Genomic DNA, 144179 nt, shown 5'->3' with positions numbered 1-144179 from the left:
CATGAAAAGATGCTCATCATCACTAATCATCAGGGAAATGCAAATCAAACCCACAATGAGATATCACCCCACACCTGTCAGAATCATCAAAAAAATAAAGAACACAAATAACAAATGTTGGTGTGGATGTGGAGAAAAGGAAACCCTGGTACACTGTTGGTGGGGATGTAGATTGGTATAGCCACTATGGAAAACAGTATGGAGGTTTCTCAAAAGACTAAAAACAGAGCTACCATACGACCCAGCAATTTCACTTCAGGGTGTATATCTGAAAAAAAATGAAAACACTAAGTCAAAAATATACATGCACCCCAATGTTCATAGCAGGATTATTTACAGTTGTGAAGATATGGAAGCAACCTAAATGTCCATCAACAGATGAATGAATAAATAATATATGGTATACATATACAATGGAATACTACTCAACCATAAAAAAGAAAGAAAATTTGCCATTTGCAGCAACATGGATGGACTTGGAGGGCATTATGCTAAGTGAAATAAGTCAGAGAAAGACAAATACTGTATGATATCACTTATGTGTGGAATCTAAAATATACAACAAACTACTGAATATAACAAAAAAGAAACAGACTCACAGATATAGAGAACACACTGGTGGTTACCAGTGAGGAGAAGGAAGAGGGGAGGGGCAATATAGGAGAAGGGGATTACAAGGTACAAACTACTATGTATAAAATAAGCTACTAGGATATATTGTACAACATGGGGAATATAGTCAATATTTTATAAGAACTATAAATGGAGTATAACATTTAAAAATTGTGAATCACTATAATGTACACATGTAATTTATATAATATTGTACATCAACTATACTTCAATTTAAAGAAAAAGAAATGTTAAAGAGAATTTCTCTAAACTGAAAAGAAATTGCACAAATTAACAAGAAAACATACAAAAGCAAAATCTCACTGCAAAATGTAAATACATAGTAAAGGTAGTAGAACTATCACTTATAAAGCAAGTATGAAGGTTAAAAGGCAAAAGTTTTAAAATTAACTAAAGTTACAATAATAAGTTAGGGAATACATAAAATAAAAAGATGTCAAATGTGACATCAAAAATATAAAACGTGGGGGTGTGGATTAAAAATGTAAAGTTTTGGAAGTGTTCAAACTTAAGTTGCTATCAACTCAAAACAAATCATTATACATATAGGGTGTTATATGTGAACCTCACAGTAACCACAAAGCAAAAGCTTATAGTAAATACAAAAAAGAAAATGAGAAAGGAATCTAAACATAATGCTAAAGAAAGTCATCAAACCACAAGGAAAGAAAGAAAGAGAAGAAGGAAACAGAGAGGAACTATGAAAACAGCCAGAAAATAATTAACAAAATGGCATTAAGTACATACTATCAATAATTACTTTAAATGTAAATGGAGTAGATTATGCAATCAACAGACATAGAGTGGCTGAATAGATTAAAAAAAACAGGACTCATTTATATGCTGCCTACAAGAGACTCACTTCAAGTTTAGAACATACACAGCCTGAAAGTGAAGGATTGAGGAAAGATATTTCATGCAAATGAAAACAAAAAGAAACTGGTATAGCTATACTCATAGTTGACAAAATAGACTTTAAAACAAAGAATGTAATAAAAAAAAAAAAGAAGGGCATTACATAATGATAAAGGAGTCAATCCAGGAAGAAGATATAATATTTATAAATGTATATGCACCCAACAGAGGAGCACCAAAATATAAAGAGCAAATGTTAACAGACTTAAAGGGAGAAATGAAAAGCAATACAATAATAGTAGGGGACTTTAACAACGCATGTGCATCAATGTATAGAAAATTCAGACAGAACATCAATAAGAAAATATCAGCCTTAAATGACATATTAACTCTAATAGACTTAACAGATATATATATAGAGAGAACGTTACATCCAAAAACTGCAGAATACACATTTTTTTCAAATGTACATGGAACATTTCCAGTGTAAATCACATGTTACACCACAAAACAAGTCTCAATAAATTCAAAAAGATTGAAATCATATCAAGCATCTTCTCCCACTATAAAGAAGTGAAAAAACTAGAAATCGATTACAAGAAGAAAACTGGAAAAAACACAAAATTAAACAACATGCTACTGAACAACCAATAGGTCATTGATCAAAAAATACCTAGAGACAAGTGAAAACAGAAGTAAACATACCAAAATCTATGGGATACAGCGATAGCGGTTCTAAGAGAGAAGTTCACAGCAATACAGCCTACCTTGAGAAACAAGAAAAGCATCAAATAAAATTTAGATTTTCATCTTACAAAAACTAGGAAAAGAAGAACAAGTGAAGCCCAAAGTTAGTAGAAGGGAGGAAATAATAAAGATAAGAGTGGAAATAAATGAAATAGAGACTAAAAAGACAATAGAAAAGAACAATGAAACTAAGAGCAGGTTCTTTGAAAGGATAAACAAAACTGACAAAATTTTAGCTAGACAAGTCAAGGAAAAAGAGTGATGCCTCAAATAAACAGAATCGGTAATGAAAGAGAAGTTACAAATGATACCACAGAAATACAAAAGATCATAAGAGACTATTATCAACAAATATATGACAACAAATTGGGCAACCTAAACGAAATGGATACATTCCTAGAAATTACAACCTACCAAGGAAATCATGAAGAAATATAAAATTTAAACAGACCAATAACAAATAAGGAGATTGAAGCAGTAATTTAAAAACTCCCAACTAGCTAAAGTCTAGGACCAAACAGTTTTACTGGTGAATTATACCAAACATTCACAAAAGATTTAATAACTGTCCTTCTCAAACTCTTCCAAAAAAATTGAAGATGAAGGGACACTTCCAAACTCATTTTATGAGGACAACATTATCCTGATACCAAAATCAGAAAAGAATACCACAAAAAAGAAAATTATAGGCCAATATCCTTGATGAGTATAGATTCAAAAATCCTCAACAAAATATTAGCAAACCAAATTCAACAATATATTAAAACGATCATACACCATGATTAAGTGGAATTTATTTCAGTGATGCAAGGATGCTTCAACATCCACAAATCAATCAATCAGCGAGATACACGACATTAACTAAATGAAGGATAAAAATCATATGATCATCTCAATAGATGCAAAAAAAAAAGCATGTGACAAAATTCAACATCCATTTGTGACAAAAACTTTCAACAAAGTGGGTACAAAGGAAAAGTACCCCAACATAATAAAAGTAATATATGAAAATCTCACAGTTAACATCATACTCAATAGTGAAAACCTGAAAGCTTTTCCTCTGAGATCAAGAACATGACAAGGATGCCCAATTTTGCCACTTTTATCCAACACAGTATTGGACATAGCCACAGCAATTAGGCATCCAAATCAAAAAAGGAAGAAGTAATACTCTCACTATTTGCAGATGACATGATAATATATAGAGAGAGCCCTAAAGACTGTACCAAAAAAAAAAAAAAAAAACTGTTAGAACTAATAAATTACTTTAGTAAAGTTGCAGGACACAAAATGAATATACATAAATCTGTAGTATTTCTATACACAAATAACAAACTTTCAGAAATAAAAATTAAGAAAGCAATCCCATTTACAATTGCATCAAAAATCATAAAATACCTAAGAATAAATTTAACCAAGGAGGTAAAAAACCTATACACAGAAAACTACAAGACATTGATGAAAGAAATTGAAGACAACATAAATAAATGGAAGGTAGTCTGTCCTCATGGATCAGAATAAACAATCTTGTTAAAATGTCTGTACTTCCCAAAGCAATATATAGATTAAATACAATTTCTATCAAAATTCCAATGCCATTTTTCACAGAACTAGAACAAATAATTCTAAAATTTATCTGGAATCACAAAAGATCCCAAATAGCCAGAGCAATTTTGAGAAAGAACAAAGCTGGATGTATCAAACTCTCTGATTTCAAACTATACTACAAACCTATAGTAATTAAACAATATAAAATATTTTAAAAAAGACACACAGATAAATGGAACAGAATTGAGAGTCGAGAAATAAACCCACGCATATACAAACAATTAACTTATGACAAAAGAGCCAATAATATATAATGGTGAAAGGACAGTCTCTTCAATAAATGGTGTTGGCAAAACTGGACAGCCACATGCTAAAGAATGAAACTAACCACTTTTTTACACCATACACCAATATTAACTCAAAATGGATTAAAGACTAGAATATAAGACCTGAAACCATAAAATTCCTAGAAGAAAATATAGACATTAAGCTCCTTGATACCTCTCTTAGCGATATTTTTGTAGATCTGACTCCAAAGGCAAGGGAAACTAAAGCAAAAATAAATGAATGAGACTACATCAAACTAAAAATTTTCTTGCACAGCAAAGGAAAACATCATGAAAGTGAAAAGCCAACCTACTGAACGGGAGAACATATTTGTAAATGATTTCTGACAAGGGGTTAATATCCAAAATATATGAAGAACTCATGTACTCAACAACAAAAATACAAACAATAAAATCCAAAAATGGACAGAGGATCTGAACAGATATTTTTACAAAGAAAACATACAGATGGCCAACAGGCACACGAAAAGATGTTCAACATCACTCATTATTATGGAAATGCAAGTCCATAATGAGACAACCATAATGAGATATCACCTCACAGCGTTAGAATGGCTATTATCAAAAATACAAGAAATCACAAGTGTTGGAAAGGATGTGGAGAAAAGGGAAGACCCTACACTGTGGGAATGTAAAATGGTGCACCACTATAGAAAACAGTATGAAGATTCTTTTAAAAAATAAGAATAGAACTACCACATAATCTAGCTATTCCACTTCTGAATATTTACCTGAAAAATACAAAAACAAAACCAATTGGAAAAGATACATGCACTCCTATGATTATTGCAGCATTATTTACAAAAGCCAAAGTAAAGAAACAACCTAAGTGTCAATCGATGGATGAGTGTATAAAGAAGATGTGGTAAATAAATAAATAAATAAATAATCCATGGAACACTACTAAGCCACAAAAGAGAGTAAAATCGCACTGCCATTTGGGTGGGCAAAATGGGTGAAGGGGGTCAATTTTATGGTGATGAATGGTTAACTAGACTTCTGGTGGTAGTCACTTCGTAGTGTTTACAGATGTCGAATTATAATGTTGTACACCTGAAACTTATTTAAAGTTATATAATAATTTTACCTCAATAAAATATTTTTAATTAAAAAAGTGAACATGAAACAAAAAGCAAAAATGTGTCCCCTCAAACAAAAGACAAGGACAATATATCTTAATTGTGTCTGCCACAGGCAAAATACATTACTTCTCCCAAATGTTCTACTTCTCCCAATACTAACTTCTTCCCCAAAATGAGTTAAACATGACAAAAAAGAAATATTGTCATGTAACAGATATATAATTGGTTATCTACATGTGCAAAGAGATGGACATTTTGAGTTCCCTAATGTGTGTGTTCCCATCTGAAGCTGAACAAGGTGAAACTCTGCCTTATTGTTTCAACTCTCATACTGTAAACAAGTGTCCATTTCATGATCTGCTCAGTATCATGTTTTCACACTTGGGGGTTTTTCCTTGATAATTTTGCTATTTAAAATGGCCCCCAAGCACAGTGTTCAAGTGCTGTTTACTGTTCCTAAGTGTAAGAAGGCTGTGATGTGCCTTATAGTGTGTTAGATAAGCTCTGTTTTGTCATGAATTATAGTGCTGTTGGCCATGAATTCAATATTAATGAATAAACAATGTATATTAAATGAGGCGTCTTTAACAGAAACACACTCAAAACAAGGTTTGTACTAATCAGATGATGGATATATTGTGACTGGAGGCTCACAGGAACCTAACCCTATGTTTCTCCTGGGGGCAATGGCTCAGAATTGACTAATTCAGTGCTCACACCAACATAATATTATAGACTATAACTACTGTAAATAATGAGGACATACATATGACAAAGGTACTTTTTTATAATATATTTAATTTGAAAATAATTTCTTCCAGGCTGTGATTATCTTTCCATGTTCTTATCAATGTCTTTCAAAGAACAAAATGTCTTCATTTTTATAAAGTCCAATTTACATTTTTTTAATTTTATGGATTATGTTTTTGGTGTCTTATCTAAGAAATCTTTGCCTAACCTAATTTCACTTTCTCCTCTGTTTAGTTTAGAAGTTTAACAAGTTTTGGTTTTATGCTTAGATCTATGATCAATTTGGAGTAAATTTTTGCATACAGTTCAAGGTATTAATCAAAGTTCACTACATGTGGATATATATTTGCTGAAACAATATTTTTTTGGAAAAGACTATCCTTTCTCCATGGAATTGCCTTTGCAACTTTGTCACACATCATTTGACCATATAAATGCAGGTCTATTTTTGGACTCTATTCTGTTCCTCTAATGTATTTGTCTAACTTAATTCTATCCTGTTTGTTGTAACTTACTAAGTCTTGAAGTCAGGTGATATAAGCACTCCAACTTTTTTTTTTTTACAAAGGTCATTTTGTTATTCTAGATCCTTTGCCTTTCTATAGGCATTTTAGGATCTGCTTATCAATTTCTAGGGGAAAAAAATGCCTGCTGGCAGTTTGATTGGAATTGAGTTGAATCTGTAGATCAATTTGCATAGAATTGACATATTAACTATACCCATGTTATCCTATCCATTAACATGGTACATCTCTCTATTTATGTCACCTTTCATTTATCCAGCAATATTTTGTAGTTTTCAGGATAAAATTCTTTCATATCTTTTGCCACATGTACCCCTAAGAATTTCCTGGTTATCATGCCATCTCAAATGCTGCTGCATTTTTTTGAATATTTTGATATCCAGTTACTCATTGTCTATGTATTAATCTTTTATCCTGGAACTGTGCTAAAATCACTTTTCAATTTTCAATATAAATTAGTGTCAAAGGAGGAATTCTAAACGATAACAATATGCAAAAATTCAGAGTGACTACAATGTGCACATTGAAGCAGCACAAATGCAGTGTCTTGACAATACACACATTGTCAGAGGATGAGAAAAGACAGTGAGTTTACAAAGAGATTTGTTAACAAAATACAAACAGAAACATATCTTCATATGATGGCTGAATACATGATGAAGTGAGTCATGTGATGATTGAGTGCAACAATTTTGTTTCCAAATTGTGATAGTTCATTAATAGTTATTAATGAACAAATTAACCCAGATTGTATATTCAAGTCAAAATCAATAATATCCACCTTCAAACACTGATTTATTTACATGATAAGCTTTTTTTGTCAATCAAAATCTAGCTCTTGCAAACTTAGAAAGAGAGGAATGTCAGACAAGAGGTAGTAAAATCTCAGAAGGAGCTACCTTCAATAGTGCTACCAAAAGACATAAAATCAGACAGAAAAGGAGGAATTGGAGAGGGACAGCAAGACAGAGATACAGAAAGATAGAAAAAGTTCTACTCTGACTAATTGATTTTGCGGGGCAAGGGCAGGATCAAAGCTTCCAATATATTAAGCCTGAAGTAATAATGGTCCCTGAGTTATATACATATTTTTCCAGGTCACCTATTATCACATAGTTTCACAGAATCATCACCTGTAAGAAGGGAGGAATCTATTTTCCAATCACCTCTATGAGAGGAAAATATATAATCCCCTACTATTCAACCTTTATTTGTGGCTTTACTAGCCAAAATAGCATTTGACGTGATTTGAACTTGAGCATTTTACAATATAGACAAGAGGAGAATACAGTTCTAGGATTTCCCTAGGCAATCTGGATACAAATCAACTAAGTCATTTTTTAAAGTTAATTAAAAATAAAGAGCACAGAAAATCCACAAGATGAAAGACATCACTTAAAATCGGTTAGGGCTACAGAACAATAAAATAAGATGGACTGAATAATTTTCTGTATTTAGGAACATCATTTTTTCTTTATAGACATATATTTTATTGTTCTTCCCACTTTTAAAAAGTTCAAGGTTTTGTTTTTTATGTGAATTTTAAACTTGTTTATATGCTTATTTATTTAATAGAAATCTGATCAATTCTATACATGTAAATAGTTGTACACTCCAGTTTCTTTCCTTCAAATTTAGAATCAGTCCTTATATATTCAGATATTATTCTTCAGCATGGTAGGTAGGATACAGTTTTATAAACTAAATTAGAACTTCTTGATCCTTGTTGCATACCAAATCTCTAAGTGCCTTTCAAAATATGCTCATGTCCAGGTCTCATTCTTGATCAATTGGTACAAAATATCTGGGGGAAGAATTTGGACATAGGTATTTTGGAAAAAAATTTTGAGTTGATTTTTATGTGCAATGATTAATGTAAATCTTCAAGGCCATCATCATCCATGATAAAATACTTGTTGGCTTATGCATAGCCTTATATCTTGGGTTAAATAACAGATATGAGGAAGGTTGCCTCAACAGGTGTCCTATAATGAAATCCGGATACTGCTAGGAAAATAGTAGAACGCAGAGACCTGACGTGATGAAAACTGGGAGGATATGTCTGAGAATCTTGAACCCAGGATTCTCTTTTTTAACCTTGTGGAATACTTTTCCACTTGCTAGAGGAGAATAGCCTCCTGTCTCCTAGAAAATAAGTAAAGACCGCACATGAGTTGAATACCTTACCAAAAGATGCTTGTTATTTTCTTAAACCACCCTAGCTCCCTTCAGAGCTTCCAGGCAATATTTAGCATTACAGCAGAGCAGGGAAATCATTTCCCTACTAGGGGGAAAAAAACAGTTTAGTCAACAAATTATTGCATGTCTTGGTTAATATATATACAGTCAGAAACTAGGAGGAAATGAGAAAATAATAAGACTGAGTAGTGGAGACTTTATAGACATGGTAATACTCTTTTATATCTCAGAATTTAACCTGAAGTTAAGCTTAATACAATGTGAGAAAGGCTTCTTCAAGCTTAAAGATGATGGTAATGTGCAGTAAATGACACGAGATGGTAGATCTGCCTTGGCAGAGAATTGAGGAAGGTGTCAGAAGAGTCAAGACGGTGGGTAAATTAAAATAAATGTGTTACACAAGAACAGAAAATCCACCATGGGACCATGATCCCCAGAAGGGTCCAAAATGTGTTTCCTTCACTAAGGCAGTAAAGAGCACACCAGTGAAAGGGGCATGGTCATCGCTGAGAAACCCAGTGCAGCTTGTCTTTTCATACTAGGGTTGACAGTTGATGATATTGCCACATTATTCGGTCCTTAATGTGAATAAAGATGATAGATTCTTGGAATAGTCAGAGGCCCAGTGTAAGAGGCATGTAAATATCAGAGGCAACATGGCTATAATTACCATAACAGGAAACAAAGCCAGAATAGTACTTTGGCTGAAGACTTCTTTGGTATTTACTAATAAAACATCATGTTCCTAGATGTGAGATAGATGGGAAGCAGAATACAATATTTCACGATTTATATAACAAAGAAAATCAAGAGTTGGCAAGCAAAAGTTTGATGTTATCCAAATAAAATATGAAAACCATTCACCTAGCTTCCAGATCTGTCACTTCTCATACTCAGTGCTCATCAATTGAAAGGAGTCTAGAGTGTCTTGAGAAAGGATTCTGTAAAGCTGTGGCAAATATAAACAATAGCATGTTCAGTTTTTATTTTCAAAGGGACTGGTAGTAATTGCATGCAGGAGAAGAAGAATACCAAGATCTTTTGAGTTCTACTGAATACAATAGACTGACTGATAGTAAGAGAACTGAAATGTCATTATAGTCTTCAAGTTAGAGTGTGGCTTATGGAGACAGATAATAAATGGAATTCTGACCTTACAATATTACTAATTGGTCTGTGGACCTATACTGTGGGCATTTTTCTGGTTCCTGGATTCAAAATTGGGAGAGATATACTTACTGGATGACATATACCTCAGGTTAGTCCTCAGGTATGGTACTAGAAATGGTCAAAGGGAAGTCCATAGAACTTCCCCTTGCTCAGGAAAAATATTGTCACAAACTATATGGTATCCAGATGGAATTGCAGACATCATATACTGAAATTCTAAAGATTTATAGGTTTCTGGGGTAGTGATCCCCTTCATATGCTCTTTCAATACAACTGTACCTCTGCTGCAAAATGAGCTGGACTGAGGAGATTGACAATAGCCCACCATAAACTTGATCATGAGGTAGCTCTAATCACAGATGTTGAGTGGATATGTCATTGTTTTCGGAACAAAACAACACAGTCTCTGATACTTGATATGTGACCAATAATCTGGTGAATGTGCTCTGTTTAATCCCCATGAACAACAACAACAAAAATAATCAAAGAAGTTTGCATTTACCTTCACATGGGAAGGAGAGCAGTATACATTCACTGACCACCGCAAAGCCGTGTGGACTTATCTGCTCTTGTGCTCAGTATACTCTCAAAGACATTAATTATCTCGGTATGTTACACCTGTTATTAGACTTTAAAGCACTTAGTTCCTTTAATAAGATAAAAAAATTTTAATGATTTTTTAGCCCAACTGCTGTCCTTTAAGAATTTACAACATAAAGCATACGTATTTCTACAAAGACAAATGAATAAGAGAGCATAACTCTATCTTCTAAGCAAAACCCTACTCAACATTTCCTCATTGTCTTACTCATTACCACCCTAGCCCAAACCACTTTCCTCTCTTGCCCAGATGAATAAAATACCTCCAACTGGGCTTCCCTGGTGGCGCAGTGGTTGAGAATCTGCCTGCTAATGCAGGGGACACGGGTTCCAGCCCTGGTCTGGGAAGATCCCACATGCCGCGGAGCGACTAGGCCCGTGAGCCACAATTGCTGAGCCTGCGCGTCTGGAGCCTGTGCTCCGCAACAAGAGAGGCCGCGATAGTGAGAGGCCCGCGCACCGCAATGAAGTGTGGCCCCCGCTTGCCGCAACTAGAGAAAGCCCTCGCACAGAAACGAAGACCCAACACAGCCATAAATAAATAAATAATTTAAAAAAAAAAAAGAGTTCCTTTAAAAAAAAAAAAAAACCTCCAACTAATCTAAACATTTGAAGTCAAACCTTCAGACAGGTGCCAGAGTGATCTTTGCAAAAGGAAAATTAAAATACACCATTTGGGACTTCCCTGGTGGTGCAGTGGTTAAGAATCCGCCTGCCAATGGAGGGGACACGAGTTCGAGCCCTGGTCCGGGAAGATCCCACATGCCGCACGGAGCAACTAAGCCCGTGCGTCACAACTACTGAGCCTGCACTCTAGAGCCCGTGAGCCACAACTACTGAGTCCGCAAGCCTAGAGCCCGTGCTCCGCAACGAGAAGCCACTGCAATGAGAAGCCTGCTCATTGCAACGAAGAGTAGCCCCACTTGCCACAACGAGAGAAAGCCCACGTGCAGCAACGAAGACACAATGCAGCCAAAATAAATAAATATAAATAAATAAATAAAATAAAATACAGCATTCATCTACTCAAAACCTTCAATCATTCTCCATCCTCCTTAGAATAAAATTTAAATAATTCACCATGGTCCTGATGTCCACCTTCACTGAACTCTTCTACTATTTGCTACTTCTCTAACTTATCTCCTACTACTCTCTCCTGATTTAGCCTTCTTTAGCCACGTCCTTCATTCTTTCAAAAATGAACCAAACTTGTTCCAATCTCAGGGGTATTGCGCTTACTGTTCTCCTTGCCTGGAAACTTTTGCCCTAGATTTTTCATGACTTATTCAATTATTTTTTTCAGGCCCCTGTTCATATGTCATCTCCACAAATAGACCCTTCCTGGCCCTATCTATATTATCCACAGCCTTTTCTCATCATATATTCCATCGCTTTTTATCCTCTTACCCTGCTGTTGAAGTGATATTATATTATATATTTGTTTATTTTTTAAAAATCTAATCCACCTTCTAGAATATGAGTTCCATGAAGGTATGAAGGTATTGTTGATTTTGCGGTTCATCACTGTATCTCTAGGGCCCAGGGTAATGCCTAGAGCAAAGTAGGTGCTCAATAAACATTTGTTGAATAAATTAAAGAATTAAGGTTATTCTGTAACAAAGTGAACACAGTAGACTTAAAAACTTACATAGGCTCATATTCAACATAAACTTAGACAAAAATAAACATGATCCATTTATGTTTCACGTGATATTTTGTTCTTGTCTACAAAAAATCCTTTGGCTAGTATGATGATTAGGATTTCAGGATGGAAGATACCCCTTTTCCCTTCTGAGTTCCTTGTTTAGGAGGAAAAATACAAGAATCATCGATGTAACTTGGACCAAAGCATGAGTCATTAAAGACTTGAATGAGCATTCTAAAATTTCTAACCTAGGACTCTGAGAAAAACTACATTGGAGAATATGGCTTGGTTAAGAGGCTAAGGTGGAGTTCTCATACCTACAGCTCTGACTCTATGTGTTGAGACCCACATTCCTAGGTGTTTTATTTATTTATTTATTTATTTATTTATTTATTTATTTGGCTGTGCCGGGTCTTAGTTGCGGCACTTGGGATCTTCATTGCCACGTGCAGGATCTTTAGTTGCATCGTGTGGGATCTTTAGTTGTGGCGTGCAGGATCTTTAGTTGCATCATGCAGGAATCATTTAGTTGCGGCATGCGGAATCTAGTTTCCTGACGAGGGATCAAACCCAGGCCTCCTGCATTGGGAGTGTGGAGTCTTAACCCCTGGACCACCAGGGAAGTCCCCCTAATTGTTTTTAAATGATGATTGTGTTGGTAGAGCAAAGTCCATACACACACCTCACGTACCCAATAACCAGCATATTGAAGGAGACTGTCGGTTTCTGCCAAAGTAAGCCATGTCAATTTCAAACATTTCATTCTCTCTTCAAACATGTAACATACCCCAACTCCAAACTTACTTTCAGAAGATAACTTCACTTTCTAATTTATAGAGAAATAGAATCCATATGACAGAAACTCTCTCAAAATCTTTTACCAGATCTGTAACTTTCCCCATATCTATATACATTTTCTACACCTACCTCCTTCTTAAAGTAGACAAGGTGTTCCTTCTCAAGTAAATGACTCAGGTTGTGATTTGAATCTCTCTCCATTTGGTTTCCCAAAGAGACTTACTTCATCATTTAACTGGTCTGTGTTTTATGTAATATTTTCAGTCATTTCTGTTAGATCTTTCCCAAATCCAATATGTTCAATTCTATTCAATATTTAAAAAAATAAATAAATAAACTATTTTATTCACATATTCCTTCTTACAAACTCCATTCCATCTTTTTTTTCCTCCTTAACAGTCAAGCTCCTAAACAATTAACTTTATTCACTGTCTCTATTTCCTTCTCCTTATTCCTCCACACACATACTGTAATCTGGTTTAAACCCCTTTCCCTCCAGCAAAGGAGATCTTGTTAAAGGAACTGAACCCTATAGACTTCTGTCAGTCCTAAATCTCAGAAAACTCACCACTGGTTTTCCTCTCTCTTCTGCTTACAGCAGCCATCTTTTATTTTTCTTCTGTAATACCAGTTCTCTTGATTTTTCTCCATTCTGGATATTTCTTCTTCATCTTCTTTTCAGGCTCATCTTTCTTTACCAAATCAATAAATATTGCAGCTTCTCAGGTCTCAGTCCTAGGCCATCATCTCATGCTCCAGTCTTTCTCCCATATGATTTCAGCCACCCTCATGATTTCAATTGTCCTGTTTAGTGATAACTCCGAAATGTATACCTCTAGCACAGATTTGTTCTCTAAGTTCCATATACCTATATCCAGCTGCTTATTCAACACCTCCACTCAGGTAAGATGCTTAACTAAACATGTTCAAAACCAAAGCCATAACATTTTTAGCCCCCAGATCAAATCCACTACTACAGTTTTCTTTCAGCAAATCACCATAACTACTCTTCAGCAAGCCAAATATCTAGCAGTGCATCTCAGTCTATCTCATTCCCCGTAGAAGTCTGGTCAATTTTACCTCCAAATTACTCTCAAATCTGTACTCATCTATTTCCACTGCTTTTACCCTAATTGAAGTCACCCACACACCTCTCACCCAGAAAACTGCAGAAACCTCTTAACTCATCTCCCCACATCCACTTTTGCCTCCTTTCAATTTGTTTTTCATGTTGCACCCAAGCGATCTTTTCAAAATAAAAACCTAACCATGTTTCTCATTACTAAAACCTGTTTTCAAAGACTTCCTCTTACTCTTAGGGTAAAAATCAAAGTACTTAACATCCCCTCTACCTACTTCTCTAACCTCATCTTGTGCCTATAAGCCCCTTACCATTTATGTTTCAAAACATTGGGCTTTCCACTTTTCAAGTGCACCTTTATCCCTCTTGTTTCACAGATATTTCCTCCCACTTCACCCAGTCAGCTTCAACTCATCCTTCTTACCTTATTTCACTTGTCCCTTCTCAGGAAAGCCTACTCTGATACTAGCACCCTATGTTAGGCATAGTATATGGTAAGCACTCAATAAATATTTGTTGAATAAATATATAAATAATACATAGATATACCAGATAACAGGAAACAAGACTATCTGCCAAACCTGAGGCAGAAATGAAAGAAAAAAAGCAAGGTGACATTTCCTGAAAACGCTTAGGTACAAGGATCCCGCCACTAAGTCAACAGTTCAAAAAAAATCAATCTCGGACCAATTACATACCGCTCTCTCAGAGAGGATTAAGTATGCACTTGGAGCTAGGTGCTAAATTTTTGCAGTTTCCTTCTTTTTTAGGATGAGGTAAATTTTTGAGTGGAATGTACATTCTTCTCTTTAATAATAATTATTATGATGATAATTCTCATCTGTTGGGGTGTTCTTGCCTGAAAGTTACCCCCAAAACCCAACTAAAATAGTCTAAAATGTAGAAAGAATTATTTCACAAAGCAAAAATTAGGGAATTTTCACAGTTAATATAGTGGTTTTGAAATATCATCAAGCCCTGGAATTGTTCTATCTTTCATTCGGTCCTATTCAGGGAGTTAGCTTTTTGCCTCATGAGACGGCACCAGGAAAAACAAGATATATATATTTATATAATAATATTAAAGGTTGAAAAAAGAAAACTCTTGCTTTTTGCTCTTACTTAAGGAGCAAGAAAGAACTTTTCAAGAAATCCTTCCACCACTCAGAAGACAACCCCCTAAGGCTTACTGATCAAAATCATGTCACAAGTCCATTGCTGAACCAATCTCTAGAGAGAGAACAGAATAATTACAATTGGTTAGGACTAATAGAGCTTCACTCCTAGGGCTGGAGAAAGGTCCTGAAGCACATGGCCTGCTGTCAACTGAGCAAAATGAACACTCTTTTATCCAGGAAGGGGGAGATTGACAGCGAACTCTGCCTGCCACCCTGTCATTTAGTGAGAAACCCCTATGAACCCATTATTCTACTGTATTTAATGTGCATCTTTTATAATCCTAACAATAACCCAACAAGACTGGTATGATTTTTACAGATGAAGATATTGAGACTCAAAGGTTGAGCTCTAGTACACTAGGTTATATAATTAATGATGTGGGCAAGATTTAAATGCAGGCCTGACTGACTTAAAAATCTGTTGTAAGGAATAGCACGATGATGATTACTCACATGTCTGCTGAAAGCATATTATCTACACATTGAGATTCCAATAATAAAATTCTAATTGCTGTTCACTAAAATATTCAATTTCAAATACTCCATGTTTACTATTCAATAATCAATGTCTCCTAAAGTTTCTGACACAAAGATAGGTGCTCATAAATATATGTTAAATTTTTATATTAGACATATAACACTAGGTTGTTTACTTTAAAACTTAGGCAAATTACTTAACCTCTCTGTGTCTTAGTGTCCTTATCTATAAAAAGGTTTAATAATAGTAGCTTCCAGTTCATAGGTTTATTGTGAAAAATAAAGGAGCCTGGTACAGAGTAAGCGCTCAATGTACATTAACTAATATCATTCCCAATTCAAAACTGATGCCTAATCAGTATTAAGAACATTAGACAATAGAAAAAAACAATTAAAGCAAAATAAAATCAGAATTACCTCTTTTTTTTTTTTACTTTGATGACTTTTCAAATGTGTTCTTTGAGATATGTAACCAATTTTTATTTATAACAACCTTTTATAGGTTTAATATAATAGTCACATTTAAATGGCCCATAGTCTTTTTCCAGGTTTATTGAGATATTATTGACATATAGCGTAAGCAAATTTAAGATGTGAAATGTGATTTGATGCATGTATATATGGCAAAATGATTACCACAATAAGGTTAACACCTCTATCCCCTCACATAATTACCATTTTTTTTGCGTGTGTATGTGTGTGTGTGGTGATAACATTTAAGTTCTACTCTCTTAAGTTTCAAGTATATAATACAGTACTGTTCATTATAGTCACCATGTTGTAATTAGATCTCCAGAAATAACTGGAAGTTTGTACCCTTCCACCACCATCTTTCCATTTCCACCCTACACCAAGCCACTAGCAACCACTATTCTACCCTCTATTTATTTGTGATTTCCACCTTTTAGATTCTGCATATAAGTGATATCATACAGTATTTGTCTTTCTCTGTCTTATTTCAGTTCCCATAATACCCTCAAGGTCCATCCATGATGTCACAAAAAGCAGGACTTCCTTCTTTTTGATGGCTGAATGATATTCACATTTTCTCTATCCTTTTAGATGACATGTAGGTAGTTTCCCTATCTTGGCTATTGTGAATAATAATGTTGCACTGAACATGGGGTTGCAGACGTCTCTTCAAGACAGTGTTTTCATTTCCTTCAGCTATATGCCCAGAAGTGGAATTGGTGGACTCTACGGCAGGAGTCAGCCTGGTGCTGGGCAGCCAGCTCTGGGGCTCAGGGTAATGTCTGGCACTCACTTCACTCTTCTTCTCTCTGGATGGTATCTCTCTCCTCGCTGGCTGCTGGGGCTTGGGAGAGAGGTAACGTGAGTCGTGAAGCTATCTTTCCTACCATCTTCATTGTATCCTTTCATATTTCTGTGCTTCACCCAGGTGCTGTAATCCCTTGCCTGGAATCCTTGGCTCTTGTGAAGGTATTTTCTTGAGCAGATAGTTACTCAAACTGATGTTTCTGGCAGGGGAGAGGGGAACTTTGGAGGGATGGGCACAGGTAAATGAGTGGTAGAAATTCCTACCCCACCAGTTTTTAGTCTACACTTTTAAATAGTCCTCGTTTTGAAAGCTGAGAACTAAGGTAGCAGCTAGAACACAAACTACTTCCCACTGCCTAACCAAACTCTAACACTTTATTCAATTCAAGATATATTCAATTTCAAAAGCTTTTTTTTTTAATATGACAAGGATTTTGAAGTGAGATCTTGCTTTTCATCAAGCTTGTCTCTTCACCATGAAGTTTTGGCTTATTCATTCTAACTCCATATTCTTTTTAGTCTCGGTTTTCAACCTGTGAGTTTGTCTTACTTTATCCAATTCTGAGTGGGCAATAACCTGCTTTATCAGGTTTACTGAATTGAAAAATCAATAAAATACACAGTGGTAAATCTTCCCAGACAGGATAAATTCATAAACCACCATAGACTCTCTGCCCTATGAGACAGCCCCAGCACAGGTCAGTAATAAGAACCACTTATACCTGAATGCAATAAAAACATTTTCACTGACCCTACAGAGCTCAAGGCCCTTCTATTTCTTCCACTATAAGTGAGGGTAAAAACCCGAGTCAGATAAGTTCATAGGAATTGAGAATTTCAACACATCTTAGAAATCATTAATTCCAGCCCTTTCATTTCATAGATAAGTAAACAGTATCCAAGAAATTAAGCCACTTGTTCAGTTCTGCCAAATAATTAGTGATAGAAATGGAATCAGACTACAAGTCTCTCAGTTTCCGGGCAAGCACGTTTTACTTTTTCTGGGTTTCCTCTCCACAAAAACCTCTTTTACAATAAATAAATAAATAACAAATTTGGGTTTTTTTAAACATATTTGCTTGTGTGTTTTTTCTTGACTTGTATATATATTTTTCATACATTCACAACAATTCCCTCACCAGTGATAAAAAGCTTCACTTGCCATGGAATTATCTTATTAATTGCTCTTCAAATAACTCCTCTAAAATGGCTTTAAAGCCATTTCTGCTATTAGAAGGTGTATACCTCTGACTATAAAATAGGATTTTTATTCATTTATTTGACATTATTGAGAACCTACTCTATGCTACATACTGCAATTGGTGCTTGGTGTTCAGACAAAAACAGAGAAGTAGTGTTCACCCTTATAGTAATGCAGGTCAAGTGAGGGAAACAGATAGATACTAAAATGATTATCATAAAAGTAAATACACGTAATAAAGAGTCTGACTCCATTTTTGATGTCTGATTGCTGGCAGCTTTCAAGACGATCACTTCCTCTTCCCTTTATGTCCCACATCTGGGCAAGCAGATACGAAAGCTCCAGTATTTCCTCCTTTCTTTGATGCCAGTGTGTGTGTGTATATATATACATATATATATACATATATATGAACCAGTGAAAAATATATACATATATACATGTATATGACTCTATAGAGGCATCTATATTATTTATAAGTATTTATATAGTATAAAAATGAAAAGTGTCAAAAAGAGAAATGGATTTAATTTTTAGCAACCACTCAATTATTCCAGAATATTTACTGAGTACCTTTTATGTGCTAGAGACAGTACTAGATATTTGCAATTAAACAATAAACAAGACAGATGTTGCCCCTACCCTTACACCCATTCCCACACATTTTCCCCAGATTTCCACTTGTATAAATTAGAAAACTCAAGTAGTTCTTTTGGAGTGTAGCTACCTTTTCGTGGGTCACACTCTACCTCACCACTAAGGGCCTGTTGGGACTCAAGTCTGGTTATAGGTCTAGAAGCAAAGAGGAATGGTGAGGGTGAGTTTGAGAAGAATCAGCATTGTCTTGGATGGCAACTGCCTCAGGGAGGCCATTACGTTCCCTCAGGCAATGCAGAATTAATCCCCTCAGACAGAGGTGGAAAGCTGCAAACCACTGGGGGAGGGATGCCCCTTGCCATTGAGGGTGGGGAGACCTCTCCCACTGGCACGGAAGACTAATCATAATTTAGGGCTCAGCTTCACGAGGGTCTTCCCACAGATCCCCAACACAACTTGAAGAATCCCATTTTTTCCCAATCAATGTCCTAACTTTAACAGTAGATGCCTTAGGAGGCTGGGAGCTCAACTTGAATTTCAGCAATTTCAGCCCTGTGGTTGTAGGAGATAAGGGTGTCCTTCAGCGCACTCATGGAAGCTCTTAGGTCATTTCTGTGGCTTGAGTTGGGAAGTCAAATACCTGAACTCAGTCTTTTGTTTCACCACTTTGTCCAGTGGCATTAGTAGCAACCAACTAATGTCACTATATTACTTAGTTTTCCAAAATGCTCAAAAGTATCATATATGGAGTTACTTAGCTCCTTGCTTCTTATAAGTGGTTGATTAGGAGTAACCAAAGCAGATATTTTGCATATCCCTAAACAATTCAAGCCAAGGACTCTCAGTGCTCTCTACTACTGGAGATAGAGTCATTAGCATCTAATCAGATTAGAGAGCCAATATATCATACTATTACTGAATGTCTTACTCTTTGTGGGTATATTAGATTCCTCCATGTGTCTTCAAAAGATTCTTAATTATAACAGAGTCAATAAAATTTTGCAAACCTATTTCACAAGGTCATCAGGAAGTATTTATTTAGTTATTTATTTATTTGGGGCTGTGTTGGGTCTTCGTTGCTGCGTGCGGGCTTTCTCTAGTTGCAGCGAGCGGGGGCTACACTTTGTTGTGGTGCGCGGTCTTCTCATTGCAGTAGCTTCTCTTTGTTGTGGATCACGGGCTCTAGGTGCGCGGGCTTCAGTAGTTTTGACACGTGGGCTCAGTAGTTGTGGCTCACGGGCTCTAGAGCGCAGGCTCAGTAGTTGTGGTGCACGGGCTTAGTTGCTCCATGCGGCATGTGGGATCTTCCCGGACCAGGGCTTGAACCCGTGTCCCTTGCATTGGCAGGCGGATTCTTAACCACTGCGCCACCAGGGAAGCCCCAAGAAGTATTTAAATTACAGTAAAACTATAGACAATCAAAGGGCATGATAAGAAGTTTGATAAAAATGTTAAACTCTGTTTTCTTTTGAATCAACAAAGATTTGTACAATTGTTTGTTGTATTGTTTACTTTGCTGGTCCAGTGAATTTGGCAGAGAAACAGTAAACAAGAGATTTTTATTCATCTATTTATCAAGACAGTAATGAACTCCCTTATTGCTTCAGGATGTAAAGCACGTTTCCTGTGAAGGATTCATTAACAAACACATGTATACTTTTCTTCTCTATTGACAAGCTTTTAAACTTAAAGTAAGAATTGTCCTCTAAGATTTATATTTTGATTGACAAAGAAAAATAAGCTAGTTCAGGTTAAAATTTAAACTTATTTTCAATGATCTTAAGGTCAGCACATATCCATATCCATCTAAATGATACTGTGCTTGTCCATTAGGATAAGTAGGAATAAAATATAATATCATATGCAAATATTCACAATTAAATCATATATATTTTATATAGATGAGCACAGTTTGAAACAGCATAATAAAGGAAAGATAGATAAAAGATGGTAAAAATTATTTGTCTACAATAATACTATGAGTTTTATTTTCCATTAATTGTTTCATGTTGAGTAGGAAAGTGTTTTAAAGTTTTCAAGTTTGTTAAAAAAGCAAGTCAATATAAGAAAACAATCTTAATGTAAACCCCAGATGGCAATACAGATAATAAAAATATAAATAAGAATATAAACAAAGTATAACATAAACCTCATAAAAATTTAACATCATACAAATTTATCATATAGAGTCTGTTCTGTACCAAAAAATTTCAATGATTGGAAATTGAATAAACATGAATTTGAATCCATCAGGACATATAGTTAAACATCCCTTGGGCAGAACAATAAACTTTTCTTAACTTTATTTATTTTCATCATCCATACAGTGATATTAATCACTCCAACCTTAAAAGATTGGTGATTAAAATACATAATATATATCAAACACCTGATTGATAGTAGTCGCCTAACAGGCACGGTTCCTTTTCATTAATGAGGATACAGCATGACTCAAATATTTTAACGTAGAGAGTCCATTCTCTCTTGTATTCATAGTCATTCATTCTTTTTATCATCCATTCATGTACTTATTTATTTATTCACAGGTGTTTATAGAGTGCCTATTATGTGTCAAGTCCTGTTAAAGACACTGTGGAACCCAGCAGTGTAGAAATGCATTCAATATAAAATTTGTTGACATATCCTAACATGCCCTAAAATCACATTGTGGTAACCCTCTAGAACTAGAAAAGAGGAGGAAAAAGAATAAAATTATTCAGATGAATATAAGATTTTAATAAATGAGATTCATATAATATGCTTTTTAAAAATATTTGTCTCCAAAAGATATCAAAGCTCTTTAAAATATAATAACATAGTACAAATAATTTTATTGGTGTGGAAAATGCATAATATCAGCTGAAAATATTAGGGAAACTACAGAGGCAACATAACCTCATATATTTTCATATATTTCTGTATAAAATTTAGTATAGATTCAGCCACAAATTGTAGAAACCTCAACTCAAACTATCTTAAATGATAAGGAAATTAATTACTTTACATAAGAGGAAATCCAGAAATATGGCAGCCTTCTAATTTGATTGACATATTGGATTAACAATGCGATCGAAGAATGTAGTTATTTCCATTTTTTGATTCTGTCATTCAGCCAGTTTTTATCTGTTGACTGTCAGCAGACCTCTGCACTACCTTTGTACTCCACTCTGTGTTGCAGGGGACTGGAGGCCTCAAACTACATTTCTAAGGTACCTATGTCAATTGGAGCCCCTGATGGGAGATTGTAAAATGGGAAGAGAAGGAAATTTATGTGTTTTCTGATGTTGCTTTTTGTTGTAGCAACATCTGTGAGTGTGCTTTGAAGACAACTGACCAGTGCAGAGAATTCCAGGCTTTATTGGCATTTGTGGGGTTTTCAGCAGTGAGGTCAATGGCACAGGCTCTTGTGTTACTGCTCTGTGGCATTAGCACTGCCTTCAGCAAATGGCTGGGAGGTGTAGGGTCGAGGGCTTCAGCCAAAGGGTGAGAGCAGCATTCTGATATGCGTTCCCACTTTCTTCTTCCTTTTGCTCCTCCAGCCTTGCTCTTTCTTTCTTTGCTATTCCAGTCTTTCCAATGACTTGCTAATTAATTTCCTGCATTAAATCCTCCTCTGTTTGAACACCTTGAGTCACTTCCGTTTTCCTGACTGGACTCTGATTCACAGAGCCAGCTTCAGGGATGACTTTGTCCTTAGGCTGCAGCAAGATGACAAGAGCAGTTCCAGGCATCACTCTGGATATGACAATCTTCACAGTTAAAAAAAAAGGCTCTTCCTGCAGCTCTCTTAGGATCTTAGGAGTGAGGACCTTTTTCCTAGAATATTCATACCAGATGGCCCTTCATGACACACTGGACTGGACTGAGTCTCAAGCTGTGTGAGAGTAAATTATGTTACATATAACAGACCCAAAATAAATAATATGTCTCTAGAGGCAGATTTTTTTCTCTCTCTCACTTAAGCATTCAGATGTGGACACTTCAAGACTAGTACAGTGGCTCTGATGTTGTACAAGACAGACTAGTTCAGCTTCTTACTTCACTGTGCCTAGGATGTGACTCTGATCGTCATAATCTGAGATGACACTCCAGCCTTCATAACCATATTGCACCAGGAGAGAGGAAGTGGAGAGGAAAGAGCATCGTCCTCACTTTAAGGACACATCCCAGAACTTGCACAAGTCATTTCTGCTTATGCGCTATTGGCCAGAACATAGGAAAAGATCTTTATTATGAGTATATTTGTGCCTGGGTAAAAATGGGGAATTCTATTAAGGTATAAGAAGAGAAGAGATATTGTGGGAAAACTATTAGTCTCAGCCAATCTTCCTCTTTAGCCATTCAAATATCAATATGCATCCTTCTTTCTACCAAAAAGAACATTTTCAGGGCTTCCCGGATGGCGCAGTGGTTGAGAGTCTGACTGCCAATGCAGGGGACACGGGTTCGAGCCTTGGTCTGGGAGGATCCCACATGCCGCGGAGCAACTGGGCCCGTGAGCCACAATTACTGAGGCTGCGCGTCTGGAGCCTGTGCTCCGCAGCAAGAGAGGCCACGATAGTGAGAGGCCCGCGCACCACGATGAAGAGTGGCCCCCGCTTGCCACAACTAGAGAACGCCCTCGCACAGAAACGAAGACCGAACACAGCCATAAATAAAATAAATAAATAAACATAGAACAAAACCTGTTTAAAAAAAAAAAAAGAAAAAAACATTTTCACTCTTTTCCTGAGAGAAACAAGCACCAAGCCCTATGACAGTAGTGTATTCACCAAGAAATCCAGGATCCCTTCGTGATTCAGTCATCTCCACAAAGTGCAAATGTAACTCCTCACGGCCAGTAATCTGTAAACTAAAGCTATCTGCTGCCAAAACAAATAATGCACAGTAAAAGTTCACATTTGGAAAAGTTCCACAGTAATTTTAACACTGCTGGGCAGTGATAACAAACATGCTCTTCTCTGTAAGTAGAATCAATTCCTTCATTGACTCCTTTCTCTGCAAAGAACTTTTTGTTCATTATCCTCCGTAGTCCTACTTGACATGAACTTTAAAGAGAAGGGTATCCTAGAGACTTTCATGGGCCATTTCCTGCTGGTGCAAGTTTAGGGACCAGACAGTATTTCAAGTCAGGCTTGGGGATTCTTTGTGAAACAAGCCCATCAAAAACTCGGTAGAGTTGAGGTTTGTTTCCTGCCAGCCCCATGTGTGAGTTACCACTGCCAAAGTTTTCATCTAGTTATAACTATTCAGCCTCACAGCTGTGGTTGTGCACTGACTGATCTCTGTGTGGTGCTCATTCCATCCTATCTCAGCTCTCGGGGAGCCCTCTCAGGGTACGGGTTTGGGTGGTGTTTTAGATGAGGTCGCCCTTATACTTAACACAGAGCCCACAAGATTCTTCTGTGTGCCAGTAGTTTATTTGGGAGGTCTGTTGGCAAGGAGCAGACATGAGGGGTTGGAGACTGAACAGGGGAGAAAAGAAAGTGGTTTCACTAGAGGCAAGGCCGATGACTGGTTTTATGTGTGACTTTCTAAAGAACCTCATGAAATGATTCTCAAAACTTTTCAGTCTGAGGAGACATGGAGAAGCATTCAACAACTGGCTCACATCTCCTATTAGTTCAAGGTCACCCAAATTTCCCCAAGTTGTAAGGCTGAAGGGGCTGCCGCTGGGGTCTCATGCCAAAGAGTTAGAAAAGCCCTGGGGCAGGAAAAGAAAAATACCCTATACATTCTTTGAGGTAGGGTACTGTCAGGCAAAGAGAGTTAAAGCCTGCACAGGATTTTTCACTATAGCTTTGGCTATAGTCCGAGGTGAAGTTGAGAGGAGGTAAGGCGAAGTATAGGAGATGACTGGGCACGTGGGAATGTATTGTCCTTAATCTAGTCTTTGACGCTGGAGTGGCTTCCACTGTCTAAAATATAATAAAATATAAAGAAAGATGCTTGAAAGAGACTTGCGGGCACAGTCAAATCTCCTGCAATGGCTGCTGTTTTGCAGCCATGTCTTGTCACCACTTCCATTTCAAGCAGAGAAACAGTTGGATTTTTCTACCCTGCATGGTCCTAATTTACCATAGTCTCAATCAGTTTAGATTACAGGCCACAGGAAATAGCACCTCCATTATTAAAGCAACATTTCCTTTCATCTCTGTTTGCAGGTTGGCTAACTCTAGCCTGAGTTCATCTCTCTTCTAAAGACTATACTGATAGCAGCAAGAAACAGCATTCTGAAATTTCCTTCCATATAGGAAATGCAGGTTAAGCCGGTCCATGGCTGCCCTTCAAAATATGGGTAGCAATAGTTTTACCAAGAACGTTGCCTCAGCACAGCAAATCTTACCAACTGTCCAGGAGACCGCACAGGTTACGCAGAGCAGGATCGCCGGGTAAAGAGAAGAGGTCTTAACGTCTGGAAGAGGAAGAATGTCCAGTATACGAGACTCAGATAAAATGATTAGTGAGGCCAGAGGAAAACTAGGAATGGGGGTTGTATCAAAGCAAGTGCTTCAAGGAGGGAGTGATTGTGTCCAATGCTCATAAGAGGTTGTAAATTAAGTACTGAGAACTATTGGGCACAGACGAACATGAGGGATAGTGATGGGAAATACTTCTTCTGAAAATAGGTGCCTAGACTTCATGTTTTTCAGAGAATTTCCATCTTTCCCATAGAAACTTTCTACACAGTATCCTTAAAAATAGAAAAAAAAGGAGCCCTTGCTTTTTAGCATAAAGGGGATGATTTGGAACAAACAGCACTAACTGACAAGATTAGTGAAAAAATAGGTCAATCCTCAACCCTAATGGCCTTATTTACTTAAAATATAATTTCAAAAGTTTCATATATTTAAAATAAAACTATTGTTTACTGAAGCGTTTTGAAAAATAAATATGTGCAAATAATGGGAAAGAGCATCAACTTCTAACTGTTAAAATTATAAAATCATTAATGTAATCTAAATAAATGTCACAAGAACCTTGTCAATACTCAGAAAATAGGAGTTTTAGTAATAAGTAATTTTGACAACTTCATGAAGAAAGTCAATGAGTCATCATGATCCTAAATTCTAATTTTCTAATATTCCTCTAAGTTCTCAACCGTATTGTGATATGCACAATCATTTATTTCACTTCAATTAAAAATGACTATCACCACTCAGTATTTGGAAAGGAAGGAGAAATATGTCACTACAGGGAGCCTAATCAAAGAAGTATAGATAAGATTTCTTGTTGATGTTATATACATATATAACTGTACATTACATTCAAAAATTACATATATAATAACAAATTATGGCAGACTTTGAACTGGACCTTTAAATGAGTATGATTTAGACAGTAGAGCTTCCCTACCAAATGCAAATAAGTCACTTGAACTCTCTTTTTTGTAAAGGACAGACCAATTCTTCCAAGGGGAAATCTTGAACTCATTAGATATGTGATATTCATTATAATTAGTTTCATTTAACACCACAAAAAGGACTTGATCAAAGGCTATTTTACTCTCTTCTTCCTCACTGGATGATTAGATAGGTTCATTTTTAAATGGAAGGTATACTCTAGATATTTAAATGTAGGGCATCTCTTCCTTTCAAATCTCAGAAAGAAAGGTGTGCTTCAGTTTCCCTACAGAAAGCTCTAGTATCTTGCCCCTCTTTTGAAAGAGGAACTAATCCTTCTTTCTCTATTCTTCTTTGTCTTCTTCCCTTCATCAGCAATGAGCCTCTTTGTCATTTTTGTCAGCCCAAAGAATAATTTTTCTCTTTCCAGGCCATTCAAATATTGTACACTACAAAGTAAATGGAAATAGCTTTATTTATAAAAATAAAACAGCTATGGCATTAGTTCTTAAAGAGTATAAAATTTTGATCCCTCATTCCAACAAAAAGTCGTCTTAGCATTTAGGGTTCAATGAGAGGCAATAAACAAAAATGTTTTGGTGACTCATTTGACATCTTTACTAATAGGTTTTAATTCATAATGGTGAATATCAGACATATTTGTGTTAGGCAATTAAAATTAAATTATATCTAGACATATTTTAAATTACCATATTAACATTAACAATTAATCTTAGAACTCATCTTGAAGGTAAAAGGTACTTTTATACTTCATAATGAAAAAATCAATAAAATGTGACTTTATGCAGAGAAAATGTAATTATAATACCAATTAATGTTAACTGGTCACTTTTTTATTGAAGTATAGTTGACATACAATATTATGTTAGTTTCAAGTGTTCAACATAGTGATCCAACCTCTAAATACATTTGAATTGGTCACCATGATAAGTCTAGTAACCATATATCACCATACAAAATTATTACAGTATTATTGACTATATTCCTTATGTGGTATATTGCATCCCCATGACATTTATTTTATAACTGGAAATTTGTACCACTTAATCCCCTTCATCTATTTCTCCCAATCCCCTATCCCCCTTCCCCTCTAGTAATCACCGGTTTGTTCTCTGTATCTACAAGTTTGTTTCTGTTTTGTTTTCTTTGTTTTATTTTTTAGATTTCACATATAAGTGAAATCATACAGTATTTGTTCTTCTCTGTCTGACTTATTTCACTTAGCACACCTAGTACTCTAGGTCAATCCATGTTGTTGCAAGTGAAGATATTTCATTCTTTTTTATGACTAAGTAATATTTCATTATATATATGTGTATATATATACCACATCTTCTTTATCCATTCATCTAGTTATGGACACTAGTTTCTTCCATATCTTGGCTATTATAAGTAATGCTCCAATGAACAGAGGGGTGCATACATCCTGTCTTATTAATGTTTTTGTTTTCTTTGGATAGATACCCAGAAGTTGAATTGTTGGATCATATGGTAATTCTATTTTTAACTTTTGGGGGAACCTCTGTACTGTTTTCCATAGTGGCTGCACCAATTTACATTCCCACTAACAGTGCACAAGGGTTCCCTTTCCTTCACATTCTTTTCAACACGTGTTACTTGTTGTCTTTTTGATGATACCCATTCTGACAGGTGTAAGGTGATATTTCATTGTGGTTTTGATTTGCATTTCCCAGATGATTAGTGATATTGAGCATCTTTTCATGTGTCTTTTGGTCATTTGTATGTATTCCCAAAGCAATGTAACCCCTATCAAAATACCAATGGTATTTTTCACAGAATTAGAACAAATAATCCTAAAATTTGTATAGAATCATCCAAACAAACAAACAAAAAACCTCCAATAGCCAAAGCTATATTGAGAAAGAAAAACAAAGCTGGTGGTATCACATGCACTGATCTCAGACTATACTACAAAGTTATAGTAATCAAAACAGTATGGTATTAGCATAACAACAGACACATAGGTCAATGGAATAGAATAGAGAGCCCAGAAATAAACCCACAGTTATGTGATCAATTAATCTACGACAAAGGAGGCAAGTACATACAATGAAAAAAAGACAGCCTCTTTAATAAATGGTGTTGGAAAAACTGGACAACTACTTGCAAAAGAATGAAACTGAATTATTTCCTTATACCATACATAAAAATAAATTTAAAATGGATTAAAGACTCACATTTAAGACCTGAAACCATAAAACCCCTAGGAAAAATACATTGGTATCGGCCTTAGCAATATTTTTGGGGGGGTCTATGTCCTCAGGCAAGGCCAACAAAAGTAAAATTAAACAAGTGTGATTATAGCAAACTGAAAAGCTTTTGCAGAGAGGAGAAAACCATCACAAAATGAAAAGGTAACTTACTGAATGGAAGATTTTTGCAAATGATATATCTGATAAGGGGTTAATATCCAAATTAACTAAAGAAATCATACAATTTAATATCAAAAACCCCCAAATATTCCAATTTAAAAATGGGCAGAGAACCTGAACTGGTCACTTTTTAAAGTGTTTGATACAGTATTTAGATGCATTCTTTTTTCATTAGCCTTGAATATCAATACTCTTAACATCTCCATTTATAAATGAAGAAATTAAGGAATGGAGAGATAAATGACTTGTCTAAGGTACAAAGCTTATAAAAAACAAGATTATATTAAACCAGACCTCTGATTCAGATTCCTATACTTTAATCATTATGGCATACTGAAGAAGATTAGAGACAGAATTTGACATTGAAAGCTTAGATTCCAGTTTCTAATGAGACTTCTTCACCATGCCTTTATGCCTAAGGGAAAAAATCTGGTCTGTACTGCCATTAATGATAATACTACTTTAGAGAAATGTTCTGGAGGGAAAGGATATTATTCAATTTTATTAAAAAAAAAATTTTGTTTTTGGTTTGACTTTGTGTCTTAATTTTCTCATGCTAGGATGGGAGGGCAAACAAAGCCTAAACTAACAATACCAAATGTACGTGTGTGTGTGTGAGTGTGTATGTACTTATAAGTATGAAAATACAACTTACAAGAAAAGGCAAGGCCAGAATCCATAAGGCTAAAGATTTTGACTTTATCTTAGATGCAAGAGAAAGCAATTAAATGAAAAGATAGTTTCATTTAAAAGATAGTTATGTAGATACTAGGCTGTTCAAGTAGAACAAAGGAGAAATGGTAGTGGCTAAGATGGTGGAAATGAAGATAAAGAGAAACATTATTTATGTGATGAGAGAGAGAGAGAGAGAGAGAGAGAAAGATGAGATTCCAGAGGACCTAATGATGCAGTCTATGCAGAAAGTGAAGAAAAGTAAGGAATTGAGGATCATTCCCAGGTTTTTGCATTGAGTTAGTTATTGTGTGAATCATGGCGCCATTCACTGAGGAAGAAAAGATTTGCAGGATGGAACAGTTTGGAAGAAGGAATAATTGAAGTTTCATTTTAGACATCTTAATTGTAGAGACGTCAAGCAGTGTTCCTCAAATTTCTCCAATGAAAAGAATCACCTGGGGATCTTATTGCACATATGGATTATCACCTTTTCTGCTAGAAATTCTGGTTCGGTAGTCTGAGTTGAACACAAAGTACTGGATTTTCTCACACTGCAGAAGAAAAAAACCACACTGAAGGAGGTGGGAAAGAGCTAACTTAAGTCACTTTGGAGAACAGTATTTTAATATACTGTAATTAACCATGCACAATATATGCTGAAAGGCTAAAGACAAAAAGAAATGTACACAAATATTGAACTTGTTAGTAAATTTATTTTTCACACGTGTACAGGTTAATGATTTTTAAATATTTTATGTGTATTCCAGAATTGAGCAAATGAATAAATAGACTGCAAATAATGAGAATCAGGTTTCTAATTGTTAAAGAAAAGAGTCACAAATAAGGAAAGGGTAAGGGAGGCTAGAATAAACCCTGTGGTGTTGGATTGGAATCAAGGTATCAATTTGAATTCATATATCAATTTGAAGTTATATATATATGTAGGTAGATAGATAGATGATAGATAATGTGTGTGTGCACACGTGTGTGTGTATGTATACACACACACACACAGATAGATAATATGAAAATAGAGATATTTGTATATTTGTATGTATTGGTATATATATTTTTAGCTCTCTCTGCTGAAAATGCAATGAGGTAGCTTGGATAGCAATGGGTCCACCTCATACCAAGATTCTGGTTTCTGAATACCATTATTAATGCAAGGAACAAGAACTCCATGGAGAAATGACTGATTCAAGGCTGAGACAGAGGAAAGTAAAAGATGGGTCTGGAGCATTTTGTGGTGCCAGAAAGTAAGATATTACTCCAAAAATTGTATGGCCATGTAGGAAAAATATAGGAGACAGCTTGAAGGAAAACCAATGACCAAATACAGAACACTTTGAGAAACAAAATAATTAATGATAGTAATAAATTTTAACCCATAGAATAAAATAAATATCCACAAGTTCACACTGATATATGTATATATATAAACAAATAACCAGATAAATACATAAATGAAGGAGAAGAACAGCTCTTTCTTATAGTCAAATTATAGTTAATAAATGTAGAGGGAATGATGGGAACAGAAAATGAACAATCATCAAACACCACAGTAATTGGTGGAGCCAAAAATTATTGATGGTTGCTAAAATTAGTATGGGAAAATTAAACAAGAAGCAGAATATTTGAACAATCTCAAATAATTACAAAGGGAAAAATAGTAGTTTTGCAGCTATCATTATAACTAAGTCATCAAAGTTAGCATCACCAGTAGTGAGACATACAGATTTTTTTGTAACTCTAATATGTACTGAAAATGGCATAACATCTCTCCTGAAGTGTTCTTGTCAAGAAATACATATCCTCAGTCTAACCATGAGAAAATATCAAACAAACCTATTTGAGAAAAATTCTACAAAATGACTGGCTAGGATTTTCCATTAGTTCAAGGTCATAAAAGACAAAAAAAGACTGAAGAACTATCCTAGATTAGAGAAGAATGGGGAGATAAGACAAGCAAATGCAATAAGGGATCCTAGATTTGAATCTGGACCACAAGACAATAGGCAATATTTGAATACGAGTCTATAAATCGTTAGTAGCATTGTGACAATGTAAACTTTCTGGTTTCAATAATTATACTCTAGTAATATAAAATGTTGACATTTGGGGAAGCTGAGTAAAGGGTATATGGGAACTCATACTGCTATGTTTGAAGTTTTTTGATAAATAAGATTTGATAACACAGTTTTATAAAAACTTAGTTTGGGCATTTCTGAACCTCTTTTTTGTTTCCTTATGGAAGAAAGCTGCTTGTTTAGGGTTAATACTAATTCAGTGGGGGTAAGATTTACACAGGACCAACCCTAACATTCATAGTGTGTGGCACAGGAAACAACTTTGAATGGCCATTTCAAGGAACAATATACTTAAGTGTATACAATGAGTAAAATGGACGAACTACACAAATTTATGAGTTGAAAAACCATAGAATCATAGAATTTTCTCACTGTAAAAGGCTCTTACTTTTCCAACTGCTTAACTTCAACCTCTGTTAAAGCACTTCAGTAACAGGGAGTTCTTGAGTTTAAAATGCAGTCGGTCCATTTTATAGTTGAAAGGTTCTACTTGTCAAAATCCTTTTATTAACCTAAGCCTGTCTACTTGGTCTAAAATCTTCAGTGTGGGACAGTCTAATCCCTTTTTCATAGGACAACTCCTAAAATAGTTTAGAGCGACCACCTACTTCTCTCCTGGTCTTGCTTCATCTCATCTATTCCCAGTTCCTTCAGTTACTTCTTATATAACAATATTTTAGATTCCAGACACTTTACTGAATTCATCACTTTCTTCAGTATAACTCATTTGCTGAATGTGATACTTTAAGCCTAAAAGGATTTGTTTACTGTTTTCTGTAAAGAATTAAAACATAAAATGTCCAATCAACCAATAATTCTTCACCTAACATGATTCATATACACCAATTGATAAGGAAAATTTAAAAATTCAAATTACTTCATTCTTAAAGAGTGATCATAGTATATACTTATTTATAATGTGCAGGAAATATGAATTTTCTTTCTGTGCCTCTATAACATTGCCCTCTTGCAGGGTACAGAGGATACTCCATTGATGTTGCCTAATGATGTGTATGTGATATCCTGATATTTACTAAGAAGTTAGACATTCAAGAGGATTTTTTGTTCCCAACAGACATACATATATGAATCTTTATTCTCTATTTTTTGTTTGTTTCTCACTTTTATTATTCATCTATTGGCACTTAAGTGCATTCACCAAACTGCATCATAAACATCAAAGCAGATTACTTCACTTTACCCTTTATGAGATTATTATACTTATCAACCAATATTTGAGCCCTTAATATGGGCAAATCATCTTAGCCTGTTAAGCACAGAGGTACAGAGCATGGAGTTGAAAGGGCACACATCAAGATTTGAACAAATTACTTAATCTCTCTAAGTCTTCATTTCTGTATGTGAAAAATGAGAATAATTACAATGATTGAACTCATAAGGTGGATGGTAGAAAACATCTAGGTGCTACATGTAAAGAGCTTGTTTGACTACCTGGCAAAAATATCCATTCTTTATTAACATGATGGTGATGATGATGATGGTGATGATGATGATGATGAAGCTACCAGCAGGTGCCCTTATTAGGTCAGTAAGAATGGTGAATAAGCCACAAGATCATGTCTGTGAACATTTGCGTTCTAAGGCTACACTGCCTTTGCCTTCCCAACTCCGGCTCCACTCCTCATTTGTTTAAACATCTCCCAAGATAGCTCAGGTCTTCTCCTCTCTGAAGCTATTCTGAACTACTCTTCTAGAATGAACTTAAAATACATTGCTTGCACTTATATTAATTTATATCAAGTACAAACTTCTGCAGTGGAATGTATTACGCTTTACTGCAATTTTTGTCTCTATATCAACTTGCAACTCTTTTGAGGAAAGAAACTGGGTCTTATTCCTAGAAACTAAAACAGTGCCAAGCACATAAGTCATAAATGTCTAGTTCAGCACATTGAAGTTATTTTTTCTAGAATGTTAGGGAAAACACTTAAGGGAAAGTCAGATTCATTGTTGTTCACACAGTCCTAAGAATGGATTTTCTCATAACTTGTATAATTCTGTACGACGCAAGTGAAGATTAATCAATGGCAGGTTTTCCTTTATTTATATTTATATAGTCTTAAACTAATTTAAGAAAAGCCATCTCATCCTTCTGAGTTAAGTTACAAACATTAAGCATTGTAATATTTAAGTAAGAGTGAGACTAGCTTTCTTCACAATTCTGTGTTCTCATATTTTAAAAGGATATCAAAATTTAAACTTTTTTGACTATCATCTTCTTCCAGATTCAGTTAAAGTGTGGTTCTTAACATAATCCCAAGTTTTGAAGCTAATGGAAGAAGGTTAAACATCTAGTGATTTCAACCTCTTTTGGTCAGCCTCAACATTTCTTCAAAAATAATTCCCATTGACCACAATATCTACACTTTCAGTCTATTTTTCCCTAATAAACACAAGCAAAAATTCATGGTGACAGTTCCAGATTCATCCATGAGGGGGCAAACATGTCTCATACACACAATGAAGGGAAAACTAGTAATAAACTAGTTACACTGGGAAAAAAATGGACATGGTGTCAATAGCAAGATTTGGCCCATATTAGAAAGAAAACAGTGATACATATCTGTTTGAAGATAAAATGTTTGTTTAATTTTTACATTTTACTCCTATTTTCAATGCCAGAGGAAGAACACCTGAAGGATGGAGCTAGGTGTAATAGTCAAAAAAATGTCTCTTTAGAGAAAAGCAAAGCACTTGGAAACATTGCAAGCTCTGTTAAACTTATTTGTAGTCTAACAACTTTAAAATTAAAAGTAGTCTTGTAAAATGCATTTCTGAAAGACTTTATCAAAAATGCATACCTCACCTCAGATAATGTCACTGAATTAAGGATCAAGAAATTACAGACAGGAATTCAGCTGAAAGAAACATGGAGAATTCCTGTGTAACAGGGTGAAATGTGGAGGTTCTAGCTGTGTTTGCTCTTACCATACCATTATCAGTCAAGATTTTCAGTTTTGTGTTCCAACATACAGTTAAAATCAAGTGCAGTGCTCAAGGAGTAATTCCTCAGTTCTCTGCTTACCCTGATTAGAGCCCATGGTCTGTCATTAGAATCACTCTTGCATAGGCACTGTGAAGTCCCTTGGCCCTCACTCTCAGTCATATTGGCGGTACAAAATGCCAGCCCTAGTGAAACAGAACTTATGCCGATTCAGCATCTGGGCCAAACAACTAAACATGGCTGGAGAAAAAAACGAGCAACCTTTCTAATTTGCCTCATTTAAATTCATAATCATTTTACCCCATGTGAACACTTAGTACTTACTAGAAAACTGATCACTTACTCAATTCTCTTTTCTTCTGTCCTACAGAACAATTTCATAACTCCTCTTTCTTTACATCTATAACATGTCTTCCTCTAAATTCTCAGCTGCTTCCTATTTCACTGAGAATACAGGAGAGATCAAAACAGAATATCCGTGAACTCCAAACACCAAGTCTACCATCCTACCTGGATCTATCTGAAACCCCATGTTCTGTCTTCCTTCTTCCTTTGGCAGAAGAAATGTTTGTCCTCTGTTCTAAGGCCGAACCCTCTACTCTGCACTGGATACCTCCCCTCTTGCCTAATCAGGGATTTCTCTTCTACTGTGTCTCCTCTTCCCTGTATCTTCCATTATTTGCTCTCTACCAGATGCTCTCATTATCATGCAAAGATCTAATACCTCCCATCTTAAAGGGAAAATTTCTTCCCATATCCAATTCTAATCTTTGCCCCATTGCTCTGCTCCTCTTTATAGCAAAACTACTCAAAAAATATAGCTCTACTTAATGTTTCATTCCTTTATCTCCCGCTTACCTATTTTTGTCCTCGCCACTACATAGAAACTATTCTTCTTAAGGTTATTAGTGGTATCTATTATATGTTGCCAAGTCCTATATTAAATTATCAGTTCTCATCTTAATCTACTAGTAGGATTAATAATAACTCCTTCTTCCTTCTAACACCTACCACTTGGCTCATGAGACAATTCCTCTTATCTCCCTGCTCACTTCTTATACCCTTTGCCAAATCCTCTAGATAATGGAGTGTCTCCTGGCTCAGTCCTTCAATGTCATGTATTCTCTGCCTACACCTACTTATAAAGTGATTTCATCTTTAAATCTAAAGACTTTAAATACCATGATGATTTACTGATTTTCATCTACAGCCATGATAATCTCTTGCTGCTGAATTTCAGACTAGTATATCCAGTTGTCTACTTCACATGTCCACATATGCCATCACAAATTCAGTATGTCCAAAAACAAATTCTTAATCCTCTAAAGTTCTCTCTTGACCATTGCCTAAAAGACCCTAAGTGATTTTTCGCTAACCTAGCTTTCTAACCATATCTTCTAACAATTTCCCCTTTGATCATTTCACTACAAACAAACTAACCTCCTAGTCTCTGGAACACATAAAGTATAAGCCCAACCACCTGCATACACCAAGCCTCTTTTTCAGTGTATTCATACCGTTTGCTCCCACGCTTGTTTCAAATCTCTGCTCAAATGTCCCCTGACCACCCTATATACTTGCCCTAAAGCTTGCATCATTACGCTGCTCCTTCATGGTCCTTCCACTAACTAACATGCTATATTTATGTATTTATGGTGGTCTCCTTCCACTGGAACATAAGATCCATAAAGAAGAGATTTATTTGTTCATTCCTAGAGCCTAGTGCTCTAGTGCCTAGAACAGCAGCACATATTAGACACTCCATCAATATCTACTGAATGAATGAACATCAACTTGCCTGATGACCAAACACAGTTCATTGAAACTTACTTTTTAATCACATTTAAATTTCCTCTTCTTATTAGCTTAAATTTGATTTGAAAAGTTGAATATTCATTTTTATAAAAAATGAATAATTATAGAGACATAATTCTTTATAAATACTATTTAATAATCTATTCATTACAATACAAAAGTTTTCTTCAAAGTATACCTTTCTCCAGAAGGGATTTTTTGGTTTTCTTAGATTCTTTAAAAACTTAAGGTTAAAAAATTTAAAGAGCAATGCCTAAGTACATTGTTTTATTTCATGACTTTCACATGATGATTTTTTTTAAAAAGGGTTTATTTGAGAATTACTTACACCACACTATTGAATGTATCATATGCCATTTACCAAGCATCTCACTTAAGTAAACATACATTTTGCAATTAAATCTAGAGTTCCAATTATAGAATACTACCTATATTATATAGATCTGGTATTATATGTCAACTCCTTACCAGTAAAAACAAGGTGAATTCTTAGCGATGTCTAAAGAAACAGTTACTATTCTGTTTGTAGTCATTTCCCTTCTTCCATTTTCCTATTTCTGTTACAGATATTCAATATGAAATATCAATCTTCATATGAATGATCATTTTCTTGTACTCTTGTATCTGTGCTTTCATATTAATGCAGGAAATTTTTAGTCCAGCTATAATTACTTGAATGCAATTCTATTTCTATTACTATAGCTTTGCCATCCCTGGACTACATTTGTGCATATTTTACATGATATACTTTCTGGCCTCATTGAAAGGGTAGATGTTTGTCATAAAATTTTAAGATTTCTGTAGAGTATGATTAATCAACCTAAGCTGAGCAGCTACCACTCACACATACACACACACACACACACACACACACACAGGTACTATTATTATAGAAATTCTCTTCCTACCCTTTCTCATAAGTCAAAATTATGTAAAACAATATTGATTGTCATGCAGTAAGTGCCCAATTCTTTCCTAGTAAACTAAGTTCAGCTTTAGGCAGACCCCTATGTAGTGAAGAGGGCAGGAGACCTGGCAGTCAGTGGATGACAGATGCCTGGGCCAAATCACCCTGACAACTCCTCTCCATAATAAATCTGAGAAGCTAATCTCTGCTAAATTGTTAATGACTGCTAATCAGATACTGGATACATGGTTACCCCTCTTGATAGTATATTGACATTTAAATGAGTCCTTTCTGGAAGGACTCCTTAACCCAAAGGAGTGGTTTTAATGCTGACAGCTTCAGGCACCCAGGGTCTCTGGCTCAGGTTTTCATATTGTCCTTTGCAGAGACCCATGATATCATTAGGCCATTTGATCTCTAATTCCAGAATATCACAAAGGAATTACGGCAGACCTCAAAGTCATGATCCGAAGATAGTTTTTTAAAAAAGGGTTGTTCAATGAAAAGTCATAGATTAAAAAACTGATCTATTTCACCTCACCCTAGCCACTATTCATTAAATTAAATTATCTGGCATACTGGTGTATGTCAAGTTCCAAGCAGATAGATTCAAACCCTACATGTTGATGTAAGACATTTCTCATTTCATTTTTTTTCTTTCTATTTCCCCTATGTCTCTCACCATGGTATATAATCTGAAGCAATTAATTCCTGCCATTTAATATCTTTAATTTTTGTTTTTTCCCAGCACCATCAACACTGATTGTCTTCTATGAGTAAAACGCACCTGGCAAGAATACTTTCATGGATGAAGGAGACTGAATTATCATGAGAAGCTATCTATACCTCCAGTGAGTCTGGCTTCACAGAGTGAAAACTCTACAAGGAAGGACAATCCAATATGTTATGTAACTGTCCCAAATCGCCACACTTAATCCCCACTGTCTCAAACAAATTGAAAGAAAAGATTAAACATCTACTTTCACTATTAAGGACAAGTCTATGTAATAGTCATTGTTCTCCTTATTTCAAAAATGAAACAAAGTCAGGCTGTGAATGGAAGGATCCAACCCCCAGTCTGTTCAACTACAAAACCCCTGACCTTCAGGGTCATATCTGTCTTCTTCTCATCCTCCATCAACCTTACATGGACCTTTACCTCCAACACTGATACCTAGCAAATCCTTCCACTAAATTATAAATTATTAACCATAAGGTTTAGCATGTTCTCTCTTCCAAGGTATTTAGAACTTTAAAGGAGAAAGAAGCCTGCCCAAGTGGATGAAGCTAACATTTATCAAGCATGAGCTCCCAACATATGCACCAGACAATTTCACATCATCTCATTATAAACTGACAATAATCTTTGTGAGGTTGAGATCCTAACCTTCTTTTTACTGTGGATCCCTTTGACAATATGGAGCAGCCCATTTAAATAGTCTTAAAATAACACTTTTAAATTCATAAAATATATAGAATTTCAAAAGAAACTAGTTACTATTTTTTAAATGCAGTCATTAGAATATTTTAAAAACCAAATTTGTGATATAGAAACTAATGGGTATTTAAACTCATTAAATAACAAGATATAACAGAGACTCTATTAACTACTATACTTAAAAATAGTGACGTTGGGGAGATGGGTTAACAATTCTGATACATGTGTACTGAAATTGAACAATTAAGTAAATAGATGGTGGATGGTGGTAGCCACATTTCTCAATATTGAAGTATGAATTTACAGATAAACGAGAGGAGAGAGCTAAAATAAGCTCAGCGTTAATGGATTACAGTTGCAGACATCAGTATACATTCAGCTCAATATAGATATAGATAGTTATATATAGAAATATTTACTGATATGTGTATATACATGGGTTAGTATACATATATATTTCTTTGTTCTCTCAGTTAAGAGAGCCTAATCAAATAATACCCCATTAGCAACAGCACATCTAGAGCCCAGATCTTGGTTTCTATTACTACTCTCCAATAAAAGGAATCAGGGCTCCTCAGAGAAATGACTGATTCTAGGACTGGGGCAGGAAATACACAAAATGAGCCTGGAGCATCTTGTGGTACCAGAAAGTCAGGAAGTGTTAAACACACACACAAGCATGCATGCTAAACACATATATACACAGATACACACACACACACAAACTCACACACCCCAAAGGGAGTATGTCAAAGAAGCATAGGCACCAAAAGAAAAAGCTCCCAATGGCCAAAGCTGGAACAATTCAAACAACAAAATAAAGTAGTATTGGATTATAACCCAAAGGATGAAATAGATATCCATGAGTCTATACTGATACAAATAAATATCAATAATTGAATAAATTAATATTTAGGTGAAAATAGACAAATCTGTGCAGAAGAATTCCAAATGCTTTATGTACATACTCTGTCCTCAAGGAGGTAGAGCATAACTCTCCACTCTTTGGGTTTGTGCTTCACATAGTGACTTCCTTCCGACAAGTGTAGTGTGGAAGGGGTGGAGGAGTAACTTTACAGTGGAGAAATCTGAGACACTACCTCAGCCAGGTTATCAAGGTCAACATCAACAGTCAAATCACGTTGATAGTATGTACCCTTGACATGATGTTATAAAAAAAGGCACTTTATCTGGTTGTCCTCCCAATAAACCACAATCCCAGTCTTACCATGAGAAAAGCATTGGACGGATTACATTAGTGAGGTATGCTACAAAACACTGGATCACTGCTCCTCAAAACTGTCAAGGTTATCAAAAACAAGAAAAGCCTGAGAAACTACCACAGCCCAGAGGAGCCTAAGGGGGCTTGATAACTAAATGTAATGTGGTGTCCTGGATGGAAACCTGAAACGGAATTAAGGACACTAGGCGAAAGCCAAGGAAATCTGAATAAAGTACACTCTGATTAATATTATTGTATTAATATTGGCTCATTAATTGTAAAAACATTACCACACTAGTGTACGGTGTCAATAATAGAGGAAATTGGGAATGAGATATATAAGAACTCTGTATTATTCCCTTAATTTTTCTGTATATCTAAAACCATTCTAAAATATATAGTCTATTAGATAAAACAGAAAAGGTAATGATGATTTGATTGTAACATCAGAGTAGTGATACTTTGAGATATATATATAAAAACTGCCTTAGGAAATTGTCTGTGACATCGGCTGGTGATATAGTCACAGGTACTCCTAATATTATTGTGGTTTGTTGTCTGCATTTAGATTTAAAGGAAATGCTAAATACTAAATTCCAGTTAGAGGTTAGTGAAATTAAAGATGTAATATTCCCATCCAGATTCCACATACACTTTGATACATATTAAGAATCCCCTGCTCTTTGGTGAGGTCTAATTTTATGAAAGTGAAACTCAGAGAGATGAATTAGGTTGTTCCAGCATTCAAAAAGCCCGCATTCTAGGGTCAAGAATTCTTGCTGAGTCTTGTTGAAACTGTTTGCTACACTACCTCCTAATTTTGGAACTGCTAAACAGAGAGTTTGGAACTGCTAAACTAGATTAAAAGTACTGCCTTGGCCTTGTGCAATTATACTGTTTAGGTTGCTGGACAAAACCAAGGATAAAACTGGCCTGGACCTAGTGATGGGTAATTCCAAAAGCAAGCTGAATGTGAGAAGTTCACTCACAGAGAACCCTAAGTGTCAAAGAGCCTCTCTACTTGGGAATGGCTCAACCCTGGGAAAATAAACCCTGGTTCAGCTGTAAAGAGGGCACATCCTTGGCCTTTTTTCCCCCTTAAGTCCGGAAACTGATGATCTGGTCAGCTTAGGAGAGGGAGGGAGGGAAGGAGGGAGGGAGGAAGATGAGATAGAGAGAGAAACCTGTTAATAGCTGGTGCCAATTTAAAGAGAGAAGGAAAGGGCTTATTATATACGTATATGCTAATATTATTCCTAAAGCCAATTCTGATAAATCCTTCGGGAAAGAAAGAGATGCAGCCATCTGTTAATGTGGCTTCAGCTTCTTTGTTTCCAAATGTTACAGCTGTCACCAGACCAGCCATTCCACTTGGGGCGGGGCCAGGGGGTCAGAGGGGGAACATCTGTCCACTAAGGACACCACTAAACAGCAACAAAATCTTGGGGCGACCCCTCTCTCTTTCCTCAAGTGCTTTCGCTAGCCGGTCCTACTTCCCCACTCCTTTGGGAGTTTCCTGTTCCATTACGTAGGCAAGAGGGCGAGAGGTCCCAGCTTTCATAATTGTGAGTGGTTTGGCTGGGTGTGTACGTGCGAGTAACTGTGTGTGTGTGTGTGTGTGTGTGTGTGTGTGTGCGCGCGCGCGTGTTGGGGGAAAGTGGAGCTTGCTACAAGGGGCTTAGAAAAACTAGTCGCCAATTTAAAATATTTTCGGAGTGTTTGAATGATATCTTAAAAGCTAATCCCACTCTCAAATTCAGCGAAATGAACAATACAGATAAGGAAGATGAAGAGGGTGGAAAACCCACACAGCGGAATGGAGCTGTCCATGCCGCGGGAGTGACAGGGGAGCGCTCAGAGGAAAGGCGCTCTGCAGAGAAAGCCATTCTGGCTCTTCTCTCTCGGTCCACCAGCCGGCGACGCTTCTTCTGTAAAAGCATTCCTAGAAAATAACCCTAACACCGGGAAGGGTAGCGATCGTTGAGCGCAGTTTCCAGGAGCCGGTCCCCGCAGCCGGGAGAGGTCCCTCTCCCCCCGCGGCTGGCGCGGAATGTGGCGATCCGGCCCGGGGCGGGGGATGACTTCATGCGGCCGGAGCTCGGCGGCGGGAGCAGCTGCTGCAGCTGGCAGGTGGGGTGGGGGCCGGCCGAGCTGACCACGCACAGACCCGGCGCGGCGGCACTGCGGCCCCGGGGCAGCCGGCGCCGGGGACATGCGCTGATTCGATCCCTCCGGAGAAGGTAAGCAGCCCGGCTATTATTAGCCTCGGCCACACTGCGCTGTGCTTTCTGCTTGGTTAGTAATGGGGTTTGTAATACAGAGGGAAGAAGGGGAATATCCCTGCCGCCTTCCGCAATGGGAAAAGGAGCAACAACTGGAATTGAAATGTTAATCAGCCAAGTGCTTGAGATTATTGGAGGAGCGGTGTTACTGGGCAAACAAAGAAGGCGGTCAGCCTCTGTAATCTTAAAATAATCAACCATTGCTATGCCACACTCGCTTAGATATTGAAGAGGATTCAAAATGTAAAATAATTTGAGTTGCACTTTTACGTTGCTTCCTTCAACCTTCGCTTGGTTAATTTCTGGTTCGCGAGCAGCAGGTTCTTGTCAGCAGCCTGGAGAAGTAATAGGAAATCTTCCCTCTCCTTTTGCCTTCCTCAGTCTTCTCCCTCTCCAGTTATCAGAATGGGTCTGCACATTTCAACGTCAAACACCCACTTCAATACTGAACCTTTAGAAAGAATCTCAAATTAGAGGAGAAACTTACCTCCTGGAGTTCAGCTTGGGTTGAACAGCACTTGTCCCCACTTCTCTCTTCATTTACCATCTTCTCTTGTCAATCATTTCATTGATTTTTCCCCCCCCCGGGGTTGCTGTGCCCATTCACAAGCCAGCTCTTGTCAGCTCCTATTCACCACCTCTGTTCCATGACTGATTTTTCAAGGACCCAGAAAGGGCATTGCCTTATACCACGTTTGGACTATTATCTGTGTCCTTCCCCAAAATGCATGGCATGAAAAATCCTTTAAGCCCAGTACCAACATGGTTTCCGATAACTCCCTTCATTGTAGTCACTGCAGCTACCAGATGGGTTTCGAGGACAGCAGAATCTGTTGGGGTGTGAGAAAGAGGGCTATACCTACATATTTTGCTCCATGTGCATAAGAATAGGTGGAAGTAGAAATGCAAATGTCAGTCTATCCCGTTTTTCTTGAAGCTTTTTTAGTCCGGCTAGGTTGAGACACCCAGCTGGGTAGGGTATGGGGCAAGTCCTCTTGCAAAAGCAAGCAGTGTGTTTGTCCTAGGATTCCCCCAATAACCTCAAAAGAGTTTCCAGAGAGGCTTTTCCCACAGGCAATCAGAAAGCCAGGGGAGGTGTCCAAGGTAAACCTCAGGTTATTTGGGCATCCTCAAGTTAGTCTCCCCTTTTAGGGGTTCTGACCTAGGATTTCCCCACAAACGCCTTGCTGCTGAGCTCAAGTGCCCATTCTTGTTGCCCACCTAGGGATGTACATTTGAATGATATTCTGTGAAATGGTGAAGATGGCTATGGTGGGGATTGCAAATGTGCCACTTCACCAACAGAGAACAGTTGCAATAAGCCAGACTGTGTGGTGTCTGTGTGTCAATATTCCATTTAAAAAGAGATTTGTTATCTTTAAATCTGAAATTAAAGAGACAGTTTGACTCAAAAGGCCATGGATTTTATTTTAACAAATTAAAATAGGAGATCAATGAAAAAGAGGGCCAGAATTTATAGCTAAAATAATTTACCTCCACTTACCTTCTTTTTTAAATATTGCTTTTAGACCAAGATACTGGTTCTGAAAAATCATGTTACTTCTATTATATATAATTATTGATTTTCTGATTACAAATTCTCTATTTATAAATACACTTTGGAAAGATTTGAGTTGGTTTCTTTGTCTCTATCTTCAGTATATGAGGCAGAAGGAGTGGAGGGGGGTGGGCAAATCCCACTCCAAATGGCCCACTCCGAGAACTGTTCCCTGGACCATGCAAACCTTTGGACCGAAATTTTTTTGGCTTCTTGTTATTATTATCTTTAACTGTGGTTTGGGTTTGAAATATTAAATTTTCAAGATTCTAAAATTTTGACTCAGGCACACCAACTAGAAGAGAGAACAAAGAACAAGAATAGCAAAACTATTTTACCACCTTTCTTACCTAATTGTAAAATATTTAATTATATGAATAATGATTCTGAATAATAAGTGAAAAACATATGAAAGTAATAATTCATTTTTAAGAAAGTAGCCCAAGGTTTATGAAATACAGCTTAGTGCAATTGATCTTAAGTACAGTAAAAATTTCTGTAATTTTAAAAGGTTTTTATGTTGAGTATTAGTACATGAAAATATGCTAATGATGGTTAGAAATTGAAATGTCTATTACTTGGTTTCTGAAGAAACTGAATTCTTTGGCAAGAAATGGGTCAGGATTAGGGGACTGGAGCTGCCAAAGCTGGCATCATACCTGCCAGTGATTTTATAGGTGAGATGAATGCATTAAGTTATGGATTAGGGCTGGAGAAACCTTTTGGGGAAGAAAGAAAACAAGATAGAAATATAATTTGTTATTTTAGTGCAACTAAGATAATTAAATTTAAGGTATTTCAGAATTTGGACTTCATTATATTTAAACAATTTCTGAGGAAAGTTTCTAAATTCAAAGCCCTAGGTAGAAATAGTTGTATGATTTCCTAACCAAAACTGATTTATGACTCTATTTCCTTTCTTAAAAACGTTTCCCAGAGAAAGGAAAAATTAATTGCCCGGTGTTAAGGAGGAGGAATACCAAATAGAAGGATGTACACTATTAGATGCTAAATGAACTGTAGGAACTCTTTCGTAGACTTGAGAAGATAGAATTGAAATCAATCTGTTGCTTTCCAATCACGTAAAAAAAACATTTAGTCTGGTGGGTGGTCAGTGTTATCAGTAATTTAAGACTTGAGTACAGATTTAGGATTCAAAGTTGCCCTCTCCTTACAAAAGGCATTTTCTGGTGTTGCATTACTGCCATTAGCTACAACTGAAATAGACTTATCCTGAGATTTTGAAAAACGGAAAAAGAAATAGTAGGATTAATAAGGCTTTACCTCCACTGAGAATGGGTAGAAAAAGTGCTATTTTGAAAGTTATCAATGGCCTCTTAATTGCCAGATTTCTGCGCTGTTTCAACCTGTTCTTTATGTCTTTGTTTTTAAGTTCTCTTCTAAGTTCTTTTTTTAAAATTTTACTGCTTAGTGTTTTATTCACTAAAATAGCATTTTTAATTGAAGTATAGTTGATATATAATATTATATGTTACAGGTGTAAAATATAGTGACTCAATTTTTAAAGGTTATACTCCATTTATAGTTATTATAAAATATTGGCTATATTTTCTGTGCTATGCAATATATCCTTATAGCTCATTTTATAATAATAGTTTGTACCTCCTAATCTCCTATCCCTATATTGTTCTTTTTTTAAATCAAATACTTGTGTTTAAAAGTATTATTGGGCTTCCCTGGTGGCGCAGTGGTTGAGAATCTGCCTGCCAATGCAGGGGACATGGGTTCGAGCGCTGGTCTGGGAAGATCCCACATGCCACGGAGCAACTGGGCCCGTGAGCCACAATTACTGAGCCTGCGCATCTGGAGCCTGTGCTCCGCAATGGAAGAGGCCGCAATAGTGAGAGGCCCGCGCACCGCGATGAAGAGTGGCCCCCGCTTGCCACAACTAGAGAAAGCCCTCGCACAGAAACTAAGACCCAACACAGCCATAAATAAATAAATAAATAAATAAATAAATAAATAAATAAAATTAAAAAAAAAAAACTTGATTCCTTTATAAAAGTATTATTAATAAGTAATATATAAAGAGATATCTCTGTATCTAGTTTCTCACTAATCCCCTTAAATTACCTCATGACCCGCCTAGAACAAGTGATATTTATTTCTAGTTTCTGCCGCATGATATCACGACTGTATGTCTTCATTTGTTCCTTTCACTCACCCTGCTACACGTTGAAACCTTGCTCACACCATACACTGCCTCTTCCATGAACCCTTCCCCATACCCACCTTCCTTCTCATTTCAGATGTGTTTCTCCCTTGTCTAAATTCCTATGGCACTTTCTATTTTGGTCTATCCTTTAGTTTGAACATGATTTGCTGTTCTAAAGTAACCCTAGAGAGCAGAGTCTTTGACTAACAACTTTTTATTACCTGCAACTCATAATACAGTGCCTAGCTATGTATATGCAAAGTAGATGTTCAGCAATTTGATTTTAGTGAAGAAATTAGTTATTATTTTCCAGGGGTATATATCCACCTACTCTAATATCCAAGTTAGGCTCTAAATAATGTGTGCAAGTACATTTTAGTTTAAAGTCCCTATATAATAATATAGTGAAAGTACATTCAAATAGTTATATTCAACAAAAGTTATTGTGAGCTTACATGCCCTTAAATGGATATTGGCTCATCCATATCAAAAAGCATAGTAAGCATTACAAAACAAAACTTTAAAGAAGACGTTGTACCAGCTTTCAGTATGCTTTCATTCTATTGAAAACAAGTAAGCAGGGGACGGTGTCTTGCATAAATAAGTACTAGTTTTAAAGCACTCTGCTAGGTACTTTCATCTATGGTATATAATTTCATCCTTCTACTATATGCTAATTTTACACTGAGACTCAGAGATGTTACGTAAATGGCAGAGATTCTTTCCACATTAACATGCTATTCTTTGAAGTGTTAATGAGTGAAGGAAAACTATAAAAACATAATCAGAGTAGTTTAAAATTGTTTTGTGATCAGGCTTTCCAGTGCTTTTTAAACTTTTGGCTCTTAACATCCCCTTTAATAATTCAATAAAGGCTATGCATCCACTCCCCAAGTACATACACAACACACACACATAGAATTTTGCCTATAATTGCAGGTGTTTACGGACCTAATAAAGCCCTCCTTTGCAAATGCTTTAAGGACGTCTACTCTGGGCTCACTTTTTTTTTTTGCTTGTTCTATGCTTAATATTTATTTTTGTACCTGTTAAAATTAAACAAATTGTTATCTGTTATAGATTGAGATATAAACCTAAGCAGCTTCGTACTTTACAACTTTTCTTTTTGCAATTTTGTATTCTGTCCTCTCTCACACAAACATACAAATTTATATAAATGAGATCAAATAATACTTTTTTGTGATGAGAATGCTTAGAATTTATTCGTAGCGATTTTCCTATATATCACACGTCAGTGTTAGTTATAGTCAACATGTTGTACATTATGTCCATAGTATGTATTTATCTTACAATTGGAAGCTTGTACCTTTTACCATCTTCCTCCAATTTCCCCTCCCCTGACCCTCTGTCTCCTGTAACCACAGGTCTGATCTCTTTTTCTATGATTTTTTTTTTTTTTTTTTTTAGGTTCCACATATAAGTGAGATCATATAGTGTTTTTCTTTCTCTGACTTATTTAACTTAGCATAAAGCCTTCAAGGTCCATTTCTGTTGTCTCAAATGGTAGGATTTCTTTGTTTTCTTATAGATGAATAATATTTCAGTGTGTGTGTGTGTGTATATACATATGATATGTATATATCTATCTATATATAAAACAACCTCTTTACCCATTTGCCCATCAATGGGCACTTAGGTTGTTTCCATGTCTTGGCTATTATAAATAATGCTGCTATGAACATGGGGGTGCAGATATGTTTTTGAGTTAGTGTTTTCATTTTCTTTGGATATATTCCCAGAAGTGGAGTTGCTAGATATATGTAGTTCTAGTCTTAATTTTTGAGGATCCTCCATACTGTTTTCCATACTGGCTTTACCAATTTACAAACCCACCAACAGCACAAGGGTTCCCTTTTCTCCACATCCTCACCAGCATTTGTTACCTCTTGACTTTTTGAGGATGACTGTTCTAACAGGTGTGAGGTAATATCTCACTGTGGTTTTAATGTGCATTTCCCTAATGACTAGTGGTATTGAGCATCTTTTCATGTACCTGTTGGCTTTTTGTGTGTCTTCTTTGGAGAAATGTCTATTCAGGTCCTTTGCTCATTTTTTAATTGGGTAATATTTTTTTTTTTGCTATTGATTTGTATGGATTTTTAATTTATTTTGGATATTAACCCTTATCAGATATATGGTTTACAAATATTTTTTTCCCATTCTATAGGTTGTCTTTTCAATCACTTTGTTGATTTGTTTTTTGTTTTTGTTTTTACTTTTCTTTGCTGTGCAGAAGCTTTTTAGTTTGATGTAGTTCCATTTTATTTTTTATTTTGTCATTTGTGTTATCAGTGTCATATCCAAAAAGTCATTACCAAACCCATGTAATGAGCTTTATTCCTATGTTTTCTTCTGGCAGGCAGTTGCATAGTTTCAGGTCTTACATTTGAGTCTTTAATCCAATTCAAGTTAATTTTGTGAGTGGTATAAGATATTGGTCCAATTTCATTCTTTTACATGTGAATATCCAATTATCCCAGGGTTCCCTTGTATGTAACTTCTCAAAGAGAGAAAAGATCTCTTGCTGGTGTTAAAATTCTTTCTTTGTTTTTGACTTTTGATGATTTAATTGCAATGTGTCTCAGTGTAGCCCTATTTGAGTTCAACATATTTGGGGTCGTTTGGGCTTCATGGATCTGGATGTCCATTTCTCATCCCAGGTTTGGGAAGGTTTCATCCATTATTGCTTTAAATATACTTTTTTCCCCTTTCTCTCTCTCTTTTCTTCTTTTGGAATTCCCATAACATGAACATTGTTTACTTTATTGTGTCCCATAATTTCCATAGGCTTTCTTCACTCTTTTTTATTCTTTTCCTTTTTGTTCCTTTCACTGGGTAATTTCTAATGTCCTATCCTCCAGTTGGCTGATTCTTTCTTCTGCATGGTCAAATCTACCTTTGAAACTTTCTATTGAATTCTTCAGTTCAGTTATTGTATTTTTAAAATCTAGTGTTCCTGTTTTCTTGATGTTGCTATTTCCTTGTCAAACTTCTTGTCTTGTTCATGCATTGTTTTCCTAATTTCACTTAGTTGTCTGTGCTTTCTTGTAGTTCACTAAACTTCCTTAGGAGGATTATTCTGAATTCTTTGACAGTTCATAGATCTTCGTTTTTTTAAGGTCAGTTATTGGAGTTTTATTACTTTCCTTTGGTGGTATCATATTTGCCTAATTTTTGTCATCCTTGATTCCTTACATTGGTATCTGCATATTTGAGTAATTGGGCTCTTCCTCCAGACTTTACTGGGTATTATATTCAGTAGTAGTAGTAGATGGGGCTATGAATTAGTTTCCTGGCAGAGAATCAGGACAGGGCCCAGAGCCTGTATAGTTCATTGTTTGGGAACCCAAATCATGCCAGAGTGTGCACTTAATTCCCTGGTCAGGTGAGGACACTAGTTTTGCCCTGCAGATGGGGGAGGCCACAGGCTGTGCTCTCTGTTCAAGTGCCACTGTATCTAGGGCTGTTTAATGGGCTGTACAGCTTCCCATGTTCTCTGGTTAGGTTCCCCAGTTGGACATGCTGAAGGCTGTATTCAGTGATGAGTAGGGCTATAAATTAGATTTCCTGCCTGGGTGCAGCAGCAGAAGCAGCTCTAAAGCCAGTAAAGCTCTTTGTTGTCTTAACTCAAGCTTATCCACACCCCAAGTTCTGTGGCTGAACAAGGCCACTGGCTTTGCTTTGCAGACTATCAGCTCTGCCTACCCTTCTCTAGGCTTGAGCACTGCTGGGCCGCACAGTTTCTAGGAGTTGTCACCAATCCTTCTAGTCAGATGGGCCAGGAAGACACTCTCCACAGCAGATGGGATGGGGCTAGTCCCAGTTCCTTTGCCTGGGTGGGATGAGGAGGGGCCACTCCAGGCTACTCTTAATTTCTCAAACAGCCTCCCCAGTTGGGAGGAGCTGGAGCTACTCTCAGCCTTGGATATGAATTAATCTCCCTGCCTGTACATAGTACAGGATCCCTCCACACCTGGTACTGGCTCTGCTTTGGGGCTAATGAGCTCTGGCTGCCTGCCTCTTGGCTGGAGCACAACTGGGCCAAATAGCTTCCAGGATTTATTGCCAGCCCTTTTGGTCAGATGGCCAGAAGACACTCTCCACAGTGGGTGAGCTGTGACTCTGCTCTTTCCCTGGGTATGGGCAAACCAGGCTCAAGGGCCAGATGCATATCGGGTGGATCTGTACCCTGCTGAGTTCCCTGGTTGTAGTGCCCCGCCAACCTGGATCTGTAGATAAGCAAAGATGCCAGTTGTGATCACTACTTGGGCACTGCAGGTATGAATTCCATCTGTCAAAATCCATGTGCTGGCTGTTGTATGCCCCTTCCCCCTTCATCACAGTCCAACTTTCAGTGGTCAAACCCTGCAGATTCCCCTGCAATCCCAGTAGAGCAGATTAGAGCATTGGCTCCCACAAAGCAACCCCAATGCTAGTGGTGGTGCTTGCTGTCCCCCAGTTCTCTTCTCCTACTGGAGGAACCAGAGGTTCAGGGGAGACCTCACCCATGGTGCTCCACTGGCCTGGGGGAGGGGCAATGAGGTCAACGTTTAGTTGCTTCTCTCACCCTTCTAATGTAGTCTGTCTTGGTCTCTGTGGTGCACGGGGGTGCTTCAGCCTCACCTCCATGTTCTAGGATTTTCTCAAATAGTGTCCTGTTTCCAAATAATTGTTAGTTGTTCCTCCTGGAGGGGGGGGCAGGGGCAGAGCCAGGAACGACCTTGGTGATGTCACCCCACTCTGGGCTTACTTTGACAATATGTGTGTCCTTTATAGCCCAGACATTTCTGGTACTTGAAATGAGGTTCTCCTTTTATTGTTCTCCCTGCTTTAGGACCTAAAATGGGAGCTCTTCATTAGCACTGGCACAAAGGCAGCTGAGCTGACTAGGAAGCAAGTGCCAAGGAGAATAGTGAGTCAAATAACCTTGATTCATGGAAAAGGAATCCCAGAAGGAGCTCTAAACGTTACACATTCCAAATGATTTATTCAGGGTATTCCAATCAAAACCATTTTTACAAAAAAGAAACAGTTCTCAGACTTAGAGTACTATACTGCCAAGTATGTAGAAGAACATTGCCAGCAGTTGAGTGGTGTGGTCTACTTTGAAATATATTCAGTTTTCTTAGGATGGACATATGTCTACTTCAAAGTTACTATTTCTTTCTAATAATGCTGTCTACAGTAATATATTTGCTTTTGCCAAGTTAAGAAAACAATGACATCCCTCCCAGTTCTAAAACAGTTACCAGCATAAAAATACATTAAAATTTTTAGCTGATACTTAAGGAAACCAGTACTAGCTAGCATTCCTACTGATGCTAGTATTCAAAGAGAGGCGGGACAAAACCATTAATCTAGAAAAAACCGGGTTGGAAAGATGGAGAGAAAGAACTCAAGAGGACTACTTAAGCTGTTGCTTTCTTTACATGTCCCCAAATATGATAATAACCATATAAGCTCCTAAAATAAGTGCAATTTTATGCAAACTTCATAATACGCCTAGTATGAGGTAAATTTTTACTTTATTTTATAGTATACTTTTATTTTTTATTTTGGTAAAATGTCCCATAACGTAAAATTTACCATTTTAACCATTTTTAAGTGTATCATTTATTGGTATTAAGTACATTCACAATGTTGAGCAACCATTACCATTATCCACTTTAAGATCTTTCTTATTATCCCAAACAGAAACTGTACTCACTAAACAATAACCCCTTATTTCTCCCCTCCCCTCAGCCTCTGGTTAACTCTATTCTATTTTCTGGGTTTATAATTTGCCTATTCTAACTACCTCATATAATTGGAATCATACAATATTTGTCCTTTTGTGTCTGGCTTCTTTCACTTAACATAATGTTTTCAAAGTGCATCCATGTTATAGCATGTATCAGAATTTCATTCCTTTTTAAAGCCATACAATGTATAGTGATTTTTAGTTGCAAAACACTTTTAGTACATTGTGTTTCTATTATATTAATGATATCTAGCATATATCACTACCATATTACCTTTAGTAGATGCCCAGTAACGTGTACTATGAGTGAGCCACAACTTCATTCAGTCAAAACCCATTGATAAACATTTATTAAGTTCCAAACAGTTTTATGATTTCAAGAAATGTGGTAATGGACATAGAGGTTCATGTCTTTATGTGCTGGAGCTTTTACTTTTGATGGAAGAATTCTTAGAGTGGCATGGAATGGTATTGTTGGGTCAGAGATTATGCAGAAACATTTATAATTTGAATATATACATTGACTATTAAAAACCATAAACTTCTTCAACAGATAGTATTCCTGTATTTTACGTTACCATTTATGACTATCTTAAAAATGAATGCAAGTAATATAAGGGAATCCATTTAATGTGATTTGAGCAAGGAAACATTCTCACTTTTTTCATTTCTAGTTCATGGAAGAAAATTCCTATACACAGGTATTGAAGTATTTCAAGTCTCTGGATCACACATTTCATCATTTCAAAAATATTACAGAGTACATCACGGATGTCAGTCAAGTCTTGTAACAACAGTGTAGAAAACTAGTAACATTTATAGCTAGTTTTTTTTAAAGCTTCAGCAATGGATCATTTCTATCCAGCCTAATCTGAAATTTTAATTAGATTAATTTTTAAAATAAAAAAGATTAATTTTTAATCTAAAACTATTTTTAGTTCATATTTATGTACCTGCATTATGGTAAATCTTTTATTTTTTGGGGTTTTTTTCTTAGTTTCTCTTTAGAGTATCTTTTACAATTTATTTTGAAACAGAATAATTAAAGCCCAAAGATGAGAGTGTCTCATTTAAGCTAAACTAAAGAATGCTGGAATAGCTGAAGTATGAACACAATTGGCAAAACTTTTCACTACCCTCCTTAGAAGAAGACTGCTTTGATTTGCATTGTCCAAGAAAGGAGAAACAGATAACTTGCTGGGGATTGCATCCTGCTTTACTTAAATTAGACATTAACAGGCTAAAAGGGCAAGGATGAAGCAACATGTTTATAACATATTTTTGAAAAGCTACTTAAAGGTGAAGGGTTGCAAGAACACAGACAGACACACCCTAGACATTTCACAACAATATTTTAAGGTATGCCTTTTCTTTGGTTGATAGGTATGGAGGGACCTATTAATAAACATTTCTCCTATTTACTTTTGTCTTTATTGCTGTCTGATCAAACCCTCATTAAAAAACAGACATAAAACAAATAAGCGTTCTGACTTTTGCCTGAATAAGCAACAACAAGCTCACATCTTAAACAATGGACTGCAATGGCTATGAGACTGAGGATCCTTGGTCATTGCAACAGTAGCAGAAACACAACCTGCTTTGTTCCTTCTGTTGTATACTGCAGAATCTGAGTAAATAGAGAGAAGTCAGTGATACCTTTAGTGCCATTTCTTACACTCCTCTCCATGATCTTTCACACTCAGGTTCTCTGGTAATCGCAATGTAGTGAAAAACAACCAGGATGCTAATACCCTCTATCCATTCACAAAACTTAATGCTTCTGAGACTTGCAGAAATAATGTTGAATCTGAATTGGTGGTACCCAATAGAGTCACTAAGAATAATCCGTCAGACTCACCAAATCCAAATTCAGATTTAAAGGCCATCAAAATTTAAAGATTACGAAGATTTTCAGATTTCAATATTTGTTATATACGGTCATATGTAAAAATTTAGAAAAGTAAAATTATATGTATAGGTTTCTAATTATAAGCTATATTCACTGGAGAATTAATGCATTTTTAAAAGGATTCATTATGAAAAGATTACATTAGCACTTTTTTTAAACCACTACCCTCAAAAATTGTGACAAAGCATTGTTCATCCAAGTTTATCTCTCCTCTCAAGGAAGTGAGTTGTTCTTGGGGAAATAGCTTTCATCTAATTTGTGCTTTCCTGCAGTGGATCAAGCTGAAATGAAATGGGGATGACATTCTTAACTATTATTACACGCCCACATTTACCAGAATTACCTAATGATCAGTACCGAAGAGTTTTATAATAAATAAATATGTATGTACTGAGAGTCTCCACTGATAAAAGTTAGTTGAGACATGGCTGGTGATCCCATAGAAGAGATATCTAGATTATATTTCTTACATCATCTCCATATTAGAAAGCAATCCAGGATTGCAAAGCAAGGCATGAGACAGTAGCATTTGGTGTATTTTATAAATGTTTAGATTTCTAGGGAGCTTATTGGTATTATATATTATGGTAAGCACTCAAATGTAAACTGTTACTTTAAAATAGTAAAATATCAAGAACGTAAAAATTTCTGCAACTTAAATGGTCATTTTGGTATTTGGCTTTATTATAGGCATTTGCAAGATATTTATTAAACAACCAAATGAACAAATACCATTTAATTTTGAAAACTGCCTTCCTAATACAAAAGAATTGGTATTCTACACAAGTTCCTTATGATTATTTTTGTAGGTGTGGTGGGAATGAATTATGGATGGCACTACCCTTTCTCCTGTTTCTTGTCTGAGGTTTTGGCAAGGTGGAAATTAGAGGTGATGGACCTTAAAGTTTGACCAGTTCAAGACATTCAACCAAGCACAGTCCATTTACCCAGGACAAGAAAACATATGACATTACTCTTCTTTTTTCAACCACAATGGATTTGGACTTTTAGAAAATTCAAAATGCAAGATACAGATTTTATTTATTTATTTATTTAAGTTATTTATTTATTTATTTATTTCTGGTGGCGTCGGGTCTTCGTTGCTGTGCATGGGCTTTGTCTAGTTGCGGGGAGCAGGGGTTACTCTTCGTTGTGGCACATGGGCTTCTCATTGCGGTGGCTTCTCTTGTTGCAGAGCACGGTCTCTAGGGCACGCCGGCTTCAGTAGTTGTGGTGCAAGGGCTCAGTAATTGTGGCTCACGGGCTCTAGAGCACAGGCTCAGTAGTTGTGGCACATGGGCTTAGTTGCTTTGCGGCATGTGGGATCTTCCCAGACCAGGGTTCGAACCCGTGTCCCCTGCATTGGCAGGCGGATTCTTAACCACTGCGCCACCAGGGAAGTCCAAGATACAGATTTTAATAAGAAAATATTAGTCAACAGTTCTCTTTTCTCCATGTCTTTTTCTATCTCATTGATTGTGAAGAATACAGTCATAGAGAAAGCAAACTCTACATCAATTGAAAATGTTTTCCACCTGCATGCATGTTATAGTGGATGTGTAACATCTTCACAGGGTTTGTGAAATCACTATTTCACCACAAAAATTAAATATGACACTAAAATGATCTGACACTAATTAGTCCACTGAAAAAGGGGAGGAGGATTGGCATCTTGGTTATCGTTTAGAAGAAAAAAAAATCATTAACCTGTTAGGCAAAATACTTGTCTTTAAATTATCCCTTAATAAATATAATAGAGGGCTTCCCTGGTGGTGCAGTGGTTAAGAATCAGCGTGCCAATGCAGGGGACACGGGTTCAAGCCCTGGTCCAGGAAGATCCCACATACTGCAGAGCAACTAAGCCCGTGCGCCACAACGACCAAGCCCGCACCCTAGAGCCTACGAGCCACAACTACTGAACCCCGCGCGCCTAGAGCCTGTGCTCTGCAACAAAAGAAGCCACCGCAATAAGAAGCCTACGCACTACAACAAAGAGTAGCCCCCGCTCGCCGCAACAGGAAAAAGCCTGCACACAGCAACGAAGACCCAATGTAGCCCAAAAAAATAAATAAATAAATATATTTAAAATAAATAAATATAATAGAAAATGAAATAAAATGGCAGTACAGTGTTATGAAAGGAAAGCAATTGGGTTGATCTCAAAGTGAGTGAGTATAAAAATCAATGTTTTTTGTTTAGTTTGTTAATAATTTTATTCTTAGAGCTCTCAGGCAGCTAGCTTTTGGTCATTTTTAAGATCAGTCAAAAAGTTCTAAACATTATTTTTAAGGTATGCTGATCACTAGGCCCTCCTCCCCTCCTTTCTCTCTTTCTTTTAATTTTTAAATTTATTTTAGAGAGTTTTGGCTACCATTTATGTTCTAATCACGTTTTTCAGGAAGTGAATTTGAACTTTGAACCTCACCTAGTTTGAATCCTACCTCTATTGTTTTCTATCTCTATGACTTAGGGTAAGTTAGTTAACCACTGTGAATTGTTTCTGGATATTTAAAACAGGAAAATCACAGGGTTGTTGTGAAGATTAAAGAACATAACATAAAAGGGAACTTATTGCAGTGTTTGAAACATAGTAAGGGTTAGTAAATATTTCCAATTTTTATCTTTCTAATTCTCGTGAGCAGTTTACAATGAGATCTCATTACCACAGATTTTCCCTAAAATTAGGAACCTTTTCCTACCCCTCCATTTTAAACCAAACCTTGAAATGACTGAACCTCATAGGAAGATGTCTCAATGCAGGTAACCCCAGTAGCAGGAGAGGTTGAAGCTACCACAATGCAAACTTGTCAGGCTCTGATCTGGCAGTAGCTGTGGGAATTAGACTTAGCTTCTATTTTTAACTCTGCAAGGAGGTGATTGGATGACCTGGGAAAACTCAGTTGGCATCTTATTTTCTTTCTGAATTTCTTTCTGTATCTTATTTTCTTTCTGAATTTTACCATTTGTCTAATCAGTCTTTTCACTGACTCATTATTAGAAATGATATCAAGGTTGTTGAATAAGGGTGTTGATTTCAGAAGTAATGTTATAGAAAATGCGAATTGTTCCCTTTCTTAAAAGCAATAGCTGACAATTTTATTTTTTTCTGATACAGTGTTGAAGTTCCTGGGAGAGGGCAACTTTAATTTATAAAGGGTTGTTAACATTCACTTCCTCTAACAAAAGCCTTTAAAGGTAATAATACTAATTATCTGCCTTGTACCCCAATCTTTTTTTTTTTTTTAATATGTAACTGTTGAAGTTTTTTAATGTTAATCAATATCATTAAGTTGTCCAAAAAGGAAAATTAATCTGTTACTCCATTGTACATCATATACAAAGGAATCTTCTTGGTATATGATATCTTTCTATTTTACTGAATCTCAATGAATTTAGAGAGTACATGTAAGAATTTTAATATTCAGAGTCTTATTCATAAATGTGCGCTACTGAGTAGATTCAATCACTAGCAACACCTTTAAACTGAAATCAAAAATAGAGCCTCAATTAACGTGAAAACTTTAGTACCAGAAACACCTGCCTATAAAAACTGCACTGTTAGTACACAGACAAGCTTTAGTATGATAACAATTTTGTTGGCCTTAAAAAGCACATAATTTTACATTTTTTTCTTATTTGACTTTTTATCATTATGTGGACCATTTAGGTTTAAGGAAACAAGTACAAAAACTGCCTAAAGCCTTCCATTTAATATGTAAGCCATAGTTGTCCACAAGAGAGAATTTTGTGGTGATCAACAACTCTAGCCAAATCGGCAATAATTTATTTCAGTTGGTAGAGTCTAATCATGTGTACCTAACTATGTTCTTTTAAGTAAAAAGTGTAAAACGTTTTCAGTAGTAAGTTTGTCCTGAATTTCCAAATCAATTTTTTAAATCCCTATTTGAATACTGAATTCATTAGCTATTCACCAAAGGCTTGAGGCATAGATTTTGGGCATAGTCTGCTTCTAAGATGAGATGTAGCAAACAGTGTAAATTCCTGTTTTAAATATACATGTGCATACACGTATACACATATATTATACAAAAATTTATTTACAGACATTCCCCGACTTACAATGGTTCGACTTAACGATTTTTCAACTTTACCATGGTGCGAAAGTGATACTCATTTAGTAGAAACTATACTTTGAGTTTTTTCAAAGTATACTTTGAATTTATAGTAGAAACTGTACTTTTCCCAGGCTACTGATATGCAGCATGATGCTTTCTTGTGATGCTGGGCAGCAGCAGCAAGCCACTCCTCCCAGTCAGCCACTCGATCACAACGGACACACTTACAACCGTTCTGTTTTTCACTTTCAGTACAGTATTCAATAAAACAAATGAGATATTCAACAGATTATTATAAAATAGGCTTTGTGTTAGATGATTTTGCCCAACTTTAGGCTAATGTGAGTGTTCTGAGCACATTTAAGTTAGGCTAGGCTAAACTATGACGGTTGGTAGGTTGAGTGTAGTATAAGCATTTACAATTTATGATATTTTCAGTTGATGATAGGTTTATCAGGATGCAATGCCATAGTAAGTTAAGGAAGATCTGTATTTTATGTGTATTATATATATTAATTATATTTAGCCAATTATGTGTGTAAATATATATATGCATATATATGCATGTATATATATCTGTTTTCATGAACATTTGCCTTCTATTTCAAATATTTGATTATTTATTTTTTATTTTTATTTTTTTATTTGATTATATTTAAAATAAACAGACAAGTTCTTGGAGAAGCATTTGAAGCATCTTTTTTTCCAGAGTCAAGTTTTGCAAAGAAAACTTATTTTTTCACTAGCTGTTTATTTTTCAATAGTTAAAAAAATATTTTTAAAATTTCAAAGTGATTCTTTAATATATGAATACGAATATGTATTTACTTCAGGCGCTATATATGTTATTTATACATATGTGTATTTATGTATATTTAAATGTTTTTAAACCTGATCTTACTGGGTTATAACTACTATCCAATTATGTGAGAATAGTGATATTGTTGCCTTTCAGCTTGGAACATGCTTCTGTTTCATTTGATTATATTTTATCCATTAAGTGCTCTGGCCTTCCATCAGCTCTTTTGCTTTGAGGAATACATTTTATAGTGCATTAGAAATATTCTTCTATATTTCATGCCATAATTTTCCAGTGTCACACAAAATCCTAATTTGGAATGTTCTGACTTGAATAGTGTTTCAGAATAGAGACTTGCCCCTTTTGGAATCATCAGATCTGTTGGTTAGGTACAGTATTTCTTATTTTTTCTGTTGGAGAAAGGGAGGAACGAAACTGCACTATGGAACTTTCCAGTTTTTTTTTTTTTTCTTACTCTTATACCTAAAAAATGCACTCTTCTAGTAAAACTAGAAACATGAGAGTGGCAGTTACATAGTTCCAAATTAGGACAACCTAATATACTGTAATTTTTTAAAGTAAGAGAATAACCCAGGTAGTATAGTATTAACTAGATTTTTAAAAATAGCCATCTGTTGATTAATAATTCTATTTTTCTTCCATTCTTAGTTTCATAACATTTTTACACAAAGGTTTATATTAACAAATGCCATCAGTTGTATTGTTGGTTTCCTCCTGCTTTCTATCTGATTAGTTCTATAATTTAAAAATGCTTAAAGTCCAGACTTCTCAACTAGAAAACATAAGCACAGTAAAAGCAGTGTTTTTAAAATTAATTCTGGAATATATTTGTCTTGATGGTAAAGACATATAAGATTACAGATGTGTATATGTTTGGATGCTTTATAAATAAAAGTAATATGATTAATCATGTATTAATTTATACTACCAGAAATTCCCTCTAAATCCTTTCTAGGACACAAATATTTATGACATTTCTATATTGTTCTCATTTTATTATTTTAATGAAGTATTATACAGGTAGTATTTCATAAAAACACTGCATCAATTGTAATACTAGTTAAGGAATTTTAATTTGGTATGTAAATATACTAACTTCTGTTGAAATTGCTATAGCTTAGGGTCAAAATTAATTTGAAGGTTATTAGTGTTATTATTCTGGTTTTTATTAGCTGCTGTCTCAAATTAATCATAAAGACAAATATATCCCTGGCTTAGAGTTTCTGCACTATTAATGACATACCGAGATGTCTCTTGGGTATCAGTAAATGATATATTTTAGAGCATAACTTATGAAATGACTTGCCGGTTGGCAGACCACCTTTGACAATAAAATATATTTGATAGTCTACCTTTGCAAATTCATTGTACCACACAAATGTGATCTTGGTAATTGACATATGACTATTTAGCTTCAATCATTCTCCATAATATTCCTATTACCAATTATTAACAGAATAAAGGGGAGATAACAATTCTATAGTATTTATTCAGATTTTTATTTAAACTCAGGTATAATCTATATTTCTATAGTGCTTTTTTTATCTAACACTTCACTTAAGTAGAAGGAAGTGTTCTAGAGGTTTGTTATCAGCTTTTAAATGAAGTAATCTTTAACTATCTTTTATTTAAAAATACTAAAAAAAGTTTCATGTTCTTTAATTAAATATAAATATTGGAATTGTCTATGAAACTTTTGAAATGGTCAATCACATAAAAACAGGGATATCCTTTAAAGCAGGGGTCCCCACCCACCCACCCTGTTGGTGGAAAAATTGTCTTCCATGAAACCGGTCCCTAGTTCCAAAACAGTTGGGGATCACTGCTTTAAAGCATATGAATTTCTAATATATTTATTTAGGTTATATATGCTGAACTTTTTTTTACATATAGCTCATAGGTAACCTTCACTATTAAGTATTTTATGATGCATAGAATCGGAAACAATACAGAAACTAACAAATTAAAATTGTTTTTTGTAAAATGTCAAGTGAGAAGAGAAGAATGTTAAATAATAAATACAGCATATTCACAACTTGGTTTTGAATATCACACACATAGAGAAAAAAGACCCAAAGAAAATTTAAAAATTATTTAACAATGGTTAACTCAAGAAATAAGAGAGTCAGGGTGACCTTTACTTCCTCCTGTTCTCATTCTGTATTTCCAAATTCATTGCAATATGTATGTATTACTTTTAGAACTGTTTAAGAAGAAATGTGCCAGTTTGGATAATTTTTTTTTAACATCTAAACATTGCCGAGTGTTGTTAAAATGTTCAGTTTTTATGTAGCTTTCTGGAAGATCTAGCTGGCCATAAAAAACTGAATATATTAGAGGAGGGGGAGTTTTCCCTCATCTTGAAATAATAATGATAAATAATATTTTTAAAGCATTAAATAATTTTCAAAGCATTTTTATATACATTTTCTCTGCAGACCATCCTAACTCTCTAGAGTTGGTAGAAAATGGATTATACTCATTTTGCCCAGGGTGGGGGGTTGGAGGGTGGGAATTGAAATCCATGAACTTTAGCAAATTGCCCATTTAAGCTGTGCACAGTTATTAAGTGGCAGGGCCAGAATTCTAACCTGTTTCATGCCATGGCCAATCTAGTGCTTTCCTCTATGCTGTAGGAACTGGACATATTTAAGAGGTAAGCACAAAAATGGAAATAGGTCTGAATCTTGCTCTAGTTACAAATCTGCCTATAGACCTCACTGGAGCCTGAACCAGGAAAATCTATATGAAGTTCTTTCTTCAACCCAAAGAAATGGCCATGTTAAATAATTCCTAGGTTTAATTTAAAAAAATCTATACTGTCTTTTTTCACCATATTCCAGTTTGTGTATCTTGTGTCTATCAACTTCTCCAAAGAACCATGTTTCCTACCTAAAGGACTGCATTGCTTAATAAACAAATATTGACAATTCTGATGCTAACCTGAATTAAATAATATACCAATCATTTATGAGATCTGCCTTAGTATTTTTACGCTCCTGAAATATCATCTCTATAACCTGCTTTTTAAAATAGTCTGACACCTACCGAGTACTCTTTCACTTCTTACAAGAAATCAAGAAAAAGAAAGCATTTGTGTTTTTAATTTTAGTGAAGGGTTCTTGATTTAAGAATTAGTCATTTACTGTCATTTGAATTTCAAGTGTGCCTCAAGTACTTGAGGTCCTTTCTGTATGACTTCTCCAGAGTTTTCACATATATATCATCATTAATTTCATCTTTCACTTGGGATTAGTAAAAGAAAAGTTTTATTTACTACTATTTCTTAGTTTTCTTCATTTCAAATATTCAGTGCCTTGTCAAAAATAATATTATAGTCTTATACTGTTCATTGATAACAGATAATGCCAAGAAATTGTGATTCTGGTTTTCAGTTAAAAAAACAAAATGAGAAACTAAAGAAATAATTACTATAACAATTTTTTTCTCCATTTAGCTAATCAGATATTCACATCAGTGAGTGTTAGACTTTGAGACTATGAATCCCAATACTAAATGTTTTATATATTCAGAGAAGTGGAAAATAATAATTATTATGCTTCCTCTGTGCTAAATACTGTTTTAAAACCAATTGGAATCCCCCCTCACAACAATCCTAAGAGGTAGGTACTCTTATCACCTATTTTACAGATGGACAAACTGAGGCACAGAATGATTAAATGATTCATGGTCACACAGCTAGTAAGGCGCAGATACAGTATTTAAAATCAAGTCTGTTTTTGTGACAGTCCACATTCCCAACCCCTGTAATGAAAGGGTGTGATCCCTACTATTTGCTATATACCCATTTACTTGCTTTGTGGAAAGAAAGAGATTGAGGGAAGAGGAGGGAAAGGAATGGAGGGAAAGAGGAAAAGAAGGCGGAATGGAGGGAGGCAGTAGAATTGTCAAAATTCTGCCAGCTTATTGATACTGTGTGTTATTTCTTATAATAAGTTTGAAATTAAGGACTTGTAGAGATTTACATAGAAAAAATAATTTTAAATTTCCTTAAGGGAAGTCTCTGGTAATATTATCAGATGGAGACAGCAAGTGAATTTCTGTTTAATTCTGTTCATAATTAAAATGCTATAGCAGGCTCATATTTGGAACAAACAGAGTTCTGGTAATTCTCATAGTAATAATTCTACATTTTCTTAAATTTGGTATCATTTTTTTCACCTTCAACACTCTCAGCTTATTTAATTTTAGTACCTACTCTTTTTCAAAAGTCCATAAATTTTAGTTAGGCTTAAATCATAGGAAAATTGAAGAAAGTTTAGAGCCTGTAACAGAAGGAAACCACCCCCTTCCCACCCCGAGCCCAGCTCTGTCCATTTCTATCAGAGCTACTCCACCAAGAAAGAGGAATTATTCTGATTGGTCAGATATATGACACATTCTATTACATAGGGTGACTGTGTTTGTTTAGAGGTACACAGCAACAGTTCCCACATTTCTTCTTGTGCGTTGCCTGGTCCTGTGAAAGCAGGTAAGTGGAGTGAAGATCCTCAAAACCTAGACCTCAGTCTCTTGTTTCTGTTCCATTCCATTCACCGGGGTGAGCTTAATCCAGCAGAAGAGTGAGCTCTTCTGTGTTTCGCTGGATGTTTCCATGCAGATGAGTCAAGTTCCATTTTGAGCCTGGAAAATCTTGCATGCTTTCTCATCAACTTCTTCCTTTTCTGAGTATGTACTCAGAAAATGGTAACATGCCCCCAGTAAGCCTTTACCACAGCTCTGACTCAGGGTTATTAGGAAGTAATTCCAAATCTCAGACATGTTCTGTATTTTAATCAACAGATAATTTGTACTTATAGTTAACATTTACTCTGGATTATTCACGTGTTCTTATGCAGTTGGAACCTATTTCTGTCTTCATGTGCTTAAAGCTAGGATGAGTATGGATTTTAATCAAGATAATTTAGAAATTTTATTAAGTGTTTCTTATGTGGCAGGCACTGTTCTAGGTACTGGTGATAGAGTGTTAAACAGAGTGGTTACAATCCCCACTCTAAGAAAGGGTACTTAACATTAAAATTCAAATAGGAAAGATGTACAGAAATCATACGCAAAAAAACAAGAGTCAGTTTAATATGCATGGTTGGCATTTTGGGGATAGAAGAAATCTAACACAAGGAGTTTTACAAGACTGATGATATATAGTCACTTCAGTTGAACTTTGTTTTATTTAAAACAAGCAACTATTTTTCAAACCAAGTAAAAAAATTATTGACAGTAATTGTACAACTTTATAGCTCCTTATTTAGTAAAGAGAGGGTGCTTTGACTTATGATATGAGGCAATTTCAGTATTTTGATAAACTAACCTTCAGCATTTTAGAAATTAAGCTTTTTCATTGATGGAAATTCTAATATTTGCCCATCAGTTTTATTTCATGCCTCCGAAATTAGATTAAATTTTCCAATTTTAAATGAAAAACTGGCATATTATCTGTTGACACTACAGTTCCAAGTTTTATCATAAGAAAAGGTGGGTGAGAGGAATCCCCAGCTCAAAATCCTTTCCAAATTTGAATTCTGAAAGTCTTTTTTTGATTGATTAGTAGATGTTGGTATCACATTATTTGCAATGAAAGAGGACATTGTCAAGTTGTTATTAGCATTCATTGCAGCACCGGCTTCTGAGAATGTAGTAGTTTTTTTTAAACCACGTTTTCTCCTCTTGATCCATGACTCCAACTCTAAAAATATCTTGACTCATTCATACATCATACATTCAAGAAATAATTACTGATCGCATATACTATTCCAGATACCAAGCTGGTCACTAGGGGGTCAAAATGACTAAGGCACAGGCTTGGCTGTCAAGGAGACCCCAATGTAGTGAACCTTTGCTTCTTATTCTTCAAGTGGCATTGATCCTGTGTAATCAGAAGTAATAGAGAATTAAGTAGCATTCATATTGTAATTAAATGTAGATTGAGCCAGATGATTTTCAAAAATCAGGTTTAATCAGAGATAGGGCAAGAATGTTCTTTGGGATTTTTCCTTGATGAGCATTGTTAACTATCCTTGAGATGCAATAATAGAAGTCAATGAGTAATTTATCAATTTGGTTTCCTTTGGGAACCAAGATGAAGGACGTTATCTCCTTTAGTCATTGACTTTCTACAGAGATAGCGAAGGCGCTTCAACTTTCCCAGACAAGAAATCACCAGTAAACAGCAGTGATGGTAGATGTGGGTTATTTACTACCATGGGGTTGAGAATATTAGTGAGCTGCATTTTGACCACTTGTCAAACATTTTGACATCTTGGAACAGAAAGTGTTATTTAAATATAAAAAGCATTTTCTGTTGAATTGCTGTTAGTCATCCCTATGAGGAAATGACCTGTTAAGTAATAGATCGGGAATAAGATTGATTTCTGCTAAAGAGTCCTTAAAGTAGCTACATGTTTCAATTTGTGGGGTTTTTTCAACCATTTTTAAGTTACCACAGTAAAAACCCCATATAAAAAGCTATCTGAATTTACTTTCCAGCATTCTTTCCTGGGCTTTCTCTATCTTTCCCCCCCTCCCTCTCTCTCAGATCAGAAGGAGAGCAATGGGTCTCAAGCTTTAGCGAGAATCAGAAGGCTTGTCAAAACAATGATTTCTGGAGCCTCAGCTGGGAATTTGCATTTCTAACAAGTTTCTAGGAGAAACTTCTGCTGCTGTTACATATTTGATGAACCACTGCTCAAGTAAAAGGAATGGGAATTTAGGAAGTAGAAAGATCGAGAGCTATGAAAAGCTGAAGTCAGCCTCTGATCTTCTTCACCAAGCTGCCCAAGCTATTGGGAAGATAATCACTACTGCCCCAGGGAAGCATATTGAAAGTCACACCGATTAGAATGGGCATCATCAGAAAATCTACAAGCAACAAATACTGGAGAGGGTGTGGAGAAAAAGGAACCCTCTTGCACTGTTGGTGGGAATGTAAATTGATACAGCCACTATGGAGAACAGTATGGAGCTTCCTTAAAAAAATAAAAATAGAATTACCATATGACTCAGCAATCCCATTACTGGCACATACCCAGAGAAAACCATAATTCAAAAAGACACATGCACCCCAATGTTCATTGCAGCACTATTTACAATAGCCAGGTCATGGAAGCAACCTAAGTGCCCATTGACAGACGAATGGATAAAAAAAACATAGTACATATATACAATGGAATATTACTCAGCCATAAAATGGAATGAAATTGGGTCATTTGTAGAGATGTGGATGGATCTGGAGACTGTCATACAGAGTGAAGTAAGTCAGAAAGAGAAAAACAAATATCGTATATTAACACATATATATAGAATCTAGAAAAATGGTACAGATGAACCAGTTTGCAAGGCAGAAATAGAGACATAGATGTAGAGAACAAACGTATGGACACCAAGGGGGGAAAGTGGGGCAGGGGTGGTAGTGGTGGGATGAATTGGGAGATTGGGATTGACATGTATACACTAATATGTATAAAATAGATAACTAATAAGAACCTGCTGTATAAATAAATTAATTAATTTAATTTAATTTAATTTAAAAAAATGTAATTGGCACTCCTCTGAGTAAGTGATTGGCCGAGGGCATCATGTAGAACACTCTTCACTGTCCTACTCTTAAGCCCAGGTTTGCAGTGAATGAATCATTTAACCTCTCTTTGCTCCAGTCTTTCTCAGATTCAAAATAGTAATGGTAATTTCCCTTCCCTCTTGTTAAAAAACAAAACAAAACAAAAAATACACAAATCCTGATGGTGCTTTCCCTGTGTGGAAAATTCTTTGGATTTATCCATCTATTACTCTGATGTAGTAAAGAAGAAATTTAGCAAAATTTCTCTCTGTCCATAAAGATTTTAGGCTTTTAAGCTTAACTCTTTAGCAAAAACTACCAAATGCCTATTCTCCACTGCCTGGGGCTAGACATTTCCTTGACTGTCTAAGAGGTGGGGAGCCACAAGGGAACAAGTACTTAAACAGACTCTAAAAAGCCCTATCTATTCTGCACCCCCTTCACCACCACCAGCTCTCCAGTTTATCCACTGCTCTTCTCACTCTTTCCACACCAGGAACACCAGCCTCTTTGCTTGTACTTTCAACACTCAACGTTCTCCCATCCCAAGGCCCTTGCATTTACGATTTCATCTTCTGGAAATGTTCTAGAAAAGTAATCCATACACATATAAATAGAATATGATACCAGAGGTTATGATAATAGATAGGATATGACTACCTTCAAGTCTCTGGTCAAATGTCACCACATCAGTGAGACCTTGATCATCCTATAAAAAACAACTGTTGTGCATGCCCATGCAGGTGCACACATTAACCTACACATGCTCTATTCCATCTCTGATATATTTTTTTCCATATGTTTGTCCCCATCTGCCAAACAATATATCAATATTTTGGTATTGGTTTATTTTCTATCTCTTCCCTCGGTAGAATGCAAATTCCGTGCAGGTAGAGTCATGGTTTTTTCACTGCAGAACCTACAACAATCATTGGCACATAAGAGTCACTCAGTAAATATTTCTAGAGTGAAAAAAAGAAAGGTGATATATCCTTACCTTAGATTATCCACTGCAAATTTTGGTATCTTTTGCATTACTTGCTCAAATGATCTTATACTCCAGTCATACTTACCTATTGGCAGTTCTTTAGAACCACCATTGCTCTTTATGCCCTCTTGCCTTTTTTAAAATTTAATTTTATTTTTTTAACATCTTTATTGGAGTATAATTGCTTTACAATGGTGTGTTAGTTTCTGCTTTATAACAAAGTGAATCAGGCATACATATACATATATCCCCATATCTCCTCCCTCTTGCGTCTCCCTCCCACCCTCCCTATCCCACCCTCTAGGTGGTCACAGGACATATATACACTCACTACCAAATGTGAAATAGATAGCTAGTGGGAAGCAGCCACATAGCACAGGGAGATCAGCTTGGTGCTTTGTGCCCTCTTGCTTTTTAAATCTTGCTGTAGCCTCTGCCTAGAATGTTCATTTCTGAAACTTTTTTGTTGTCTTTCACACTTCTACATTTCCTTCAAAACACAAATCAGATGTCCTGTTCTTCAAAAATATTTCATGATAAACTCGTTCTTTCTCTGTGTCCTCCTTCCCACCCTGGCACCCTGTCCTGGCACTTATCTACTCATTATGTTATACTATTCTGTCCAGTTGAAACTCCTCCCAGCTTTACCAGAGACCACTTGAAAGCAGGGACTGCTTCTGACATCAAAAGAAAAATGCCCCAATGCCTGGCATATGACAGCTACTCATAAATGATCAATAAATGAACAACAATCCACCTTATTCTTTTTTCTTATCATAAGAAGCTATTCTTCATTGCTTTAAACTTCTAAAATTGCCCTGAGGGATATAATAGTAATGAGTGTTCCTGAAAATCAAGAGAATGGGCACTTATGATAAGTAGCTTGAAGATCAGCCAAGTAAAAACTGGAATAGCTCTCAAACAAGGAAAGGGAGTGAGGCATTCAAGCTCCTTTAGGAGTAGCAAGTAGCAGTGATGCTGGTGTTCACACTGCCATGAAGAAAACCACTGCCATGTGAGGCTCCTAACACGAGTAAATATGTAGTATCTCTGAGGTATGTGATAGTATGTGATAGTAGATCATGATAAAACTCTTCAGCAACCTTGTTTCTGGATTTTACCTCATCCAGCATCACTTGGTGTATGTTGAGGTAATGCACAAATTTTACTAGGTAATTAGTCTAGCAATTATTCCTCTAGGGTAGAAAGATGCTATCATCTTACTCCAATCGTGTTGCTATAACAAAATACCACCAACTGGGTAGATTATAACAACAGCAATTATTGCTCACAGTTCTGGAGGCTGGGAAGTCCAAGACTGAGGTGCTAGCATGTTTGCCTTCTGGTGAGGACCTTCTTCCTGGTTCATAAGCTGGCACCAACTCCCTGTGTCCTCACATGGTAGAAAGGGCAGGGGATCTCTCTGGAGCCTCTTTTATAAGGCACTAATTTCATTCATGATGGTTCCACTGTTACAACTCAAGAACTTCCCAAAGGTCCACCTACTAATACTATCACATTGGGCATTAGGGTTTCAACATAGGAATTTCAACATAGGAATTCAACATATAAAACATTCAGACCATAGCAGATACTTGGGAGTCGAAGCTTGTTCTAAACTTTATAGCTGGGAAGACTGTGTGAAGGTAGTATGTGTGGCTGAGTCATGCATGTTTGAAGATGATAAAAAACCCATCCCAGCAGAAAAATCCTACACACAACTGAGAAACCACTGGGCATTGTGAATGACTGTATGCCTTGGCAGAAAGATGTTACAGCTGTTCCTCCTCATATCTGTGAGTGAATTATGCATGATATTGCAAGAGGACTTTTTAAATATGAGCAATTTGGAGCAAAAATGACAGAAAAGAGAAGTGCAAAGAAACAAGGTGAGTGAGTATTGAAAGGCAGAAGTGGTATATTGGTAGGCCTGGAAATCAACTGTGAGTAATTTAAATTCATTAAATGTAGCATAGAAAATGTACAAGAAAAGGTTGACGGGATCAAATTAACAGGCAAAAGAAACAATTTTCTCAACAGTAACATTTTTGCTGTATCAAAGTAGAAAGCAGTCCATAAGAGATTGAGAAAATGAGTATATTTCCTCATTCCTTTGTCATGTGACAAAGGAATAAAAGAATTCCTTTGTCACATGACTAGATCTAAGGTGAAAATTAGAACTTTATCTCAATATAAGGAGGCAGTCATTCTTAGGAAGTAACATTTAAATTGAACAAGAAAAAGGAGATCAGAGGCATGAACCAAGAGATAAGAACTTGCCTCACTTATTCGTAAACAATGGGGCCCAACTGTCGAACAATAATCAGTATCGAGGCTGCAGAGAACAAAGTTTTATTTGGGGTCTTAATAATTGCAATCCTGGAGACACAGATTCAGGTAAAACCCAAAGATGTTCTGTGGAAGAGAAAGAGTCAGGGACTTATAAAGATAAAAGGTACAAGGTTGTTAAAGCTGTCTGGCAGGAATTATGATTGACTCTGACGCAGGAAAGGAAATATTTGTCCTTAAGGGATTCTCTGTCACAAGTTATTTTAGGGTAAGGGTCCGATAAGTATCTTGAGTTTCTGGAACGTGGGCAGATGCTCTGGATGCCTGCGTCAAAGCAATAGGTGGTCAAAGTTCAGATTCCATCTCGGCTGAGATGTGCCTAAGTCACATTTACTCAGCGGCTTCCTCAGAGGCTCCATTTGAGAGATCTCTCCCTACCAATACTGACTCCATTTCTATTTTCCTTTCACACAACTTACCTTCACCCCTCAGATCTGTTGGGAACTGATAAGCATATTCTCACCATAGTACTTGTTGTCACTCACTTGCATTAAAGTGTACCATATCCAACATCAATAACTGATTATTGAGCTTTGTTATATTTTTCTCAAATTCAGAATTATTTATTTTAAAGCATCAGTAAGCAAACTATGGCCTACAGGTCAAATCTATTCTTGGGCTAAGAATGGTTATTACATTTTGAAAAGGTTGTAAGAAAAGAAAAGGAAAAAAGGAAAAAAAGAAAGAATATGTGTTAGAGACCTATGTAGCTCATAAAGACAAAAATATTTATTACCTGGAGGGCTTAAATTTAAGGGGATAAAGTTGATATTCACATTCATTATATATATATGAATATAATAAATATATAATTAATAACAACTGAATATAATAAATATATATAATGAATGCGAAGCTTTATATATACACAGTTAATTATAAGAGAACAATTTTGTCTTACACATTGTAGGATTTCACACCCTAAAGGGTGGGTTTCTAGATAAGAGAAAGAGAAGATATATATTTACCAGTTCATAGTTCATTGAGGACAAGAAGGAAGAGGATTGAGGCAAGTTCACTTCATTTTTGCAATTACAACATTACAGAGGAAAATGAAGTAAAAAATGTGAAACAGAAGCCTGATTGTGGAAGATGCATGAAGGGAATGAATAAGGCAATGAAAGGGTATAAACTACTTTGAGAACTCTGATACCAGGAGAAAAGTGGAAAGTAGTAATGTATGTCCCTGCAGGTATTTGTAGATTGTCTTACACTCTGAGATTTCTCTGCTGCTGCCCCTCCCCTAAACAAGTGTCAGAGAGGATTGGAGCTCTATCTTCACAGCTTTTGCTGACTTTTCAAGAGAAACATTGTACAGATAGACCCACAAACATACTTAAATATATATATCCACAGCTCTGTTGGATGTGTAGTATTTAGCTTCTTCGGTCTGTGTGTGAAACACTTCTAACATGCTTCCCCTACTCCAATGCCCACAGGGCCACCAGTTTTCAACCTGTTTTCTCTGTCCTGTTAAACACACCTCTTTTTCTAGAAGCTGAATGGGAAGGAGGAGCCCCCTTTCAGTCGTTATCTTCCTCAAAACTGTTCATTCTAAACGAATTCTCATATTTCCCTTCTGAATCTATCTACCATCTCCCTGTATGTCCAAACTCCTCCTGATAGACAAATTTATTGAGCACTTAAATGTATACCAATTATTGTTTGTCAGTGGCATTTAACTCTCACAAATATTATCCACATTACACAGTTAAATACTGAGACTTAGAGAAAGTAAGAAACTTGCCAAAAGTTGCACACTTAACAAGTGACATGTCTAGGATTCAGGCACAAAAGATTTGAGCCCAGAGGCCATGCTCTTAACCATGAAGTTAAACCCTCTAGGAAGAAGTTAACACCTGTTCAAGGGAAATGGAGGGTCTGATACTAGCTCCCTTATTTATACCAGCCGCCAGAGGGGAAAGTTTAACAGAAAAGTGTTCCCATTTAATTTTTCTATTTCTTTAACCATTGAATTAAACAATAACACATCCTTCTTAAATGTAATCTCTCTTTGATTCAAGCTTTCTGATTATTTCAGAAACTTCAGTGAATAGTTTAGATCTTCATAACATTTTTCTTTAATTTCAGAACTTTGTGAGAAGGATAATGCTATTTTCTTTTAAGTGATTAGATAATTTGGTAATTTTCTATGCTAAAAAGTATACTTATAGATATCTATATCTATCTTTATACTATACTATATATAAAATTCTATGTATTTAATGTGTACTTTTGTTAAAGCATTGTAAAATAACAACTGAATTGTACTCAAATTAATACATCATTTTTCTCAACATTGACTTAATGTGCACTATAGTTCATATTTTTTTCTGATTAGTTCAGAATTATCAAATTAGAGAATTATCATTTTGAGACTGGTTTTTACTAACTCTAACTTCCTTGTTCCTAATGAATAAACTAAGCTTTATTTATCCTTAATAGTTTCTGACCTCTTCACTTCAATTGAAATCTGGATTGTTTCAAATGATTCCCCTGCCATCTCCACCACAAATTTAGCTTTCTCTTTCTCTAGGATAAGAAGAGCCAGCCTGCTTCTTACATTTATGCCACTTTCTGATTATTAGTCTATAATCTCTGTATTCCCCTAATTTTAATTTACTGTTAGGAAGTAAAGTTGGCCCTCTCTATTCAAACCACTCCTGTATCCTCCAGAACCAGTGCCCACTTATACTTTCCTGAACGAGGTCAACTACAGTTCACCAAGCTTACCATTTTTTAATTTTAATTAATTAATTTAAAAAATTAATTTTATTGAAGTATAGTTGATTTACAGTGTGTTAGTTTTAGGTGTACAGCAAAGTGTTTCAGTTATACATATACATATATCTATTCTTTTTCAGATTCTTTGCTCATATAGGTTCTCATAGACCAAGCTTACCATTTTTATAGTTTCATTGCCTGTCTTCATCTATGCCATGACCTCATTTCTCATTCACATCTCAAAATTAAACTTTCAGAACTCTATTGCAACAACGATCAGTGGTCTAATGAACATGTATAAGATGACCAGAAGTTGAAGTATTGTAAGCATTAGTAATATAAAAGTCCAACTACTGTCTGTTCTGCAAATGAATATATGTTTAATACTAAAATTTGTAGTTTCACCATGGTAGTGTGAGTCTTTCCCAAATTTATTACATTCCTATTATATGCCAAGCACTGACTTACTCTTTGATTTCATTTTTCCCCCAATTTTGTTTTCCAAACACAGAATGACAACTTGGTGAAAAAAATCCTGCGGTACATACCAAATACCAAGATGTGCATCCTCTGCCCATCCTCATTTCTGTATTCCCACTCATCCCATCATAATTAGATTCTGCCACTTTTCTCCTCAGCCCTTATAATAGTCTCATGTCTACTCACTTCCCATCTCTTCCCCATCTTTTAATCTCAAATACAGTTCATACATACAGAACATCACCTGAATGATGTTCATAACTGATGGCTGCTTGCTTTCTTAAGAACGCTTAAAAGATGCAGTGTTGGAAGAGAAAGCTGTCACCACCTGCTGACTTGTGCCCAAAGTCTCAGAGGCTGAAACTTCTGCTTTCATAAATGGGGAGGCCCAGCACAGAAGTGAAATGAAGAAGTGCCATAAAAGAGCTTATGAGCCTTTTAAAGACTTCCCGGGAAATATACACACACACGTACATGTACACAGGATGTTCAGTGTGATTTCAGAGAAATTCTCAGAGACCTCATATGTCTTGAACACTGGGTAAGATCTCTGCTTCCAGACATTCTAAAATATACTCTTGACTAATGCAACCCAGAGAGCTGTGTACTTGGACCAAATTACTTATATCCCTTATAGTATTATTTCTGGCAAATTACCCCATCCGTTTTTGGCTTGCATAACAGACAATTACAAGAATTTCTTTTCTATCTATTGGTAGAGGTCCTCTTCCATCACATCCTTTACACAAAGACTATATAAATGCACATAATGTCTTACATATTATTTCATAGGGTTAACAGACACTTGGTGTCCAATGTACAATAACATGGACTATGGGCTAACAATGTTCTATAAAGAATAAAGTAGTTCTTTGTAAACTAGACTGTTTATATATTTCATACACACTCTGTTTCCCAGTTATTCTCTCTTATCATTTAATAAATTCTTTTGATGTCTTTTCTATATCATTTGTACTAAAGTGAAACAAAGCAAGATGTTTTTGATTGCTCCATACCTGCACAAAAGTGTTAGAATGGAAGCCTAGAGGCTGCTATGGTGGTAGCAGTCATAATGAAAATGAGAGACCCCTAAATGGACGTGGTTTTCCTGCTTCAGTTACCTGGAGATTGTTTTCCAGTGCTGACACCAGGATGCTCTGAATTTTGCTTTAGTGAAACGAATTAGTGTTTCCTCTACAATTTTAATTATAATTTTGTTTCCTCTAAAATTGCTATGTAATTTCATTGACCATTGAATTAATACAAAGTGAACTCCTTGGCCTGGCCCTCCAGGCACTTCAACTGTTCTAACCTATCACTGCAGCTCCATCACCTCCCCTTCTCCTACACATGGGCCTGTGCTGCCATCAAACTGCACAAACCTCTCTTCTCTCAAGTGCTGGGGAGTTTTATAATCTCTGTGTCACTTTTCATTCTGCTGATTATGTCAGGCATTGGATTTTCTTAGATGCGATGCATATTAAATCTACTTTACATGTATAACATGCTTATATAGTTAATAAATTTGACAAAAAAATTATTAAATGATACCTAATGATGACTACATTATAAAATCATATATATATATATATATATATGCTTTTTCATATATATTCATGTCTTTCAACACTATTGCAACAACGATCAGTGGTCTAATGAACTTGTGTAAGATGACCAGAATACATGATATTTAATGGATACAATCTATATTTAATTTAATCAGATCCCTATTACTAGCTATTTGTCTTCAACAAGCCATAGTCACACACCAGCTCTCCCAGCTCTCGTGCTACTCCCTTTGATCTACTGGTTAGAATGAAGGCTAATTACAGTCACCAGATTAGGATCCATTCTACATTCTCATAATACTTAAAATATGCTTGCTTTATGTTTTCCAGGCCATTGCATGTGGTACTATCTTTGCCTGGAGTTCTCTCCTTCCTCCGTACTTCTACTTGCCACCACTTCCCCATGTAATGACCCGATTTGGAGAAGACTTGTTTCTGCCCCTCTTATGGGTTCCCTTAGTACCCTATTCTAAGTTCTATTAATTCACACTGCATTGTAACTCCCTGTTCATTGTCTTACTTCATCATTGTGTCCCCAATGCCTATACAGCACCTAACGTTTGGAAAGTACTCAAATAAATGAAAGTTGGTGACATTGAAATACATGTATAACTGGTTTAGAAGAGTTAAATGATAATTGTTATTGAAAGTCATAAAGATACTTACGCCTTTGAACCAGTAATCCAGGAGTCAAAAATTCAAATGCTATCAGGGTCAAGCAAGTAATCTAAATGTGCAGTGTTGGCCTGGGGGAAGACAATGGGGAATACAGGTTACTGTACTTGCCTCACCTAAACACATTCAGATTTACACTTTATAAATACTGTCGATACAAGCCAAACAAACCATAACCCCTGGCTCATTCTAAAGAAACAATTCTGTAGAAGAAAAAAAATTCATAATAATGTTATTTGTGAATCTGTCTGTAATAAGGAAAAAAATGATGACAAATAGCTAGTAATAGGGATCTGATTAAATTAAATATAGATTATATCCATTAAATATCATGTATTCTTTAACATTAAAATAATCCCCCAATTGTAATATATGAAAAATGCTTTCGTTATTGGAACTAGTGAAGGAATAACACAAAACCCTATGTTTGCTGTAATTGCAACCATGTAAAAATGTACATCCTTGTTTTTAAAAAAAAAGGATTATGCAAAATGAAGATAAGTATGTTAGAGTGCTCAAAATAGAAATGATGTTTTTAAAGTTCAGCATTTAATAATGCCATCATTTTTCCAATCCCAGTCTCTGGAGAAAACTTTGGCAATATCTCTTGGAGTCTTAGAAGATGATATCTAGCAAGCAGAACCAGGTTACTTTGGGTAAAAGCTGAAGAATATGAATTGTGGGCTGAGCTACAAATAACATTGTCATAGCAACCTCCAAAGATTTCATAGAAAAGGCATGGCTTGGATTTCTCTTTTTTTTTTTTTTAAGGAAAATGACTAACAAGATCCCTTTTGAAACAGTTCCGATATAGTGAGGGATAAGATACAATAAGTTTGATAAAGAGTTTTGTTGAGAAATTGGGATAAACTGGCATAACCTTGAGATCAGAAGTGAGATTCCCTAGTGTAGCCTTAGCACATTATTTTGTGTGTGTGTATTGATTAGTTTTCAGTGACCTAACACTTATGTGATGCCAATCTGCCTTCCCTGCAGATAATAATTATTTATTTAATAATAAAATATTAAGAATAATATAATAATTCTATAATGATAATAATGGTTATTGTAAGTAAAAAAGTTCAATTCTCCTTGTTAAGAGACATTTAATATATTTCTCTGACTCTTTATAAAGGCTTGATTATCTGTTTTCAGGGTTCTTCTGTGATACTATATATAACCTCCTGGAAACAGAGGACTGTGGAAATACTGATAGTATCAATGGAAATCATTGTAACTTCTTCCTTGGAAAGGGCATATTCCATCAGTCTCATTGCCTCATTTGTTAAGCTGAATCGCCATCCTAAGTGACAGATCTTTTCAGTGTCCAAACTTCCTGCAAGGATTTATGTATTAACCCCATTCTGTTTGAGTTTAGATCAGGAGTGTCCCTTAGGTTATTTTATGAACCCAGGTTTCCTGTAGTTTGCAAAAGCTGGCCCAGCCCACTGGCAGAAAATCTGCTTCTGATAGCATAGTCCTGTGGTAACAACTTTGGTATCTTGCACAAATAAGCAGCCTTGATATAGGTCCATGTGGTTATGGAGGAAGACATTGTCAGTAATTACTTTTATGGGGGAAATTCTACTTAGCAATTTTTTTTCCAGTTTGAGGTAAACATGTAAATCTGGGCTTATCATAAATAGCAATATATCCAAAATATCATTCTCATACTACACACAAATTTTTGACTCTAGCTTTCTGTGTAACATTAAAAAAACAAACAAACAAAAAAGCATAGTCAAATCACCTATTACCTCAAAATAAGGAGCTGTGTGGCAGCATCAGGAAGCATAATGAGTTAAGCCAGAATTAACAAGTAGCAGGGCTGAGTGTGAAACCCCTGCAGTTCAGGCCTTATCATTGAAAGTGGCACCTGATTGCCCTTACAAGTAATACCTGTTCACTCAGTTCTTGAAACAATCAAATATATACCATAAATATCATGGTTCTGCTAACCTCTTTTGTATGTTTTCTGAAGCCACTGGTAGAACTAACCTTTTTAACCATCTGCTGAGGACAGAAGTCACGTTTTAAGTCAAATGGAACTTTGACTTCTATTTCCATTTCTAAACCTTTGACCACAAAATTAAACCTCAGATTCTTAAAGAAGAATTCAGTCTTCTGTGTAAATGGGATCTGTCCACTTGTTCATTCAACATTTACTGAGCTGCTGCTTCATGTAGACTGTACAAGTGGGTTAAAAAATGTTTGAGGAGATTACTGTCTCATTAGCCATCCAACTAATCATCACTCATGCTGAAGTTTTGAATCAGAAAAAAAAAAAAAGAGTTGAACCAATATTTGTTAAATTTTGCACACAAATAGCCCTAGGGAGCACAGAAGGGAAGACTTTTTCCATTGAAAAAATGTATGACTGGGGCTTCCCTGGTGGCGCAGTGGTTGAGATCTGCCTGCCAATGCGGGGGACACGGGTTCGAGCCCTGGTCTGGGAAGATCCCACATGCTGCGGAGCGGCTAGGCCCGTGAGCCACAACTACTGAGCCTGCGCGTCTGGAGCCTGTGCTCCGCAACGGGAGAGGCCGCGACAGTGAGAGGCCCGCGCACCGCGATGAAGAGTGGCCCCCGCTCGCCGCAACTGGAGAAAGCCCCCGCACAGAAACGAAGACCCAACACAGCCAAAAATAAATAAATAAATAAATTAAAAAAAAAAAATGTATGACTTTTCTGAATAAATTAATATATATCTTAATCATCTATGCTTCAAATGAGGAAAAAATTAATTTAACAGAATCATTGTGTAAAACCCCTACTGCTTTGAATCATATGAAAAGTTGCTAATTTGAGGCTTTCAAATTTCAAGTCATAAGATAAGTTGAGCAATTAATAACCTTGAAATTTAGGAAAGTGACTGACATGGACTAGCCAGAACGTTTTTTACAGTAATTTGATTTATAACTCTGCCCTAATCACTCTTAAAAATCAGCTAGACAGTAAAAAGTTCTCTACCTTCAAACCTCTTGATGAAGTTTTGCAGATTAATCTGAATGGGTTTAAAATGTGATGAAAGGATGGAGAGCATCTAAATTTAGTTTCTCTGGATAGCCACATGCAAAAGAATGAGACTAGACCACTATCTTATACCATACATAGATATCAACTCAAAATGTATTAGAGACTCCAATGTAAGACCTGAAACAATAAAACTCCTAGAAGAAAACATAGGCAGTATTCGCTTTGACTTTGGTTTTAGCAATATCTTTCTGCATATGTCTCCTCAGGCAAGGAGACAAAAGCGTAACTAAACACACTAAAAAGCTTCTGTACAACAAAGGAAACATCAACAAAATGAAAACCTACCAAATGGGAGAAGATATCTGCAAATCATGTATCTAATATCCAAAATATATAAAGAATTCATACAACTCAACAACAAAAAAGCTCACAATACAATTAAAAAATGAGCAGAGAAATTGAATAGATATTTTTCCAAAGAAGGTATATAGATGGCCAACAAGCACGTGAAAAATGTTCAACATCACTAATTATCTGGGAAATGTAAATCAAAACCACAGGGAGATATCACTTCACACCCATTAGAATGGCTATTATCAAAAAGACAAGAAATATCAAGTGTTGGAGAGGAAGTGAAGAAAAGGGAACCCTTGTGCACATTTGGTGGGAATGTAAATTAGTGCAGCCACTATGGTAAATGACATGGAGATTCCTCAAAAAATTAAGAATAGAACTATCATATGATCTAGCTATTCCACTTGTGGGTATTTATCCAAAGAATACAAAAACACTAATCTGAAAAGATATATGCACCCCTGTGTTCATCACAGCATTATTTAGAATAGACAAGATATGGAGACAACCTAAGTGTCCACTGATGGATGAATGGATAAAGAAGATACACACACACTTACAATGGAATAATAGCCATAAAAAGATGAAATCTTGGCATTTGGGACAACATGGATGGACCTTGTGGGTATTATGTTAAGTGAAATAAATCAGATGGAGAAAGACCAATACCATATGATTTAACTTATATGTGGCATATAAAAACAAGCAAAACAAAACGAATGAACAAACCAAACTGAAACAAACAAATAGATACAGAGAACAGAGTAGTGGTTACCAGAGGAGAAGGGGGTGGAGGGAGGGCAAGATGGGTAAAGGGGGTCAGCAATATGATGACAGATGACAACTAACCTTTTGGTGGTGAGCACACTGTAGTGTATATAAATGTCAAAATATAATATTGTACACATGAAACTTACATGTTATAAACCCATGAAAATATAAATAAATAAAAATTTAACAAATAAATTTATTTTCATTAACATATGAAACAGCAACATACTTTGCCCAATTTACTTAGCTTCAGAATTTTCATTTGTACAATTTGAACCAGAAGAAGTATCTTTATTGGTCTATTTTTTTTTCTAAAATTCTAAGACTAAATTGTTATTACAATGTCTTCAGAAAATTATTAATAGAATGCTTTCATAATTATCTCACATGAATATTTAGATAAATAGCTATGTAATAGCTGAATTTTCTCAAACTGTTGAAGTATTATTTCTAAAGGTATATTTCAAGTTAAGAAGGATTACGCTGCACAGATACAATGTTTAATGATATTTCTCAAGTGATAAGAACTTACTATCAGAAGCATGTAATATATTAGTACCCTCATTATGGAGTTCAGATTCTCTCTTCAGCAGAAAATGCTCAGGGCATATGTGAGTGATGATTTATTTTTTTTTCTTTGCCTATATTCCTATAGCATTTCTTATCATGATCTCATTGTGTAACTGCATTTAAAGTGTGCTCTTAAGCATTTGCCAATTAAAGAAACTCAACATAATGACCCAAAGACTCCATCTGAGTTTGCTAAGTGATGCAGTGTTAATAAAACTGTGGCTCATTGGAATCTAGTGTGTTACAGGATTTTTTGCACACTTAGCTCTTCAACTGATTTGCTTTGGATTCTAGTCAAATTACTTGGTACCTTGGTTAAGTGGGCTTGTGAAAAATACCTGATGTATACAACCACTTCATATGGAGCTAATAGCTATGTGTTTGCTAAGTATTTTGTGAGAAGAAAAGATCAGAGAGCAAAGAAAGCTGGATTTCCTTAAAAGCACTGAACTGTAACATGTATGTAAAGACTGGTAATTACTGGGCAGAAACAGGCCTGCCAGTAAAAGCCAAATATATGCAACTCCCTTATTTTGCTGAAAATCTGTCCTAGTTTCATGTTAAAGTATATATTAAAAGAATACTGCATTTTTCTATAATGATGTTTTTATAATATAGAGGGTATGTTTCTGACCAAAGACTCTACATCCACAATATATGATAAAAGCAAAGGTATAATTATAAAATATCATACTCAACTCATTTAAGTAGTAAAGTATATTCTAAACCTCATAATGGACAAATATAGGCACTGTGAGGTGGTTATATAAGTCTCTAATATATTTTTAAAAGGTATATATCATGTTCAAACCATATTTCTACTATATCTTAAATTATAACTATATAAAATGAACACATTAACTTTAATTACCACTTATTTACACTAATATGTCTGTTCCCCAACAAGAAAGATGTACATATGTATATGGGTGTTTGTATGAGTTAGATAACTGGCATCTTTTTAAAAACTGTCCAAGAAAGTTTGAAGTAATAAATTTGCTTGTAGCATGAGGAGGTAATCAAACTCATTCTCCCATATTTCCTTAATTCTAAGGTGCCATATGTCGTATATGTCCTTAAGTTAGTGAAACTTTTTTTGGAAAGAAAAAGCAAGTACAGCAAATGGGCACATTAGAAGGAAAATTCTGGTTTTATAAATTTTATAATGAAAAAAATGAAAATGGAATACATATTTTTATTTACCTTAGAATTAAATTTGAATTTAAGCTTAATTTCTACAGTAACCTTTAGAAATTTTTATCATGCAGTCTTTCTTGATGATAATTTGTAATTTGCTATGATTGATTTAGAATTTCCAAATTTCCATCCCTTTTTAGAATTCAAAATTTTGGCTAAAACCATCAATTATTTGAAATCCTCTCTCAGTCTAGACTGTGCATCAGACCAGTACCTGAGCTGATCCTCTAGAGAGCTTCATGGAGAGTATAATAAGGGGAGCCCTTGTTGAGTAATTTATAGTTGATTAACATCATCACGAATTGCTCCCAACTTTATTCATGATTCTGAACCCTTGAGATCATTGAAATACCAAAAGAATGAGTATAAAGCTATTAGGACGAGTGGATACTTGAGCCTACTCACAGTCTCTTTGAGGCAGAGGCTCATTTTGTGCATAAGTGTAAAGAAATATATTTTTGGAAAAATAATTCTAGTTCCAGTTAGAAGATGGTGAACTCAGAGATTTCATTTATCACTGCTCAAAGTGTTTAGAGCCATTGAAAACATTTCCCCCTAGACACTGACATGATGGACTTATTTTAATCAGCAATTACAAAAGTTGACCAAGTGCCAGGCATCAGTGAGTAGATTATTGGGCAAAAATCAGTTTTTTCCCCTTGTACAAAACCTGGATGCATCCTGTCAAAGGACAGACTTAAACAGGCAAGGGAAAGTTTATTCAAAACTATTGCAATTGGAGAGAGAGATTGGACTAAACTCTGCTGAAACAAAAGGTGGGAGAGTTTATCAATTCTGGAGTGAGCTAGTGGATTGGTACTGGAGGACATTAGGAGGAGACTGGTTAATGTGATTAGGCCATCTGTGTTTGCTAATCAGCACTTATTGAAGTTAGACTCTTGCCCTCCCACAGAGAATGCGATGCTATCTTTCTTGATGATTACATTCCGAAAAATGGCTCCCATGTCCTTGAGAAAGACATTCCTGGGTTGTAAATCTGGCAAGATTACTAGAAGAAGATTTACGTGTCAAAGGGGTGAAAAAATAATTTGCATGTTTTTTAGAGTAAATGTTCTAAATAAGGGGAGGTCAAGGGCCTATAATTCAGGAAGAAACCTGTCTAAAGTTTTATTAAGCTGAAAGGAATGTTAAGGCTGTCTTGGTCAATCTAAACCTTGAACACAGGTACAGATGTTTGCCAACTCTAGAGAAAAGCCTACAAGTACAGCAAGCTCCTTTACCTTTAATCTCCCATCCTCCCTAATCTGATTTAGATATTTCACTTGTGTTGTCACAGGCTTACCAGTATCACAGAATTTATCAGGTCAAATTGCAATTTTTTGTCTGTTTACTACTCTTGACACAAGACTATAAGGTACCTGAGAACAGGGATCCTGTTTACATTTGTAACCACAGGACCTACTATAATTCCCCTTACCTCAATTAATGCCTGCTAAAATAAACTGAATTCTAAAAAATTAACAGAAAAGTAGCTGAGATGGGAAATAAGAATGTGGGAATTACAAAAAAAATAAGAGCCTTTAGTTTAGTAAAATGAAGATGGTAAGGGAATATGATCAGAAGCCATATATTCCTAGAAGGTATGAAATTTTCTAGTAGATCCTAGAAAACTAGAAGTCGGCCACACCCAGTGAAGATAGGAAAGAGGGCTCACATTTAATGTACACTATATGGTAGACACTATGTTAGCATATCAAATTTAATCCTTTATCTGTGAAGAAAGCACTGCAAACCCTATTTTATAAGTAAGAAAACTGATGCCTGGAGGGGCCATATACCACCTACAAAACAGTGAACCAAGATTTAAACACTCACCTTTATGGCCCCAAGTCATAAAGCTATTAAACTTGGCTGCCTTAAACATAAATTATAAATTATAATAGTTTAAGTTTTAGAAAAGAAAAATGATCAATACTTTTAACTTTGCATATGAGGTGATATCCCTAAGAAGGGATCACCCTCAAAATATAAATAGAATCAATAAGTATCAGATGTATCTTTAAGTACTAGAGACAAGCAAGGTTGTAAAGAAAACTGGTGATGTTTGGGGGTACCTTCCAAAACTTTTGAAGGTGGTGTCACCACAAGGAGACTCTGTCTCTTGGTAGCACCATCAGCTCTGCTTCTGGATTGGATGGATATTGAGATGACATTAGAAGTGCTCTTCTCTTGGAGTTGGGACATTCTCTGATTCTTTAGTAATGAAATACCTTTGATTCTTTGCTTTATCACCAAAAAAGATTGTTTAAAGGAACAACCTTTTTGTTTTTCCAGATACACACTGGGAATGCTATCTACTAACTCTCACTACATGCTAGAGATATGATGGTAGTCCCCTTATATATCCCAGTATACCGTACAGAAAATATTAAGGCTACTGGCATCAGTCCCATATGGTTAAATAAACTATTTAAAGGAGGATATTCCTGAACTGGAGAGGGATGTCTGGGACAAGAGCAAGCAGGATGGAGAGGATTTAATCAACAATTTAGTTTTATCTGGAAGCCTGATAAAATTCAAATACCCATGTCTCGCTTACATGGGACTTATTTTTCAACATAATGGCTTGACAATTTTTCTTAAGAATTTGGGATGAGAAGGAAAAAATAATAATTTAATCTAGTCAATAAAAGGAATATTGATGTTCCTCATATTTCTTTGAAATCCTCTGGTAAATTTCTTGACTTGTAATCTGACTGATTTTTACCCTTTCCTAGAAAAAAAAGCATACTGGGAGGAAGTAAGACCTAGTGCTTTTCTAGTCTACTCTTGGCATTCTTCCAACTCTTCTGGAAAACATCATTCTATCACTTATATTCCTGTAGAACTGTAAGTTGAAATGAAGAACCCTCTTACACAGCCTCTTAGACAAAAGTATCACGATATTCTTAAAGAGACCCTATCCAAACAGACATATTTAAAATAATTATTAGTTCATCATCATGCCCCAACAAGACTGCAAGGTTGCTTAGCAACAGAAGCAGGCACCCTTAACAGGAACATGCATGGATGGGAACAATGGTGAAAAGTGATCGAAATCTTACAAAGGCAAATTCTTTGAATTAAATCTTTGTGAAAAGACGTCATGGGGAAAATGAGTTTTTTAACCTAAGAATTGTTTCCTGAGATTGATACATTATTTCATAGCTAAACATCAACCACTTTCCATAGAATAGATAGAACAATGGAACTTTTAGTCTTTACATAATTTAGGGCACTTACAAAACATTATTTATCAGTGTTAGCTTGAAAATGAATATTTCTGTGTCATCCCATTATCTTTAAAACTGTAAAGATTTATATAAAGAAAGGAAGTTACTTACAAAAATAATACTACAAATATATTTGATTAACCACATGTTTTATTTTTATGTCATACATAGACTATAAAAAACAAAATTGTATTCTTTTAAATTTGAACAAGATGTAAGTATATATATATATATATATATATATATATATATGTATACATACATACACACAAACATGCATTATCTATCTAATTCCCATTTCCAGTGAAAAGAAAAGAAAAGAAAAGAAAAAGCCTACAAAGCATTGTCTCTTTGGGACTCCTAGATTGACTAATTTTTGACTAGTTTGACTGAATGGGCTGATTTTATACTACAATACCTGTAAAAGCACTAACTTGCTTCTATTAGTAAATGGAAGAAAATCCAGTACATATGGGCTCTCTTGATGCAATATGTAAACACCCAGCACGTTCAAAGAGTAAGCTCAACATCCTGGCAGAAAACCTCAACTTTGACCCTAGTCCCATCTCCGGCTTGGACAATTCACTTAACCACCATAGACCTCATATTCCTCATCTATAAAAGGAGGCCTCCAAGATTATTTTCAGCTGTAAAATTCCTAAAGTTCATGTCCATCAACTCTAAGTAGCATCACTCTTTTTTCTCATAGAAGAATTGTTTGTTTTACTGAATTGGTTATTTGACTACTGTCTTTATGTAAATATTAGAAGTAGCAGGCTTGTTCGCCAATACATTCACGTATCAGGCAGAAAATTTTCAATACTGGCTTTTTGTTTGTTTGTTTGTTTCTTCATGTCTGATTGCATGTTGCAGAGCTGATTTTTAGTTTCTGGAAGTTAAAAACATGCAGGTGCAGATATAATATGCTGCAGCCATTTATATCACCAGCCATAATGTTTTAAAACAACTGGCTTTTTTGCGTAGTCTTTAGAAGAGGGTTAGATGAGCACTTCTGTTTTCCTTTTCTTGAGAAGTTTTATAACAACACCAAAAGGTCATCTTTAAAATGTCAGACAACATTAACAACAAAATCTTGGAAGACAGCCAGTCCACCAAGGAAACAAACCCAAAGGACTATTTACAGATGCAAACCTTAAATAAGCAACAGAACCTGAGAGCTGGGTGAGGGCAGGGGAGAGAAATACTTTGTAGCAAAGAAATACTTTCAAGAGATGCCTCATGGCATTGAACTGTTGGAAACCAGTAGCAGTAAACAAACCTGGCCCCCATCAATTGCTAAAGGGCACATTCATCAGGAAGTTGGAAGCAAGAAGTCTAAGATCATGAGTCAGAGAAGCAGAATCATGAGCCACACCCACACTGGGTTCTATATGCTATTGTTAAAACAAAGAGAAGTCGATGTAAATATTTGAATTGCAAGGAATTGAAAAAGTGGTTTTTAATCCCACTAGTTGATGCCAGGCCAGGTTTTTGATTATACAACTGAGGATGTAGCTCTATAGTCCTGACAGCTGAGTAGTACAGAAGATGCTGTTTTCTTCCCACAAAAATACCACTTCTACTAACAATTCTAAAGGGACAGAAAGCCTTTAACAGAGAACACATTAAAGGAGAGTCACAGTTATTTAAAACCAGAAACTTAATATTGATGTAAGAAGCAAGTAGGTTTAGGAAGAGAGCAAGCTACAGAAATTGATAAACGCTTTGCACTTTTAGTTGAAATTTTTAAAATTATGAACAGAAATGGAGGATTCTCTGCAATTTGTATTTTATCCAGTATTCAACTAAGTGGCCTATTAGTTGAGTAGGATGAAAAGTATCTTGCTGGCAGATGTGGAAACTAATACTGAAACAAAATTATAAGGCAGAGACATATTTTTGTAGCAAAGGATTTCACCAGCTTTGTCAAGGTTGACACCAGAATCATATTATAGTTATACTTAATATAAATGTTAGATTATGAAATACATAAATGTATATTCAGGAGAAATAGTCAATAAATTGTACATAATGTACTACAGTAGTAAATGTTAGGTTCTTTTCAATGAATACCTTATAGTGTTTTTGCGGTCTTTTTAAAGAGCCTAGTTTTTAAATAAATACTATTTCAAATTTGGGGAACGAGAAGTTTAAAATAAGATGAACCAGATTTCTACAATCCATTTTCTGATGCTCAAAGTGGGCAGACTACAAAATGGAGCATGGCTGAGGCCATGTGGTAATCTGTGTGTTCCTTGCACTGTTTGAATTATATTATACATCCGTAATATACAGGGGCACAAATCACTCATAGGTTATGCTTTTTAGGCAAACTTTTACACACGAATAACAACTAATTAGAATAGACCTTAAGCAAAACCGTGATGTTTGCTTGTTTCATCAAGCTCCACTTTCTGAGTTTCCCCTGGGAGTCTATTTATTGCTCTGTCTTCTCTATTCCCTAATACCCTCTGCAGAACCCTCATGCCCTCAAGTTCTCTTCCCTCTTACACATCATCAAAACTTGCTTTTGGATCATTCAAGCTGAGATAAAAATGACTAAGATCTTAAAGCAAAACCAGTATTTGAATTTTAATGGGAAAAAAAGATTTAAGGTAAAGGGATGAGATTCAGAGATAAAGGGAAGAGAGTTGAGTGCCAACCATCAGTTAGTAGATGAGAAGACATTTTTAGGCATCAAAACTTTTCTGCATCTCTAATCATAATACTAATTCTGCAATCTATATGGTTGGAGAGATGCAATCATATGAAAGGCTCAAGATACCAGAAAATAGAAACAAAAACTATTTCTTCTTAGTTCATAAATAGGGTGTAGGTTTACTAAAGAGGGCATTAAAATTGCTCGCTGTTTCCTGAACCCAATCCAGCCAGCAAGAGAAAGGAGTTGAATAATGTGGCATTTGAGTTGGTTAATGGCAGGGAGAATTCAGAGTGGAATTACAGATGTAAAATGGATATCAGGATGTTATTTGTGTGTATGTGTCCATTGTGTATGTGTATAGAAGCCACCTCTGTCATCTAGGAAAAGACATTTAAATCTTCCAGAGTTATTAATTCACTGAGAAGAAATGATAAACTTCAGCATCATTTTGTTGCTAAATTGGGTCATATTTGAGGGATGAATCAATAACAATGATTTCCTTGAAAGGTCTCTCAAGGCTATTGATTTTTTTATGGCACTGGTATGCAAGGGCGTTGTTCTGAAAGGACACAAACAGGTAATACTATCTTTCAAGAATTTTGGTAGTAGTAGTTGAGCAAAAACTACAATATGATAGAAAGCACTTAGTTTTCTTTGTCTCATATACAGAGTTAAAACTAAAAAGTGAAAAGACCCTACATTTTATCATTTTATATTTAACACTTATCTACATAAGTGTTAAAACAAATTGATCTTACTACCCATTATGATTATTAAGGTACCAAAAAAAATTCACTTTGAAAACGATTCCTGAATATGGATACATTTTCAGAATCACATGGAAAAAGAAGCCTCTTAACTTACATGGGCCAGTGTCCCATAGTTATTGATAATTATTCATGGAAAATAAATTAATTTTCTAACATTCCATCATTTGCTATTTTTTTAACAAAAGAGGGATTTTATTGTTCAGCACAGGGAAATATAGCCATCTTTTTATAATAATTAAATGTAGTATAATCTATAAAAATATTGAATCACTATGTTGTACACCTGAAACTAATATAATATTGTAAATCATCTATACATCAACAAAAAAGAGGGATTTTAGTTTTCTTATCAGCTGTTCTGTTCTTTGTTAAGAAGTGAGGAAAAAACCACTTACTGATTCTAAGGAAGTCAGATTCTTGATTTGCGTGATGATTATGAATATGAAAAAAGTGTTCTCTACAGAACAGTAGCTCTTAATCAAAAAAAGGCCGGCTCTAACATATTCTACAAAGAAGAGTGTGCCAAGATATAGCAATCCTTTTTGATTTTTTTGAAGTTTAAACAAATAGTGTACTCTGCATGAATTTTATCTTTCAACTAAATCATTCTACTGTGGAATTTATGATGCTATAGTACTAGTTTACGAAGAAAGTGTAGTAGGCTTCACATATCTCCATATCTTATATTGATGGTATTTAAATTCTAATACCAAACTGTTATTGTTTCATAAACTAGGAGAAAATTGCACTGATAACAAGCAGGAGAAGCTGGCAGAAACAGTAGATTTTCCACTCTTTGCTTTCTATTGTTTGTAAGCCTAATTACCCTAGTTGACCAATTAATGACAACACATGACAAAATTTTCCTGACTGCTAATTAATTAGCTCTAATTTCACTAGTTTTGTTACTGCTAAGGCTTCCACTAATTCTACGTGTGAATGTCTTCTTACCCTACTCATCCTATTTTCCTCTTTGAACTTCCCCATATGTAGAGAACCCATTTGATTGACTTAAGAGTCAGAAGATACTTATAATTAGAGAAAAAGCAAAAAAGAATGACTATAATGCCAATTAGTATAACTATTAATTAGAAATTATGTTTTGAGGATTTTCAGACAGAAGAGGGGTAGAAATGATAATAGTTTAGTTTTAGGAAAGCTGTAGTACACAAATATAACCCCAAATCACACCACAGATAATTTTCCAGGAATTTAATATATCTGATATACACTCAATTTGTGCCCATGAATGGTGAGCAACTAGAATTAAAGGAGAATCACATAGTTACATTTCTGGACAAATCAGGTTATCAGATGATGTAATAATGGCAGTTTACCTCAATCACTTCTTAGGCTTTCTTATTTACTATGCTAAATGTTAAATGAGATTTCTGAGTAAAAGCATTACAATGACTTCAGCATTGTGGGACATGAAACACAGTGAGAACTCAGAGCAGGGAAGGAAATAAGTAAGGTAAGAAAGAAAAAGAAATGAAAGAGCTGAAAGATGTATTACTTGGCTGTCAGGTGTTAGGAGAGTTTATTTGTGCTTTTTCTTAATCTTCATAATGCTCTTGTCAGAATGGTAGTAACATACCCATTTTTTTAGATGAGTGACCTTTAACTATAGGTTGCACTTGATTGTCTGCCAGGTTTTCAAGTCTGTGATGGGGACAGTAATGTCAGAAATTTCAATCCCAGTCAAATCAAGACCTGGTAGAAACACCATTATGGAAGTGCATAGTTTTGACCCAAATTTGACCACATTAAAGTGTTGTTCTTTCTTCTCCAGGACGATAGTCTATATTTCAAGAAGAATTGTAATTCTTGCCCCATAACAATTTCTCTGAGTTCTTTGTGCCAACTAAAGCCTTTGATTGATTTTCATATTAGCAAAGCCCTGGAATTATTTGCAAAATGCTATGAATAGTTATCTACTTATCTAATTATTTTTAGCAAAAAGATGCAGAGCTGTTATCAGATTCTCAAAACTCAATCAGATTACCTAACAGTTTACATTAAATGAGGTAATGAATGCCCCTTCTGGATCCAAACATTATAATATTTTTAATCCTTACCGTGGTCCCTGAAACGTCTATTATCTCTAATTATCAGTAAGGGAACTGAGGTGTAGTAAAGTCTAAGTAAGTGAGAGGTCTGGAATTCAAATCCAGGTCAGTTTCAGTCTTGAACACCACTAATTCTATAGCCTACACTGCATTCCATACTCTCACTGTAGATAATCAATAAATGTTCATTTATTTCCTTTACCCCAGTTGGGGACAAAGAACATGGGTGTGTGAAAGAAAGTACCGATTAGTTTTAATGTAAATGATATAATAATAATGCTAGTCAGCAGTTACGGAATATTCATATTGTGCTAGGAGTTGAGCATTAAGTACTTTACAGGCATTCTTTTATTTAAAATCTCATATATATAATACCTACCTTAGGAAGTAGGTAATATAAATGTGCCAAGGTGATTGAAATAACGTGGTCATGTACAGGCAATGAAACTGGGAAAGAGTTTTCTGGGCTGATGGCTGAATTTTGGCCAAGACATTAAGGGGAGAAGGGATGAGCACTGGTGGGGAGACTGAAAACTTATTCATCGTAGGGAGAAAGCACTGGTGTAAGCATTGTACTGCTTGCTTAAGAACTGTTACCCTCATAACCCGAAAACTGAGGTTTTGCTGAAAGCTGAAGGCAGATTTCTTGCAGTGTGAAAAAAAATTTACTGATATCTATTCATCTCTTCATGTTTGAACATGACTGTTTTGCAGATTTGTTGAAATGACTCAAGTTCTCTTTCAGATCTGGACTAAATGTCTGTATCACAGCATTAGGGCCCATGGAGCAGCATTTGCAAGCCCACACTCACCTCCCCCCTTTTTAGTGTTCTGCACTCTGGAAAAGCAAACAACAGCAACAACAAAATCTTATTTCCTTTTATCTATAGTTATTATTAATCTTGTCAAGAAACCCAATTTGATATATTTATGCTAAAATATAAATGAAATTTTTCCAGTTTTATTCAGATTTAATTGATATATAATATTGTATTTGTCCAAGGTGTACAATGTGATGATTGATATATATATATATATAGTGTGAAATGATTACCACAATAAGTTTAGTTAACCTTAATTCACATAATTACAAATTTTATTTTTGTGATGAGAACTTTTAAGATCTACTCTCTTACCAACTTTCAAACATAAAATACGGTATTGTTAACTGTAGTGACCAAGGTGTACATTACACCACCATTACTCACTTATCTTATAACTGGAAGTTTTTATCTTTTGATCATCTTCACTCATTTTTCTCACCACCAACCCCCAGCTCTGGCAACCATCATTCCATTCTTTCTATCATGAGTTCAGTATTTTAGATTTCACATATGAGATCATAAAGTATTTATCTTTCTCTGTCTGACATTTCATTTAGCATAATGCCCCCCAAATCCACCCATGTGGTCACAAATAGCCAGATTTCCTTCTTTATCATGGCTGAATAATAGTAGGTTGTATGCACCCCATTTTCTTCATCCATTCATCCACCAAAAAAACACTGAGGTTGTTTCCATGTCTTGGCTACTGTATTGGGTTGGCCAGAAAGTTCATACAGTTAATGAATACACTGTTCAATAAAACTTGGTGAAAATGAAAAATGTGTCTTTTATTTTTACTTAAAATAAATCTTTGACAAAGCCAGCTAGGCATCCCTTTGAGTAATGACTTATATCACATTGAAATATTTTAAACATATGAACAGTAATAGCTTAAATGACAAATGTTACTAATATTGACACAATTTATCAAGGAGAATATGTTAGAATATGTTAAAATGCAGATGGACAGTGAAAGAACAAATATAACTTTTAACTAAATATTGTCTTGATATTTAGACCATTGGTTAAGAACATGATAACAGGTTTCATCCATTTCAAGAAAGCAGAATATTTGCAGATCACCTAACATTTACTAGGTATGTTCTCAGTCTGGAAGGATATATTTCATTTACATGTGTCATTTAATTTAACCACATTCCTCTGTAATAGATAGTGTTATCCCTATTTGCAGATAGGAAACAGGCTCAGAAAGATTAAGAATGTTACCTAATTCTAGTAAGTAGCCAAACCTAAACTGATCTAATTCAAGGGCAAAGCTCTTTCTGACACATCAGTGTGGGTCTTTATCTCTTTGAGAATTGTTGAACATTAAAAGCCTTCTTCCAGGTAAATGCATAAAGAAACAACATGAGCAATGATATAACAATACAAGTCTCACTAAATAATTGGTGTGTTTGGCCTTGCTTTTGCTGATAGATCTTTTTGCAAAATTGCTTTTCTCTGAGATAGTGGACTTTAAATATTTTCTTTGAAGACTTTCCTAAATTATACCTATCAGAAAATTACTTTGCTTTAAGGCTAAATAAAAATGAAAGCTTACTTAACTACACTTAGGTGCCAGGGTCATACTATGAACTCTACACCTGCCAGGATTCACGCTAAGATAGGGTGGCTCCGCAAACTGTCCATAGTACTGTGATTTCTTTCTGATATTTTGAAGTAGAAATAATTTAATAACTCTTCACAAAAGAGAGAAACACTGTTTCTTGGTCCTCAATATCATACTGCTGTAGGCTAATTCTTTCTCTCTTTTGTTGCCCCTTAGTACAGAGAGTGTGTTTTGGGGACCCTCCTTCACAATCTTCTCCATTCCAAGAGCATCTTAACATAAATCCAGGACTTCTCAACAGCCAGTTTTGCCAGATGGTCTTAGGGTTGGTTGTACCCATATATGTATAATCCTGAACTTCTCAAGTAAGGTCCTTATAGAGCATAATGGCTAAGAGAATTGGTGCTGATACCAGACCTGAGTCCAAATACTGCCTATGCCCCTAACTAGCTGTGTAACCTTGGAGAAGTAACTTAAGCCCCTTAAAGGGATCAGATTTCTCACCCGGAAAATGGTATGATAAATGCATCTACCCCATATGGTTAGTGTGTAACTTAATGTAACTTGAGATGGTGCATGTTAAGCATTAGCCCAGTGCCTGTCTCTTGTTAGTAATACCTGCTTTTATTATTAATTATTCTCTTTATATTCCCAGTTTCAGCTAGGTGCCTAACATATAATAGTTGTTCAGCAAATATTTACTGGATTGAACTAGCTCTGAAATTTAAGCATTGGGTCAACAGCAAAGTAGTCACCCCATCATCATTTCTCTCACAGAAAGGGAGAATAGATGGAAGCCAGCCATCATACTTTCTTTTCTTATTCTAAACTTCCCATCCAGCCCCAGCAATAAAATAATCTTCCTGAACCCCAACAATTTCGAGAATTTTTCAAATCACACTATTTGAAAATAGTTGGGTTTCCCTAATCTAATATGTCCCAGGACCCCAAGGTCACCAAGCTTATATTAATGAAGTCTAGTTAAGATAAATGATTAGTTAGTAAACCAACTGCTTATGAGCTCATTGGGCTTTTTAAAATTTACTATCTGCACTTCATAGAGACACAAGTATTTTGCTTTTGTAGGACACTCAACAGTCAAAGTAGTCTTTTAAAAAGCACAAATGAGATGCTATTATTGCACTGCTTCTAACCTCTAAAGGCTATCTATTGTAAAGAGATTAAATTTTCAACTACTTAGCCAGGCTCACAGAGACCATGTGCTCTGGTCACTTACTAAATCTTTCCCTGACCTTCATGGGGTTCGAGGCACAGTTGTCTTTTTCAGTCCCTCAGATGCAACAAGCTCTACTTCTTGCTCTCCCAGCTTTAGATTGGCTAATCCTTCTACCCAGACCAATTTCCCTCTGATCATTAAGGTCTCGGTTCAAACGCCACCACTACTATCTTGACCAAAGAGACCTGCCTCCTCAGTGCCTCTCCATCCCATTGTCCAGTCGTATTTCTGTCACTGTACAAAATTTATTTACATGTTTACTCTGCCTTCCTCCACCACTGGACATTTGCTTAAGAGCAAGGACTTTGTGATTTGTTGCTCACCACTGAATCTTCCAAGGCTTGCATAGAAGGTGAGTAGGAAATGTGTGTTTAATAAATGAATAAATATGTGAATGAAAAAAAACTGTGAAACACTAACACAAGAATATTTTTCTTTCAAAAGAATAATGAAAAATAGTTTCATTCAATAAGAGTCATTCTTAGTTACTGATACATGACTTAGTAGTTCCCATTCAATTTAAAATGTTCCATTTTTTTCTGATACTTCACAAGTCATTAATTAAATGTTGCTCACTTTTAAGGCCAATCTGTGAGACATTATTTAACTTGTCTACTCTAAAGTTCCAGCATTAACTCAGGCAGGGCTTCACCAAGTACTGATCATGTGACCTTGGCCTCTCATTGCCTCAGTTTTCTCATTTGTAACATGGGTATAATAATAGGCTTATTTCATAGGCCTATGAGGAGGAAAACCTCACATATATGTGTGTGTCTATATATATGTATTTAAACAGTGTCAGAATAGTGTCTGGCACATGATAAGCATTATAGAAGTATTGACCGCTGCTACTAGTACTGTTATTATGAGAACTAACTGTTGAGAATAATCCTTCATATAGTGGTTTATTCCACTGAAGATAAAGGAAACTAATAGAATATTTAGAAATCAGATTAAACACAGAAAGCCAGTAAAATATACCAAGACAGAAGATGATGAGAGTGTAAAAGCATAGAAGAAAAAAAAAACGGTTTTTGTTTCTGTTTTTCTTTTTCTTTTTTAAAGAAGGAAAGAGCCTAGAAATAGGACAAAAACTATTCCTTGGCTATACTGACATGGAGATCGCTGGTGACCTTCATAAGTAAAATTTCAGGACAGTGGGCAAAGAGATTACGGTGAGAGAAGTCAGATGGATGTAAATTATAGAGTAAATGGGACGTGAGGAAATGGAAACAATATATGAAGATAACAATTTTGAAAAGTTCAGACATGAATTGGCTAAAGAAGATATGCAGGGATTAGGGGAGGAGGGAGGCTTTCATGTTACACGTATAGTTTTTAACATTTTAAGTAGGAGTTACTAGTCTAGAATGAGATTGAATTTTGGCAAGAATCATTCATAAGCAGTAGATGGGTTGTAGAAAATGCAGTGCTGTGAAGTACTTGAGAAGATGAGAGAAAATGAAATGCTATCTGTAGTGCACATGGCCTTTTAACTTTAACTCCTGTAGTAAAAGGGAATACAAAGATCAGTGCAAATGCTAATGAATTAATAGATTTGGCAGTGGACTATTTACTGACTTCTATGTTCTTAATGAGTTATGAAGCACCTCACCAGCTCAGAGTGAAGGAAGTAGAGAGGATGGAGGAAAATTTGAGGAGGGTAAGTAAAGCTTCTAAGAAAATAGCCCTTAAGGAGAATTAGAAAGAACTTACTGTAAGTCAGAGCAATATTTCCAGTCTTGAAAACCCATTTGAAGTTAGTGATTATTAATTTATTGGAATACCAATTTGCCCTGCCACATGATTTTTCTCCAGCTACCTGGATATAAGTTACACAGAGGCAGAGAAGAGTGAGAGATAACAATTGAGGGAAAATACAATTAGTATTTTTTTTACCTTTTTCCACTTCCCCGCTCCAACTCTGGGCAGCCTTCACGGACATGGCTTCCCTCCCAGCCTCCAGGAGCACTCTGTTATCAAAGAATTCAAAGAAATGGAACATAGGTTTCCAACTTATTAATTCAGCAAGATCGAAAATTATATATAATGTCTTCTGTTGTCAAAGATCTTTGCAATATAATTTGGTTCCATCTTTTGACAAGTAATTTGGCAATGTCTAGCAAGATTAAAATTTAATAGCTTTTTACACATTAATTCTAATTCTGGAAGTTTATGCCAATAAATAATTTATAATCCAGAAAATTATTATATAAAGATGCTCATTGTCATGTCATTTGTAATAACAAAAATTGGAAACACCTTTAATTGTTAACAATAGGAAAACAGTTTAGGAAATTATATCCACTTAGTAGAAAATCACACAGTTACTATATTATAATTACAAGACGATGGAGCAAAATAGAATAATGCTTAATAAAGAAAGAATGAAGAAAGCCGACCTAAAATTGTGTCTTCCTTATGACAGTAATTATGTAAACATATGAATAGTTATTAAAACTTAAAACCAAAATAAAGTTTTAAAAGCTCTGTACCAGTAATGGGGATTTCATGTTTGTTTCAAAATATTTTTTAACACGACTCTTATAATTTTGTTTTTTCTACTCCTTTTCGTAAGAATTTCTGATTATTACCTAATTTTTCATTTCATAGTTTCAAATAAAGTCAGCAATTTTATCATCAGAGAAGATTAGACTTATTTGACAGTTCATAATTCCAAGTTATTTGGTATAAAAAGACCATATGCACTTGTAGATGCTTTCAAAATAAAATTTCGAGAATTTTTTTTTTTGCTTAGTCTTTCCTAGTACGGAGATTAAGCAAACTACCTAAAATTGCTAGCCATTCTTTTTTCATTTTTCTCATTTTATTCATTTATCTTGCCCTTCACAGAAATGATAACAAATGAGTCTGCAGTTGCATCTGCCAATTTCTTAAATCCTCTATTATCCACATTATGAAATCATACTAATATGAATGCTTCCAGTATTTTCAGAGCTCTTTAGTTATTATACTTTAGCATTCTGTATGAAGTATCTTATGTAAGTGTAAAATTTAGACTCAACTTCTGGAAGCTTTTGATTTCTTAGTTCAAAAGTGAGAGATCCTTAGTTCAGCCATATGATTAACAATTACTTGTATCGTAAGAAGCTCCTAAATTATTGTTTTATGGATACTTGGCAGTTTTCTTGCCATTTCTCAGAAGTTCTCTATTAAACACATTCTCTCTCTTCTCCCCCCCTCGCTGTCACACACACACACACACACACACACACACACACACACACACATTGTGATTAAAAGCACAGACTTTGGCATTATGAAGTCTAAGGTTCTATTTCCAGTTCTGTAGTTTCTGGGCCACTTCACTTTAGGCAAGTAACCTAATGTCTCTGAACCTTGTTATTTTCATCTGTAAAATGGAGATTACAATTATATCAGACAATCCTCAAAACATCCGTAATGATTTTAGAGTTTCAGAGTCAGGTACAAGCAGGCACTCAGTAAATGGCTAGTGCTTTTATTACTTTATCATTATTTAGGTCTTGGTTTTCCTTGAGTCTGTGAGTCCCCATAATGAAATGTAATTTCCAGTAGATTGAGTAACACCTGTTTTCACCAAAAATTTTAACTGAGTTCATTGCTTTCTGTGCAACCCAGATTAGTTTTCTGCCTTTTTTTCTGTGCCATATGTAGGTGTTCAATAGATTTATTTAATAAATGTATGGATGCATGAATGTGTAGATGAATTTTTAAATGCTTCTTTTTGAGAAGGTAGAACAAATGTGACACAGTAGAACAGATAAGAAAATAGTCCATGGAAAAAATGGCAAAGTCACGTATGTGCCCAGGGCCAGCCTAAGAAGAATTGCTTTTTTTTAAAGGAAAAATGTGTTGAATAGCTTATTTTAATTATTTTTAAAAGTTAAGTACAGGGATTTCCCTGGCTGTCCAGTGGTTAAGACTTTGCCTTCCAATGCAGGGGTTGTGGGTTCAATCCCTAGTCGGGGAGCTATGGTCCCACATGCCTCGCAGCCAAAAAACCAAAACATAAAACAGAAGCAATATTGTAACAAATTCAATAAAGACTTTAAAAATTGGTCCACATCAAAAAAAAAAAAGTTAAGTACAAAAATTTGCTGATGATTTCCATATTTAGCGCCAATAAAAATAATGTGAGATTAGCTGTACTAAAACAGAATGTTGAGCTACATTCACATTAAGTGACATTATATAGTCTAAATTTATGGAAAACTTCTGAGATAGCTGATAAAAAGTAAGATGGTGAGTGACCTTTGAGCAGAAAAAGACAGAAAGAGAAATGGCCTTTTCTACATTCTATTGTGCCTCTAAGTAAAATGCTTGGTAATCTAGCTACAAAGCTATATGTCATTTGGCTTTAGGCACCTACTGTGATTTACCTTGTGAAGATCAGATTTTGCCATGGAGAGGATTTGTAAAAGTATCACATATTCCAGTACCATTGGCAACCACAGCTACCAAAAACTCCAATTTAAATTGATGAACCTAATATCAGATGATAGTATCATTTCCTTGCGGGTGTTTTGGGAAAAGATGGGTAGGAAATGTATAAAAGTGAATCCTTTATTGACTGAAATAACAATTCATCATTTTGAAAACATAAAATACATTAAAGTTGTTATAGCATCATGTATTAATATTTCACTGTACTTTAGACATTGCCTACAATCAATGTTTTCTGCCCTTTGAAACAGAATCATGCTTGTGGTATGCATTAATCATATAAAAGATTAAACACTGAAAAGAAATTCAGCCTTTAAAGACAATTTGCTTTGATTTATTCAGTGGGTTCTTCCAAAAAGTTAATACCAAGAATTCTTGCTTGTTGAATTGGAGTTACAAATTCTTTCAGAGTTACTTAGTATTTTCTTTAATATCAGTATCAAGGAAGGTAAAGCAAATTTACATATTTATTAGGAAATACAGGCACATAATCATAAAACAAGAAAACACAACTTCTTTTATAGACTTTAGTTTTTAGAACTGTTTTAATTTTACAGAAAAATTGAGAAGATAGTATAAAGTGTTTCCATATACACTATACCCATTTCCCTCTATGATGATCAACTTATATTAGTATGTTACATTGTTATAATCAATTAACAAATATTGATACATTATCATTTACTATAGTCTATACATTAGTCCAATTCCTTAGTTTTTACCTAATGTCCTTTTTCTATTCCAGGATTTCATCCAGAACATCACATTATATTTAGTTGCCATGTTTCCTTAGGCTCTCTTGGGTTTGATAGCTTCTCAGATTTTCCTTGGATGACCTTGACAATTTTGAGTAGTTAGGTTTTTGTAGGATGCCCACTACTGGAATTTCTTTGATGCATTTTTCATGATAATATTGGGATTATGTGTTTTGGGGAGGAAGACCACAGAGTAGAAGGGTTATTTTGTCAGATCACATCAAGTGTACAAAGTATCAATATACATTATGAATGCTGAGGTCGACCTTGATCACCAGGCTGAGGTAGTGTTTTTCAGGTTTCTCCATTGTAAAATTACTGTTTTCCCTTTTTCATACTGTACTTTTTGGAAGGAAGTCAATATGCTCAGCCCACAGCTAAGGAATAGGGAGTTATGCTTAAGATGGAGTACTACATAAACTATTTGGAATTCTTTTGCACTGGAGATTTATCATTTCTCCCTCATTTATTTACATATCCAATTATTTATTTATATCAGAAGAACTCATGGATTTTTACTTTATACTTTGGGTTATAATCTAATTCTACTTTATTTACTTTGTTCCTCAAATTGCTCTAGTCCTGACCCTTGTGAACTCTTTTCAGTTGGCTCTTGTGCCACTCTGATGTATCCCCATCCATATATTTTTTTTTGGAACTTCCTTACTTTCTGACACTATAAGATGGTCTAGGCTCATCTTGTATATTTACTGCCCCAGTCCTAGAATCAGCTATTTCTTCAAGGATAACTAGGTCTTTTTAGTGGAGAACAGTATCAGACAGCAGGATCTGGGTGTGGGGTGTGCTAATTGCTGCTCGGATGTCATTGCTTCTAGATCTCAGCTGACAGAGCAAAGAGATAATATGTGTGTACATTACCCATGTATATGCACATATCTATAAGTATCTCTCTACATAACCATGTGTATTAAGGTAATATGAAGCAATATTAAGCTGAACATGAATGTATATTGATGTTTCCAACTTTAATCTGTTACCACATAGATCATTTTAGCCTCATCTCTTGCTTATCTTTAAATTTCAACTCCAGCAAAACACTTGACTTTTAGAAGTATGAAAATCAAATTGTAGCAACTTTGGGAAGCCACATCATCTAGCAGAATAATTCTTAAAGGGAAAGGTGTATATCATCAAATTTTAATTTACAGTCAGCAGTACTTTTTAACATCAATAGGCCTCCAGACCTCTGCTTCCAAGAAGATGAAGTAGCCCACTTCTCCCAGGTTCTCCCACTTAAAACTAAAACCCTGAACATAACAACAAACAAACATAGGAAGACACTGAAAGGTGGAAATGAGAAGGCAGACTTAACTAGGGACTTTGGGACTTGAGGAATAACATGGTGATGAGTCCCCTGTGTTTCCTGTTGCTTCCCATACATCCTGGAGAGGGTATTACAGGAACCCCCAATCAATAACCACCAACACAACAACAGACAAAAAAGCTTCAAAAAAAACCCTGTTCCCCCTAGCCAAAGTATGAGGAAAGGGGTTGCTAAAGACAGAAAACCATTTGGGCAATAATATACACACTACTCGAGCCAAGTGCCAGTGGAATATTGCACCCATCCCCTATGTCCTGTGGTTTCAGTTGGACCAAGCTAGGATTTGATCTTCCACACCACCCAACTCCTGCCCTCCAGAAGAGGCAGCGCTCTGATTCCCCACCAGGGTTGTTTCAGTGTGGTCCAGTGGTGAGCTGAGCCTCCACCCCTTTCCATTAGCAAAGAGACTTTAAAAGGTGGTGCCTGACAGGCTAGTTAACACTGGGCTGCCCTCACACAGTCGTGGGGTCCAATGGTGGGACTTAGCCTCCATCTCTCCCTGACATCAATAATAACAGGATGTTACAGGTTGGAGGGAGTAGACACCCCACTAACCCTCAACACATGGTGTCAGTGAGACCCAATGGGGTGCTGAATCCCCATAACCATCCTGAGGCAGTAAGACAGAATGAGATGGCACAAGCAGAGCTAGACGGCAGTTCTCTTCCTCTTACCCTGGTGTCAGTGGGGCCAGCAGGTAGCTGACCCTCTACCCATACCCGGCATCAACAAGATGGAATGAAGTGGGAGGAAGGACAGCAAACACTTCACTTCTCCCCTCCCCTGGTGTCAAGAAATCTACTGGGGAGATGAACTTCCACTCCTACTAAAAGGCAACACAATGATATTAATGTTCCCACTTTTGGGGGGAAGGTGTCAGAAGGGCCAGTAGGATAGCTGAACTTCTACTTGATCTGTCTGCCGTGAGACAATGTAAGTGCCCACTTTTGCTGGGGTATTGTCAGTAGGGCCCAATGGAAAGCTGTATGTAACCCCCCAGTCCTCATACTACACCTCAAATAGGATGACTTCCTGCTAAAAAGTAATAATAAAATTAAATGGGGAAAAACTGAAACCATTTCCACTAAGATCAGGAACAAGACAAGGTTGCCCACTCTCACCACTATTATTCAACATAGTTTTGGAAGTGTTAGCCACAGCAATCAGAGAAGACAAAGAAATAAAAGGAATCCAAATCGGAAAAGAAGAAGTAAAGCTGTCACTGTTTGCAGATGACATGATACTATACATAGAGAATCCTAAAGATGCTACCAGAAAACTCCTAGAGCTAATCAATGAATTTGGTAAAGTAGCAGGATACAAAATTAATGCACAGAAATCTCTTGCATTTCTATACACTAATGATGAAAAATCTGAAAGTGAAATTAAGAAAACACTCCCGTTTACCATTGCAACAAAAAGAATAAAATATCTAGGAATAAACCTACCTAAGGAGACAAAAGACCTGTATGCAGAAAATTATAAGACACTGATGAAAGAAATTAAAGATGATACAAATAGATAGAAATATATACCATGTTCCTGGATTGGAAGAATCAACATTGTGAAAATGACTCTACTACCCAAAGCAATCTACAGATTCAATGCAATCCCTATCAAACTACCACTGGCATTTTTCACAGAACTAGAACAAAAATTTCACAATTTGTATGGAAACACAAAAGACCCCGAATAGCCAAAGCAATCTTGAGAACGAAAAATGGAGCTGGGGGAATCAGGCTCCCTGACTTCAGACTATATTACAAAGCTACAGTAATCAAGACAGTTTGGTACTGGCACAAAAACAGAAATATAGATCAATGGAACAGGATAGAAAGCCCAGAGATAAACCCACGCACATATGGTCACCTTATCTTTGATAAAGGAGGCAAGCATATACAGTGGAGAAAAGACAGCCTCTTCAATAAGTGGTGCTGGGAAAATTGGACAGATACATGTAAAAGTATGAAATTAGAACACTCCCTGACACCATGCACAAAAGTAAACTCAAAATGGATTAAAGACCTAAGTGTAAGACCAGACACTATCAAACTCTTAGAGGAAAACATAGGCAGAACACTCTATGACATACATCACAGCAAGATTCTTTTTGACCCAGCTCCCAGAGAAATGGAAATAAGAACACAAATAAACAAATGGGACCTAATGAAACTTAAAAGCTTTTGCACAGCAAAGGAAACCATAAACAAGACCAAAAGACAACCCTCAGAATGGGAGAAAATATTTGCAAATGAAGCAACTGACAAAGGATTAATCTCCAAGATTTACAAGCAGCTCATGCAGCTCAATAACAAAAAAACGAACAACCCATTCCAAAAATGGGCAGAAGACCTAAATAGACATTTCTCCAAAGAAGATATACAGATGGCCTACAGACACATGAAAGAATGCTCAACATCCTTAATCATTAGAGAAATGCAAATGAAAACTACAATGAGATATCATCTCACACCAGTCAGAATGGCCATCATCAAAAACTCTAGAAACAATAAATGCTGGAGAGGGTGTGGAGGAAAGGGAACTCTCTTGCACTGTTGGTGGGAATGTAAATTGATACAGCCACTATGGAGAACAGTATGGAGGTTCCTTAAAAAACTACAAATAGAACTACCATACGATCCAGCAATCCCACTACTGGGCATATACCCTGAGAAAACCATAGTTCAAAAAGAGTCATGTACCAAAATGTTCATTGCAGCTCTATTTACAATAGCCAGGACATGGAAGCAACCTAAATGTCCATCGACAGATGAATGGATAAAGAAGATGTGGCACATATATACAATGGAATATTACTCAGCCATAAAAAGAAATGAAATGGAGGTATTTGTAGTGAGGTGGATGGAGTTAGAGTCTGTCATACAGAGTGAAGTAAGTCAGAAAGAGAAAAACAAATACAGTATGCTAACACATATATACGGAATCTAAGGGGAAAAAAAGCCATGAAGAACCTAGTGGCAAGACGGGAATAAAGACACAGACCTACTAGAGAATGGACTTGAGGATATGGGGAGGGGGTGGGGTGAGATGTGACAGGGTGAGAGAGTGTCATGGACATATATACACTACCAAATGTAAAATAGATAGCTAGTGGGAAGCAGCCGCATAGCACAGGGAGATCAGCTCGGTGCTTTGTGACCACCTAGAGGGGTGGGATGGGGAGGGTGGGAGGGAGGGAGATGCAAGAGGGAAGAGAAATGGGAACATATTGTATATGTATAACTGATTAACTTTGTTATAAAGCAGAAGCTAACACACCATTGTAAGGCAATTATACTTCAATAAAGATGTTTAAAAAAAAACAAACAAACAAAAAAAATTAAATGGGATACAGAGTCGTATAATAACTCATGATGTTTAGAATACAATTGAAAAATACTCATGACACCAAGAACCAGGAAATCACAGAATAAATGAGAAAAGACAATGAACATACACCAACACTGAGATAAAACATCTATTGAAATTATCAGACAAGGATTTTAAATAAGCTGTCACATAAATGCTTCAATTCGCAATTATGTGTTCCTTGACAGAAATGGGAAAAGTAGAAAATGTAAACAAAGAACTAGAAGTTATAACAATTAAAACAAATGAGAACAGTAGAACTGAAAAATACAACAATCAAAAAACTTTGCTCAAGAGTAGAGTAGAGATTACAAAGCATAGAATCATGAACTTAGAAGAGATCAATACAATGTACCAAATCTACAGAGAAAAATAGACTGAGGGGTAGAGATGGGAGAAAGAACAGGATCTCAAGAACCTGTAAACAGTAACAAAAGCGCTAACATTCATATCATCAAAGTTCCAGAATGAAAAAAGAGAGCAAATAGGACTGACAAAGTATTCAAAGAAATAATGACTAAAAAGTTCCCAATTTTTTAGAAGACATAAACACAAATCCAAGAATCTGAGCAAACCCAAAGAGGAAAAACACAAAGACATCCTTGCCAAGACGCGTCATAATTAAACTTCTGAAAAGTAGAGGCAAAAAAAAATCTCGAAAATGGATAGGCAGAGACAATGCATCACTTATTGAGAAACACCAATTCCAATGACAGTATATTTCTTGTCTAAAACTATGGAGTCAGAAGCACTGGCATAACATTTTTCAAGTACTAAAAGAAAAGAACTCTCAGCCACAAATTCACACATTTTATATCCACTTTCTTGTTTGACTTATATTAATGGACTACTAACTCATCTTTCTATATCCGGGACTGCCATCACCCTTCTCCAAAAATCTAGTCACAGTATTTCCAGAGTGATCTTTCTGAAAATGAAACAAATTTTTCTTATAAAAATACCTGATTGTGTTATGAAACTTTTCTCTCTTCTAAGTTACCAGTTAAAATCCTTCAATGGATTCCCATCTTTCTTGGAGTAAAATCTCACATCCAAACTCTCCTTGTCCTTTTGGGCTGCTGTAAGATTATACTGCAGGTTGGGTGGCTCATAAACAACAGGAATTTTTTCCTCACAGTTCTGGAGGCTGCAAGTTCAAGAATAGGGTGCCAGTATGGTCAGATGAGGGCCCTCTTCTGAGTCACAGACTTCTCATTGTATCCTCACATGGCAGAAGAGCTTAGGGAGCTCTGTGGGGTCTCTTTTATAAGAGCACTAATACCATAATCATTTCCCAAAGGCCCCACCTACTAATACTATCACCTACGGAAATTAAGATTTCAACGTATGAATTTGGAGGGGAACACAAAGACTAGACCATAGCACTTACTATACATACATGGACCATTCATGATCTGGCTTCCACCACCCTCTCCATTGTCTTCTTTTCTTACACTCCAGTGAGCATTTCTTATACTGATTATGAATGGAACTCCTTTCTGGACTGATCCTTAACCATTCATTTTCTGGCAACCATGGATTTATCTTCTCTTTTCCTCAAAAATTCACCCTTCCTTCGTGTTACATATCCATTTCAATTGCCTTCTACAGGAAGCCCTACTGATATCCCCCATATACTACTGTCCACAGCATGAATTAAGGTCTTACCGTGTCTTCCTATAGCACTCTGTAATAATTTTTACGGTAACTACGGATTTTCTTATTTGAGTGTCACAAAACATTGAATTCTAGGTGGCACGATAATGATTTTAGTAACAGTAACACTGGTGCCTAGTTTAACCCATGGCATACTACAGGTGTTCAATAACTGTTTGTTGAATGAGTGAATGAATGAATGAATGAATGGTCAATTTGAAATCTTAATCATGTTACTTTTCAAAAATCCGTTAAAAGATACCCACAGTTTTCCAGAAGATTAGGGACTTAGGATCTTAAACTTGATTTAATAGAAGAAATTTTTACTCATACATCATGCTTAAATACCTCAAAGTAAAAGCATTAACCCAGGAATTTAAGGTTATCCATTTGGACTTGCAAGCCAGTAATTAATATCTCCTTCCCCGACTGTATTAGATGGTTTCAATGCTCCACTCATATCTCCCCAGCACTCATCATTCCAGTATATGCTGATAGAATCATGCCATCACCTGCAATTATCCACCTTAGGGCAGGCCAGAAGTGTACAGGAGTTAATGTATCTGGGTGTAGCTTTCAACCAAAGACAGAGGGGACTGGAAGATAAGTACTTCAAGTTTCTCACTGATTCTTGGGATAACTCTGAGACACGTTCTATAGAGTTTCACAGAACTCCCCTGAAGTACTGGCAGCAGTTCCCTGCAGGAGTAATTTTTTCAGTAATGCACCTCTGTTGGCTTCCTTCCATGCCTCCATTCTCAATTCCCACTCCACTTCTGAGTTTTCTGGAAGCACCTCCCAGATGAACAGTTTGCATTCAAATTATTGCCTCAGGTTCTGCTTCTAGGGGAATTCAATTTATAGCCTCCTCACAATCCAGTTCTCCTTACAGAGCCATCACTGGTACAAGTACCAAGGCATGGCACATTATCACTCCTCTTAAATCCTAATATTTTTAAACAGATAGGAAAGAGCATGACCTTGAAGAGAAAAATAGTTTATATGAGAATGGCCAATGGATAAAGGGAAGGAGAGACAGTGCCATTTGTTTTCCATTAATGATAGTGTGAAATTTATGGGCAGATGGTCTAACAGGTGTGACTATAATTTGAGAAGCCTGCTCCCTTGGTTACTCAGAAGACTGCTATTGTTATTATTAAGGAACCACAACCTCATGACTTTATTGCTTCACTTGATGTAGTCTTTTCCTTTACGCTTAAATCTTTCTAAATCACTGAATTGCAGCCAATAGATTTATTTTCTCCCTGTGGCTCCATCACAAAAAAAGACACACATGTGTACACACACACACACACACACAGAGTTTTGTGTATGCCAGTGCTAGAAAAGACAAGCTCATGGTGCATGTATGCAAAGGATATTGTACCTTACAGGTCTCTGTGAAATAGTCTTCTGCAGGTTCCTATGTTTATTTTATGAATAATTAACTTTAGTAAAGTTAATTTCCTGAAGATCTTGATGAAGACTGAAGAAAGGAAGTAAATTTTAAAGAAAAAGACTTAGAAACTTGCCCTTTTTGCCCTCTCTTTATGTCTTAATGAACAAAGGATAACTGGGCCTTTTTTGAAGTCTTTGCTTGAGTTGAAGACACAAAATGCAACCTGTACTCTTATCATAATATGTTCAGTTTATGAGTACACAAACTTATAAACTATGAATTTCCCTAAAGTTATTATACCATTTAGAAGATGTTTGCTTGGACGTTTACTTAAAACGAAACAATTGAGGTCTATATGTCCAAATAATTTCCTTCTGTCTTACTGTCTCCATTTCAGTTTCCTGAGCTTCTGGGAAGGCCTGGTTTCCCCAAAGGAACGATTTCTGGTAGAAGTCTGAAGGTCTGACCCAAGAAAAAAAATCCAGTATAGCCAATGAATTGAGGACAAGAAGGTTTCCAATCAGGTAGGAACATTTAACCTCATACATTACAATCACCTTAAGTAAGGTGTGCTGATAGCTGGATATGATTTAACTGCTTGGAAAAAGATACATATATAACCTACCCCACAAGGAAGCTGTTCTCAATTCCCTTAGAGGTTGTGGTGTTTATCAGAGAGTGCCTTGGGGGAAAATGAATACAATAACAATATGATGCTTTTTTTTTTCATTTTTAGCTCATTGTTGCCAAGTACACTTGGTGATCTTGGTGCCTGTGGTTTAATTCCAGGAGGTTAGGCATGTGGAACAGCACATTAACCCTTTTTAGTATTTTCTCCCAAGACAAATCATTTTTATAGGTTGTCTCCATGATCTTCTAGTTGCTTATCAAAATTAAGCATCAAGTCTTCTAAGTGAGCAATAGCCCCAGTCAGTGTGAGGAAATCAGCTTGGTTCTTATTGGGGCACATCTTCTTGGTCTTGGCACCAAGTGAGTTCACATAGGGAGTTAGAAGGAGGAGAATGGGGCATGCGAAAGAGGAGTTCTCTGCTCTCATTTACCTATGCATGTTGAAACTCCACTAACAGTTTTATTTTCATTAGCAATTTGTGATAAAAACTTAGGGTAAAGGGAATAATGAAGCTGTCCCATTATATGGCAGGACAAAAGATAGTAGTGACATCAAAATCAGGGCCTGTCCATCTCATTTGCAGTTATATACTCAGTGTTTAGCATAGCATTTGACCCTTCACCAGTATTCAATAAGAAGACGCGTGTTGAATGACTTAGGGATGAATGAATGAATGAAAAAAGTTAATATGGTAGAAAATGTGTTTTATCCTTATATTTTCTTGTGTGTTGACTTCTGTATTTCAAGACCCAGCACTGTAACTGACACATAGAATATAAGCAATAAAATTTGTTGAAAGAATGAATGAGTCCCCACAATTCTACGAATAATTTTAAGACCAACACAGACCCCATATTTGCCAAGATCTATGACAGAAGTATCCAGAGATGAAAGCCTGGCTCTCAGCTAGCGGTAGAGCTGACAGAATTTATCTAGTTTTAATAATTTACAGCTCATCCCATTACATTTAGGCATAGTACCTACATGAGCCATACAATTAAATGTGGACTGAAGAAAAATGCACAACCTAGAAGTTGAGAATTATGTTTTATTTGGAGGACATACTGAGGACTTACGTCAGGAGACAACCTCTCAGATAGCTCTGAGGGACTGTTCTGAAGAGGTAAGGGAGGGCACAGGATATTTAGGGGTTCTTGCAAAAAAAACAGGTAGTTGGAACATCAAAAGATTACTGTTAATTAAAGAAACTAGACATCTTAAGTTAATAAATTTAGCACTTTTCTGTATATGGTGAGATGCAAGAATCTGGTCTCATGGAAATCATTCCCTTGATATGCACTTTAATTATCTAGGGCCAGTCTCCTGTTTTCTCCATCCTGAATCCCCTCAGGGTGCAGCTTTGGGGGTGGCTTCAGTGGCTGATGGCTTGATGGCTCTAAGGTCCTTTGTTACTGATACGGCAGGCTACATTCTTTGTCCACGTAAATGACTTGAATATGGATAGTAAATCTGTGGATTTGCAAAACGTAATTCTTGGAGCATTTTTATAAGGACAAAGTTAAGGGCAATTTCAGAATCACTAGCAGCTAAAATTGCTATTTATACTTTTCCACAGGTAGGTAGTAATCTGCTGTTGTTATCTTCAGTATTCCCAAGGGATAACAAAAGCCATTTAATTCAAGAAAGAAATGTAAAATTTAGCACAATGCAGCTTCCACAAAACCAAACACACAAACACACACCCAACTCTCGCAGATATGAAGTAATAATCTAAAATAGAATCCTGGAACTAATTGCAAAAGAAGAGCAAATGTACTCATATTGGATAATTTTATTCTTTTATTAATGTTTGATATATTTATGTATTTATTAGTAAAATTCAGAGTTGCTATATGGAGAAATAGCTTTGTACCAATATTGTCTTTGTATGTGTTTATCAATAATGTATGAGATTGCCTCCTCTGCTCCTTTTCCTTTATTCTCTTGCAGGCAGTAGATGTAGTTATCAGTTGTTTTTAAAATTTCTAGGCAGCCAAAGGACTAGTATCACTTAAATAAAGAAGGCAAATTGTCCCAAAGTAGGAACAATTTTCCTTCATTATGGAACATAAAGTCCTCATATGAAGGGGGAAGAATTTCATAGCTAAAAGCTTTCAACTACAGAAGATTTATGAGTAACTGTGTATGTTGTTTCAAAGTGGACTCTCTATAATTAATGTCTAGGGGTTATCTTTGGTATATAATGGATTTTGATTTTTTAAATATTATTAGATAATATACAAAAGAATATATTTAATTGTATGTAAGTTATGAGAAATAATAAACTCCTGCAAACACACCACCAAAACTAAGAACTAGAATCAAAACTGCTGAGTCTTCTCTCTGTTCTCTACCCTGATCCCACCTTCCTGCTTTCACCAAAGAAATCACTCTGATCTTGGCTTTATGTTCAACATCCACATAATTTTTATCTGATTTTGCTTATTATTGAGATTTATAAAATTGATATCATACTTTAGTTCTGTGCTTGCTTTTTTTACTCAACATTATGTTTCTAAGGTTCATCCACTTTGCTTTAACTAGTGTTCATTCATTTGTACTACTGTATAATATTTTATTGTATAAATACAAGAAAATGTGTTTATTATTCTATTAATGATATTTGGGTTATTTTGGACCTATTACGGACAGTACTTCCATGAACATTTATTATAATGTTTCCCGGTACACATGTGCAAGATTTAACATAAGTAAAAGAGTAGACATACTAAGAGAAGAATTGCTGAGTTGTAGGGAATTCAAATATTCAACTTTAAAAAATAATGTCAAAATGTTTTCCAAAGTTATGGAATCAATTTTCAGTCCTTTTGCTGAAAGTAACAGGTCTTACTTAAATGAGCTTCACCAGTTAGAATGGCCAGTCTAGTCTTTTGTTCCTTGTATTAGTCTGCTCAGGTTGCCCTAGCAAAATACCTCAGATTCAGTGGCTTAAAAAACAAGAGATTTATCTTCCCACAGTTCCGGAGGCTGGAAGTCCAGGATCAAGATGTTGGCAGTTTGGGGTCCTCCTGAGGCCTCTTTCCTTGACTTGCAGATGACCACTGCTTTCTTGTTATGTCCTCACATGGCCTCTTCTCTGTGTGTATGCATCCCTCGTATCTCTTCCTCTTCTTACAAGGACACCAGTCATATCAGTTAGGGCCCCACCATTATGACCTTATTTAACCATAATTATGTTTTTAAAGGCCCTGTCTCCAAACAGCCACATTGGGAGATGGGGCATCAACATACGAATTTTAGGGAACACAATTCAGTCCATAACAATTTTAATTTGTATTTCCCTAATTACCGATAGGTTGAGAATCCTTTCATTTGTTTAATAGTTGCCTATGTTTCCTATTCTGTGAAAGTCCAGAGAGTATCTTTTGTCCATTTTTCTACTGTTTACCTTTTTCTTACTTATTTGTATTGTTCTTTAAATACAAGCAAATAATCCTTGGTCAGCTATATATGACACAAATAAGTTATGTCATGCCTTCTCACTTTTTTAATGTTGTCTTGTGATAAATAGCAGCTCTCAATTTTAATGAAATCAAATTTATCTTTTAGCTTAGTGCCTTTTTATTCTACTTAAAATGTCCTTCCCTAGTTTAATGCTACCCAGATATAGTAGATTTTCTTCTGAAAGTTCTAGTGTATCTTTGTTTTATATTCAAGCCATTAATGCACTTACAATCGACTTGTCTGTATTATCCAATGTCTTTGTTTTCTTATGAATAATTAAGTTTTCCAGGACCATTTTGGAATGAATGGATTTTTTAGGTGTGTCTGAGCTGTTCTTGACCATTCACATAAATTTCAGAATTGGCAATCCTGTAAAACCTCTATTAAGTATTTTTATTGTAATTGTATTGTATGTATAAATTAAGTTGGGGAAAATTTACATCATTATGATGAGTCTTTTCTATCCATAAACAAGATGTATCTCTCCATTTATTTAAGACTTCTTTAATATCTTTCAGTAAGGTTTTATTTTCTCCATAAATGTCTTGCACATCTTTATTTAGATTTATTCCTAGGTAGTTTTTTTTTTCCATTTTAAATAATTTTTAAGCTCTCTCTTTGTTCCTGGATTATAGAAATCCAATAGTTTTTTGCATCTTGAGCTTATATCTAGCCATCTTGCTAATATTGTTTATTAGTAAGAGAGAGGATTTTCTTAGCAAAGAGGAATAAATGTAAAATTAAATAAAAATGTTATGGTTCAGCTCTGGTCAATAGAACGTTCCATGATAATGGAAATGTTCTTAGTGCTGTCAAAAATTAAAGCCATTAGTCACATGTGTTTTTAAATTTTTAAAAGTAAATTCAATAAAATTCAATAAAATTAAAATTTCAGTTCCTAAGTCAAACTTGCCCACATTTCAAGTATTTAATAGCCACTTGTGACTAATGGACACTATACTGGACATTGTAGCTCTAGACTATTAGACTGTGAAGCCATGCCGTCCCGGGATTTTATCTTTGTCAGTGGCATAGTGAGATCTTTCACGTGACAGTTATTCTGTTATTAAAAAGAGAAGTTACTTAACCTAGTCATCCCTAACTTTGTGAAACAATCCAACATAGCTTTCACCATCCAGGAATTTCTTGAATCATATTTATGTTTCTAAACTATTTCTTGCATCAAGTGTTCACTTTGTAGCAAGTTCATTGTCCTAAAATGGCACATACCAAAGTATCAAGAGGTTCCCTTATTCCTGAAAAGCTGTGATTGGATGAAGAAGACCTTGTTACCCTGCCTATATGATTTTTATTATAATCAGATGTTAATCTGTATCAGTCTCCATATTCAAAATTCACCTTCAAAATTATATGTTATTCACATGATGGTTGTCTTTATTTCATTTAGCTAGTATCATGACCTTATAAATGCAGTTTTGGTCATTTTCTCCTAAAATCTCATATTTACCCGTGTGAAAATACATCTCCTACTTCTTTGCCCTCTTATAAACTCTTCCTGTAATTTAATCCTCATGAGCTTTATTTTCCCTAATTTTAATTACTTAATATTTTGTAAAACATTTAAGAGATCACTGGTACGCTCTTTTTTTCAATCATCTATGCATTTAAACAGTGTGTTGCAATAAGAAATAGTACTGTTAATCAGAAGACCAGAGTCCTAGTTTTACCCATAAAAATGAACTATATGTGCATTTAAATAAGGTTTATATAAGGTTATATAAGGTTTATTCTGATTCTAAAATTGTCATGATTATTTAGAAATAAAAATATGAAATATGACATTATTCAAAACCAATAAAGGTTTGAAATCTATTAAAAATCTACAAAGAATTCAAGTATTTCACCTTTTCCCCTGATTTGATATTAAACTGTAATCCTTCATCTTTCACTTACAGCATGCTGTAAGTTGCTGTAGCTGCTATTGACACAAAGACAAAATATAATGTCTAAATATTGTGTACTTGTTTTTTAAATGAATACTTTTGTTTAAAATTGTCTTTTACATAAATTCTTGATTCCCTTTTCACAACTTTTCCATTCCCCATGCTACTGCAATCAATCACTCATGATAGAAAATTATTCTCTTTTCTGTTTGCTAAAGCTCTTTTTAAAATACCGAGTTTCAAATTATCATCAATTCAAGAAACTTTGGAAAATGAACTTCATAATTTCCAGAATGAATATTTTGTTTCACTGGCTACCAGGACACCATCCTCTCCTAGATTTCTCCCCTCCTCACTCACCATTCCTTGGCAGTCTCCCTTGGTGATGCCTCCCATCCCTAAACGTCTGTTAGAATGCCCTAATGCTCATTCCTGGCCCCCTTCACTCTCCATCTACCCTCACTACTCATGAGTTTTAATCTAGTCCCATTACTTTAATGGGAAGATGACTTATGACTCCCCAGTTCATACTTCTAGCCCTAACCACTCACCTAACCTCCAGACTCCTAATTCCAATTTCCCACTAAATATCTCCAATCTATGCATAATAGACATTTCAAACTTAGCAAATAAAACTAAATATTTTGCTTTGATCCATCCATTGCACTCCAGTTTTTCCTGGTTCCATAACTCATCCAGTTGCTCAGGCCAAAAATGTTAGATTCATCCTTAAACTCTCACTTTCCCACAATTCCTATGTCCAGTCCATCAGAAATTCTTGCCAGCTCTAACTTGAAAATACATTCTGAATCCACCTACTTCTCACCTTACTCTTGCCATCTTTACTTACTCCAAGACATCATTGCTTGCCTCATGTAATGCAATAGGCAGCCTCTTCCACAACCTCCTTGCTTCTTCCCCTCTTGCCCCAATCCTTATAGTCTATAACCAATACAATAGCCAGAATAATAAAAAAAAAAAAAACCATAAATCATATCACATTATTTCGCAAAACCCGTTGCCATCACTCTTAGAATAAAAATTAAACTTTTTACCTGTCCTACTTGCTTTATTCAATGTTTCTTCTGCCCTACTCTCCAAACTCGTTTACTACTATTATTCTCTCACACACACATCCAGATTTTCTTTCTGCAGTGGCTTTCGCAACATCAGGGCCTTTGCACTTGCTATTCCCTAAAACCTGGAAGATTTTAAAAATCTGTAAGATTCCTCCAAGCAAGATCTTAGAAGGTATTTACATTTCATTTTGTAGAGACATTTGGTAGAAGACATTTTTGCAAAAGATAGATACATTTTACTTTGGCGGCTATTCACACATCTAGCAATTTCCAAGTTGGTTAAATAACAAATGTGAATTAATGAAGCTAAAATAAAAGAACTGTAGCTGGTGAGACCTATGTGTTTTAAACCGTGAACTTTGAGGAACTGTGGACATGCAAACTACACCATGGTTTCAGTGTTAATGTGTGAGAATTAGCTAAGGTATTTTCCAAATACTTATTACTCTCTAAAGAGCTTCTGAGCAGGAAATCAAAACAGGGCCTGTGGACCTGAATTTTATCAAGTACCTCAGTTGATTCTGTTGCAAATGGTTTTCAGTCAGCCCTTTGAGAGACACCAAGCTGGGGTATTTGCCCAGATATGATTACCAATGGTCATTCAAGTCACCAATGAGATACAATCGAGAATCAACAAATGACTGAAAAGAGTGACAAAAGAAGAAGAGGATCCAGTAAGGACCAGTAGAGACGTTATCCCAAGCACTCTTGGCTAGGAGTTTTACAAATCCATTCATATAAATGGACTGATAGTTAACAGCCAAATGGCACTGCATGTTTTTTTAAGTTGCTGAGTATTAAAGTGTATGGCTAAGCATCATAAGTTTTGTTAAATTATATTTTGGTTACTATAAAAGTAGGTGTACATTGTGTGTCATAGGTGTAGGGATATAGATGTGTAAATACATGTTGTCGTTTCAGTTCTTCAGCTGATACTTCATAATGTCTTTGTAACTTCTAAATGAAGGACCTCTTCAAATATTGTTTAGAAAAAAAAGATACCTGTTCAGCCCTGTCCACCTCCCTTTCTTCATCCCCTTCCTTGTCCCTTCCCTTCTTCTTTTTTTTTTTATATCTTTATTGGAGTATAATTGCTTTACAGTGTTGTGATCCCTTCCCTTCTTGAACAAATTAGTCCATTAAGTGAGGTAAAATAACCCTTTGTCAGCATGGGGGAGGTGGGCATTCAAGGAACCACATGACTTGGCATTGGGTCTCAGAGTCTGAGAAAGGGGAGAGGATGTCTGCATAAGGGAGCCTGGGGTTGACTGCTGAAGTCTGATTCGTGTGAAAGGGCATCCACATGAGGAAGTGGCCTTGGCAACCACTCTGTACAGATAGTCATAACCCACGCCAGGTGGAGAAAATGTGTGGGATGGGAAAGTGGCAGCTACAAGAATTTACTTAAATACAGGAAGATTGATCAAATAAGTAAGGATATTAAGGATATGGTAATCAGTGTTTTTTTTAATATCTGTGGAGGGAGTTAAAATATGAAAAGGGCAATGAAATGAATGAAAGGGTGTTGAAAGGGAATGGAGGATGTTAATGTGAACATATGATTTTCAATATAGAGACATTATAGAACTAAACATAGACAATATGTATGCATACGTTTATGAATACGTGTAAATGGTTACAAATATGTGCTTTCATATGTGTGTATGTATATATGTACATAAATCCCCTAGCTTTGCCTATTGAGAGTACCTGGGACCACTACTTCCCAAGAGCAATGAATACACCTAGTGTCCAGATCTTGGTTTCTAAATACAGCTCTCCAACTGAAGGAACTAAAGCTCTTTGGAGAAATGGCCGATTCTAGAGCTACTACAGGGAAAATATAAGATGACCCTAGAACATATTATTGTTTCAAGAAGTAAGGGATCAGCCATAAAAAGAAACGACATTGAGTTATTTGTAGTGAGGTGGATGGACCTAGAGTCTGTCATACAGAGTGAAGTAAGTCAGAAAGAGAAAAAAAAATACCGTATGCTAACACATATATATGGAATCTAAAGAAAAAAAAAAAATGGTTCTGAAGAACCTAGGGGCAAGACAGGAATAAAGACGCAGATGTAGAGAATGGACTTGAGGACATGGGGAGGGGGAAGGGTAAGCTGGGACGGTGTAAGAGAGTGGCATGGACATATATACACTACCAAATATAAAACCGATAGCTAGTGGGAAGCAGCCGCATAGCACAGGGAGATCAGCTCGGTGCTTTGTGACCACCTAGAGGGGTGGGGTAGGGAGGGTGGGAGGGAGGGAGATGCAAGAGGGAGGAGATATGGGGGTGTATGCATATGTATAGCTGATTCACTTTGTTATAAAGCAGAAACTAGCACACCATTGTAAAGCAATTATACTCCAATAAAGATGTTAAAAAAAAAAAAAAGAAGAAGGGAGATATCAAAGAATAATTGGGAAACATCAAAGGATATAGAAGCCAAACTGAAGGGGTTTCCACTGGACAAATCTTGAACAATCTAAGCCTCAAAATAAATAATGGTAGAAACATATTATAGTCAATTGAATAAAATAGGAGTCTATGAGTTCATACTGATTTAAATAATTAAATTGAATAAATTATGTTTGATGAGGAACAGGATATTTACATAATTACAAAGTGCCTTACCACAAAAATTATTAATAATGAAGGAGAAAAACATAACTTTACAATGGAGATGACTGGGTGATAAACCTTAATCAAATGAGTAAAATAATATTCCAGTAAGGTTACAAGTTAAAAGTTTGCCGAAATTGTTTGATAGGAAGCAGTGAGAAGAACAGAGCTTCACCACTGTGTTAATCCTGCCAACTACACATATCCTGAATAATGATGAGACAAATACAAACAGCTAAATCCTACAAAATAACTGATCCATATTCTTTAAAATTTTCTAGTTCATGAAATTCAAGGGAAGCCTGAGAAAATTTTCCAGATTAAAAAACTAAAGAGACAGGACAACTAAATGCAACATATGACGCTGGGCTGATCCTTTTATTATGAAGGACATGATTGGGATAATTGACAAAACTTGAAAGAGGTCTGAGGATTAGTAGCACTGTAGTAATGTGTCAGTGTTAATTTCCTGATTTTCATGATTATATTTGGATACATGTTTGTAGGAAATACTAGAGGATTTGGGGGAGACATTGCATTGTGTTGGCAACTACTCTCAAATGGTTTGGGAAATAAATTATTTTTATTGTCATTTCAACCTTTCTTTAATTTTTGAGATCATTCAAAAAAGGCAAAGAAAGAGGAGAAGACCCATGAGTCAGGTAATCCTCCTTTTCCTGGCGACTCACATAGTTAAAAGCTCAGTTTACAATGGTGGTCAGCTTTTCAGTCTATTTGTGCTAATTTCTGTTACTAACAACATAGCATCTTATTTTCTATTTGAGGTTTTTGGATTTTTCCTAATTATGCTTTCGCTTTTTACTCTATCAAATGTCTATGAATTTGATAAAGTCCTCGGTATTAAAACAAGATCAGTAAGATTCATAAAAATAAAAATCAGTTCTTGGAGAAATTTATAAATTTCTACCTGCATTCAAATTGGAGTAAGTTGGCAAGAAATTTATAAGGGAAAATACTATAAGGAGCACTCCCATTCAGAAACTCAAAATGGTTGCATGTGTTTATCCTGTAAGAGGTCTGTGATGAAACAGCAGGATGAAGGCTCTATGTCCAAACTTAAATGCAATCTTTTAAATCACCTTTCATGTCAGGCCATGTAAGAACTGGGTAATTCAATAAGTAAATTAGAACAATTCTTATTTTCAATAATTTCTTAGGTCAACACTTAGAATAATGAAAAACGTATCTTTAACTCCAAGAAATCTGGACAGTTATTAGTTAAAGCAAATGTGTTGTCCTACTGGCCTACACCTGGTTATAAACAGCAGTACGACTTCAGAAAACCCTGGACACTGAGTGGACTTTCTAAATATAGCTTTTTCTTTCTATAAAGATGTTTTACAAGAATGCTATCTTTTGTGAAAATGTGGCCTTTATAAAGGGTACACAGACACTAAGGTCTGTGACTTTTAGACCTAGAAAAGATTTGAAATATTTTCTTAGCCTGGGAATCCACATTTTAGAGGCATAGAAAGAGAAACCCAATGAAATTAAATATTTTGCCCACCATCAAATGGCAAACAAGTAATAACGACAGCACTCAAGACTCTGTCTTCTAAATCCATTGAATGCAGCATAAATAGATTGCAATAACTGCTTATTTTCATTGTCCTCAACACCACATTCCTTCTGTGCCTTATCCCTCTTCTTTTAAAAGGGATGACAACATTATCTGCAAACTTTATCTATAACTAATTTTTTTTTAATTTTGCTGTTTTGTAACTCATTTTTGAAAAATTCTGTTTCTATGTTGAAAATGTGTAAGGACATTTACCTTCTTTCTTGAAACACCTCTGCCTGCATTTATCACATTTTATTGTTGAACTATTGTGTAGCAATAAGTACGAAAGCACATCTAGTAGAGGAGATAATGTCAGAGGCAACAAGGTGTGTGTATGGGGGGGGCGGGGTTAGAGTTGACATACCTTAAAGGGAGATGAGGAGAGAGGGAAGAGAATAGAAATTTTATTTATTTGAAAAAATATGATGGCAAGTTAGACAATGTTTGGCTAAACTTAATACAATATAGCTTTCCTTAACTTAAATTTCAGGTTAACTTCCACTCTTTACATTGTCACAGACTAGGGAATAAACAAAGCAAAAAGATTTTTGTGTACCACCATTTTGTGTTAATTTCATAAAGATTTCTACAAGACTTTTTAAAAATAAATTGAAAAACGAAAGTCTTGTCTTTAGCTTATTTTCCCTGCATGCTTGCACTTTAATAAGTTGATAAATGACATTTAAACTCAATAGTTATGATTAATTCTGTCCCACAATTTTTAAAAGCACTGGGGATTGTGTGCGCATGCAGGCGCGCACCTTTACAACCAGTAAAATAAAGTTCATGATCAAAAAATTATTATCATTTAGACTATTGAATAAAATCAGATATGATAGAGGGGCCAGCCGTTGGTAGGTTTAAAAGTCACCCTAGGTGATCAATTCATGCAGCAGTGTTGCAGGTCTCTCTTTAGATGAAGCACTTAGAAGTATAACCAAGCATGGCTCTTATTTCATATCTGAGACCTGTTTTATTTAGAGTTCTTTGGCAAGTGCTTGCTGTATGTGTTTTTATAGTCTTTGGTTGTGCTATAAAAATATCAAAATTATGAATTAACAGATATGCAAAAGTGAAATCCTAGAAGATAGGATAAATATGAAGTCCTCTAATTATCACTCAAATAAGTTTCGTTGACACAGAACTGGGAATCAGATAAAGACATTAATAATTCATAATGCTGAAATTAAAATCTTCTAGTTACAGTACAAAAGAAATCCTAATTTGTACCACAAGGTAATGAATTCAGTACTTTTCATTTGTTAAATATTTGCTTATTACCCTGCACCGTGCATATAACACTGTTCCAAAATTTGGAGGACAAACAGGAAAAACAGAAACTCTCTACCCTCAAGTTGTTTATACTGCAGTCAGTGAAATTTCTCTACTTTGAGATCTTTTAATTCCTCAGTTCATTGTAACATCTTCTTCAGATGAATTATTTTTTATTTGTTAAAACCAATGTTTAGCACTTTTAAATAGTTTCTTCAATGTTCCTGATAGTGAAATAGAGTCATAAAGCTAATTTCCAATACTAATTATAGAGTTGATAGGAGAAATGCTCAAGATTGATAGTAAAGTGATTTCGATAATCTACAAAATGTCGTAAGGTTTCCCAGATAACAACTTGTCTCCCAGACAAAAATGCACTTATTATTTATATTCCAAGCTTATAAAAATTTTTGTATTTTAATCATATAGAGATTTTACAACATCTTTTAATTCACATTTTAAGATATTTTGTTCAGTAGATTATCTCATTTTAAACTATTGATTTATATATACATACTATGTAAATATTAGTATATATTTCTCAATGGCTAGATTAGTGCTTTCTTAACTACTTAAATTTGTTTAATTCATATTGTTGTTCTTCAGCATTTCTTTTACTCACTGGAGCCTATCCTACTGACTTCAAAAAGCCTGAAAAATCTGAAAATCCCATTTAAAGTAACTGTATGGAAAATCTTTAAAATAACATATAATAATGGTAGAGAAGAAGAGTATTTCACATTGTGCTGAAGATCATTCCATTAATAAAGAGATTAATCAATAATGCTAACATTCAGACATATAATAAAAATGAAAAACATTAATCATAATACTGAGCAATGACACTTTCAATAAAGGGAGATATTAAATATTGTATAGGAAACTAGTATCTGCAAAGCAGATAAGTTGGCAATGATTATACATATATTTAAAATATGTTGAAGCAGTCATAGACAGTTTTTCTTTTTGGCTGAAAAGAGGCATATTGAAGTGTTTAAGCACTACTTCAACTGGAATAGATATTTAGACACTCTACAGAAAACACATGATTGCAGAAGAGCAGATATTAGCAGGTGTGTGAATGTGTATGTCTTTAATTAATGCATTTTCATTCATTCAAAAAGGAGAAGAATGCCAAATTTACTTTAAAGGTGGCATTGTGTTATGTTAAAGTTCCATTCTTAGACTTTTGCTGCTGTTGCTGTTCCTTTAGTATTCACCAAAGAGTACCGTCCTGTCATTTATCCAAGTTAGAAATCTAGAAGCAATCCTAGGATTCTCATTATAGGGTCCCCTACCTTCATGCTCCCCACTCAATAAGTAACAAATTCTTGGCTCTCCTACATAGGAAAGCTCTCTCCAATGTACGCCTGCTCTGTCACTCTCCAGGTCCAGCATCTCTGCCTCAGCCTCCCACTGAAGTCACTTCTAGTTCATTCTGTGCAGGGCCATTTTTAAACCTTCCTCAGTCCTAGGCAATTGCCCTTTTAGAAGCTTTACCCTAAATGTTATCAAATGCATTAAAATGTGCCCAAGTCACATATCCAATATAATTTATAGATAACTATATGAAAGCTGAGTAACATTGCTGTTGTAGTAATATTAGTTGAAACTATTAATTACACAAGTTTTTATCTCAATTTTGCAGATATTTTTTCATATTCTGGAGCCATATTTTTCAGGTGTCAAACAATTTTCTAAGTCCCTCTCAAACTCCTATTCCCTAGTGAGTGTGCTTTTACTGTCACAGGGTTGAACAGCCCAGACAGCAAGATGTCTGAAGATGAAGACCATCACATGGATGAGTAAATCAGATATGTGGAAGTTGGAATGCAAAGTGTTTGTAGAAAAAAATATACAAATCAAGGAAGAAATTGCAGTGTCAATTAATATGATGTATATCAGATGATAGTATTAAAAAGCCAGGTTCTGCAGGGATGTCAATAAAATATCACCCTACACAGTAATGTCTCAACACCACAGTATGTGAACTGCTTACATATTAAAAAAAAAAAAAAAATAGGGATGGCAAACCATCAACAAAAAATTAAGTACAGTATGTTCCAAAATGAATGTTGGAAAATGGCAACTGGTTTTGTAAGTGGTTAAATCACCTATCAGTTTCATGACAATATTTCTAAACCTTTAATATTCCATCTTTAAAACTGAGATAATGAACATTCCTCTTTGATAAATTTGTTGATGAATTTAAACTATACAATTCACATAAACTTCTTAGTGTTGTATCTGGCAAATACTTGATCTTTTTGTTATTATTGATAAATAATTAGTAAACAATAGCTGTTTTGTTATTATGGTCATTATTACAACTTAGAACAGACCAGAAAATATTACTGAGATTGATTTGATCTTTCATTGTGCTTTTAAAGATGGAAAAGTTAATAATGAGTTATTTTGAGAAGAAATGTGTCGATGTTCTAATGTCCTTGCAAAAACTAAATATTTATTGGATGTAGAAAAAATAGTCTTAGTTTAATGAGGAGGTATAGATTTTAAAAGTATCTTTCCTCCTTGGACTCAATAGAGAGCCAGAAAAGGAGATTAAACAAAGGATTTAGAAAGTATAATATAATAAAGAACAGCACCAGCTCTTGACTCTTAATGCTTTTGTGGTTTTGATGTGAATAACCCCAGGTCCCCATTCTGACATCAGTACTACCACTCACTGTGTAAGACATGGTCAAGTCGATTAACCTCTCTCTGCTTTAGTTTCTTCATCTGTAATGTGCAAGTAATATTATTTGTCAGTTGCCAACCAGTAGTACTTCTTCAGCTAATTGACTGTCTCAGCAGGGATGCTGCAAAGATTAGCTAATAAGTGATTTATAAACCTTTTGAAATATTAAATAAATGATGTAAAAAGCCTTAACAAAAGAAGGACAGAACAAATCATTCCATGCATTAATTCGCTACTTTAGTCATATATATTTTATAAAAAACTTAAAGAGAGGTAACCTTCCATAAAGTGAAAATAGGATAGATTACTTGGAATTCTACAGTGATTTTTGTTGCTGTTATTTTTAAAAAATCTTCTGTCATAATTAAGAATACACAGAAGAAAAAGTGTATTAGAGGAAATGATTACAGTTCATCTCTTTATATTGATGATAAGTATTATGAGACAGGAAAATGAAATGAATAAGAATAAAGAAACCTGCTTTCTGAGCTATCAATACTTTTACTATTGACAATGGGATAACCTTGACAAATTTACTTTACCAATAAGGATCTTGAGTATGATGATTAAAAATAAATCTACAATATACTTTTTGCAGATGTAAGAACAACATACAAAATCCTGTGCCAAGCATTCTGAGGGGACTCAAAAATCAAAGACCCAGATCTCAAGGAACATATAATATAGGAAGAAGAGCAACATGAAAATAATTAATTCTTGCATAGTGCCAAATTAAATAAATATTATAATAAAGTTACTCATTTTACCTGGAGATGGGGAGGTGTTGTAGCTTATAAACTGGGCTTGAAAGATGAGGAGGATTTTGTTGTCATTGGGAGAGAAGGTCACTCCAGGTTGAGAAAAACAGCATGAGAAGACCAATAAGAGAACACCAGAGATATAGCAAGTGTCTGCTATGATCTAACTTAGTATACATGGGAGAGATAGTATAGGGAAAAAAGCTAGTAAATTAGGTTGGGTTCACATTCCTGAGGGCCATGCAAATAAAGTTACAACTATGTTTTGAGGGTTCCCAGGAGCCACTGAAGATTTTTGAGTATTTTATGTTTAATAAAGTTAATTCTGGCAAAAGTGTAAAGGGTAACTTGGAAAAGAATAAGTTTAGATAAGTAAGTAGTTAGCCTATAATTGCAATAGTCAAGAAAGAGATGATGAAGGGAGTGACCAAAGAATGGAAATGAAGAATATTTAAGAAGCATTGAATGGATAGAATTAAAACAATGAGGTTTGAGAATTGATTAGATGGGAAGAATTAGTGAGATGGAAGTAATTGAACACAATTCTAAGATTTCTATTAATATCATGGATACCTAAGAAAATAGTAGTAATATACACTAAAATGATAAGGATAATAAATAGTTTGGGGGGGGTGGAGGTAGAGATGCAGCAAAGAGATTCCATTTGAACTTACTGAATTTGAGTTTTTAAGGACAAACATGGGGGAATATCCCATAGGCAGTAAAAATTCCCAAGCTACGCTTCAGAAGAATATCAGGCCCCCAAATTATAGATTTGATAGCCGTCTATACACAGTTGGAAATTAAGACAATTGGGGTAAATGAGATTACCAAACAGAACATAAAGAACAAAAGAGAGAAAAAATATTATTTAATAGTTAAGTGAGGGAAAGAGCAAGAAGAAATATAAGAAGATTATGAGGGAATCAAGAGTACAGTAGGGCTTCCCTGGTGGCGCAGTGGTTGAGAATCCGCCTGCCAATGCAGGGGACACCGGTTCGAGCCCTGGTCTGGGAAGATCCCACATGCCACGGAGCGGCTGGGCCTGTAAGCCACAACTACTGAGCCTGCGCATCTGGAGCCTGTGCTCCGCAACAAGAGGGGCTGCGATAGTGAGAGGCCCGCGCACCGCGATGAAGAGTGACCCCCACCACTTGCCGCAACTAGAGAAAGCCCTCGCACAGAAACGAAGACCCAACACAGCCAAAAATAAATAAATTAATAAATAAAAATTAAAATGGAGATTTCTTTAAAAAAAAAAAAAAAGAGTACAGTAACTATCAGAGCCAAGGGAGAAAGATGTTTCAAGAAGAGAGGAATAACAATGTAAAATGTTGTATACAATTTGATATAGATGATTACTGTGAAAAATCTATTGAATTTTGTGATTAATCTGTAATGGTTTTTCTCTGAGAAAACAATTCTGGTAAATTGATAGATATGTAAGTTAAATTGCAAAGGAATTAAAAATAAAGCATTGTAAAGGATGCAGGAAAATTAGTATCTACTTCTTTTTCTGTAAGTTTGAGAGTAAATGAAAGTAAAAGGTGAGCGACAAAAAGAACAGAGCTAAAAGATGAAATATATTTTATAACAGGGAAAATGTAAATAATTTTATAGGCATTGGAGAAGCAGGGAAAAGAAAGACTCCAGAAGCACAAAGCAGGATTGAAGGAAAAATAATAGGAGAGAAGATAGAATCAAGAGCACCAGTCAGGTATTAATGTTGGCAAAAGGACTCAAATAAAAAGATGGCAATTTTGATGTGATGATAAAGAAACAGCAGTTGAAGGAATTTATATAGGATGACCTTGACATTCTCCGTAAAGTCATTAGGCAAGATTTTCTATAGAGCGTAAGCAGATGAAATACAAGTGAGACTTAAGAAACACAAAACAATGAAGAAATTTCTGTTTTTAAGGATGGTGAACGGGTCAGCCAGAAATCAAGAAAGGAATTTATGAATAGCTTTGAGGTCACTTGTTGCCTAATTAGACAGTGAAAATATTTTCTTAAGATAGCCTGTGCTTCTGGCTTTATAACATTTTTAGGCTTAGATTTCTCATTACAAAGTTTTGATTTGTTAAGCACTGTGGAAAGAAAAAACAAAAAAGGATTTGAATCTGGGCTAAAGGAAGTTTCAGAGAAGAAGTTAAGTAATAATACAATTGACTAGGTGATGAATTTTCAAAAACAATATGAAAATGTGCCCATGTCAAAACAAGGAAAAATATATATATAATCTTGAATGAAGGCATAAGGATCGCAATTATCACATAACTGGGGATCAGAGATGAATTGATGAATAGAGAGAAGATTGAGAAGAATAACCATTAGTATCAAATGTTAGAAATTTTTGAACTTGAGAATTTTTATTATACACTGAAAATCAGGGAAGAAGTGAAGAACTCCCCCCAACAAACGTAGATGGGTTATTATTTCTAGTAGTATTAGTCAAAAACTTACTGTGAAAACCATCAAAGACTGCCTATTTTTTCTCATATTAGGCAAAATTTATTCTAGCAATATTTTGTGATTAAAAAAGTCAGTGCCTTGGATTTAGAACAAAAGAGGGTTTGACTTCGCAGAGTTAATATGTGTTGGCATCATTCTGTGATACAACTCAGTATATGAGATTACTTTTTTTTAAGTGTGCTTTTGATAGGACACTATTCAAACTCTTCTAAAGGACAATACGTGTCCCATTATACCAAATGGCATTCTAGAGCATGCAATGTCATGATCTGGCGCAGGATTTATAATTATGCCTTAACAGAGGAGACTTCTGTGGAAATTTTCAAGTTGTTGCTATTAACAGGGTATGGTCCTTGATTTCTTCTTTGTTGTCACTTACTCCAAAATGTGACTAGAATATAGCCCAATTCAAGGAAAAGGGGAACTAAGGTAGCATCAAGTTCTGGCACCCTGTCTGAGCTCATGAGACTTAATTTGAAGCCCTCTGATTTGTGAGATTGTGGGGGTTGTTCTTAGAAATAAGCTATTAGATTGTTTGTAAGCCTGAATTAGATAAATAAGTAATATTCTTATACAGGAAAAGAAAAGAGAAAAAGATAGATAGTATTGTACTTAGCATGGAAATAACTGATTATTTCCAGAATATTTTAGGAATCAAAAACTTGCTTAGTTAAGTTCTTTACAAAAGGGTTCCCTTCTCTAATCCGTAGTGTTTGTCGGATAGCTTCCTGTTACTGTGTAGATCAACAGTTCTCAAAATTTGGTCCCCCCAACTCCTGCATGTCCCCAAAACCCTTTCAGTCATTCCCTGAGATACTTTCAGTGGATTCACAAGTTTAAAATAATTTTCATAATAATACAGATGCTATTTACCTTTTTCACTTGGCTGCCATTTGCACTAATGGTGCAAAATCATGGTGGGGAAAACTGCTGACACCTTAGCACGAATCAAGTCAGTAGCAGCAAACTCTACTAGTAAGCCTGGTATTCTTCACTGCCACACACTCAGAGTTAATATTTTTAAAATGCAAGATGTACCTAAGAATGTACTTGATTAAGGAGTAAAAATATACTAATTTCGTCAAATCTTGACCCTTGAGTAGAGGTCTTTTTAATATTCTGTGTGATGAAATGGTAAGTCAGTGAAGATGTACCAAATTGCATGGTTGTCTCAAGTAAGTACTTGTGTGACTGCTTGGGTTGAGAGCTAAATTAGCCACTTTTCTCATGAATCACCATTTTTACTTGAAAGAACAACTGACAAGCAAACTGTGGTTTTTTCAAACTTGGATATTTGGCAGAGATTTTCTTGAAACTGAACAAAGTTAGCTTGTCACTTCAAGAGAAGCAAAATCCAACTGTATCTGTTGCCAATGATAAAATCTGAGTTTTCAAATAAAAATTACAATTTTGGAAAACTTATTATCGGCCCCTGTGAACTTGTCAGTTTCTCAATTCTTAAAGAATTTTCTGTTGAGATAGGTGGCATTACTAACAAATGTGATATTGTATAATGAAATAAGCTACTATTTGGAAATTTTGCATAACCTAGTGAACCAATATTTTTCCAAGTGACCAATACCTGATATTTTTAAGAATACACATGGGCAAAAGATCCATTTAAGGTGCAAAGTAGACAATAGATTTTAATTAAACAGTAAGGGAAGCATATTGATATGGTTTTAGATTCCACATTGCAAAATTTAAAAATCCATAATTATCTGAAAAAGCTATTAAAATTCTCCTCACTTTTCCAACTAAGAAATCTGTGTGAGGCCAGATTTTCTTCATATACTTCAACTAAAACAACATATTGAGACATTGAATGCAGAAGCAGTTATGAGAAACCAGATGTCTTTTATTAAGCCAGACATTTGCAAAACTAAGCCAGAGAATTTCAAAATGTAAAACAATGCCATTCTTGTCACTATTTTATTTTGGCTTTGGAATGTATATTTCATTTCACTAAAAATATACTATTTATTGAAACGTAATGGGCTTGTTATTTATATTTTAAGTGAATTAATAAATATTTAAAATTTACAGTCTTAATTTCACATATGGTAAATATTGGCAGATATAACTATATAAACAAAATCTCATTCGGGTTCTCAGTAATTTTTGATAATGTAATGGATATCTGAGACCAAAACGTTTCAGAAACACTAATGTAGACCAAGTCTTAAGCACATAGGAAACTACTCAAGGACTTTTAGCAAACTTCACATGATTTCATAAAGTAACAATGGAGAAGTCATGTAACTGCATTTGTAATAATGGTAGAGGAAGAATTTTCCTTCTCTTTTAAAAAAAAATCATACCATTTATATTAGAGAGAAGACTTCAGTGCCTGCTGATGACATTCTCTCCATTCTTTCTTCCAAGTCTGTGAGTCTCATTTCATGTGTCCCCATTTACAGGAGTAAAATTAGCATGTTATCCAGTCACCATTTGGCTCATGACTCAATGTCACTATAAAAATCATTTAAGCAGCTTCCTAGACCCAACTTCTTTTAGAATACATCTATGCGGACGCTTCAATTTGTTTAATACAGGAGACGTAAGTACATACTTTTTCTAGACTCTTGCAGTCTATCTAAATCTATAAATTATGCTAGGGTGAAATCTGGTTTATTCTCTCAATTTGTGTAAATGATATTTAAAAAGATAGAGGGCATAAATAAGGGAAAGACCAACACAAATTATGAATCTCAGTTTAGAAATCCATTATACAAACAAAACAATTTTAGAATACCAATATACTGTTTCCTTTGTTAAAGAGGGAGAAAGTGAGACTTTTTTAAGAAGGGGGAAAAGAAAGCAAGGTTATTTCTTAGTCATGAATTTTGATTGGATTTTTAGATGTCAATATTTAGAAATGTATGCTTAAAAATTTAATCTAATTTTAAATAGTACAGTACTTAAATAATAAAATGTCTTTTCCTCCCTCTAATCAGACTTTGAATATTAGTATAATTAGCTCTTGTATATAACTAGATACAAAAAATAGCACCATATTATCTTGTTTATATCCAATACTACCATTTTGTCATGTCTAGAAAATTCTAATTATAGCAACATAAGTAGGAAGCTTTAGTGAAGAGTCAAAGCCCACTTTTGGTAAATTTTTCCAAGTTTTATTCTGATTAGTTTATTTTGCATAAGGCCAGAATGTGTGCTAAGTGCTACTCTATTAAATCTCTACCAGCTGCTGACACTTATTAGACTTTTTTTTTGACTTTTGTCATTTTTGGGTGAACATCTGTGAGCCATAGTCATTTGGCAACAGTTTCCCCAGAATTTCTAAGCTAACTACAAGTCATTATACAGTGATTATATTGGTGTAAAAGTTATTTCCAGTCTCTGGTAGTCATATCAATAAATTGAAAAGCTGTGTCAAGATATTTAGCTGAAAGGAAAAAAACATAGCTGCCATGCATGTAAAAATTACTGTTTTTGAGCACCTAATGGGAATTCATTAAGGAAGTATAATCATGGAGAGAGAGAAAAAGATACAGAGTTTATAACATGTATATGTTTTGTTTCAAAATGTAATTATATTCTTCATGCATGTATTTAAATATGTGCTATTTGTCAGCTATCTTTCTTTTTACTGAAAATTAAGTTTATTGTCTGGAGAAAACAAATCTAATAAAAGTGAAATACTACTTTATAATAATAACTATTATAATAATAATTATAATGGCTACCATAATTGAATGCCCAGTACTTTCTATGTTACCTTAGAGGTTTACAAGATGCACATCAATCTAGCAAGTATATTTCATAAATGCTTAAGAAGAAAAGGAGTTTACAGAATAACCTATTCTCACAATTCTCATTATTGTCTTTCACTCAATCCAATTGAAATCTAGATACACACATTTCAAAGGTGAACACAGTATACACATACATCTCTCATAACCCTGTTTCTTCTTCCATGTGCTCATTACTTAGGAGTACCCTAAATGAAAATTCAAATTAAGTTTTTGGTTCCCCTCTTATAAATAGAATTACCACCGTCACAGAAATTAACATTCCCAGTTATACAAATCATAACACAGTACTCCTTTTAATTCATATCTTCTCATGGAAAATGTCACCACTTTTTTCTCTCTCACTCCGATATTTCAAGTCTTCTTAAAACTATTATCAGCAAAGTGAATTAGATGTAAACTCCCACATACACGAGTATTATTATGACAGTCTACATTTAAAAAAATGATAATGGCAAAAAACAAGGAACTTTATTGCAAAATACAGTGTTCTTTATGCAAAACCCACAGACCTGGGTTCAAGTCATAGTTCCGTGTGTTATTTAGCAGTCACTTAACATCTCTGACTTATTTTCTTCAAATGAAAATGAGGATATTTTTGCCTACTTCATAACATTGTTATCAGATGAGAAATAATAGCAGTTGTGCTATTTTTAAAGCCTATGTTTTAAAAAGCCATAAAGAGACTAAGAATGAAAGACAATAACAATGACTTTGAGATGAGCTTATTCCTGTAACCTACTTCGCCTTCTTGTCAGATATATTTGATAGATATAAGAAGGTCAATGACTGATTCTAAATTTCCACAAAATGTGCCCTTATTTCAAAATGTGACCATAGAAAGAAATCGGTAAAGATATCCAATTCTAAATCTTTAAAGTAACATAGAAACTAAGTACTGCGTTGGTTAATGGTAGTGGAGTAGGTAATGAAAATATCATTATAATAGCACCGAATTCCTTCAAGGTCAAAAACTTTATGCAAATGTGTAGCTTACTCACAGACAGGCAACCTGGTAAAACAGAAAGAGTGGACTGAGATTTGAAGACCTTCATTCCAACCACTTAATTAATTAACTATGTGAAGATGGGCAGATCACTTGAACTATCTGGTCCTCAGATTTTTCACCTATAAAACCTTCCAGAGTTTTAGGATTTGGTGATTTAGTATAACCCAGGGATAGGGAAATTCTCTGTGGCTACTGATGAAAGGTGATTAATGTATTTCTTCCTCATTGTTCAGTTCTATTCAACATACTTTTATTCAGCACTGATTATGTGCAAAAGGCTCTACTAGGAATTCTATGTAGTTAAAATATTAACAAAATGCATTTCCTGTCTTGTCAGAACTTGTGATCTGTCTAGAAGGAGAGGCAACCATGATGCCAGTTAGAATTTTAACGCCTTGTACCGGCACAAATCAAGGCCTGTGGGAGTGCTAGGTGAAGAGATAGGGGAAAGAAGACAAAGAGAAGATGGCATTGGCTGAATTTTGAGGGCTAAATCCATTTCAACAAGCAAGTTTGTCAGGAGAAGGCATTCCAGGTTGAATAACAGACTTGAGCAAATGCACCATCAGAGAAGCTCTGGGGAAACACTGTGCATTTTTCTGTAGCATACCAAGTATGAGAGTGAGTGGTTAAAGTTGAAGCAGCAAAAGTGGGTTCTTTTCAGATTGTGGGAAAACTCAGCAATAATCCTGGTAAGAGTTTTTTCTATGTTTTACAGAGAATAAATATGAGTGACATCAAATAGAAACCAACATGACCTGGCAGATGATTAGACATGGATATCAAGTGAGAGAAATAAGTCAAAATATGCCCCAACACAGCATATTAATGAAGCCAGTTTTCTCTATTTATGTGTTTTGTTGTCTTACTTTGTTTTATCGAATTTGAAATGTTTGTGCAAAACCAAGTGGAAGTCCCTATTCAGCAGGCAGTTGCTCTTGTGTGTGAGGAGCTTGGGAGAACACTCTAAATAGCAGATGCAGACTTTTGTATTATCCATAGTGAGGAATTAGAAGCATTGGGATTAGATGAGTTATTCAAGTAAGTAAGTAAAGAAGGTCAATGACTGATTCTAAATTCCTACAAAATGTGCTCTTATTTCTAAAGGTGACCCTAGAAAGGGAAGTCTGTAAAAAATACAAAGGTCAAATGGGATGGAACCAGGATAGTAAGGTATCATGAAAGCTAAGAAAGTGACAGTTTTTTTTTTTTTAATCAGTACTTACCCACCATGTGCCAAACACTGTGTTAGTCTCTTGAGATACATAATCCAAGTAAATTCTCATAATCTTGAGAACTAAGTATATTTATCACAATTTATAGATGAAGAACTGAGCACAGAGGGATTAGACCTAGCATAACAAGTAAATGGAAAGTCTAGATTCATATACAGATAAGTCTGATTCCTATAATTAACTTTAATTAATTAATTAATTCCTATAACTTTTAATATATGCTAGGGGAGAGTTTCAAGGAGAACGTAACTGGCAGTGTCACGTGAGCTCAAACAGGATAGACACTCACAAGAACATTTCACACTAAGCGGTTACTTAATGTTAATACAGATCATTTCAGTGATCTATATGAAAGTAGTCTCTGTAAAACATACTATACAAAGGCCAATAGAATAGAAAAATTCTAAAGGTTGGTTCAAGGAAAGTGAGAAAATAAAAGTAGTTGAACCCTTCTGAGAAGTTTAATGAAGGAAAGAGAAGGTAGTGCAAAGATTTATGAATGTTGAGGAATGGGTATTTGGTTGAATGGTTGGTTCATTTTTTTTTTAGTAAGGAAAGACTTGAACATGCTTATAAACTTAAGGGAGAAATCCAGAGGAGAAAGAAGACTCAAATTATTGAGAAAAAAATGGATGGAGAAAGGTCCTACAGGAGGTAATAGGAAACAGAATCAATAGCATGCCTTAAAAAGAAAGCAGCTAGTTTATCTAGAAAAGAAACAATAGTGATTTACAGAGAAATGTATTTGAGAAAGGAAGAAATGTAAGAGAACTTGCAGCAGATGTCCTATATCTTCTCCAAGAAGGAAGATGCAAAGTCACCTCTTGAGGCAGGTAGTGTCTGGTTGTGTGGACTACAAAGGGTTTGGAATCCTTCCCACAGAGAGAAGCCATACGGAAGATTCAACTAGAGGTGAACAAAAGAATTTCCGTTCAACTCAGAGTGTATACTAATAATAGAGTAAAAATGTTTAGTTGAGCCAATTGGCACAATTTTGTGACTTTTTTGGTAACACTTATCCACCCAGTAATGAGATCAGAGAAAGTGTACCGTGCTGTTTTCCAGGTGAGGCTTAGGAAAGTCAAGGTGACGGTAGAGCAAAGGGACTTCTTGATGCTAATGAGAAGCTACACGAAACGGTGGGCAATTGATCCAGACTGGGCCTAGAGGAAACTAAAACAAAAAGGGTTAAAGGAATTGAAGATATGACCAGTGTGAAGAACAGATTCATTGTGAGTAAGAGGAAAAGAAAAAAAAATTGGTGGTTATGGTCACAGAAGGGAATTTCCAAATCCAAGATTCTAGAAATGATATAGTTTTGAGTGATCATTGTTTTTACACTTTCACTTAAAGTGCCATTAATGATTATGTCATCCAGCTGTCCTGCTTTACTTATTAGAAAATGGAAGGTCAGGAGGTCACGTGATATTCTGTCACTCCATGACCCAATGTCAAGGGCAGGATTAAATCCAGGATCTTCTGAGGAGCATTTGGAAATTTTAAGTAACATGGTAACAACCATTAAATCATATTCCCATAAAAAAGAATGGTGGATATAGTCAAGTGATTGGAACCATAATACAGTCACAGTAAAGCATGCAGTATACATATATTTCCTATTTCAAAACTTGTATTGTGCTATTCCTCCCTCTTTCCTCTTTTAGCTTCCTCTTACAGAAGAGAGAGTATAAAAGTTTTCCCCAGATTAAATTAATAGCTCCCTCATTATGCACTGGGAGAAGAACTAAGCTTTAAGGAAAGTGCTACTGACTGCCATCCTGGATTTCACTGTAAATGGCATCAATTTATTTCAGAGTGACAGTGTGCATGTCCATGATAGTGTATGGGTTCTACCATTTTAGCTTCTTCCACATTTCGTATATTTTGAAAAGACTCCTTTCTCTTGATTATTGGCATGAGTTTTTAGTCTTAAACTATAGTAAAATTTAATTGGAATGTTTAGGAATAGGAGGGCAATTGTGCTACTTTAAAGTTCTGTTTAAACAAAATTAATCCAACAGAAATTCATTATTCATATCTTAGTATTCATCCCTCTTTTGACCTTCAGGAAAGAATGAGTTTTTTTTGTTTGTTTTTTTTGGTTTTTTTTAAGTCTTTTTTTTTTTTTCCATACAAATACAAATATAAGATTTTTAGAAATTTCATGTAATGTCTGAAACATTTATATTAACATATTTCCATACAAATAACCCAATGAAAGTTCAGTATTAGTTGTTTTGTTTGTTTTTTTATACTGCAAATATGAGTTTTTAACATAGAAAAAGAAATTAAAGATTTACATTTGACGATCTTTTGTTATTACATGTATCTCATGTTCTACCTTGAAAATATTTTCTTCATTAAGTCTTTAATTAAGTATGTGTGTTACCAGGTTTGTTTGGGGAAACTCACTTTCATTGAGTCCTTTGTAATTTTGAAGATTTTATTTCAAAGTTTCAGTCAAGAAAGATTATTATTCCTCTCAAGGAATGACTCACCAAGGAGGCAACAAGGGAGCTGTCCTCCTGGACTGGGGGCAGTATTTGATCACTGGCATTGTTTAGAGTTGCTGGTGCATGATGATAATAAAAAGCAAACTGGATTTTGGTCAATTTCATTATCGTTCTTAGGTTCTCTGCAAACAATGCCCTTGCTTACTGCTTATCTCTAGGATGGAGCACTTCCACTCCACCTCCCACCACTTTGGTATGCTACTGAGCTCAAGTTCTTCTTTCTGGAGTTGAAGACTCCATGTTATAGGCCAGTAATTTAACAAGTGTCTTTGTTAAATGTTTACCGTTGACCAACATTATATTTACCTATTAATTTTTCTCTGTTTTGTAGCTCCTGCTATGTGGATATTTGTTAGCAATGACTGATGTGGAAACTACATATGCAGATTTTATTGCTTCAGGAAGAACGGGTAGAAGAAATGCAATACATGACATCCTGGTTTCCTCTGCAAGTGGTAACAGCAATGAATTAGCCTTGAAATTAGCAGGTCTTGATATCAACAAGACAGGTGGGTCGTTTGACATCCATGTCCATGAACATGGAATGATTTGCAGCACTTCGATAAGTAGGATTAAGTCATGAAAAAACACCTTTGAAAGTAACCTAATAGAAAGAGTTATAAACAGTCTAAGGCAAGATAAAAGGCAGGTACTAATCTCTTAATCACTCCCACTCTGTTTTCAATGACTGCACCTTACAGGGTTTCCCACTCAAATGCAGAATCCTTAATCTGATTTTACTAATGCAATCAATAAAACACATGAGTTTTTTTTTTTTTTTAATCCTAATCTCTATAAAAGCTCTGAAATATCTTATGTAGAACATTTAACAAAGTTGGAGCTCCTACCTTTGACAGTTTGGCCACCTGTAACATTTAATAGCATTAGATATTTAACAAGATTCACAGATGATTCTGACGGATATCGATTCCAAGAACCATTTCAAAATAAAAGGGTCTCCAGGACCATTTTTATTGAGAATGGAAGTAAAATAGCCTATTACATAAATAAGTCTTAGGTAAGAAGTTCTTTTAGTTTTCCTTTCATGATAGACTGAGTTTGAAAAATTTGTCTTACTATTGGGCGTCGAACTCCTACCCACCAAATCTAACTTTACCAGTGAAAAAGTAAAATAAGTTTGACATGTCAAAGTACTTCTGAATCCCCTGATGGTTCTTCCATCCATAGCTTTTGCAAATATCAAAGCTGAATGTATTTCCCTGAAAAACACTTGTGCAAAAAATAATCTTTAAAAGTAAAAAGGAGTTCACAATTAAGGAACCACAATGTTATATATGTGAAAAACACTGATCAGTTTCTGACTCATGGTAACAGCTTGATAATTCTTTGCTATTAGAATTTTCAGGGCAAAGCCTTCCAGTTATTGGAAAACTGAGTCAGAGTATATATATATATATGTTAATGAAATAGCTCAGCAACATTACCTTAAAATACCTACTGACAGAACTTTATTCAATGACTACAGATCAGCAGGTCATAGATTGGTCTTTTAAAACTCAGGTTGAAAATAAAACTTTAATAATCACTTCCATGGAGTATATAGACTGATGTATATTTTAGGTTTCGTTGTTTCTCTGTTACTACCAGGAGTTAATTTTCAAAATAGCTCTGAGAAAAGCTATAGGGAATTATTCCAATTTGGTGGCATGAAGTAAGTAAATATATTTTTTCTGCAATCTTTGAGAATTTACTAATCTTTTTCATAAAATTTGTATTTTATATGAATACTCTATTTTAAATAATCTGCATTAATTTTAGCCACCCTTACTATGAGGACATTTTTAGTCATAGTGTAGTTTAATTTCTTCTTTTTTTGTTTTCACTGAAATTAAGACTCATTAACCTCAAGACCTTTCTTATACAAGAGACTATAGTATCTTAACATAGTCTATTAGACTATGTTAAAATTTAAAAAGGTTGACATTTTATATTAATAAATAATTTTATATTTGATATTAATATGTTATAATTAATTTTAAATAATTCAAATATCTTTATGCTTCCAGATATATTCTTTTTCAAATATTTCTACATGTTAATTGCAATTCTGTAGGCCCTGAAAGAATTTTCTGTTTCTCTTCAAATCACAAAATCCAGAATAAGGCAAAGTATAAACAGCACTGACTTTATTTATTATTCTAAGTACAAAGAACTAAAAGTAATAACTGTACAATCAAAAGTCTAAAACATAAAAAAAAAGACAACTGTACAATGGCAAATTAAATATCACTAGCTGAGAATAGTGTGGGACTTCCTTTGTAATTCCTGAGTATTTCAGCTTCTATTTTAGTTTATGCTCAATAATATTGTTGTCCCATGTTTATCTTGACTTGTTAACAAGCATCTATTTAGCCACAGCTCTGTGGTTGCAGCATTATTCTGAGCCCTGAGAAGTATCCCTGGATACCTAGAAAGTCCCAAGCCCCATGGGAGTTAAGATACGCATCTTGTATTTATGCCGTCACTTTCATCCTTAATATTCTACTGTCTTGCATCTGCCCTAATATGACTTCATTCCTTTGGTTGACAAGAGCTTCTCCTATTTATCAAGTTCTCATTTCATGCTAATCTATACATCTCAGAGTCAGGCCATCTGCATACCTTGGGGGCTTGTTCATTTCTCTAATAGTGAAGATAGTACATGAAAATTCTATATAATGCATCATGATATTCTTGGAACCCCTTTAGAACAGAATATGATTTTTATGTGGAAAAACTGCTTTTAATTTCCCTAAAGTATGGTGCATGGTGAGGTGTCTTGTGTGTACTTGTTAAGCATAAAGGAGAAATTACCTTCAACATTTCCATCTAAATAATGGACAGCCTACTTATCTCACTTAATTTGAATTATGGTAATAAACTCTTAGCAAAATTTAATATAACACACATTATTGCAACACCCCCAAATATTTTGTCCACTAAGCCATATTGGTCACTTAGTAACAAGCTAACACATGCAAATATTTGAATCTTTGAATCAAGAATTGCCTGCAGCTTGCACCCAGGTAAAGTGACCTAATATGGAGAGAAAGCATTGTTTAATTTTAGTGTTGCTATGGCTGAGATTGTTGCTAAGGGTGCAGTTATGAAAGTGGTTTTATTGGATTTGTACATATGTTCTGTAAGGGCAGGCCAGAGGCCATCATGACTATTTGACAAGGGACTAACCAGCTGACATAATGTCCTTCCACTGTTGCTTTTAATTTAAATTAATTAAACCTATGAGAAGTCAGCTAGGTTATCATCAAGTGTTCAGAATAATGTAAAATGTAATTTTAAAATATTTCTTAATATAAGATAGCCAGGCATCAAAAGGTAAACTTGTTCCCTACTTCTGGTTTCTTCCTAAAGACACATATGATTTCTGCAACCTATGGAAGTACAAGTGCCATGCCATGACCTGGCCATGAGATTTCCCAGCTATTTATCAGAAGCATAGAGCATCACTAACCATTCTAAAAATTCAGTTATTATTTTGTTTTTGAGCCATGCTGTTCCAGAACCAGAATTAGTCAGCCCTTGAAACACTTAAGCTGTTTTCTTGATGGGGAATTGATTACCAAGAAAATATACTTGTCTCTATGAGAATTTCAGACTTGAGTATTTCTGAAATTTCCAATATGATATATATACTGAGAGTCAGTAAATATAAGCAGTCATTTTTATTTTGCCTTTATCCTTTTTTATGTCCCTAACAGAAGGTGAAGAAGATGCACAGCGAAATTCAACAGAACAAAGTGGGGAAGCCCAGGGAGAAGCAGCAAAATCTGAAAGTTAACACTCCACTTTGATCGATCTTCATCAACACCTGACAATGTCTCAAATCTCCAGGCCTGGCTGGAATGCATTTATTTCCAAGAGTGAAAAGGGGGAAAAGAAAATGGCTGTGCTGCATTGCAGGAACCTGCTTGCTATGTTAAAAATGGGGGCAGAGGCTGTGGCTGCAGACAGACTTTTCTCTACCTCTGGCATCAGCAATGGTTGAAATCATGTGGCTTGTGTTTGGATGTCATTTTTGTACGGATCCTTTCACTTGACCATATGATTAAATGCTTGTAGAGAGTAGCACCGACCTAGATGATGATTCTTCCTGTAGCATCTGGCCCCTCACAATGTCAGAGGATTTAATTATGTCTAATCGCAAAGGGTTGGTTGAACCCCAGAGTTTAAATATCTCTGGCCCAAGTATTCACCCAGTAAAAGAACCATCCAGAAAGCACTGTTTTTAGCATTATGTATCTGTGTGTTCCTGCTGTGTTATTTACACTGTTTTGTATTATACAGTATAGATGCTCAGCACTGCCCCCTTCTTTGATTGCTTATGAAAAACAAAAATGATGTACGTTACTTTGAATTTTTATACTACTCATTTTTAAAAGGGCTGCCTAAAAATTCTGCTCCATAGTGTGGTGGTGTGCACAGGACAGAACACACATTTTTTTAAAACTTTATCTTTCCCCTTAATTCACAGCTGATGAATTAAGTCTAACAGATTCATCAAGGCTCCTTTGCTTATTATACAGGCATTTGAAAATATCCATTAATGTGAATATTACCTGAATTCAGTCTGTTTGGTGTCTACACAGACCAGAATTCAAACTGCAAATTTTGTCTTATTCCCAAGTGGAGAACTTTTTCCAACAAATATTTTTATTTCCAATTATGAGGATTTTTGAGAATTGGGGAGGTGGGAAAGAGAATACAAGATAATACTAAGCATGGGAAATATTTTCTTCTATGGAATCAAATTTATCACAGTGCTGTATGATACTATTAAAATTTGGAGGACAACTTATCTCCACGGAGCAGCAAAAGATGTAGAAAATGATCTTTCAATCATGTGGACACCAATCACAAAAGTAAAGCCCTTGTGTTGTGTTTTTCATGTCTTTTTCAGCCCTATCAGATCCAAATGTTATTATGCACTTTCTAATGTTTGTAAACTTTTACTAATAATTAGTGTGAATTACATTCTGATACAATAATAATCATCATTAGAAGCTGACAAAATCCTCATTAATACTGTTAGTGGCCTCTGCTGTGTTTTGACATCATGGTTCTTATATGGAAAGTTTCTATGAGCTGTGTAATCCCACTGGTCAGTATTATGAAATTATTTCTCAGTGGTAATATATAAGGCACCAGTAATATGCCAATGGCTCATGAATTACTGGACAAATGGCAGGCAACAGGAAGACCCTTTGCAATAAAGACCCCACTTAACTGTCCTTGAGGTCTTAGATACAATCCCATGTGAAGTAGGTTAAGCAGCGTTTCAACAGATAATCTATATGGACATACCAGGAACTCAGCCCTCCTTTGTAGTTACATAAAGGATGAAAGGTAAGTCTGCCCTCATCTCCCTTTACAGTACTTTTTGAATGAGTGGAATAAGGGCATGGGTATCACATGGTCCTCAATCACATATTACTAGAAAAAATGTTAACAGTGTGAGTCTTTGAGACAATAGGAAAGATTAAATTTTAGAGTACTTCCTTCTGCTTAACCCAGTAGGATCCAAAATGTCCAGTTAACATTCAAACAAATCCACCTATTAGACTCGCAAGTGGGAAAAGAGGTTCCTGGGGCTATTTTAGACAGTTTCTTCTAGACTATTTAGCACATCCAACCCATACAATCACTTTTTAATATCCTTATTTATTATCCTCATAGCTTTCTTGTGATTCTAGGTAAAGTTCTCTTCATCCTTAAAATTGTGGAATTCCAAACTGATTTCATGTGATTCTGTAAAGTTTAGGACTAGTGCTGAGTATATGTGGAGGATTTATATTTCTGTGTGATATACTATTATTAATGCATGTGGTATCATGCCTGTCTTTGAATATATAATAGTTGCTAAATTGTGAAGTCATATGGAGCTTTTGAATTATTTTTGACCTCTTACTGCTACTTTGTCTGCTATATTCAAATCCAGAGGTATTCCCAAGCCAGAAAATAAAAATCAGCTTTCCAAAACATTCACATCCTACAAATGTTGCTCAGCAAAAGTTCATAGTATCTTCCAAATTTTATCATAATATCTTTTACTTGCAAGTCAGTAACATACAAGGAATTGAATTTTTAAGGAGAGAAAGAGAGTAGAAAACTAAGACACTGATTTGATAATACACATTGAATTCCTGTTAACCAACTGACTTTATGCTATTCACTTCACAGCACATACTATCCCATTTAATTCTCAAACAATTCAATTAAAGAGGTAGCGTTATTCCATTTCACAAATAAGGAAATTAAGGCTCAATAAGGTATAACTTTTACAAGCTTGAAAAGCTAATAAATGATGAATAAAATTTGAAACTGTGTTTATCTGTCTCCAGGGAGGTTTCTACTGCACACGCCCTAAAGTTGAAGCCAGTTACAGAGCATGTTTATCTGGAAGGGAACTTTTAGAGATGGACTAGATCAGCCTCCATATTTTAGAGGAGGAAACTGAGTCCCAGAAAGGGCAATTGTTTTTCTCAAGGTTACCTAGATGAGCAATGACACAGATGTGAGTAGCACTTTTATCTAAAAAATAATAATAATAAATTTAATTTCAACTTATTTTTTTGTGGTATACTTCCCAGAAGACATTTTTCTGACATGGAGCCTGTAAACTTAGCATGGTTCAGACTTTTTATGTTCCATGCTACTAATTTTGTTTAATTAACTAGAAATTGAAATTTTCCGTTTTTCAACTTACTTGCAACAAGTGTAAACTTTTCAAATTTACCTTTTATCAATTGTAAGTATCCTATGCTGACATATTGATATCATAAATTCATAGAAATGTTTTTCCAACAGATAATAGACAGGCAGCCTCCAATTTTTAGGCAATATCCCCAAAGCTGTGTACTGTAAATGCCCAACACTTGAGTCTTACTCAGGCACAGTGGAAATACACCGTTTTAGAAGATGACTGATAATGGCTATTTCTCTTCAGAGAAGCATTAAGGGGTAAAGAAATGTAACTGCGGGCAATAGAGTTTCTGAGTGAAGCCAGTAGTAATAGGGTGAAAATGTATAGCCATAGGTGAAAACAGGAACGGATCTATGTTTATGATGTCTTAATAGGGCCTAAATTGTTCTTTAATTACAAGTGGCAGTCTCTGAAGTCATTTGTGAGCTTGTATGACTTTTGTATTTAGCAATGTTGCATGCTCACATAATTGATATTAAAAGTAATACATTTTTCTGAAATGTACACAGTCTATTAAGAGTATTTATTGAACACACACTATGTACTTGATGCTCGGGAAAGTGTTGCAGGTAATAAAGGAGAAAGCCAAAGCTCAGCCACCCTGTAGTGGACACACCCAGCATTCCAGCCTCATTTTTCCTGGCCTCTACTCCAAAACTTTTCACCTCCGTTCCACCCTGGTAGCCCACTTCCTGGACTTTATCACCTACCAGAGCCATCCCACCTCTCAAATATTAAACTCCAATGTCACTCCTGTCTTGTTACCTGCTCACCTGTAGGACAGTGATTTTCAGTCAGAAGAAAGACAGGTGTTTATCAGTACCCCCTGAAAGTTTTTACAATGCTCCCTCCTCCTCCTGCACACACAGAGATATGAGCACTCTCTTCCCCTTGGAAACATTCCCTGGGATACTTTCATATCTTTTTTTTTTCCTCCTACCCTCACCTCCACAACTTGAGAACCACTTATCTAGAAGAAGTACAAGGCTTCCTGATGCACCCAACCTGTTCACTGAAAAACTTTAAAATGAATCAACAAAAAGGAGTGCTCACAGACACACAGGGTTTTACTATATTAAGGATAACATCTTGGAATAGAGGAGCAAAGAGTTTAACTTTTTTTTATCTTAGTGTTGCTCTCTTTTCAAAATATTACTGTTACCACATACAGGCAGTAAAGACCAAGCAGAGACCAAGGCAGGGCTCAGGAGAAAACAAGCATCAAATAGCACTCAGCCTGGATCCAGGGAAGGACTTAAGCCAAAGAGGCAAAAAAGGATGTAGATCTTTAAGTTCTTCTTACTCAGGTCATGAGGATAAAACACTACATAGGGATTTGGGACAAAATACTAGCAAACAGTGCCACCAGTTTGCATTAGCCTCTCATGTCTCTTCTTGTAAATGTTTTGCACCTGTCTAGTCCAGGATATAGGAATTTGGGGTCCTGGCCATCTCTCATTGTGAAGTCAAAATTAAAAAAACACCTGACTATCACCCATTATCTTTCTAATTTGCACCACATTTACTTCCTGACCATAACAAGATGGATATTTTCTCAGCAGCTCTCTTCTCAGTCTGGAATCCCTGTTAATCTTTCTCTTCAGTGCTTTCAATTTCCTTGCTTTCTCGTCTTTCTCACACTCTTGTCCGATCAAAATCAACCAAACCATCTCTCTTTGCTTGTCCTCTGGATGACTGTAAAAAGTTTATAACAATGTTTATTCATTGTTTACAACCTCAGTTTAGACATAAGTGCTGCACAGCTACTTTTTTCATGTCCCTGGGGACAGAGGAAGTGTTCCTCTTCCTGTCTAAGATTATTCCTTCATCCGAGGTTTTTAAACCATTTTCTTTCTGACCTTAACAGGAGATCTGTTAATTATCCTTTCCTCTTCACTGACTTTACCCTTTTCCGCAAATGTGCTCAAGTTCTCAAGTTCCCCTCTTTCCTTCACTACTTGTTTCCCAAAATAACAATCTACGCTCCCTGTTTTCATGCTTCTCCTTATTTCTTATCCTTTTGCAATTTGACTTCCAGCTAAATTTTTTTCATTACCAATGACATCTTTAGTAGCTCCTGGATTCTCAGTAATTGTCACTGAAGCCCTGGCCAATGTGGAAGTTAAAATGATGATGTTACAGAGATCTCAAGCTTCACCTAAAATCAAAGTTAATGATTTTATAGTTTTGATTGATATTAGTATGGAACAGTATAGTTGCATAATAAAAGCCTTCTTAAGGATGGAATCTACATATCCCAAGAAAAAGTCTGTTTTCTCCTCCAGGTTCATATCTTCCATTACGTATGTATGTGTCCTTTCTCTCTGACCACATTCTCCCCATAATGTTTCTTTGCTACATTCCCAGATCCTACAGTGTTCACTTCTTCATAGGAGTGGTTGTTACATGTATAGGCACTAACCTAGGGCCCATACATCCAGAGATGGGCAAGATTATCTTGTGATGTTTTAGAGTTCTCTGTTTCATTATACCCTGGGATGACTGTCAGTGATATTACCAGTTCCTCTAAACAGCAGCCACATACAAGCAAAAACACTTAACATCTTCGTACCCAGTCCCACTCTAATTCTCTGAATTAGACCTAGATAAATATATCAATCCAAGTGATGAAATATAATGGATAGTTTATATATATTTTATTAGCCTACCCTATGTATGGCATTTAATCTTACCGTGGAATTTTTTTTTTTTGAGATGTTTCATTTGCCTTCATTATTTTTTCCAGGTGTTTGAAATTTAGTTATCTTTTGTCCTTTTCTCTCTGGCAACTCCTCACTCTCCTTGACTAGTTCTTCCTTCTCTACGTCCCCACTACCTCCCTGGAATTCCATCCTTTTTCCTCTTCTCCAATCCCACTCTTCACTCCTCTTCCACTCCAACACCATCAATCACCATATTTACCATGATGAATCCCATATCCCAGGCCCAGGGATTTTCCTAATCACCTGACCTATTGGATAACTCAACATGGATTTCCCAAAAGAGTTAAAATTCAACATTCAGACGCTAAATCCAGTATATGAGACCATTCCCACACCTGCTTTCCTTCATATGCTACAGATCTCATATAATGGTAATACTGGTTCCTCAGCAACCTTAAATCAAAATTCTCAGACTTCTCTTAACTCTTCTTCCTCCAATTTTTTTCAGTCCATCAATTCTAATTTTAACTACTTCTTGAAACTTCCCACTTCTTTTTGTCTACACTTCAACCCTTTAAATCATCTCTTATCTAATATAATGTCTGAGCAATGGCCTACCTTGTCTGACACCCTTTCTATCCATCTTGCAACCAGAAGTATCTTTCTAACACATAAGTCTGATGGTTTCACTCCTCTAATTTAAAAAAATCCTTAAATTTAGCCAGACAACACTTTTTGGTATAAGTGCCATATTTTATTTTTATATAACTCCTTGCTCTGTGTAGCTGTTTTCCTTTTCCTAAGATGTCCTTCTTCATGCTTGTTGGCAAATTGTCATTGATCCTTTCACACTATGCCTCACTTCACCCTTTTTTATAGAGCCTTTTGGACTTGCATCCCCATTCCCAAACCCCATCCTGGGAAATTAACTGTTCTATATACTTTGCTCCCCTAACACTTGGTCTGCAAACATATCTCACTAGACCATAGCAATTTGTTTTCATGTGTATTTCTCCAACTAGAATATGAGTTCCTTGAGGGTAGCAGCCCTCCTTTATTTATCTTTGTATCCTTGTTGTCTATTAGATACTCAACAAATATTAATAAATAAATGTCTGCCCCCCGAAGCTCACAATATAGTTGAGAGGTTTACACACAGATCTATTAGGGGGAAATGCAATTCAGAGATAAAGTTAATGTTTGAAAATAGTAAAAGCTACATAATATTGCATTACAGAAGATAAACACTTGATTTCTATCACTTTTTTTCCTAGTGTGTGCAATAAACTATCTTTAAATTTGATCCTCAAACTCTATGCTGCACATTTACACACATACAGATGAAGATTTGATACAACTTAATGAAGATGAGCTGTTTAATGGTACAATATAGAAATAAATGAGCAAGTCAGAGTATGTCATTTAGTTAAGTAGTGACCTTGGTATTTATTGGCATTCTGTAGTATGAATTCCCTTCAGTTTGCTGGAATTTTTATTAGCCAAAAAAGGAGGTTGTATCTTAATCTCCTGGCCTAAGTAAAACATTAGCCAGAGAGGAAGATCTCTGGGGAGATGTTTGTGGGCCTTAAACAAGGGTACACTGGAGTTTCTAAGAGTATTCTTTACAGAAATGTACTCTAATATACAGTAATAGCCTAAAGAAATGGGAGTTCTGATAAGAATATGATGAACTTCAACAGCAGGACTTCATAGAAAAAAAGGGGGAAATAATAAAAGAAACATGCTTTTATATACTCAAAGAAAGCACATTGATATATGCTTTCTTTGAGTATATAAAAACATGTTTCTTGCTGATATATGTGTGTATATATATATATATATGACCTTAAATTCTTTTTCCTGAATATTGTATCAATTGAAAAAAACAGAAAAATAGTAGTAATCAAATTAACACTGGAAACCTAACAGGACTAAAGAAGTATTATGTACTTTTTTGACTCTGAAACCAAGAAATACGAAGGTGGCCAAGGTAATGGTGTAGGTAATTTTTAACAGAACACATGTTTGCACTTTGGCTGCCATGATTCATT

General features: G+C 35.4%; 1 protein-coding gene across 5 annotated transcripts; it reads left to right on the top strand.

Moving 5' to 3' along the window:
- The first annotated feature begins 41619 nt into the window (after positions 1–41619).
- Positions 41620–139969, top strand: PKIA (cAMP-dependent protein kinase inhibitor alpha). 5 transcript variants are annotated; one of them, XM_036830656.1, is made up of 5 exons: positions 41677–41819; positions 91731–91839; positions 106119–106245; positions 133076–133253; positions 136464–139969. In XM_036830656.1, exons 4-5 carry the CDS (start codon positions 133103–133105, stop codon positions 136541–136543), a joined length of 231 nt encoding a protein of 76 aa, XP_036686551.1. In that variant the 5' UTR covers positions 41677–41819; positions 91731–91839; positions 106119–106245; positions 133076–133102; the 3' UTR covers positions 136544–139969. The 5 variants fall into 5 exon arrangements, with proteins under 5 accessions (XP_036686550.1, XP_036686554.1, XP_036686553.1 ...); XM_036830655.1 differs by lacking the exon at positions 91731–91839 and having other exon boundaries at positions 41620–41819; XM_036830658.1 differs by lacking the exon at positions 106119–106245 and having other exon boundaries at positions 41676–41819.
- Positions 139970–144179: the final 4210 nt, after the last annotated feature.

Source organism: Balaenoptera musculus, chromosome 17, assembly GCF_009873245.2.
Source record: "Balaenoptera musculus isolate JJ_BM4_2016_0621 chromosome 17, mBalMus1.pri.v3, whole genome shotgun sequence".
NCBI classification, from domain to species: domain Eukaryota; kingdom Metazoa; phylum Chordata; class Mammalia; order Artiodactyla; family Balaenopteridae; genus Balaenoptera; species Balaenoptera musculus.
This window is presented reverse-complemented; position numbering and strand designations above follow the sequence as displayed.

Coding starts and splice junctions, on each gene's coding strand:
- PKIA (XM_036830655.1), top strand. CDS start 133,103: ATGACTGATGTGGAAACTACATATGCAGATTTTATTGCTTCAGGAAGA. Junction 133,254..136,463: donor TCTTGATATCAACAAGACAG/GTGGGTCGTTTG, acceptor TGTCCCTAACAG/AAGGTGAAGAAGATGCACAG.